This window comes from Rosa rugosa, chromosome 7 (assembly GCF_958449725.1).
Source record: "Rosa rugosa chromosome 7, drRosRugo1.1, whole genome shotgun sequence".
NCBI lineage: Eukaryota > Viridiplantae > Streptophyta > Magnoliopsida > Rosales > Rosaceae > Rosa > Rosa rugosa.
Window position 1 is genome coordinate 958,724 of NC_084826.1, and position 120,324 is coordinate 1,079,047.

The 120,324-nt window shown below is 38.9% G+C and overlaps 13 protein-coding genes, 1 non-coding gene and 2 pseudogenes across 15 annotated transcripts; 13 read left to right on the forward strand and 3 right to left on the reverse strand.

Annotated features, from left to right (window-relative positions):
- Positions 1-9,632: 9,632 nt before the first annotated feature.
- On the reverse strand, positions 9,633-17,133 carry LOC133721961 (sterol 3-beta-glucosyltransferase UGT80A2-like). Its single transcript, XM_062148739.1, has 14 exons — positions 16,889-17,133; positions 16,610-16,806; positions 16,272-16,505; positions 15,288-15,399; positions 14,233-14,403; positions 13,671-13,734; positions 13,265-13,322; positions 12,979-13,156; positions 12,092-12,222; positions 11,571-11,673; positions 11,407-11,483; positions 10,759-10,806; positions 10,521-10,670; positions 9,633-10,136 (listed from the first exon to the last, which is right to left on the reverse strand). Exons 1-14 carry the CDS (start codon positions 17,049-17,051, stop codon positions 9,963-9,965), a joined length of 1,860 nt encoding a protein of 619 aa, XP_062004723.1. The 5' UTR covers positions 17,052-17,133; the 3' UTR covers positions 9,633-9,962.
- An 11,565-nt stretch (positions 17,134-28,698) lies between these two features.
- On the forward strand, positions 28,699-32,870 carry LOC133722067 (ferrochelatase-2, chloroplastic). The gene is made up of 9 exons (XM_062148880.1): positions 28,699-29,101; positions 29,307-29,450; positions 29,543-29,644; positions 29,991-30,094; positions 30,178-30,304; positions 30,902-31,054; positions 31,649-31,749; positions 31,834-32,035; positions 32,287-32,870. Exons 1-9 carry the CDS (start codon positions 28,754-28,756, stop codon positions 32,509-32,511), a joined length of 1,506 nt encoding a protein of 501 aa, XP_062004864.1. The 5' UTR covers positions 28,699-28,753; the 3' UTR covers positions 32,512-32,870.
- A 1,052-nt stretch (positions 32,871-33,922) lies between these two features.
- Positions 33,923-38,834, forward strand: LOC133721391 (uncharacterized). The gene is made up of 8 exons (XM_062147992.1): positions 33,923-34,107; positions 34,935-35,235; positions 35,475-35,576; positions 35,727-36,137; positions 36,428-36,477; positions 36,555-36,859; positions 37,016-37,311; positions 37,397-38,834. The coding sequence occupies exons 2-8, from the start codon at positions 34,987-34,989 to the stop codon at positions 38,681-38,683; spliced, it is 2,700 nt and encodes an 899-aa protein (XP_062003976.1). The 5' UTR covers positions 33,923-34,107; positions 34,935-34,986; the 3' UTR covers positions 38,684-38,834.
- A 1,812-nt stretch (positions 38,835-40,646) lies between these two features.
- Positions 40,647-49,834, forward strand: LOC133719833 (vacuolar protein sorting-associated protein 54, chloroplastic). The gene is made up of 19 exons (XM_062146018.1): positions 40,647-41,594; positions 42,333-42,395; positions 42,513-42,592; positions 42,900-43,017; positions 43,433-43,507; positions 43,911-44,067; positions 44,293-44,381; positions 45,181-45,437; positions 45,825-45,996; positions 46,108-46,191; positions 46,282-46,703; positions 46,897-47,050; positions 47,396-47,477; positions 47,757-47,836; positions 48,296-48,457; positions 48,550-48,617; positions 48,926-49,006; positions 49,088-49,337; positions 49,524-49,834. The coding sequence occupies exons 1-18, from the start codon at positions 40,791-40,793 to the stop codon at positions 49,221-49,223; spliced, it is 3,084 nt and encodes a 1,027-aa protein (XP_062002002.1). The 5' UTR covers positions 40,647-40,790; the 3' UTR covers positions 49,224-49,337; positions 49,524-49,834.
- Positions 49,835-50,399: 565 nt separating this feature from the next.
- On the forward strand, positions 50,400-51,911 carry LOC133719834 (putative F-box protein PP2-B12). The gene is made up of 3 exons (XM_062146019.1): positions 50,400-50,847; positions 51,019-51,137; positions 51,270-51,911. The coding sequence occupies exons 1-3, from the start codon at positions 50,578-50,580 to the stop codon at positions 51,733-51,735; spliced, it is 855 nt and encodes a 284-aa protein (XP_062002003.1). The 5' UTR covers positions 50,400-50,577; the 3' UTR covers positions 51,736-51,911.
- A 1,095-nt stretch (positions 51,912-53,006) lies between these two features.
- On the forward strand, positions 53,007-54,779 carry LOC133719836 (putative F-box protein PP2-B12). Its single transcript, XM_062146020.1, has 3 exons — positions 53,007-53,359; positions 53,850-53,968; positions 54,105-54,779. The coding sequence occupies exons 1-3, from the start codon at positions 53,081-53,083 to the stop codon at positions 54,526-54,528; spliced, it is 822 nt and encodes a 273-aa protein (XP_062002004.1). The 5' UTR covers positions 53,007-53,080; the 3' UTR covers positions 54,529-54,779.
- Positions 54,780-55,713: 934 nt separating this feature from the next.
- On the forward strand, positions 55,714-57,507 carry LOC133720825 (putative F-box protein PP2-B12). The gene is made up of 5 exons (XM_062147306.1): positions 55,714-56,040; positions 56,388-56,506; positions 56,633-56,850; positions 56,909-57,186; positions 57,418-57,507. The coding sequence occupies exons 1-5, from the start codon at positions 55,762-55,764 to the stop codon at positions 57,505-57,507; spliced, it is 984 nt and encodes a 327-aa protein (XP_062003290.1). The 5' UTR covers positions 55,714-55,761.
- An 812-nt stretch (positions 57,508-58,319) lies between these two features.
- Positions 58,320-59,845, forward strand: LOC133722048 (vacuolar protein sorting-associated protein 54, chloroplastic-like). Its single transcript, XM_062148856.1, has 5 exons — positions 58,320-58,481; positions 58,574-58,641; positions 58,950-59,030; positions 59,112-59,361; positions 59,550-59,845. Exons 1-4 carry the CDS (start codon positions 58,368-58,370, stop codon positions 59,245-59,247), a joined length of 399 nt encoding a protein of 132 aa, XP_062004840.1. The 5' UTR covers positions 58,320-58,367; the 3' UTR covers positions 59,248-59,361; positions 59,550-59,845.
- Positions 59,846-60,349: 504 nt separating this feature from the next.
- Positions 60,350-61,776, forward strand: LOC133721339 (putative F-box protein PP2-B12). Its single transcript, XM_062147918.1, has 3 exons — positions 60,350-60,739; positions 60,915-61,033; positions 61,174-61,776. The coding sequence occupies exons 1-3, from the start codon at positions 60,470-60,472 to the stop codon at positions 61,637-61,639; spliced, it is 855 nt and encodes a 284-aa protein (XP_062003902.1). The 5' UTR covers positions 60,350-60,469; the 3' UTR covers positions 61,640-61,776.
- A 2,900-nt stretch (positions 61,777-64,676) lies between these two features.
- On the forward strand, positions 64,677-66,079 carry LOC133719989 (F-box protein At2g02240-like; annotated as a pseudogene).
- A 2,007-nt stretch (positions 66,080-68,086) lies between these two features.
- Positions 68,087-70,639, forward strand: LOC133723318 (putative F-box protein PP2-B12). Of its 2 annotated transcripts, XM_062150132.1 has the most exons (4): positions 68,087-68,454; positions 69,060-69,178; positions 69,273-69,768; positions 70,254-70,639. In XM_062150132.1, the coding sequence occupies exons 1-3, from the start codon at positions 68,173-68,175 to the stop codon at positions 69,730-69,732; spliced, it is 861 nt and encodes a 286-aa protein (XP_062006116.1). In that variant the 5' UTR covers positions 68,087-68,172; the 3' UTR covers positions 69,733-69,768; positions 70,254-70,639. The 2 variants fall into 2 exon arrangements, with proteins under 2 accessions (XP_062006116.1, XP_062006115.1); XM_062150131.1 differs by lacking the exon at positions 70,254-70,639 and having other exon boundaries at positions 69,273-69,841.
- On the forward strand, positions 68,093-68,195 carry LOC133724036 (U6 spliceosomal RNA). The gene has a single exon (XR_009853453.1). It is a non-coding gene; the product is annotated as a U6 spliceosomal RNA (small nuclear RNA).
- A 454-nt stretch (positions 70,640-71,093) lies between the features above and the next one.
- Positions 71,094-72,486, forward strand: LOC133719736 (F-box protein At2g02240-like). The gene is made up of 3 exons (XM_062145905.1): positions 71,094-71,416; positions 71,957-72,075; positions 72,170-72,486. The coding sequence occupies exons 1-3, from the start codon at positions 71,186-71,188 to the stop codon at positions 72,309-72,311; spliced, it is 492 nt and encodes a 163-aa protein (XP_062001889.1). The 5' UTR covers positions 71,094-71,185; the 3' UTR covers positions 72,312-72,486.
- A 16,541-nt stretch (positions 72,487-89,027) lies between these two features.
- On the forward strand, positions 89,028-91,345 carry LOC133723526 (putative F-box protein PP2-B12). Its single transcript, XM_062150375.1, has 3 exons — positions 89,028-89,400; positions 90,306-90,424; positions 90,726-91,345. The coding sequence occupies exons 1-3, from the start codon at positions 89,125-89,127 to the stop codon at positions 91,174-91,176; spliced, it is 846 nt and encodes a 281-aa protein (XP_062006359.1). The 5' UTR covers positions 89,028-89,124; the 3' UTR covers positions 91,177-91,345.
- A 22,694-nt stretch (positions 91,346-114,039) lies between these two features.
- LOC133720831 (subtilisin-like protease SBT3) lies at positions 114,040-116,154 on the reverse strand (annotated as a pseudogene).
- Positions 116,155-116,566: 412 nt separating this feature from the next.
- LOC133720832 (F-box protein At2g02240-like) lies at positions 116,567-117,032 on the reverse strand. Its single transcript, XM_062147310.1, has 2 exons — positions 116,864-117,032; positions 116,567-116,661 (listed from the first exon to the last, which is right to left on the reverse strand). Exons 1-2 carry the CDS (start codon positions 117,030-117,032, stop codon positions 116,567-116,569), a joined length of 264 nt encoding a protein of 87 aa, XP_062003294.1.
- Between the last annotated feature and the right edge of the window lie 3,292 nt (positions 117,033-120,324).

The following is a 120,324-nucleotide window of genomic DNA, read 5'->3' on the forward strand; positions in this document are numbered from 1 at the left end:
CCTAGCTAGAAATGCATTATTTTTTTTATATATTTTTTTTTCAATCTGTACCTCCCAAGTTTTTGGCCAAACTGTACGTGTATATCATTATATGTGATAACGCTAGATTAGTGCTTTCAGAGTTTCAGATGTGATAACGCTGTTTGGGTGGTCCGACTTCCGAGACGTCGATGCTGGTTTGGATGGATGGATTGCTTCACACCCTCGTTGCCCACACGTTGATGGCACGATGGATGCCGGCGTCGGTTCTCTGCGTGGGTCATCTGGTGGTACGGGGGTCAGGAGATCTCTGGTTCCGTGGTACAGGGAGACCGGAGGCGTGGTGGCAGTTTGGTGCGGCGGCGGCAAAATCACAATCAATTTGGCGTTGGCTGGAAGGGACAACCCTAATTGGGCTAGGGCTTTGGCCTATTTTTCTGACTTGGACTTGGGCCCTAATGGTTTGACTAAGGTTGCAGCTTGTGGGCTTTTTTTGTTCTGGATCCGAATTTGGGATCCTGGTGGATTTCTCATAAAAATTTGGGATCCGGGTCGATTCTCGTCTCGATGCCTAACTTTTTATTTTTATTGGGATCAATACCTGCGAGGAACTGCAGGGATTATTGGTCTGAGGTTGTCAGCGAGTCTACTGATAGATGCTATGGAAAAATTTTATTATCAGTATTTTATTAGTTTACTCCCCCCTGAGATTCACTCAATAAGTGGAGTGGTATTGCGTTTAGCGGTTTCTCTTTCTGACGACCCCACAATGGCGGGTCACTGTGTAATATTGCTTTTTCTTATTGAATAAAATGGCTGACCTCATTCTATTCAAACAAATTTTATATATCTATACTATTATTAAGAGAAGAGAGTTTGCTCTCCAAAACATATTTTTTTTACCAATTTAACCTTTTTATATTAAAAAATTATGAAATATAATTAGCCAATAGGGATAATATAGTAAATTGTAATATAAAAAACAAAATAAAAAAAATAAAAAAATAGCAGAAAATGTGGTAGTTGTACAAAAAAATTTCTCCACACACATAGTGAGTGGGCCCTACTAGTATATATATAAGTAAACCCCAAAAAACCATTATGTAACTGTATCAATAAAAGAGAATACTATTGTTTGGAGAATTTATGATGCATTATTCTTACATCTTTGGAGGTTTTTGAATTCTGGATGAGAGAACCAGAGATGGATCCGTATCACCCTCCGGTCTCTATATCTTTGTAACTTCAATCTCGGCTACACCCCCGGTCTCTCTATCGTACCTGGAATTGCTTCTTTCTTTTTTTCCAATTTCCAATCTTCATGCAATTCACAAGTATCTCTGAGTTTATGGTCGGTCGCTTTAAACATTTTATATAGTTTTTAAGTTTGTAAACATGTTCTCCAGCTTCGAATATTCCATTAGATTTGAAATGTGTCGCATGCTTTAAGAAATTAAGTTTTAGACATAGGATTGTTTTTTCTTATTCTTGACCATGACCTCAACAGTCAACACAATGTTAGTTATTTAATTTAGAACGTACACCTAACAGGCCACAATTCACAGGCAAGATTATGGTTGATATAGTAACGTACACCTAAAGTTGTAGCCGTGAGAAAGGTAATCCGGCCGCTTCCTCACAAGTCATAATAATAGAAAGAGAAAGCCGGTTCGGCAAAGCCAACCATAGAGAGATATAGAGGTTGCAGCCCTCCCTGCCATTCTTTGTCGCCATAGGCTTGAGGTGTGCATAGTTCGTTATGAATAGCAGTATACGTTTTGCAACTATAATACTAAATTCGTGCGTAGCAATTCCGTAGAAAGATGATCCAAAAGAAACGCCATTCTTTTCTCCATGAGAACCTCCTCTTACCAGAGTCCTGGAGGACTAACTTCTTAACGTCAACTGATTCGGAGACCCATCATGAACACCCTTGCAGAAAATTTGCTCTTGATGAGGTCGAAGTGCGTGGGTTAATTCTTGTATCCATTACAACTACTAATTAGTCATAATACTTGTAGAATAAGTAATCAGAATAGAAAGATTTAGTTCTAGTTCTTGTAAGAAATATTGGGACTTGTCGCCTTGTCGGTGTTAATTCTTTGGTTCAACAACTTGTCATACGTTTGTGGAATCGAGAGAGTATATGGTAAGTTCTGTTTAAATGCCTAGAACATATAGGAATCACACATGTTCACAATTGCAGGCCTATTGCATTAAGGAATGAACCTTTCCTATTGAAACATGAATCGGGAAGCTTTTGAAATTGTTGGATTAGGATTAGGATTAAGGTTAGGAATACTTTATGGGAGGTTCCTAGTTCGTACGTGTTTGTGTATATAAGGGACTTAAGCTCTCTGCTCCATCAATTACCACAAGCAAGTCAGATTCACTGTCTCATAGAGTGATTGCATCCTCTAGATTGATCAGAGAACAAGCTAGCTAAGAGTTCTAAGTTCATTGATAAATGGGTCCATCAGGCATGTGCATCTGCTGTTCGATCTTATGCTTTTTAACCATAACCGGCACCGCGCTCCTCATCGCTTTCGCTACATACTCGATTGTAAGGGGTGACCAACTCCGCACCCCACCAGGTCCCTTAAAGATACACGTAACTGATGCCTCCCTCAACTACACCACCCTTGATCTGGCCCTCAATATCACCCTTGAAAACCCCAACAAGTATTTCCACATCTATTACGACAACTCTATAGTCGTCGCTGGTTACAGCAACAAAACCTCTGCTATAGCGAGTGTCGCCGACTTTCACCAACTCGAAAATAATACGACTCTTCTGACGCCGTCGTTGAAAATGCAGCGGGGTGATAGTACTGACGATGCAGCTGGGTCGGGAAAAGGGAATTACTACGACATTGTCGTCAAGCTCTATCTTCCAAAGTGGTACAAGTCCATCTCCAAGAAGAGGGACAATTGGCAAAGCAGAATACATATGTACACATGTGAATTGAAGGTTCCTTTGAACAATGGATCAAAATCTGTTGATGCTTTCAATACTACCGAGTGCGCGCCAAGAACCGTTTATTTTGGTTTTCGCTATAGCCGGCATAAGCATATATGACCTGGTGATATAAGGGAGCATTACATTCATATTCAGGGTGGCAAGAAGTGCTCGATCCTAATTGAAGGTTTTTTTTTTTTTTTTCATCGATAGACATGGCAGATGAAGTTTATTCTCCTCTTTAGTTAATTTTGTTTGGAAGAAAGAAAAGTTCGGATTATGTATTGCAGAGCTAATAGTCATGCTGGATCTTTATATGAAGTCAGGTCAAGGGACACTCCCGACGACCGCACCCGAACGGTGCTGGCACGCCCACGCAAGAAAAGAGACTGTTGACCAGCTCAAGAAAAACTGGAGCCAAACATTTTTAAAATAAAAAAGGAAAAAACAATATATAGCTTGAGCCACTGATTTTGGCTCAATTTCTCCAAGACACGCCTTGTCAGACCAAAATGCTCATTTTGGGTCCAAACATTGCCCCCCAGACCTCGAAGTCAAATGTCTCCGTCTTGACTGAAGAGGTCTTGAATCAGCACTGCTCTTATAATGTTGTTGCTCCAAAAACCACTTTTATTGGCTTTATTGAAATTACTTGAGTAATTTCATATAGGCCTCTAAATAGGCCATAAAGCTTGAATGCCACAATCTGAATTGCCTTTGTCATGAACTGACGCTTTCTTTGCCAACTTTATTGCCCCCCATGTATCTGATGTCTGGTATCCTTTGGGCAACCTTACTGAAATGGCCAGGTGGGGGAGGGCGAACAAGAGAGACAGAATCCATTTTGGCATGAGTTACTCCCACATAGTGGTTTAGACCTATTTGCACGCACTTCTGGATTCAAGAACCTGTCATAAAGCTGTCCCCTTTCTAGACACCATTTCACATAGGCTATACTTACTAAGATGAGAAATGTCATAAGTGTGAAGACAGTTCAACAACTGTTAATAAAAGTCGCCCTTAACCTTAAGGGATCTGAACTAGGCACCAATAAGGAGTTTAGACCAATATTAACAAAAAATACTTCATCTATTCCGTTATGATTCACAACCCCTTACCAACCTCAACTTTTTTTTAATTTATTATTATTATTATTATTATTATTATTTTACTATGAAAATAAAGGTAAAAACTGAAAACTGACAGGAAATTAACAACAAAGCAAGGAGCTAGCAGCGACACGTTTGGCTAACTTCTAGAAGGTCACGGGGGTGGTCATCTATGCTTTACTCCAAGCTCCGATGTGTCAAATGTTATAGCATGAAAACCCCTCTTGTGAGAGCTTGTAGGAAAGGAACAAAGATACTTCGCATCGAAAACTTGGGAAAAATTTGGCTCATAGGAGGAGTAATCTTGCCCCCCAAGTATCTTTGTTGGTTGGCGAAGCATGATCTTCAATTGCACTTTTGGAGATGAAGATGTTCCAAGATCGGCTTTGTCGCCAACTACCATGTCATAGAACATGGTGTCTTCAGGATTAGCCACAGATTGGCCATTATAGACGACCACTTGCTGGTCTGAATTCTCCACATCAAGAGCTTCACTTGCTAGATAATTGTTGCGAATGACAACTTGGCCACATCAAGTAAACAAGAGTTAACTTGTATTGATGATACTCAAATTTACAGTTGCGAAGGACAACTTGGCCACTAGAATAATTGTTCTGGCCATTCATGCAACATGGGTTGTAGATGTGCCCTCCACATATATCAAAGCCACCGCTTGGCCTTGAAGAATATATGAAGAACTTCAAGTTGAATTGATTAATAAAGCCACAAATTGGCTTCTGTAGACCACAACTTAATTGATAATTAAGTTGGCCATGGCTTAGTTGGTTAACTCCATCATGACGTCCAGAAGCATGGCCAAGGCTAAATTGATAATTAAGTGGGCCATGTTTTGATTGGTCCTCTTCATGATCATGATGACGTCCAGCCGCAGAGTCACAATTAAATTGATCATGAACTTGCTTCTGTTGATCAAAAGGATGATCATGGGCCATATCTTGCCCCCCATGCATCTGATCAGTAGCCACGTATTTGGCTTGATCAGTGGAGAAATTAGCTATCTGTTCAGAGACAATTTCATTGTCAGAAGAACATTCTTGTGGACCGTCTTCTCCATGCACAACATCTGTGTAAGGCTGTGACTCACCAGTGAGACCCTTAGGTTGATTTCCACATATAGGCAAGTTAGTCTCGTTAACGACCTCTTCGCAAGCAGGTTCTTGACTTTCCAATTGGCCTTGTGTTTGTTGTGCCCCCAACTCGAGCTTCTTGACCGAAATCGTGAACTCATCGAGTCGTCGACGGTCCTCCGCGAGGGCTTTTCTCAGATTCTCATGGTATGCGGTAGAATTCTTTTGAAGGATATCAAGCCGCTCTTCTATGCTTGCATTCTCTGGAATGGGAATGGGCACATAGCCTTCTATCGTCACCTCGTCATCTGCAGCAGCAGCGTCACCATCAGTTTTATGCGGCCTGTAACTGGAGGCTTTGCACTTTGAGAAGTTTAGGAATTTGCACTTCTTCTTCTTAAGAAAAACAGGCATGACTTCAGGAATTTCTTTTGGTAAAGATTTTCCTCTGGCATCCCAATGATGGTGAACACAAAAAGACTCTGGTGTAGTCCCATTGGGCGTGCCAAAATGTTTGGCTCCAGTTTTTCTTGAGCTGGTCAACAGTCTCTTTTCTTGCGTGGGCGTGCCAGCACCGTTTGGGTGCGGTCGTCGGGGGTGTCCATTGACCTGACTTCTTTTGAGCGACTGTAGACGAGGAGAGCACCAACCTCGTCGTGGGGGTCTTCTTTGCCTCGTGGTGAGGACTTTATCTTGTATCACCAAGTCGATACTCAACGTTGTAGGTCGAGCAGAGCGAAATCACCGGGAAGTAGAGAGAACTTGCCAAAGCGTGACTTTAGCTTAGCTGGTTTGCGAGGGAGTTACCCTTGCTTGGCTGGTTCCGTAACCGTTGTGGTCGCGGTACTACAGTCGGCTCCTGAGGAGACTAGGACCGAAACACTTTGACAGAGGGTTTGGTGGCACTGACAGTCGGCTCTTGAGAAGACTAGGACTGGAGTGTGATCACCGGTAAGAGAAGGAGAGGAGTTGCTCTTAGAGAGGGGTTGCTCTAGAGAGGCTTGGATAATCTTAGAGATTGTTGTTGAATTGTGTTGTCTATCTTGTTACTTGTTGTAGCCTCTATATATAGGCTACCAAGCCATAGTGGTTGGCCTTAAACAAATCATAATGGGTTAGGTTTGAGAACTTAAAACACTAATGGAATGTTAGGTTTAAGCACTTAAAACACTAATGGAATGTTAGGTTTAAGCACTTAAAACACTAATGGAATGTTAGGTTTAAGCACTTAAAACACTAATGGAATGTTAGGTTTAAGCACTTAAACACTAATGGAATGTTAGGTTTAAGCACTTACTGCTCCAATTTTTCTGCAGCTATATCTCCACCAAGAACTCAAAATGGGCCTTCGACTTCTTCATATCAAATGATCCACACTGAGTGTAGATCATTGTGGCAAATTTTCAGAGCTTTCTTCCATGTGGTTGGGCCGGAAATGCTGCTGGACTCCTTACAGGTCCAGTTTTCCAGTTTTGCTTATGCAGAAAATTGGACTGATTGTTTGAAGGCTTTCCACTCATAATTAGCTCTGGAACTCTTCATAAGAAATGATTATTGGGATGTCTAGAATTAATCTGGAAAGTTTTAGCTCATTTGGATTTCATTTGGTTAGTCTGCCGCCCCTCCTTCCTTGTTTAGCTCGGTTTCTCCTAGCCGAAGTAGGAAAATGTGCTAAAGTTGACTTTTCATTTCCATGCTTCCATCATTTCCTTTTCTTGCAGCTCGCATAATCTTCCATAGTAGGCTTTATTTAGCCTCTAAATAATATATTTCGAACTTGTCGACAATATATAGCTTGAGCCACTGACTTTGGCTCAATTTCTCCAAGACACGCCTTGTCAGGCCAAAATACTCATTTTGGGTCCAAACAGGTAGATTTCGGAAGATTTTTTAATGGTTCTGGTGCCTGTTAGATAGTACCCCAGAACAACCCCATTTTATGGAACTGTATCAATAAAAAATAATATTATGATTTGGAGAATGTATGATGTTCTTGCACTTTTGGAGTTTTTTTTTTTGGTGAACAATGGGGCTCAAATTGACTTGTAATGAGTTTGCATTACTTAGATAGGAGATTGGTTGTTATCCTGCCATTTTTTATATCTTTAAGTGTATGCAGACGTACTCTAGCATTTTGGCTGGTCATCTAATGCAATGAACCTTTATTTAAAAAAATTATAAAAAGTTATAAAAAAAAAGGGCCTAAAAGGCCAACAAAAAGAGAGAGAAAACCATAACCATTAAAAAATCTTGCAAAATATACCAACAGAACTCAAATCTTCCAAGTAAGGCTGCAAAGCATGGGAATGAAGGTCAGCAAATTCAATCACTCCATAGTGTGGTTGATACTGTTTTTGGCTAAGCAGTCAACCACCATATGGCATTCTATATATATATATATATATATATATATATATATATGGGTAAAGCTATGGTATGTTAACATTTCTCATACATCAATTATTTTTACCACTTTAAGGACTCATGTTACCACTTTGAGGACTAATATTACTATTTTGAGGACTCATATGGTAAACTAATAAAATTTATCACTTTAAGGACTCATTTACCACTTTAAGGACTCATTTACCACTTTGAGAACTAATATTACTATTTTGAGGACTCATGTGGTAACTAAGAAAATTTACCACTTTGAGGACTCATGTTACCACTTTGAGGACTAATATTACTATTTTGAGGACTCATTTTACTACTTTTAAGGCAATTGTATGCATGTCATACGTTAACATACCATAGCTTTACCCATCTATCTTTTCAAATATATGTTTGACTTTTGTCTTACATGTCACATTCTTTCAGATTGTTCACGATATTCCAAAAACTTCCTAGACCCAAAGATTGATTCATTAGGGATTCATTGAAATATATACTTTTTTCATTCACGGTTCATGAAGCTTAATTACAAAAGAAGATTTCCTAATATTCTTCAACTCATCACACACTCTTTTTTCTGTCCAAAGCAGCCACCAAATTACACGTCCTTCTACGATCACAAACATCACCTTTTGCGATTAACCCACCTGCCGGTCCCTGTATCTTTGTGACTTCAATCTCGGCCACCACCGCAAAAGTGGCTGGTGTTCCGGCGTCGTTTTGGGGTTGCAGATGCACTTGGTGTCGATGCTTCAGGCGGTTTTGGAGAGTTGCCGCCGTTGGTTGTTTTGGGTTCTCGATTTTGAAGTAGGTTTTCAGAGTGACGGTCTTGGTAGACGCCATATCGATGAAATGGATTGAGGAGATTGGTGGGTTTGTATGTACTTATGATACTTCTCGATTATTCCCATCAGAGATGGGAATTAGTTGGTTTCCCGATTGAAATAGGAAAGTCTTTTCCTTTTTTCTGAAGGGAATTAAGCTCAGTGATCACCTTCTTTCCCACTGTCTCTAGGTAAGCATGCATTTATTTCTATAAAGACTACCTTTTTCATTCTATAGCTAAGCTAGGACTGTTCTTCCTGGTGTGAGTGGGTTGTTCTGTTTATATATAGCAGGCCCATGCTGTTGGGCAGCTAGTTTTGAATGATTCTTCGATTAATCACCATTTTCTCTTTTTTCAAGCATCGTCATTATCGCAGCCATGGCTCAGGACGCTGATTGTAACAATGCGAATGGCTTCCTTCATGAACTCGAGGGCATCCTCAGCCTCCTCATGCTCATCATTTTCACTGTTTTTGCTGCTCTCATGATTATCCTCTTCACACGACCCTACATTGCTAATTCTGACATTACTCATGCTTCGCTTGCCGAGTTCAACTTCAGTACCCCGACCACCACCAGCAATTTCAGTGCCACTATTCTTCACTACAAGCTTAATCTCAACATCGCAGTCGGAAACCCAAACGAAAACTACGGCATCTACCACGACAAAGTTCAAATGCTGGCTTATTATAAGAAGCAGAGGTTTGGCATGGCGAATTTGAGCTCTTTTTACCAAGGGAAGAGGAACATAACTGAAATGACACTGCCGTTGAAAGGACAACAAGTGATGATTTTTGATGGGATTGAGGATCTTTGCAAGCTTAAGCATCGCGACGATGGAGCTGATTACGATATTGTTGTTGAGCTCTATCGTCAAAACAAGTACCAAGCCACTGCGTCAGCTATGGGTAGGTTGATTCGGCCGAGTTGGGAAGATAAGTCCAAGATGACATGTTACTTGGAAGTTCCTTTGATCAGTGGTTACAAGAATAAAGGAGCTCGATCTGCCATGTGCTATGAAGATCACTTTGATGATGAGCTATACTTCCATTTTGTTTTTCTTTGTTTACTGGAGTTCCACTTGGTTATATTGGCTGTAGTGTTGGTTTTGATTCTTTTGGGGGCTTCTGCCGAGGCCGAAGAGCAGGGTACTGTAGTACAAGTTCATATTGATGACGGTTGTACACTAATTATTGAGTTGTGAATAATATTTGATTCAGAATGGGAATGTATATAAGGTTTCCTATTGTTGGGTTGGGTATAAACTAATATCGTATAGACAAGAGTTTAATTTCTAATCAGCTAATCCTTTTAAATGGTTCCTCTTCATGCCAATTTGAAGTTGGATTACATTCAACAACCAATGCTTTTCATAGATTACATATTCGAGACACGAGTACTGTGCATGGAACTCTCAATTCAGATAAGGAAACTCACAATTTGACCAAAAAAATAATAATGATTTGACTTGAGAGACTACACTTTTGTGTTGATTTTGATGATTTCACTGCATACCACGCCATGACGGGAAGAACACAATGAGGAATTTTGAGCGGCCAAGGAATCGGCGAATGGAATCAAGACCAGCCAACGTATTGATGCATAAGATCATGAATAGGAGTAGCCAAAACACCGCCTGATAGAAAAATGCCCTTTTCGAGCCGGCAATGACTCATATTGAGCTTTATTGCGAGGAAAGTGCTTATGAAAGGCCTTCACTGCTCCGGCGACCCCATCTTCATTCTCCATTGCTTTGGCAATTTCAACAGCACGCTCTTTAACCTGCATGAAATTCAAATGTATTCAGAGTCGGTGTCTATAGACAGAAAAACAAGCTAGAGTATTTAAGACTATTACTTTCTTTTGATAATTTACTAACAATAAATGATTATCTAATGTATGGGAACAGTACTTGCATTAGAAAAAGTCATTCGTGTTTGCTAGAATACCGGGCATTAAATGTTCACATTGGTCTAGTGTTTCCAAAAAATTGCAAGCTTTGAGTTTTTGCTACCACAGATGTAAGAATTTGCACGTTAAAATTATATGCAATAATGCAAATAGACATCAAATTTCAGTTTAATCAATGTGCTGCATATGTGAGAAACTCACACCCGTCAGAAATGACAAGTCTATAGGACGGATTGTAAAGAAAATGGCAAATACCTTTGGATCTAACATGAACCGTATGGCATCAACCAATTTTTCAAGTGAGAACTCATCAACTGGGATTGGTGCAGGACCTACTCCTCTGGCATGCACCCTCTCACCCCAAAATGGCTGGTCTCCAAAGAATGGCACAATTGTAGTTGGACACTAAAAGAAGACAGAAGACGACCAAAGTAAGCCGCTGAATCATTCAAAAATGTCAGATTGCAAAGAATAGCATAAGCAGTTACGTTACCGCAGCTTTCAAACCAGCAGCAGTTGTCCCAGCACCTCCATGATGTACCTGGAAAGAATTCCATATATCCAGTGAGAAACATGATATTTGCTCAAGAAATGTTGAAGCAAGAACTCGGATCCTTTTTTGACTATGGCTCTTTGGTACTCATAACAGTACCTCCAACACAAACCACTTTTTAATAGCTTCAACTACAATTTAGCATTCTTTGATTTGGTGTCTATCACAATAAGATTCCTTAAGATATTTCTTATTACAATTCCATTTATTGTTTTTCATCAGTAGCTGATATGGTTCACGTTTTTTTTATTTTTGGCACTAATATATCCAAAGCGACAAAACTTTAACACTTTAGGAACAAGTATGTTGCTATAAAACAAGTAGACTGCTATGGCCCAAATGAACTTATTATTACTACATCAATTTATCATTACAACATGCAACTGCTGCTACATGCTTCAAATGAAATGTTCAAGACTTTTTCTATTGTCAGATTTGAATTAAAGATCATGTCACTGCAACAAATATACCACGGAGCAGTCATGAATCTAGTAAGCACCAGTGCAGCAAAATCTGAACTAAACCAAAATGAACTAATAACATCAAGAATTTACCACGGCAGATAAACTAATAACATAAAGAATTTACCACGGCAGAGCATCGTAGGAAGAGCCAATCATGGGGGCAATTGTCCACTAAGTACACAGAATCATTTGGTTCTACCGCTGAGAAGATAAAAATAAATTGTTTCATGTCCAGATAAGCATGCATATACACTATGCTCAAAAGTAATCCTAAGAATCAAGACTTACAATTACCAAGGCCACCCCAGCCTTTGTTGATAATGCCTCTCTGTCCAGTAATTTCCAGAGCTTGAAGAATAATATTGGTCATCTTCTCTGGTTCTTGAAGAGGCTGATACAACGCACAATAAAAGAAAAAACATTAGCATGTAGCGAGCCAATTTACCACTCCAATGAAATGTTCAGCTTAGTAACCTTTAGTATGCAATACACAAGCATTTATCACCAGAAACACCTCACTTAAATAAAATAGATATTTGAAAATTAAAAGGAGGGTCAATTTGTCAGTTATTATGAATAGACCCCAAAACTCTGTCAGTAGTACAAACATGAAGGCAGTCACTCTTTGAAGAGGTGAGGCTTTTATGTTAATTGTTTGGTTGAGAAGGAACAAGTACTTATTTGAGGATAAGGAGGACAAAAGGGAGCCACTTGGAATATAACTGGAATTGGTGTGTGTGTGTGTGTGTGTGTGTGTGTGTGTGTTGTGTGTGTTAAACAGGAATAGGAAAAGCTGCGAGGAAACATACAAGGCTACCAAATCCAACATAGACAGGCTGTTCACCAGCTCCAAGCCACTTCACAAGTGAATCAGGAGGTTCATAATTTGAAGCAAGGTCAAGAAAACAAAACCCAACGACATCAATCTTAGGACCCCAATCTGCCAATCAAGTAAAAACTAGAAAACATTAGAAAATCATCAGCAAGAAAGATAATGCACTCTATTTAGTATTTCTTTCATAAGCAAGAAAGATAGCAACCACTCAAGATATTAGGATAGTGATAGTGTTCATTTCATCAGCAACTACAGTCGTTTTCTATCCTGTTTCTTGCATTGTATTTGTATGTTCAAGTCTAGTAATACTTCTATCCTCCCTCTAACTGAGGGTCTTCTTAGTTGGTCAAGGTGGCATATATCTACCCTAGAAAATCATGTATCTTCAGATTTAAAGTCTAACCAAGAATCTGAGCAGTGGCAGAAGACACACTATTGCACTCTTTCTCAATATGACATCAAATTATGACCCTCTTTGATATTCAATATAATGACGTTAGCTAGTATATTCAGAAGCTAGAGGAGAGACCTTGTAGACACTGATTAAGGAGTCTACTCATAATGGCCAAATTAGGTTACCAACAGGAAAACAGAACATATGAATAGTCGGGCTGATCTTTAACTCATGGAATGATGAGGAACAGAAGATTGACAACTCAATAGATATTAGCAATTGTTAGTCCCTCAGTACCTAGTGCACAATGCATTGAAGAAAACTGTGACGCTATATGAAAACAAAACCTCAAACTTAATCTCTGTATACCATTTATCAGTCAACTTATTGTACCAGTAACCCCATGACCTAATATCATGTCAATTCATATAAAGTTTTCATCTGAATGAAAGAGATTTAAATATGACCTTTAGGTTTGGGAACAAGATGAGGACTCCATATATACCCATAGGGAACGTCAGGAGGAGTACTATAGTATCCACTTAAATATGTGGTACGTCTCAGCTTCAGCATTTTCTTCCTAAAATCATTTATCATGTCTCGAATTCCTAGCCAAATTAATGCATCGACTATTTGATATGATAGCTGGAAAGAAAAGAAAAAATTGTTCAACAGCAAAATAAAGAACTGGCCAACAAAAGCACCAATGCAAATCAAAATCAGTAAGATATTTAAGTTTGATATGAGACTCACTCTATATCCAATATGTTGCTTGACACGGGATAGAGGATGAGGGAATTCACTGGTAGGCCTAAGAAAAAGTAAGCATATTATCAAGAAATATAATATACAAATCTGATATGAAGATAGGAAGCTACACACGAACATGGAGTCATGAAAGAATGAGAAAATTATCCTTTGTTAGGATGAGGCACTTATTTGAGTATTTAATCCTAAAACGTCCCCATTGAAAATGAGAAGGGATAAAGAATAAAATTAAAAAAAATTACCAAACTTTAGAAAAGCTATATATATGTGATGAACATTCCCTATACTGGTATCCATTATGTGTCTTTGAGAAACACATAGCACCAAAACAAACAATGGACACAGAAAGTCTAAAGCAATAACAAGATAATAATTAATTAGAAATACTTACGTCCATGGCATTGTGAAGAATATATGAATCGGTATTTTTAGTGCCTCAGCAACATGAGAGTGCCCTGGACCACGATTTGCAAAGATTAAGAGTCCACAAAATAATTTCAAACCACATAAAAATAAAATAAAAAGATCTTTTGGTTATTATTATTTTCCAATAGAACATAAGCATGAAGCCTTTTAAAGAAGTTCAAGACATTGAGCTAATTAGCCAAGCAAGGGAGTTTGGTTCCAAAGGAAAGGTCGTAACTTGAAGAGAAAAAAAGCACTATAATTTCTGGCAGAGTTTAGTTCATAGATATATGTACAAATTTTGATTTAAATTCCAGTTTGCTACCATTTTTTTCTCTTGATCCACTGTATATTACTCAGATCTCACACAAGAGAGTTTTAGTTCATTTCCAGGGAACCAATATGCCAAATTGACTTGCAAAATATCAATATGTGAAGAAAAGGTCAATTATTTCAGTGGTTATAGAAACCACAAATACCATTAGCTCTTAGTTTTCTTGAAAACACGAGAAGTAATTAAATAAATAAATAAGATGACAAAATCTAACCATATGCTGGTGGGTTGGCAATTATTGCATCTGCTTTAAACGGGACTTTGGAATCAGGATCAGGTTCCTTGCACGCAGGAAGTAAAGAAAATATTATTTCTTTCATTTGCTGTCGCTGAATAGATACTTCCGAAGGTCCCGATGGCAAGAAACCTTTATTCTTGACCATATCTGTAAATATATAATATAAAGCTCTTATTAAAGCTTACATTTATGGACAAACCAAAAACAAGTGTACGGAGCTGAACAAAGAACCTTTCAATATTGATACAGAAGGACAAGCATCAAGCCAATGCAATTTTTTAAGTACAAAAACTTTAAGCATCCAATAAAGAATGGCATATTCCCAAAATCCCAGTAGATTTGTAACATTGAGTTTTATTTATCAAGAATTCATATCATGTGGCTCACTGTAGAATTCAAAATCCCAGGAAAGCCATCATTGGATATTTCATTAACAGATTCATATGTGTGAAGCTTGTGATCCTCAGCAATTTCCAGAATTATGTTAGAGACTACCAAGATAGCACTTGGAATTTGGATGGTGAAGTAGATATCCATTTCAGAGGTGAGCTGTATGGAAGGTGCTTAGTAAAAAAATAACTTCAATGAGAAACTTACAGAAGGTGCAAACTGAGATTCTCCTATACATATTTGGTTCAATCTCACAACCAATTCTACCATAAACACCCCCATCGCTGACTCTATTGATTGAAACCTTTTGAGACAGTTAGGTGCACATTTGTGTGTTCTTGAAAGAACATATAGGCAAAAAAGCATGAATCTTCAATTCTAACATATCCAAGTTTATTTCCGGCACCAAAGTACATCCAGAATTACTCAATAAAGCAGAACAAGAAAGGCGAAAGTTAATACTTTATACGCTATGAATAAGTCTGATAGATCAAACGAGGTAGTTGGTAAATACCTTGTCCCTCGTTAAAAAGAAAATAAGAACCTATCAATCACCAAAATTACCAGAACAAAAAAAAAAAAAAGACTCATCATGTAAGCAGGATATCCAAAAAGAAAAAAGTTCAAAAATATTCACTTACATTCGGCAAGAACTTTCGGATCTCCACCTAAAGGAAAGAACTCCAACCCAGCAGTAAGGACAAAATCTTTGAAATTTGCATGAGTTGCTAGCCTAACCCTATGGCCATATTCCTGCAAAGTTGAGTAACATCCCATCATTTCACAGATAAGGTTCTCAGATATCACGACCAAGACAGCTCTCTTTATATATTCTCATTCCTGGCCTGTGAACTTCAATTCCATATAAATAAAATTTCTCAAGTACTCATATTTATACAGCCGACATAAAGATGAATTGAAAATAACTAATAGATCATGTAGTCAATTTCCAAACCAGCCTTTTTTAATAGTGAACACCCAAGATTAACGACTCAGGGGCGTAATAATATCGCCTAAGCAACAGCTAAGTACCAAAAACCATCAGATGGTTTAATAACTGCAATGCACAGGAAGAGAATGAACAAAGATAAGGAGATAAGGTAGAGGGAGAGAGAGAGATTTAGAGGAAATTAGAGAGATGAAAGACAGAGCACTCATGGTAATCAAGCATCAATCATTCAGAAAACAGTCATCCTCCAGAATCTTTTTGTTAGAAATCCTATACAACTTTTGTACTTAATTATCCAGTTTAATAAATTCACTTTTTTTACAAAGAGATAGAATTAAAAAAACACATGTTGCCATATCAGTTGGAGGGGAGCATTCGTTGTTCTTTAAAGAGGATCCCCCAGAATATTGAAGTTAGATTTTGATTTCAGGATATTCAATATCATGCAACCGTTTCTACAATAATGTATAGGCACAAACCTAGCAATAATTCAACAAAGCTACTGAACTTCGAAAACATAAACAGTAGCTATTTCCGATTGAACCTGCATCTCATTACTCAACCTAATCAACAGTCGCCAGCACTAGATCACCAACACATTACCATTGCAGTGAACAATTCCTAAAGAAAGTAGACACAAAATCATACAAAATTTAACTGAGAAAGCCTAAATAACCTGTAATTTCTTTCCAATAGCAACAAATGGCTGAACATCTCCTCGCGTACCAACAATCAGCATTACAATTTGCAGTGGAGGTATATCAGGCACATTTTCCGATGCACCGGAACTCTCTTCATCATAAACAACTCCGGTTCCGAAACCCAGTAAATGCGGTTTAACATCTCCCGGAACGTCGAATTGCACAGTCCCGTTATCCGTAACTGTTGCCACTCGTTTTATATGCTTAAGCTGCACAAGTTCAAGAACAAAAATCCTACAAATTTCAAGCTCCTCGACCTAAAAATGCAGAATGAAACAATAAACGAAGAAGAAGAAGAAGAAAGATTGAGTACCTTTTTTCTGAAAGGGATTTTTTCGTCGAAAAGTCTGGTTAGATATAGAGCTAATGACTGACTCTGATTCAATTTCGGGCCTGTATCAAGCTGACCGGAACTCGAACCCGATGAGGTTCCGGTATAGTTTCCGGAACCGTTTCCGGCATTCGACAATTCTCTGGAGGCTTCTACTGGCACATGCCTTTCTGTAAACCCTACGTAATCCACATTTCCTCACAGAATCAAAATACTGATTACGCTAAACATTAGAGTGAGGAATCGAAAAGGCGAGGAAACCTGAAGAGGAGCTGCTGCTGCCATTGGCGTCACTAGCGTCGAGGTTTGCGTCGTAATAGACGGAAGTGTCGGAGCTGCCGGAATCGGCACGGCGGTGGTCGGCGGGAGGCTCGGTGGCCATGGATTTGGGAGTGGGGGGGATTCCCGAGGTGAGGGATTGCATATAATGCCTGATAGGAAAGTTAGGTATCTCGATGTCCTAACTTCGTAAAAAGCGAAAAGCAGAAAAGAGAGGGAGGAGGAGGAGGGTCACGTGGAGCTTGCGATTTTGTGAGGACGCGTTTTCCCGTAGAGAGGGCGCCAAAAAAACTGTAACCGACCCACGAGGATTTGTCGGGTCCGGTTTATAACGGATGAAACCGCCCAGCATAGATTATTATGCTTTTTCGAATTTTATAGGGGTCGTTCCATTAAAGAGTTTTTGATTTAAACATTTAGGGGGGGTGTATTGTATTTGGATTTGTGCAGACTTTTTTTAAATGACAGACTCTTTGAAAAGTCCACAGACTCTTTGAAAAGTCCACAGACTCTTTAAAAAGTTGATAGACTGTTATGGATTTCTTAAAACCATTGATTTTAGCAACAGACTTTTATTGATTCATGAAAATCTATATACTTTATTATGAATGACTTCTACAGATTTCCTAGGATGTACAAAATATAAAAAAACAAATGCAGCCCAAACACAAAACAAAATAATAACTTGTTGTCTCTTCAATGCTCCAGTATCTTCTAATAGAAATTGAGAGTCAAATAAATGATTGTTAGTCTGTCTAGCGAGTTTGTTCTCATTCCTAATCTCCCAACAACATAAATATACAATATAGATCACTTGATGTTTATGGTTAATTATTTTCATCAATTTTGTTTTCGCCGATTAACATATATTGTAGCAATATTGGTCAATGTCTTGATCTATAATCAATCAATTGAAATTCAATTGTTCAACCTTTTTTTGAACCATAATATAAATTCAAATGAATGAGAATAATTAATTAATAAGATAAAATTTAGTATGGTTCAAGGTCTTAGGGTTAGACCACAATATTTGAGTTTAGGGTTTCATAAATCATTTTTAATGCTATTAGGGTTCGAAGTTTCACAATTGAAAAAAAAAAAAACAAAAATCACATTTAACAACTACAATGAACATGTTGGGTATCAAAAAAGGTTGATATCATAAAAGATTAGAGAAAAGACAAAAAATTAAGAAAGAGAGATGATGAAGGACAAACTTCTTCGTGCGTAAAGAGAAGAACTTTGATAGACCTTTTTTTTTTTTTAAGAGGAAACTTTGATAGACTTTTTGAAATCTTTGGTCTGGAGGCTAGACAATTATTGGAGTTTGGTATGTATAGTTAACACTACAAAGTCCATGATTATCCATGATTTTCTAATTCCATAAGTATGAATGATATTTTGAATACCTCTGTACTTTTATTCATTTTTAAAAGTCTTAATTGAATACCCCTAGATTTTGGTGGAATTCATGAAGTCTTTAAAAATCCTAATTGAATATCTCAAGACTTTCATGGACTGTTAAAAGTCTATATTGAATACACCCAGACTTTTAAATTCCATAGATTTCTTTAAAAGTTCCACTAATTCTATATACAATACACCCCCCTTATTATATTAATCTTTATATCAAACTAATCTACTTAATCTATCTATACTATTATTAGGAGAAGAGAGATTGCTCTCCAAAACTGAAAAATTTGACGAATATAACCTTCTAATATTAAAAAACTTTAGAAATTGAAATAACCAACAAAGACAATAATGTCAATTTAAAAAATAAAAATAAATTAAATTCTTTAAAATAAAATAAATAATAGTTATTGTTGTAGAAAACTGCTTTGATTGCCAATGAGAGTTGGTTCAGTTGGCAAGGGCGGATTTGAGGTGTAAACCCACACAAGTTCGATCCCCGCTACCAACAATCTCTTATTTGGTGGGCAATCTAGAAAATGTCCTGCAGAATTATGGAAGATTATGCGAGCTGCAAGAAAAGGAAATGATAGAAGCATGGAAATGAAAAGTCAACTTTAGCACATTTTCCTACTTCAGTTAGGAGAAACCGAGCTAAACAAGGAAGGAGGGGCGACAGACTAACCAAACGAAATCCAAATGAGCTAAAACTTTCCAGATTCATTCTAGACATCCCAATGATCATTTCTTATGAATAGTGCAAGAGCTAGTTTGGAGTGGAAAACATTCAAACAATCAGTCCAATTTTCTGAAAGACAAAAACTGGAAAACCGGACCTGTAAGGAGTCCAGTAGTGTTTCCGGCCCAACCACATGGAAGTAAGCTCTGAAATTTTACCAGAATGATCTATACTCATGGTGGATCATTTGATATGAAGAAGTCGAAGGCCCATTATGAATTCTTGGTGGAGATATAATTGAAGGAATAAAAGAGCAGAAAGTGACTCAAAACCACTCAAAAACTCATCATTTTCAATTTCATTAGTGCTTAAGTGCCTAACCCACCATAATTCCATTAAACCCACCATAATTCCATTAAACCTACCTTATTCCATTTAACCTACCTTATTCCATTAAACCTACCATAATTCCATTAGTACTCCATCATGATTTGTTTAAGGCCAACCACTATGGCTTGGTAGCCTATATATAGAGGCTACAACAAGTAACAAGACACAACACAATTCATCAACTAATCTCTACAATTATCCAAGCCTCTCTAGAGCAACCCCTCCCCTTCTCTTACCGGTGACCACACTCCAGTCCCAGAATCCTCAGGAGCCGACTGTCAGTGCCACCAAACCCTCTGTCAACGTGTTTCGGTCCTAGTCTTCTCGGGAGCTGACTGTAGTACCGCGACCACAACGGTTATGAAACCAGCCAAGCAAGGGTAACGCCCTCGCAAACCAGCCAAGCTAAAGTCACGTTTTAGCAAGTTCTCCCCACTTCCCAGTGATTTTCGCTCTGCTCGATCTACGACGTCGAGTATCAATTGTGCAATACTGAAGAAGCTAAGCAAAAGTCCTCATCACGAGGCACAAAGACCCCTGCGACAAGGTTGGTACTCACCTCGCCTACAATCACTTGAAAGAAGTCAGGTCAAAGGATATCCCCGACGACCGCACCCGACGGTGCTGGCACGCCCGCGCACAGAAAAGAGACTGTTGACCAGCTCAAGAAAAACTGGAGCCAAACACTACAATTGATAGAACTTGTTCTTTCTGTCAATTTCATGAAGAAAGCATTAATCACATGTTTCTTCATTGTTCCTGCATTAAACATGTTTGGTCTCATCTTTCTTTCCAGTTTCAACCTTTACAATGGCATTCTTCTTTTATTAGAAAGCATTGATCATGTGTTTCTTCATTGTTCCTGCACTAAACATGTTTGGTCTTATCTTTCTTTAAAGTTTCAACCTTTACAATGGCGTTCTTCTTTTATTAGAAAGCATTGATAAGATGTTTCTTCATTGTTCCTGCACCAAACTTGTTTGGTCCTTCTTTTATTAGAAAGCATTGATCAGATGTTTCTTCATTGTTCCTGCACCAAATATGTTTGGTCTTATCTTTCTTTACAGTTTCAACCTTTACAATGGCGTTCTTCTTTTATTAGAAAGCATTGATCACATGTTTCTTTATTGTTCCTGTACCAAACATGTTTGGTCTTATCTTTCTTTACAGTTTCAACCTTTACAATGGCGTTCTTCTTTTATTGAATGGATTAATTTAATTAGAACAAATTTAAAGGAGGATAATTTTAAGGGTTTGAATTCCATATTGATCATATGTTATAACATTTGGTATGCTAGAAATTCTTTTATATTTTCATAAATCAGTTATTGAGTCTCGCTCAAATCTTATATATATATATATATATATATATATATATATATATATATCAGGTTACTTTTAAAAAAAAACACGTTTTCTAGTGAGAGAAACTCTCTCTTCTCTCTAGCAAACCCAGCTTTCCAACTTTCCCCTCCTCCCCCCCTTTATTGCCAGATCTAGATCACTCCGATCTGGATCTTTGGCTTGAAAGTTGGGGGAGATAATTTCCCTCTTCGTAAGGCTTTCCCCTACTCTTCTAGTGGTAGCTCTCCCCTGCCCCGGTGGTGGCAAGTATATATGATTTCCCTTTTACCTTTGCTTTCCTTTCCTTCATAGCTCCCCTCTTCCAACCCTTCCTAATCTTTCATTTTCAGCATACCGATCCCTCTGTTCTTCTATTTTCTTCACCCTCCCTGTTTGGCTCCAATTTTGCTGCAGCTGGTCAACAGTCTCTTTTGTTGCGCGGGCGTGCCAGCACCGTTCGGGTGCGGTCGTCGGGGGTGTCCCTTGACCTGACTTCTTTTCAAGCAATTGTAGACGAGGAGAGCACCAACCTCGTCGTGGGATTCTTTGTGCCTCGTGGTGAGGACTTTGCTGAAGTTTCTTCTTGTTAACACAATCGATACTCAATGTTGGAGATCGAGTAGAGCGACATCACCGGGAAATGTTGAGATCTTGCTAAAGCGTGACTTTAGCTTGGCTGGGTTGCTAGGGCGTTACCCTTGCTTGGCTGGTTCTGTAACCGTTGTGGTCGCGGCACTACCGTCGGCTCCCGAGGAGACTAGGACCGAAGCACGTTGACAGAGGGTTTGGTGGCACTGAAAGTCGGCTTCTGAGAAGACTAGGACTAGGAGTGAGATCACCGGTAAGAGAAAGAGAAGGAGAGGGAGAGGAGTTGCTCTTAGAGAGGTTTGCTCTAGAGAGAACTTAGATCATCTTAGAGATGTTGTTGTTGTGTTGTGAATGTGTGTTTTAGAATGAGAAGAGAAAGTGTTTATATAGGGAAGAAAAAGAAGAGTGAAATGATGAGTGGAAGAAAAATAATGAAAGTGGCATATGAAAGTGATTTGTAAAATATGGAAAAGATAGAGAAATGATGAAATGAAAGCAAGGCATGAAGGTGCAACAACATGGAAGTGATGATGATCTATTAAAGAGATTGTCTTGAAAAATATATCCAAGGAAAAGAAGAAAAGCATCTAGCTTTCTTCATGTGGGTAGGAAACATGAACATGTGAATATTGAGCTGGTTTTAGGTCAGTTTCTGCCCCTTTATTCCTTCAATTATTTCTCCAATAAGACTTCAGAATGAGCTTTCGACTTCTTCATAAAAAATGTTCCACTATGAGTGTAGATCACCCTGGTAAAATTTCAGATTTTTATTCCATGTGGTTGGGCCGAAAATGCTGCTGGACCTCTTACAGGTCCAGTTTTCCAGTTTTGCTTCTGTAGAAAATTGGGCTGATTGTTTGAAGGCCTTCCACTCAAAAAAAACTCTTGCACTCTTCATAAGAAATGATCCTTGGGCTGTCTAGAATGGATCTGGAAAGTTTCAGCACATTTCGATTTCATTTGGTTAGTCTGCCACCCCTCCTTCCTTGTCTAGCTCGGTTTTTCCTAGCCGAAGTAGGAAAATATGCTAAAGTTGACTTGTCATACTTCCATAGTAGGCTTTATTTAGCCTCTAAATATATATTTCGAGCTTGTCGACAATATATAGCTTGAGCCACTGATATTGGCTCAATTTCTCCAAGACGTGCCTTGTCAGGCCAAAATGTTCATTTTGGGTCCAAACATTGCCCCCCAGACCTCGAAGTCAAAGGTCATCGTCTTGACTAAAGAGGTCTTGAATCAGCACTGCTCTTATTGGCTTGACTGAAATTACTTGAACAGTGGCCTCTCCCTCTTAATTATATATATATGAACCATGAGCATACATATATTAATCGCCAGTCTTCCTTTGCGAACCATCCTTTGCGAGGCCATGTAATTAAAACCACTTCGCTGCCAACAATTCGCAACCCAGCTTTCGCCACAATTATTGGCAAAAATATTGATTTGACCTCCTCCACTGCTAATACCATACTAGGCATATTAAATGCCTCTTGTATATGTGCCCAGACCAATACCAATGGCCTCTTAAGTATATTAGCAAGTTCCAGCCACTATTAGGCAAGAACACAATTTTTTGCATCCTCCGCGACGCACAAATTTGAAACTCTTTTTGTATTTTTGTATTTTTGTATTTTTTTTTTTTTTAATTTTAATAAGACATTGTGAATCAAGATTTAGACATGCGGCCCAAGTATAGTCGTCTAGACACAAATTTTCTTTCAAATCCTTTGGGCAACCTTACTGAAATGGCCAGGTGGGGGAGGGCGAACAAGAGAGGCAGAATCCATTTTGGCATGAGCTACTCCCACATAGTGGTTTAGGCCCATTTGCACGCACTTCTGGATTCAAGAACCTGTCATGAACGTTGTCCCCTTTCTAGACACCATTTCACATAGGCTATACTTACTAAGATGAGAAAGGTCATAAGTGTGAAGACAGTTCAACAAGTGTTAATAAAAGCCGCCCTTAACCTTAAGGGACCTGAACTAGGCACCAATAAGGAGTTTAGGCCAATATTAACAAAAGAGACTTCACCTATTCCGTTATGATTCACAAATGACGAAAATAAAAATGAAAACTGAAAATTGACAGGAAATTTAAAAACAAAGAAAGAAGTTAGCAGCACTATATTTGGCTAACCTCCAGAAGGCCACGGGGGAGGCCATCTATGCTTCATTCCAAGCTCCGATGTATCAAAATTTGTAGGGTAAAAATCCCTCCTATGAGAGCTTGTAGAAAAAGAACAAAGATACCTCTCGTTGAAGAATTTGGAGGAATTTGGCTCGTGAGAGGGGTATTCTTGCCCCCCAAGTATCTTTGTTGGCATAGAATTAGCCACAGATTGGCCATTATAGACGACCACTTGCTGGTCTGAATTCTCCATATCAAGAGCTTCACTTGCTGGATAATTGTAAACAAGAGTTAACTTGTATTGATGATACTCAAATTTACAGTTGCGAAGGACAACTTGGCCACTAGAATAATTGTTCTGGCCATTCATGCAACGTGGGTTGTAGATGTGCCCTCCACATATATCAAAGCCACCGCTTGGCCTTGAAGAATATATGAAGAACTTCAAGTTGAATTGATTAATAAAGCCACAGATTGGCTTCTGTAGGCCACAACTTAATTGATAATTAAGTTGGCCTTCTCCATGCACAGCCTCTGTGTAAGGCTGTGACTCACCAGTGAGACCCTTAGGTTGATTGCCACCTATAGGCAAGTTAGTCTCAGAAATGACCTCTTCGCGAGCAGCTTCTTGATGTTCCAATTTGTCTTGATGCGAACTGACTTGAGTAGCCAAGCTGGAACCTTCTTTGCACAAGGTCGCGAACTCCGATGAGGTCTGTTTGTGCTGGGTCGCAACGACATTCATCGACTGCTGGTGGTTTTCTTCGGCTGGTTGGGTCACGTCAGCCAGCTGCTCCCAAGTCTGCCACGGATCTTGTTGGGCTGATTGGAAAAGTTCATCCATCCTCTTCTGCTGCGCCGCCAGGACATTTTTCAAATTCGCATAATACGAAGCAGTGTTCTGTTGAAAGATAGCAAGTCGCTCCTCTATGCTCGCATTCTCCGGAATGGGAATGGGCACATAGCCTTCTATCGTCGCCATGACTTCAGGAATTTCTTTTGGTAAAGATTTTCCTCTGGCATCCCAATGATGGTGAACACAAAAAGACTCTGATATAGTCCCACCGGGTGTGCCAAAATGTTTGTTTTGAAGGCCGGTGGTTGAATGTCTTCAAGAGAAAAAAGAAATTCTAACCTTGTCCCACTGGGCGTGCCAAAATGTTTGTTTTGAAGGCCGGTGGTTGAATGTCTTCAAGAGAAAAAAAAATTCTAACCTTATCCCACCGGGCGTGCCAAAATGTTTGTTTTGAAGCCCGGTGGTTGAATGTCTTCAAAAGAAAAAAAAAAAACTTCTGACCTTGTCCCACTGGGCGTGCCAAAATGTTTGGCTCCAATTTTGCTGCAGCTGGTCAACAGTCTCTTTTGTTGCGCGGGCGTGCTAGCACCGTTCGGGTGCGGTCGTCGGGGGTGTCCCTTGACCTGACTTCTTTTCAAGCAATTGTAGACGAGGAGAGCACCAATCTCGTCGTGGGATTCTTTGTGCCTCGTGGTGAGGACTTTGCTGAAGTTTCTTCTTGTTAACACAATCGATACTCAATGTTGGAGATCGAGTAGAGCGACATCACCGGGAAATGTTGAGATCTTGCTAAAGCGTGACTTTAGCTTGGCTGGGTTGCTAGGGCGTTACCCTTGCTTGGCTGGTTCTGTAACCGTTGTGGTCGCGGCACTACCGTCGGCTCCCGAGGAGACTAGGACCGAAGCACGTTGACAGAGGGTTTGGTGGCACTGAAAGTCGGCTTCTGAGAAGACTAGGACTAGGAGTGAGATCACCGGTAAGAGAAAGAGAAGGAGAGGGAGAGGAGTTGCTCTTAGAGAGGTTTGCTCTAGAGAGAACTTAGATCATCTTAGAGATGTTGTTGTTGTGTTGTGAATGTGTGTTTTAGAATGAGAAGAGAAGGTGTTTATATAGGGAAGAAAAAGAAGAGTGAAATGATGAGTGGAAGAAAAATAATGAAAGTGGCATATGAAAGTGATTTGTAAAATATGGAAAAGATAGAGAAATGATGAAATGAAAGCAAGGCATGAAGGTGCAACAACATGGAAGTGATGATGATCTATTAAAGAGATTGTCTTGAAAAATATATCCAAGGAAAAGAAGAAAAGCATCTAGCTTTCTTCATGTGGGTAGGAAACATGAACATGTGAATATTGAGCTGGTTTTAGGTCAGTTTCTGCCCCTTTATTCCTTCAATTATTTCTCCAATAAGACTTCAGAATGAGCTTTCGACTTCTTCATAAAAAATGTTCCACTATGAGTGTAGATCACCCTGGTAAAATTTCAGATTTTTATTCCATGTGGTTGGGCCGAAAATGCTGCTGGACCTCTTACAGGTCCAGTTTTCCAGTTTTGCTTCTGTAGAAAATTGGGCTGATTGTTTGAAGGCCTTCCACTCAAAAAAAACTCTTGCACTCTTCATAAGAAATGATCCTTGGGCTGTCTAGAATGGATCTGGAAAGTTTCAGCATATTTCGATTTCATTTGGTTAGTCTGCCACCCCTCCTTCCTTGTCTAGCTCGGTTTTTCCTAGCCGAAGTAGGAAAATATGCTAAAGTTGACTTGTCATACTTCCATAGTAGGCTTTATTTAGCCTCTAAATATATATTTCGAGCTTGTCGACAATATATAGCTTGAGCCACTGATATTGGCTCAATTTCTCCAAGACGTGCCTTGTCAGGCCAAAATGTTCATTTTGGGTCCAAACACTCCCCACCATCCCTCTTCCTTCTCATGTCCTTTCCATCATCTCTATCTTTACTTCTTCTTTCCTACTCTTTGCCTCAAATCTCTGATTCTTCTTGGTTAAGATGCACATCCTCCTCACCCATCGGACTCCATTTCACTGATCGCTCCTTGGTCTATCAGAGCTCCGTCGTCGGCGTCGCTTGGATTGTCTGTTTAAACGGGGTTTTCCCGTTACCGCGCGTAAACCCGTTGAATACGGTAGTGCAACAAGGGTCTGCACGGTCTTCGGCTGTCTGTCCCTTTGATCCCTCTGCGGATCGCTCTCCTTCTCCTCTTCTCTTCTTCTTTTTTTCTTCTGTTTTGGTTTCTGTGTTTGTTTCTGAGGATGTTTTGTATGGTTCAGAGATTTGGGTTATGGAGATCTTTCGCTGGGTTCTATGCTGCTGTTCTTGCACGGGATTGTTTTGGTTGGACTCCAAGTTTTCACCGGCCGATGTGGTGACGTTTCTGTGTTACCTTTGGGGTTGGCTGGTGGCGGCGTCGTCACTACGTCATCTCTCTCCTATTGGATCTGCATTGTGGTTGAAGCTTGTGGGCTGTTTGGGTTAGTTTGTTTTTGTCTGTTGGTTTTTTCTCTTTGGGCCCTTTTTAGGTCTTTACCTTGTAATGTAGTTTTGTTTGAATAAAAATCTTTCCATCACCAAAAATCTTTTATATATCTAATACTATGATGACTAATTACTCTTCTATTATTGAACCTTCTGCTCCTAAAACAAAAAAAAAATTCAAGAATTATAGAACGGAAACCTCCTCCAAACTTTTATATTGTAATTTTGATGGTTCAATTTTACAAGATTCTGCTTCAACCTCTGTAGCCTTTGTCAGTAGAGATGCATCAGGAAGACCAATTATTGCTTCAACCAAACATATAGGGTTTGCTGATGTTTTAATTGCTGAAGCTCTGCACGCTTACAAGAAAGTACATGTGGAAGGTGATTCTAAGATCTTCATTGATACAATCAATGGAAAATCTGCTGTGCCTTGGACGATTAAAACCCTTGTGGTTGATATCAAGCATCTGGCTCAATATTTTGAAGACATTACTTTCACTCATATACGAAGGGAGACCAATTTTTTGGCAGACACTATTACTCACTTGGGACATACTATCAATACTGCAGCATGGTTTCAGAAAATACCTCATCAGGCTAAGAATGCTTACTACTTGGATATTTTTAGAGTTGGTTGTATGAGAAGGGCTTGTATATAGCCTTGTTGTTGTTGTTGTTTGTATTTTAAAAACAAAAAATGTAAAAAGCTAGATGACAGATATTTAATTATTTGTCAACTACTTTAACCTTTTTTATTTTGAGAGGATCAACTACTTGAACCTGAAAAGAGAATTGAGAGCAATCCTTGAAGAACCAGAATAGAGTATGAAATAACATTAACTAAAATAAGAAATAGGTTGCCAACAAAGGTTGGTTCAGTTGGTAAGGACGGCCTTGTGTTGGAGCCCCTATCTAAGTTCAAATCCCGCTGCCGACTATCCTTTGTTGGTGGGTAATCTAGAAAATGTCCTACATAATTCCATACCAATGGGCTGGGCTGAGACATTGATCAGTTTCGTAAGTCTTGTTGGGTCAAGGTCGTAGGTTTGCCCTGACCCTGGTAGTGTAGGGAAGTCTTCCTCTTACCTGAACTTTTTGTAACAAAAAAAGAAAAGAAATGGGTTGTCTTTGATAATTTTTTACAAATACCATTTAACGTTTTATGATATTTTATTTTCAATACACTCAATGTATCATTGTACAAAATGATGTAATTTGTTGTTAATACTTTCATCTGTGATCATGGCGGGAAAAAATTGAAGATACATTCATTTAATCTCATTAACTGAAATCAAATAAAAGATAGATAACTCTACTTGGTCAACCACATGAATATATGACACATGAATGAGATTATATTTCGTAAGCATCATTTGATTAAGTATAAATTTTTATCATAAGCAAAATTAATTTCCATTCAAATAGAAGAGTTACAATACAATATCAAAGTCATATTATACATACTTGTAACTTAAATCAGCATTCCTAACATACCTTCATAAATTTAATGGGACAAGAAAAAACATAATTTTTACCTATTTAATACGCCATCATGATACAGAAAATATAGACATCAACACTAAAAAGGACCACATAATGGTGCTAGCATACCCGTCGAGTCATAGCTCGAACTAATGAAGAAAACAGATTTACACCAATTATCTTCACCTCTCGACTCGATCAATGAATACACATTAGTTCGTTATTGCAATAATCACGTGAGAGCACAACACGCGCACAGCAGTTCAACTCTTATTCGATCATATTGTTTTACGAGTAATAACATTAACAAGAATTTCAAATTTTTACAAGATTAACCCGCTAAACCCCTTAAAAAAAAATCAATAAAACAAAGGGTAAAATTTTCAAAACCCGCAGAAGTGAGAGTGGTTTGTAACACGCCACGTGTGCTAACCGTGCACTCAACACCCATAGCCAAATACCTCATATCTTCTCCCACTCTTCTGCCTTGTTCGCCTCACAGTCAGACCTTCACTTCCGTCGCAATGGCGGCAGAATCCATAGCAATGCTACCTTACACCATCTCCTCCTCAGACCACCACCGCCTCCTGCCACGTGTCCTCTCCGTCTCCCACTCCCACTCCCACTCCTCCGCCGCTCTCTCCCGAAACTGCTTGTCGTCGTCGGCGCAATCTTCGCTGCTTTTCTCGAACCACTCGCTGCGCAAGTGCTTTCCGCCGCCGCTAAAAGCACTTGTGACCGCCGACACTCAAATCGCCAATACGACGCCGCTTGGTGTTGACGATAGGGTCGGAGTGTTGTTGCTCAACCTCGGCGGACCTGAGACTCTCGACGACGTCCAGCCTTTCTTGTTTAACCTCTTCGCAGATCCGGTAAATTCCTCCAGCTCAGTTCGTGAATTTCAATTTCGAAACTCGCTCTAGCATAGTAGAAACTAGAAAATTTACTGAATGAAACCTAAGTTTGGTTAATTACTGTGTTCTTTGAGTAAATTTCATGAAGTTAGAGACTATGAGATGTGTGTGAATTGTTGTATTGGCATTGTGATTTTGAGTGGAGGTAAAAAAATTTGGGCAGGATATCATTAGACTGCCAAGGCTGTTCCGGTTTCTTCAGAAGCCATTGGCGCAGTTTATATCTGTTCTGAGGGCACCGAAGAGCAAAGAAGGCTATGCCGCAATTGGCGGTGGCTCTCCTCTCCGAACGATAACTGATGCACAGGCATGACCTTTACTTGTCTACTCATATTGACTCAAAATGCTCTTATGATTGTGGAGTGAGTTAAGCTTATTGGAAATGTTTTGTTTGTTCAGGCGGAAGAGTTGAGGAAGTCTCTTTGGGAGAAGGATGTCCCGGCCAAAGTGTATGTTGGTATGCGTTATTGGCATCCATTTACTGAAGAAGCTATAGAACAGGTAATTTGATCAGTTCTATTTATGGATTCGTAGTATCTTATACTGTCTCTTGTTCTTAAATTTATACATGTGTTGCATTCCTTGTTCTTAGTTTGGAGCATTAGAAAAAGCAGATGTCAGTTAGCCATATACCGTAGGTATTATTTAGTCGGATCACTCCACCTGAATATAATTACTTGTAAATTGCTCTTCTTTTCTTTATGTACAATGATAGTTTTGTTCCCCAGTTAACCTGCAAAGTTGTTATAGGTGTTTTATTTCAGTTCTGCTCTGTCAATTCTTATGCTTTTTTTTTTTTGAGCAAAAGGTTATGGATTGGGCTTTTGATTCTAAAATAATTTTGTAGATAAAAAGAGATGGAATCACAAAGCTTGTTGTCCTTCCGCTTTATCCACAATTTTCAATATCGACTAGCGGTTCAAGCCTTCGGCTGTTGGAGAGTATATTCCGGTGATGCCTAAGCATATATTACCATATCATTGTGCAGAATTATAATCTGGAATCTGACCACTATTTCATTGGTAAATCATCAGGGAGGACGAGTATCTAGTCAACATGCAGCACACAGTAATACCATCCTGGTACCAGCGTGAAGGATACATAACTGCAATGGCAAATTTGATTGAAAAAGAGCTAAAACGTTTTGACTTGCCTGACAAGGTATGGTGATCATTTTTCTTTTTAGCAATGAATGTCTACAAGATGCTTTGGTGATGCCCTGATTAGCGAGATATTCCTGTCACAAGACCTATTTTGGACTTGAGTTGTAATACATGTGCACTTCTTATTCACATGAGTGATTGAAGATTGAAAGAAGACTTATACAGTTATATTACTGTATGTAAGTGAGTTGCTTATCCTGTATATTTTGAATAAAGCCTCACGAAAGCAAAATTACATCGGACCTGGTTACTTTGATCTCTACTTCAGTGAGGGATATTGGGAATTCTGTTATTATTTTGAATTTACTCCTTTTTGAAACAGACTGCCACAACATCCAAAGGAAGTTTTCCTTGACTTCTATTCTATTATGAACTCACCTTTGGACATGGTCTAGCTGTCAGGTTTTCCTGCACTAAGTCTTAGTGTTGCGAGAGTCGATGTTTTGGTTAATACACGCATGATACAATATTCAATTCTTTTCTGTTCTCCTGTAGCTTTTCTCTTACTGACACCTAAGTTTCTAAGGCTAAAATTACTTGATTGTATCCTCCTGGTGTATATGTATGCCAGCTTAATTCAGAATGTGCATTATAGGTAATGATATTCTTCAGCGCCCATGGAGTGCCACTTGCATATGTGGAAGAGGCTGGTGATCCGTACAAGGCAGAAATGGAGGAATGTATAGATTTGATTATGGAAGAATTAGAAAAGAGAAATATAACTAATGCATACACCCTTGCCTATCAGGTACGTTTGTTTTTCAGTTCAACTTCATTCTCATTTTAGTATCTTCTGATTTAAAACTATCAAGAAGTAGGGGGTACTTTACCAATGTGGATAATAGAGTACAATCATGGTTTTTAAGGCAAAACTTTAGTTCAAGCCTCTATACAGAGATCTTTTCATCTTTCTAAATCCTAAATACTTCTCTGTTCAACATATTTAAATGAAGAGACATGAGTGGTGTGGATGAAGCAATATTTAAAACCATCATTCTATAAAAGTAGGGTCAAGCTAGAACTTGCTCAATGCAGATGAAGTGACTCCGGATGGAAAATTATGGGTATAGAACCTTGTGCTTAAAGCAATGTATCACAGAGGAAATAGTTAAAAAACAGGAAAACCAAAGATTGGAAATAACATCAATAACTCCTTGGAAATATAACCACCCAAGTGGTCTGGTTTTGTCTTGTTCTGGTGAGACTCTCTAGAATAAGGATAGCTTTTTCAAAGATTATCTGCAGAAATTTGATCCGAGGTTGTGTGGGCATATTCTGTTTATTTTGTGCTTCCATGGTGAATTTTCGCAATTTGGTTGATAGTTGGTGAATGTTCTTACAGAGCAGAGTCGGACCTGTGGAATGGTTAAGACCTTATACAGATGAGACAATAATTGAGCTTGGGCAAAAGGGAGTTAAAAGGCTATTGGCAGTCCCTATAAGGTAATTGTTGTCGGCTTCTTTTTTCCCGTTATGATAGCTGTATGTTAGTTCCATCATCTTATGAATGCTCTGCTTGATCCACAGCTTTGTCAGTGAGCATATTGAAACTCTAGAAGAAATTGATGTGGAGTACAAAGAATTGGCTCTAAAATCTGGTATAGAGATTTGGGGGCGTGTTCCTGCACTTGGATGTGAGGCCACATTCATTTCAGATCTAGCAGACGCTGTGATTGAGAGCCTGCCATATGTTGGAGCTATGGCAGTCTCAAATCTTGAAGCTCGACAGGTACTTTTTTGAACTCTTACTTGAAAAGTGTGTGTGTGTCAGTGTGTGCGTTGGATATTGGTGGGATGGTAGATAACATACACACAAAAAAAAAAGAAGCTGGCTTATAACTTTTTTGTAGCAGTTTTCATATTAGTCCCCGCTGTTTTTCGTATTGTAAACTCATTTTAAATAGGCCCATAGTAGAGCTTTTTGTTCCGTTTATTAATACTGCGCTTTCCTCGGGACGGTGTTTGGGTCTTACCCTGCAGTCTTTAGTTCCACTTGGGAGTGTAGAAGAGTTGTTAGCAGCATATGATTCACAGCGGAGGGAGCTACCACCGCCTGTGACAGTTTGGGAATGGGGCTGGACCAAAAGTGCCGAGACTTGGAATGGAAGAGCAGCTATGTTGGCAGTGGTTGTTCTATTGGTCCTAGAAGTCACCACTGGGGAGGGGTTTCTGCACCAATGGGGCATATTACCCTTACATCCATGAATCCAATCTCTTTTTGAGCCTTTTTCTTCTTTTACCTTTTATTAAAAATGTATCTATTCATAATATTAAGCCCTTTTTTTAACCCCATACAATCATAGTATCATACATGTGCTGTGTTGCATACTGATGAAGCTTACACAAGACCAAATTTGGGTAGTCTAGGTGCAGCACCTTGTGGGGATGAAGTTGAAAATTTGTATGATATATAACTGGTCCTGTAATTTGTATATCTTACAACCTCACAAGATGTTGCACAGAATTTTCATGTGGTAAAGTTTTGTGCTCCAATTTGACATTGGGAATTATTGGTCTTGAAATTATATTGTCTAATAGCAAGAGAATTCAGTTTTCCACTCTTTTACCACCACATCATTTGATCTTTGTCTTTTTGCTTCAGTGAAAACCTTCATGCTTCATCCCATTCAGTTTTAGTGCATTGTATCTGTGTTTGTTTGTGCTTCTTGCTTAGTGAACCCTAAACCAGTAGGGCAATGTGAATAGAAAGAAGAAGAAACTCACAGTTATGATCCGAGAAAAAAATGCCAAAAACACTGCTATATTTACTCTCTTAGTCATGTTTACTGTTCTGTGTTGATGATAGGATAACCTGGAGATTTCTACTCAGTCCGACGGTAGAAAAAACTTGAAGAGCATTTCATGTTCCGAAGTATCATAGAATTTTGAATTTTCTAAATTTTCTGCTACATTTGTAGTCTTAGACTTGCAGATTTCTAGTATTAGTGATAACGACGGAAACTTTTCCGACAGTAGAAAATAGTCAAAATACTCATAGGTCCCTTATTCGAAAGTACTATAGAATTTTAACTTTTTTTATGGAGTCCAACAGTAGAAAAATACTGATAAGTTTTTAGAGTAATCTAAAGTACTATAGAATTTTTGAGGGATCTTTGTTTGTTAACACGAGGATTCGTGCGTCTACGGTGAAGTGATTAACAAAGCTGGATACATTGCATGGAGGTGCGTGTGTGGTTCTATTGACGTCTTCCCCCTAAAACAAAAAAAAAAGTACTATAGAATTTTTGAATTTTACGATATTTTGTTATTAGTCAAGAGAGACTAAAAAAATTTGAATTTGAGGTGACAAATGATTAGATTTCCATTACAGAAGAATCATGAGCTTAACTGAATCAGACAGTTAACCGGTGGATCATACGTGTGACCCTACACGCGTGCGCGAATAAAACAGTGACGTGGCACATTTCGAGGTGGCGTGTTCTTCGGCGCGCGCGTACAGTAGAGGTTTCAGATACCGCCCTTTCTATTCCCACTTCTCTCCTCCTGCGCGTGAGCATCACGTGGTTGGTCAACACTTGTGTGGGGGCTTCATCGGGACGCGTGGGCTTACCCACTTGTGGGAGAGAGAGTGCGGCTTTATCAGATTGTTTTGAAACAAGAAAAAAGGAAAACGCAGAGAGACAGATACGTTTCGATGAGAGTGAGTGAGTCACTCACTTGCAAAACTCAACAAGTGATATAAATGCATTCACTCCTGTCTTTCAAGTTTCAACCCAAAACAGGAAACTTAAATTATTAAGGAGGAGGGTTCTCGCCGGCCGACGACGTCGTTTAGCTCCGGTTTGATATCTTTTTCTCTCTCTTTCAAGCTTACGTCTCTTTTTTTTTTTTTTTTGAAATTTGGATACTTTTTGGTTTTGGGTGTGTGTGTGTCTTGCAACGTGAGGTTAATTGTGGGTTTTGGGTGTCATGAAAGACTGGAATTTGAACTCTGTGGAGGATTTGGGTGCTTGATTAGAAAACCCATGTAAGAAATGTGTGTAATGATTCATATTCTGTTGAGATTCTGTGTACTTGTTTAGTGAACCCATGTAAGAAATGTGTATACGAAGTTTAGGTGTGATGAGTATCGTTGTACCTGGGTAATTCTTGACATATGAGTTATCGTTTTTTGAAATACTACTGGGTAGAAATATGTTCTTATATTTCCTTTCTGTTAGATGCCCGGGGAGTATGTAATTGAATCTATCCCGTGGGGTTTTACCTAAATGTGTTGGAAATCTTCAGTACTCGCTTGAAACAATGCCTCTCCAGAAAATTCTCATTTCTCGTTTATAATGGTGTACATAATATTGTGCATTGAATGAATATCATGTACGTGAAGAACTATACATCAAGAACAGAGAGAGAGAGAAAGAGAGAGAGAGAGAGAGAGAGAGAATCAATAGAAGCAGGATTTTTAAATTTCTCGATGGAATTTTGGAACTTTGAACCTTGTTCGGTCTGTTTCGTTGAGGTAGAAAATAGTAGCGGGACTATCTCTGCTTCGTTCCTCATAATAGTGACCGCCATTTCATAGTAGGGGAATCTATTTGTTTCTTTGATTTATCACTGCATTGCTACTTGTAGCTCAATATTTATGGATGATCTTCATTATTTTTTTGCAGGGTTTACTGTCTTGAAAATGTGAGTGAACAGAGTGGAACAACTAGATGTTTAATGTGGAGAAAGTGCAGCTGTTCTAGATTTGGAATTGCAACAAGGTTTATTTTGGAAGCGAAAATGTCAGGCAGCAAAGTGCTTTTAACATACAAGCGAAAGCGGCACTCAAGAAATGATCTTCTACAGGAAGATGGGTGTCATAATTCACCTTCTGACGCTAATGAGGATACTTATTTATCTAGGCCAGACATGCAAGTGCATTTGATTGATGAGAATGCATCAGAAGAATATGAAACGAAGACTACAGTGAGATTATAAATTTTTTTGAACCTATTTAGCTTCTTCATTAGGATACATGCCGTATGTCAATCATCTTTGTCTATGCATATTACATTCTAGCTATGACAAATATGTACAGGAATGGCTAGTGGTATAAGCTTGCTGAAGCTTAGTTAAACTATTGAGATGTGGACTCACGACTAAAGCTTAGTTTATCTTCATGAACATATTTTGCTTGTTCTATCTCATTTCTCTTTTTCTTGCAGGTATGCCGTCTATGTGTTGTATGCTGTGTCGGTGGTAACCTGATGCACTGTGATAAATGTCTTCGGTCTTATCATCTTGAATGCCTAGATAAGTCCCTCAAGGTATTCTAGTATTCTACTTTATGCAACAAGGAAAACCAAATTTTATTATTATTATTATTATTTTTTGCTTTGAGTGAAGTAAAGAAATTCATTTTGTGAATGTCTAATGACATGATGTACTGTTCTCTCCCTTTCCCTATTCTCTCTTAGCATCCTGGTCATGGAACATTGCTTAGCTGTGGGTGTATTGCTGCTTCATTGGGTGATGATGGTAATGTGGGAAAGGGGGCAGTTAGCTTTGATGATAGTTCGTTAAGGTTGAATTCATCAAACTTAGAAGAGACTGATTTGTTTGCTGAAGTTAAGTTAGAGAACTCATGTGATGATCTGTCTGTACAAACCAAGTGGAAAACTCCATTACTTACTTTCCACCGGAGATATAAAAGAAAAAAAGATATGGATGGGTCTCACATACAAAGCAAATCACTGAATGTGAAAAATAACTGTTCAGTGATAACAGAATCAAAAAATTCTGCATGTGCCAAAACCACTTCGTGTGAAGCAACTTCCCTTGAAAGCTTCTCACTAGATCGTGGAGCAGATTTAAACCCCTGCAAAGAGGTAATCAATATGTAGTATATATTTTGTCAATTTGGATAATATAAAGTATGTGACCGAGGAAGTAGGAAGTATACACACACACAGCTGACATAAGAAACTGCACAGCACTTGTATGGGAAATGGTAAATAGCATTGGACACGGTAATAAAAAATTTATTTACATATACATAATTCCTAATAATAACTATGTGTATATGATTCAAATTGCCATATACACGGTAACATAGTAACCTGATGCTTTATGTCTGTCTATATATTTTCTGATCACTGGTCTCATTGCTTTGTGACAGGTTATTGATATTACATATTCTTATGCTGGACCAGCTCCTGGGTCTAAAATGTATGTCACATTAACTTTAAGAACTTAAAAATTATTGGTTTGTTATCTGTCAGTTACTTACTTTAAACTTCGGACAGTTTGATGCGTGAAGAGAAGACAATGAATGAAGCTTTACAGCAAGCAGGAAAAGTTCCTGACCAAAGTGCTCAAACTTTGATGGATGTCAAAAAAGAGTCCGTGGATCATTTAGGAACCTCATTAAGTTGTGGTATGAACGACTCCTCTTCTGAAACTGTACCGTTGTGTACGCAACCAGGAATAAATTCTCCGTTGGTAAAAGAGGAACCTCAAGTTTTGTCAAGTGATGATGATCATAAAGCAGCAGCAACCCTGCATTCGGGCAGATCCCTTCCTAATTTGAACCTGTCTGTGATCACCACTGGTAGGACTTCATTAATTTCAAGGCATTTGAGCCAGTAACTTCTTTGAGTCACTTATCATCAACTAAACAATACTTCATGAGATATCTATTTTTTTTGTTTTTGTTTTTTTTTTCTTTAGAATGACATGAGTTATCTAATTGAATTCATAATAACAGATTCAAACAGTAGTACTATGGACTTGAATGTTGACTTAAATTTGAGTTCTCAAGAGCAACCTCTTCTTGCTGCGCCAAAAGCAACTCTGGACTCCTTCGAGTCTACTAGCAGAAGTCCTGCCACTGTCTTACATGAACCACCTCCTTCAGAAATAGTGGCCATCAAAAATGAGAGGATAGAAACTCATGCTTCTCTGTTACGCAAAGATGCATTTGAGTTTTTAGAAGTTGGTGCCAGCTGCAAAGATTATGATCAAGTTACTCCAAACTTTGATTCAAAAAACAAATGTCTGCAGGTAAGTTTTTCAAGTCTTGCTGTTTGACTTTTGGGGATAAGTTGGCTGTCGATTAATTTCTTTGCACTTTTGGAATTGATTCCAGTTATTTTCAGAAGAAAAAACCAGCGACATTTCCCACCCAGTGATAATCCAGCCTGAGATGACTGCTTATATGGCCTCAGAGGAGAGAAAAATGCTCCAGTTGGGAAGCAACAATAATCAACCGAATCAAGGATCTCCACTGAATCTAGGTCTATCCTTACCAACTAAACCTTCAACTGCAGGATCTGCAACCAACACCTGTCTCAATACATTTCCTTTCTTCAACTCCTTTACTGGAACCAGAGAATTTATCCAAGATGCAGCACTCCAATCTTCGTCAAGCCATTTATCATCAGTTTTGAGATACAAGATGATGCATGATAGCATTGCAAGCCAAGCAAGAGCTTTGAATGAAATGGGCAGTTTCGATAACATATCTCAGCCATATAATACCATGTGGTCCGAAGAGGAGTTGGATTTTCTATGGATAGGTGTGAGGAGATATGGACGGGACAATTGGAATGCTATGTTAACGGATCCGAGATTGCACTTCGCATCATGGAGGGTGGCAAGGGACTTAGCTATGCGGTGGAAAGAGGAACAGTCAAAACTTTTGAGTAGCATGTTTGGTCCACAAGTCAAGTACTCAAGAGCACAAGGCAGTTCTTTCTACCACAATAACTTCTTGGGTCCACAAACAGGATTCTGGCAACAAAACCCAGCAGATGAAACCCGACTCTCCCTTCGTGTTGTAGATTCTTGTAGAGGAGGTAATGTCTCGAGGAGGCCACTATTCAGATCAACTTATGTTTGCAATGATGGCCAGGAACACCTCCACAGGCCTCTTAGTTACCCGAAGAGGGTATCTCGTCGAAGGATCAAATATGATGAGGATGAATTTCGTAGTTCAAGTAGAAGTCGGAGTATGCTAAGGAACAAGCTGTTGTCAACTGAACTTCCCTCAACTTGCAATATTGGAGTGAACGGTAATATGCCCCAGTGGCTCCAAGAATCTGCTGTTGCTTCTCCTCCAAGTCTCAGGGCATCAATTCTGCCTTCAACCGCTTCATCTTTTGCGTTTGCCCATTCTGATACATTGAATGTCACCCGCCCTGATTTCGATCCCTCCGAATCACGTTGTGCAGAAAGGAAGGACATGCAGTATACATTTGGTGGTTCAAGAGAATATGACCTACAGCCATTAGTAAGTAGTGCTCCTCATTGCAATTCAGGATTAAGACCTGAAATGGCTAAACCGAGAAGGGATTCTTCTCATGACGCTGGTAAACAAGATGATTTGATTGTTTTAGACAGTGACGCTTCTTCTGAAGGGACCATATCCGATTAATTTTGTTATTGTTCGTAGGTTGTTGTAGCTAGTCTGAAGGTGTTTTTTGTTGTAGAAATGTAGTGCGCTTGTTTAACTTGTAAGTCGAATAATTTGTAAATAATAATGCAAGGAATGTATTTGAACTTTGTATGATCTTCTTGTTGTCTGAGTCGCCTATTATGAAGAAACTCGGAAACAGACTGATGATCGACGCTACTGGTCTGGATTGTTTAGACGCTGTGACACGTTGATTTCCAACTTTAGTCCTTGTTGTAAGGCACAGCACAGCTAACTCATAACACACAAACTGACACTGCAACAAACAACCTTGCAATTTTGCATTGACTGAAAATTAAACGACGTTACATTGTAGAGAACAAGAACACATCCTTAGAATGACACAGAAGCTCCTCAGTCCTCATGAGGGTAGCTGAGGCGAGTAAAGTAATGAGCATTGACTAACCTCACCGGAGACAACCTTGAGGCACAAAAACACCGCAAATATCCGGTAGGAGTTCTAGTTCAAATTCGTCGTGGGCACCCTGATCTTGTAGGTCGAGAAAGCGCACCCAACCAGGTTCAGAACCACGAAGAAAAAAGCCATACGACGAGCCACTAGTCACTCTCATATCCACCACCAACCTTGTAACAAATGGTCGCCAGTATGAAGCAAACAAACATAGCCGCGACTTGGGTCTCTGGTGTCAGCACAGCAGGGCCGGCCCTGGGTACAGGCCCAAAAGGCCTGCTCCTATGGCCCCTGATTTCACTGGGCCCCGAAAAAAAAAGCCTCCTTTACTCCTCTTTCTCCCTCCTTCGTTCTTCTCTGCAATTTCTTCAACCAAAGTACTCATGGCCACAACCATATTTTCCCACCTCTCTATTGCTTGATTTTCACTTAGAGCCTAAAATCAAGCCCCATAGCTTACTGATGGATTCAGTTTTAATTTATAAATTTCTTTTTGACTAGAAAAGATGAACAAATGACAGAAACTCTTATGTACCTTTAGTGATGAACTGTTTGGAAGAATAAGCTTCTTCCAGTACTTCTGGTAATGTTTATTTGAATGTTATTTATTTTTCAAAAAAAAAAGTAAAGAAATACATTGTGATTGTGTGTGTTATGCTATAAGTTTGAATAAATCTCGTAAGTATATATCAAGAAATATGATATATATGCATAGAGACGTGAAACCTCTATAATTAATATTGTTTTTATTGGTATAGCGATAGCCACCTAATAACACTGTCCCTTTTTTGCTTGTTTCTTGAAGGAATTAACGAAAGCTTTTAGCAGTACTACTTAAGGGAAAGAGTAGAATTGAAACTTAAGAGACAATTAGACACTAATAAAGACCTCTCAATAAGAAAATTAAAATAGGCCAAACAACATTATGAAGAGAATCCTTGATTTCTTAGTTGCACATTGAGTCAAAGCCCTTTAACTTTCTCCGTGTTATATACATACACAATGCACTAATTAGGGAACATATGGACTTCTTTTACGTATTGTTCTAGATCACAAACATCAAATCATTGAGAAAGTTCTTCCTTTATTAGAAATCTAAGCCAAACTTCTAACTTCATCCTGCGTGGAAATTAACCTTTAAAACCAGAAGGTTTACGCTCTTCTTCGTTCGTTCATGCAGACTCTAAATATGACCTCTGTATCCCTTTCGATTTCCGTAACTCACATTCCTATCGAAATAGTTGCCTCTTTTGTAATATCTTACATATCAATGTAAAATGGTCATGATGGATCAAACTCCAAGCCTCCAAGGGTATGTGTCGAGAAGATCAAAGGAATAACAGGCAGATTCTATTCTACCGGTGGACTTGGGCCAGCTAGTAGAATTCCCAATTGGGTTTGCCACATCAAAAAAAAAGAAACTGCTTTGGGCTTCCAATTGAACCCAGGCCCTCCCTATCCGGGTCAACCCGGTTGCATTTCGGGCATCATCACTAACTCTCGACCCCCGTTCTTCTTCTCCTCCTCCTCTCTCCACAGATTTACGACCACTCCGATTCTCCCAGATCCACCTTCACATTTCCCTCTCCAGGGTTTATCCCACTCGCTCCGAGTCAACTCACCCCAACTCGCTCTCTCCCCCCCTAATACTACTACATGAGCAGCAATGGTTCTAAGAGAACGGTGACGACGACCATGGACTCCGTGAGGTCCTCCCACACCCGATCCAACTCCATATCCGACCCGAATTCCAGCACCAGCACCAGCACCAGCACCAGCCAGAGCCTCGCCTCCATCCTCAACAACCCCAATGCCTCCGACTCCTCCTCCTGGGCCGCCTGGTGGTCCTCCTCCGCCTCCGTCGCCCCGCCCGAGTTCCTCCCCCTCCTCCCCAAATCCGCATCCGACTCCCTGACCCGATCCGACTTCCTCCCCTACATCTCCTCCATCTCCGATCACTACAACCGCTTCGAGGACATCCTCAACCACGTCAAGAAGGAGAGCCTCGACTTCGACTCCATCGGCGGCCAGGGCGAAGCTCTCGTCGCTTGTCTCCGCGAAGTCCCCGCCCTCTATTTCAAAGAGGACTTCGCATTGGAAGACGGCGCCACCTTCCGCTCCGCCTGCCCCTTCTCCGGCGTCTCCGAGAACCTCGTCCTCCAGGAGAAGCTCTCGCATTACTTGGACGTGGTGGAGCTTCACCTGGTGAAGGAGATCTCGCTCCGATCAAACTCCTTCTTCGAGGCTCAGGGCCAGTTGCAGGACTTGAATGTGAAGATCGTTGAGGGATGCAATCGGATTCGGGAGCTTAAGGAGACCATTTTGCTCTTGGATGTGGATTTGGTCGACTCTGCTAGGCAGATTCAGGAGCTCAATGTTACCAGGAGTAATTTGTTGGCTCTTCAACAGAAGCTGAGGCTGATTCTCTATGTCAATCAAGCTCTTTCGGCGCTCAAACTGGTATTCCATTGCACTTTGTCTCTTCGGTTTAGTAATGCATATCGATTCTTGTATGTTGATGACAATTGTTAGCTGTGTAGTGTAGAACTTTATCTCTTCGGTTTAGTAATGCATATTGATTCTTGTATGCTTATGACAATTGTTAGCTGTGTAGTGTAGAATTCTAGCGTTGTAGTTGCTGTTTTACGAATTTAGGGCCAGAACAGGTAGAACCTGATGCTAGAGATTTCTAGATGGCAGCGGCACTATAAGATGGCAATTTGCAATTGGTAATGTTTAGGTATATAAGACTTCATGCAACCTCATAGTTCAATCTCTGTAGCTTTCGTCTTGGTCATTCACTTCATGCAAAATTAGCTCCTAGTATAAGACGTCTTGCTCGTTGGCACATACCAGTAACAGCCAATTGAAACAATGATATTTCAAATAAATCTTACCAAGACTCAATCTACGAAGTCTGTAAGGTTTATTAGTGTTATGATTATTTTTTTTCCTGACATTTCTTCTCTTCTCTTGGTGTTGTACAAGTACGTAAAGTTATATCCCATTCTCTATCTTGTGTTGTGATAATATACCCTAACCTTTTGTATTGAATTCTTGGTAGAATTAGAAAAATATGATTAAGAAATGTTTTTGATTATACCTGAAGAGCTGCATAGTAAGTTGTACAGTTATGACGTACGACTATAGGCAGCCACTTTCTTGATATAAGTTGATATACTTTTTTTTGTCATACAGCTTGTTGCCTCTGCAGATTGTGCTGGAGCTTTGGATGTCACAGATGACCTGCAGCATTTGCTGGTATTTTTTATTTACCCTTTCTTTTAGCTGCCACCACTTAACTAATGTACTTGAAATGAAACAGTCTACTGGACTACAGTTTCATGTTCCTTATTGATGTTTCTATATTTGTAATAGGACGGGGATGAACTTACTGGTCTACATTGCTTTCATCACCTCAGGGATCGTGTAGCAGCGTCAATTGAATCCATAAACAGGTACTTTCCCTTGATGGTGGCATTAGTTATGAAATGAATGAGTGAGACATTTGCATTGATTGGACAAGGGTTGGCAGTCATTAAATTCCATTCTCCTGAAAATTTAAACTCAACAAAAGATTGTCTTCTTAAGGGAAATTAATTGTGTTGTGTTGTGTTGCAATTTGACATTTGCAATAAACATGCAATGCCGATTCAGTCTGATGAAAATATTGCTTGCTTTCTACTAAATAAACATTCTGTCTTTGAGATGGAAATAAATGATATGAGACTTGTCTATAGTAACTTATTAAATTTATTCTTGTAGCATTCTTTCTGCAGAATTTATGCGTGCTTCAATACATGATGCTGGAGATACAGACACTATAATTATATCTAAAGCGAAAGCAAGGGCATCCATTCTCATGAACGGGGAAGATGGTGAAGTAAGCTCAATTACATTTGCTTATTCACTGTCTGAAAGCTGTATATTTTTGGTTTAGCATGAGAGTCAAAACTCAACTCTTTGTCTCAAAACTCAGTCTTTCTTTCCTTTATGACGAATTGAATTCTCTTCCTGGAGGGGTTGCATTGGCAAAACCATATTATCGAGTTGATTAATCTTTGCAGTTTCAGAACAATGCACTCACCAAATATTTTTCCAACCCCAATCCTCTAATCCGTGAAACAAACGAGGCCGTAGAGTGGCTTCCCAAACTTCATTGTTAAGGGTCTGCATGTGTTAGTGCGTTAGTGCTATGTGGCTGCTTCAGTTTGAAGTCGTTCTCTTTTATGCAAATTTCATTAGCCAGTGGAGGATTCTTAGAAGTGAACTGACTGCTTTTACATTGTTATTATCAGGTTAAGTTGGACGATGAAGAAACCTCCAATTATCAAGATCGTCTTCTTCCTATCATCATTGGATTGCTTAGAACAGTGAGTAATTATGGGTCGTTTAAGTATGAGTAATAATTTGCAGCTGTTGTTCATTAATATTATTCATGTTTTGGAAACCAGAGAGTTGAAGAAAGAAAAGAGAGTGAAAGAAGTTTATGTTCTGATATTGGAAAAAGGTGTTATATAGTTATTGTAATTTATATGCAGCATATAATATGGATAACTTTGTTGGGACTTGCAAGAATGTTATGATGGAATAATCTTCACCCCTATGTACGGATTCAACTCTCAGTTGGTGTTTCACATGCTTTTACAACTGTGCATGTGCATTGTGATGCTGTTGTTTTTTTATATTTTTTATTATTATTATTTTTTTAATATATATTTTTTAAATTTATTTATTATTATTATTTTTGTCTGATGGTATCCTTTTCACTTTCAGGCTAAGCTCCCTTCTGTATTGAGGCTATATCGTGACCAACTTACGGCTGATATGAAGACTGCTATTAAGAATGCAGTTGCAGAGCTGCTTCCCATTCTTGTTTCCCGACCTCTGGAATCCGATTTTACACCTGGAGAGCGAGTTGCAGATGCAGATGGTGAGAAATCTGTTATATTGTTTCTTTTCTTCTCATATGACTGAAAACTTTGCTGATACAAATTAAGTGGTTGAAGATATAATTATTAGTCATTATGTTTTCTTTGTGATAAGATTTTGTTCTTGTATGCAAAAGACTGAAAACTTGCATGATACAGGCACATTTTTTTCTTCTTTGCTTTATAATATGTACTTTTCTTTAACCTTTGAACACTTGGTGATGTAGGCATAGGTGCGTCACTTGCAAGCAAGTTAAGGAGCCTGTCATCTGAAAGCTTTGTTCAACTTTTAAGTGCTATTTTTCTGATTGTAAGGGTATGTGTACTAGACTATGCTTGCCTAACTTTTTTTATGTTTCTTTTTGGCTTGGACTGGCTGTAGTTTTTTTTGTTGAATTTCCAGTACACTTCCTGTTTATAATGAATGACAATGATTAGGGATACAAACAAGTTTTATCCTTTGTGAACAAGTTAGGCTGAGCTTGAAAATTGATTTGGCTTGGGTTCTACAAACTATTCAAAAATGCAACCCTCTTATCGAGTTCAAATTGTCAAGCGATCACTAACTTTTAATCTATTCCTACTCTTCTCAAAATTAGTTTTGTAAATGCTACTCTATAAACGAAAAACTTTTTACCATATGAATCTCTGCTATGTATACCTTAATTCATTATGTTTCTTGCACAGATGCTTTGTTTATGTACAGCACATGATACCGCCTGTTGTAATTTAAATAAAACTGACAAGTAGAAGCACTTCAAAGTTTCTTTTTATTTATATCCTGGAGCACTTGGTTCGATTTATGTGTTTAAGTCTGTCATTGTCCTATGTGTTATTATTAGGGACCTGTAGATTTTATCGTTAAATGTCTAAAGAAATGATACAGGTTTCCTTTATGTCTACATTTTAAAAACATGGACTTAGTTTAAAGTTTGAGTCAAGCAGTTAGATTCATTGGGGATTTAAGAGTCAATCTGTTGTGGTGGTTGCGATCAAATCTACAGGTTGCTCATATATAATCTCTTTTGGGTACATTTTGTGCCTACTTTTTTTTTTTTTCCAGCATGAATCGCTATTGGAGTGTGATGTCATATGATTTATTTTAGTGAATGCAGGCACATCTAGTACGGTCTGCTGAAGTGAAGAAGGCTATTGAGTGGATTATGTGCAACCTTGATGGTCACTATGCAGCTGATTCAGTAGCTGCTGCACTTGCAATTGGCGCCGAGGCTGCAGAAACAGCTCAAGAAAGTGATGGCCAAGGTGGCTTGCTCGTGTCGTATTCATCTCCTAGAGTTGGTGCAAAGGCCCTTTCATTCCAAGGAAAAGCAAATGATGCAACAAGTCCTTCTACTACCTCTAAGAACTTTAGGTGAAGTCTGGTCTCTTGATCATGTTAGTTCTTTGGCATTAGTCTTGTTTCTAACTTGGACTCCTGAAAGTTCCCATGATTAAAAACCTTGTATATATTATTTAAGAAAATCTCCTTTGTCAATCTAAAAGTAGAAAATATGATTTATGGTCTATTTAACTTATTCAAGTTTAATGATAGTGCTCACCTAAGGGATGGTGGTTTCAAGATGGGTCTAGATTTCAGAATACTATCTCTGAATTGTTTGTCCCTCAAAAGTGTTTTCCAATTCCGAATTGGCTGTTTTATTCTGTCATATGTTCCATTTGAAGGTTTGGTTTTGATAGTTCTAATTTTGAAATGTTGCCAAAGTTATACAATATTCTGAAACAATGTGATTCTAAACAGAGCTGATGTGTTACGAGAAAACACAGAAGCCGTTGTTGCAGCATGTGATGCTGCTCAGGGAAGATGGGCAAAGCTACTTGGGGTTCGTGCTCTTCTTCATCCGAAGTTGAGATTACAGGAGTTTTTGAGCATATATAATATCACACAAGAGTTTATAACTGCTACAGAGAAGGTACTACTTTTTTAATTTTATTCCTTTTTCGTTACTTTTTGTTTCCTCTTCCATATTTGTTTTTTAGCTTTATGATTAGACAGCATCTCAATTTGTGCCAACCATATTCAGGTAGGGGGAAGGCCGGGATTTAGCATCAGAGGAACACTACAATCACAGGCCAAAGCCTTCCTCGATTTTCAGCATGAATCACGAGTTAGTTCTAACTGTGCTTACTTGTATATAACATCAGTTTCACCTGGTATGGTACTTTAAGTTAACTGCTTTGCTTTTCGGTATTTGTAGATGACCAAGATTAAGGCAGTTCTAGACCAAGAAACATGGGTGGAAGTAGATGTTCCTGATGAATTTCAGGTTATTGTCAATTCATTATTTTGTTCTGAAGCATTGGTAGCCGAGAACCTGGATGCTGGCCATGGTAGTACGGAAACAAGCTACAATGAGGTGGTCAGAAGCAACAATAGTTCAGATGTGGTGGATATAGGACCATCAATTACAGAAAAGCAAATTAAGCGAACTGATTCAACTGAATTATCTACGGATATGACTGGAAACGATAAGTCTACATCTGCTGATGGAGCTGAAAAGAATAAGGCTGATGTTACAAATTCTGTGGCTCAGCACAACCACAGCAACATGAAGGAGAGGGGAAAATCAACTTCCCAAATCTTATCGTACAAAGGTGTTGGTTTTCACATGGTAAACTGGTAAGTATCCTTGTTTAACTTTGTTCGCGCTCCCTCTCCCTCTCCTTCTCTCCCCTTAAATGTGCTTATGTTATTCCCCCTGCTATATGTCTGCCGATACTATCTTTTTCGTAACACTAGTGCTGTATTTGGAGTTCTGTTCTGTTGTATAAGTTGTTAACTCCGTGTTCCTTCAATCTTTGTTTCCCTCCAGTGGCCTGATATTGATGAAGATGTTGTCAGAGTATATTGATATGAACAATTTTTTTCCAGTACTGTCCTCAGAAGTTGTTCATCGTATCGTTGAAATTTTAAAATTTTTCAATACAAGAACATGTCAGCTTGTTCTTGGTGCTGGTGCCATGCAGGTAACACTTTCCCTCAGTAATCAGTTGATATTGCGCTTACAATTTACTTTATGAAACTGCCATATAGATAATTGAATTCATTGAAGATTTCCTTAAGTATCTACTGTTCTTGTATGTACATGTATTCAAAAATTAAACTGTTTCTCTGACTTTATAAGTAATGTTTGGTCTCTAACTCAGCAATCCTTTCAACTATTAGAAAACTCTATTGATTTTGTAGGACCTTATGAGTCATCTTGATCATTTTCATTGTTCATATTTTAAAGTAGTAGAATAGTGCATACCTTTTTGATCCTTTGGTTAGTTCTGATTTGTGTACTAACCAGATCGTATGTGGTATTGCAGGTATCTGGTCTGAAGTCGATCACTTCTAAACACTTGGCCTTGGCAAGTCAAGTCATCAGTTTTACATATGCTATTATTCCTGGTAGGTGATTATAACTTACAGTTATTCCCCAAGACTTGGGTGCCTGTTCTCATATGCATGCATTCACTTTGATGTTTTTGATTTCTGTAATAAACAATCTTTGTACTCCATAGACTCCGTATCTGTTATATCTTCAATCCATATGTAATTTCTAATTAAAGACATAATATATAGTCTACTCGTCAGTAGTACTATATGTATTTATCTACATTTATTTCTGCTTTGACCATGGAGCTTTTGTTTAAATATCCTGACTTTAATTATTTTCTTTGCTTCAAGAACTCAGGCAAATTCTTTTTCTGAAAGTACCTGAGACAAGAAAGGCAATGTTGCTATCTGAAATTGATCGAGTAGCTCAGGTTTGTCCTCTTACATCGTGTAACAATGTCAACCTGGTTCCACATTGTTTATTTTTGTTTGTTATACTCATACCTGTGAAGCAAAATAGGGAACTGTTGTACCATATGAACTTTTCACATGCTTGTATTTGCTGTTCACATGTAAGAAGCAAGAATCAATTACTGTTTCTGATTGAAAAAACCACTAATTTGCTTGATGAAGTTGAAGATAATAGCTATCAGTGAAAAAAAAAAAAATTTGTACTGTTTGTACTGTCTTCTTTTTTTCTTAACTAAAATTAATCTATGTTTCTTCTAAGGGAAAGAAGACGATCAAGAGTCATAGTTATCGTTCTACCTTTTCTTTATTGTTGTGCTAGTATATCTGTTTGTAATATATCCTCTAATATCTAAAATTATTCCAGGTCTTCTTATTCAATTTCTTTTGTTCATTTATGACTTGATTTCAATTGAAAACAGGATTATAAGGTTCATAGAGATGAAATACATACAAAGCTGGTTCAGATCATGAGAGAAAGGTTATTGGTTCATCTACGTGGGTTGCCTCAAATTGTAGAGAGCTGGAATAGACCAGAAGATGCTGACCTACAGCCCAGTCAATTTGCTCGATCACTTACCAAGGTAAATGCCATGCTGACCCACCTCTAACAAGTGTTGGTTTTCGGCAATGTCTTTGTCTTACATGTTGTTATCCCTTCCCGACTCATTGCCAGGAAGTTGGATACCTGCAACGTGTTCTAACTCGAACTTTACATGAGGTCGATGTTCAAGCAATTTTCAGGTAAGTCTCATCTTTAGCATGCAATTGATTGTTGAAATTTGGGATACTTGAAGTACCTTTTCTCTTTGCCTCTGTACCCTGTAACTTGTAGTCAGAACTTACGTCCATCTCTTTGGGATCTTAATCCTAGCTAAAGTATGTGGAAATAAACTCTTGAAGAGAACACAACAAATTTGGGTGGCCCTTCCGTAGCATTTTTTGTTCCTTTTTCCTTTCCGAGCACTCATTTAGACCAAGAGTCTATTTATGTAACTGGTTGTGAAATTCAGTCCTACAAACTAATGATCAATATCGTTTCTACTTTTCAGGCAAGTGATTATAATTTTTCATTCACAAATTTCAGAAGCTTTTTCACGCTTAGAGATCAGCACACCACAAGCCAAGGACAGGTAATACCCATTCAAATTGATCCCGCTGCGTGTGTACTCACTATCCTGTTTAGTTTAACAAATCTTTTCACTGTCTACCAGGCTCTGTCGTGATGTTAAGCACATTCTTGGATGCATTCGATCTTTGCCTTCTGATAAACTGAGTGAATCTGGTACGCCAAACTGGGGTCAACTAGATGAATTCTTGGTACAGAGATTTGGGTCAGAAGCTAGTTAAGTGTTGTTGTAAAGTGTAGCAAATCAATTGCTTCTTTGGAGATGGCTAATCAAATTTTGAGGATGTCAGAAGCCAATTTCGGTCTGTGCATTTCCCTTGTACAATTTGATTGAGGTAAGGGCATATTCTCCCTCTTTCTAGTGTCATGTTCTATGTACTACTATGCATGATTAATTTCTTGTCAAACACATCCTTGAAAAAGTTGGACAATGAATAATGACAACCATTCTATTCTTTTACATTTTCCTTTGCTTACTGGATGACGTTTTTTTTTTTCTTTTTTTTCTTTGGCTTTTCCAGGTTTTGCATTTTTTCTGAGATGTATAAAGTCCTGTAAGAGATCCAAATATTTGACAAGAAGGTTCTTGAGACCAGATTTTTTTTTTGTACCAGTCACTGACACTTGAATTACAAGTTGTACTTTACTTGGCTCAGTGTTTTGTTCCCCCGATTGTAATGGGTTAAAGATGAAACCAATTGAGAGTTTTGATTCGGTGAAAGCACATTCATTCTGTATCCCGCTGTTGAGGCGCTTGAATCACATCTAATTGTACCAATACTCGAGTTAATGCATAAATGCTTTTCCTGAATAGTAGTCAGTAAGAGCTCAATATCTCCTGTACCTTGCTTTGTTATTCAACTTACTGATCCTTGAGATAACAAAACCGAATCGTCTTAAAGAACTCTCCATCAGATCCAATTGATTTTCAATGGCCAAATTGCATTGTAAGCGGACTTGAAAAAATACTTTCGATTTTTAACATGCAGAAAATCAAGCAATCCACAAGATATTAAGAAAAATGCTACAATCCAAGGAAAAGGACTCAAATTTCAGTCCGTCCCTCGTTACACTTTTAGCAGTTCATTGCATCAAACATGTGTGGCCTAGTCCCCAACACTCGTTCGATCGACGAAGCTGTTGTTTGTGGCTAAGGGGTGGAAACATTGTTACAAGACTTTCCCACTGCGTGTTAGTTTGGGATCTGCATGGAAACAGAGGTCGTAGTAAACAGGGCGCTTTGATACAAAATATAAAGGGGAACAAAACGTGTCAAAACGGGGTCCAAAAACAACCGTTGGCTATACAAAATATATAATTCCCTTGTCACATATAGTTTTTTTTTTATTTTTTTTTATTTTTTTAATGCGCAAAGACTATATATTAATTAAGGCGGAAGCCCGTTGGGCAACCACAGTTTACAGAGTCAAACAGCATAGCTCTAGAAGCCTCAGCTGGAAAACTATCCACCCAAGTAACACCGTCAAGGCACCTTGTCACATATAGTTCATTACCTACCGTTCTCAAAAACAACGAAACGCAGGGAGAACGATAGCGAAATTGACCAGAGAAACAATGGAGAACGCGGCGGTGATGATGGACTTGCCGGAAGGCTGCATAGCCAACGTGATCGGGCTGACGACTCCTCCAGACGCGTGCAGGCTGTCGTTGACTTCGACGGATTTCAAGTCGGCGGCAGACTCCGACGCCGTTTGGGACAAATTCCTTCCGCCTGATACCAATGAGATCCTATCCCGCTCCGAATCTGCAATCGACGCCAAATCCAAAAAGGAGCTTTTCCTCACTCTCTCCCACAACCCCATCCTCATCGACGATGGCAAGATGGTAAAAAATACTTACTTCTAAGTTTGGTCTTTTTGGCTTAGGATCATGAATTTTATTTTAGGCTTTAAGATCCATAATTCGGTACTAGAATGCTTGAAATATGATAGGTTAGAAATTTGAAAACGTTTCATTTGATGATCCTCATTGATTCGTATCATATAAAATATGTAGAGCTTTTCACTTGACAAATGGAGTGGGAAGAAATGCTATATGATAGCTGCAAGGGGCCTTCGGATTGCTTGGGATGATACTCCACGATATTGGAAATGGAAATCTCTGCCTGAGTCCAGGTCCGTACATTTCAGCGTCCTTACTTGTAGCTATTAATCAGGCTAGCTCAATTACTATACTTGTTAGGCAGCATATACGAATATTAACTGTTGTATACAATAATGATGTACGTTGTCGAATTCGATCAATAGGTTTAAGGAGGCGGCCAAGCTTCGTTTTGTATGCTGGCTTGAAATCCGTGGGAGAATTGAAACGCGCATGCTGTCCCCATCCACGACATATAAAGCTTATCTGGTGTACAAGTTAACTAAACGCACTTATGGACTAGACTGGCCTGCCGTGGTCACAGTTGGTGCAAGAGCTTATGGGTTTGATTATGAATGCCCTGGTTTGAAGGAAATAACTGCTGGCATTAAGCACACTGCGATTCTTGTGCCGCAAAGAAAAATAGAAGGACAGCTCGCAAGACATCATGAAATCAATGAAGTTAAATTTCCAAATGAAAGCAGAGCGGATGGGTGGCTGGAGATGGAGCTGGGTGAGTTTCACTGTCAAGGTGATGAAGACGGGGAGTTGGAAATGATTTTTTGTGAGACTAGTATGGGTAAGAGTGGTCTCCTTGTTCAAGGAATTGAGGTCAGACCCGAGAGGGAGTAGATCATGGATATAGATATAGTGATTATCATAGTTGATTTTCTAGGGCTGCCCTGTGTTACCTTCATGTTCTTGCCCTGGTGGATACATGTAATCAAATTTCATAATCTAAAAAGGAGGGTTTGATTGTTGTGAAGCTATATTTGTTTGTTAAAATAAATAAGCTAGGTTCAGACTGAGACTGTGCGAATGCTTTTACTACTATATCCGGAGCCAAAACATTTTACTTTTGAAGTTGTTGCTGGATATGCTTTTAGCATGCAGACAACGGTGTATCGGCTGGAGCCCAGCCAACTAATTAAACAAGTTCTGTATCATTTTCCTTCCAAATTTTAATGGCTTGCTTAGAATCCTCACAGTTGCTTCTCCTGATATTTCATGAAGCTTAAATCTTCAGCTGCACATTAACCTTGTTTTCTTGTTTGGCTTACCCCTTATTGCTACCTTCTATGTACTTCTCTAGATATCGTCGTCTAGCTTTGTAATTGCTTTAGGCTTCTAACAAAGCTTTTGGATTGTGTTACTAGGGTTTATGCCTGTATTTAATTTTTTTTTTTTAATATAGCATTATTCCGATAATTGAAGCACCATGCTTTGCCTTTTGAAATCACATGTCATGCTTCGTCTTTTTAGCTAGCTTGGGACATTGCATTAGTCTCTTCTCAACTTTGCTCCCTCCTCCCCCTTAAAAAAGGAAAAGAATGGCAAAGAAGATCTTCTCGGTTCACTATGTCAAAAAGGCCTTCAGACGACAGAACTGTTCTGTCGTCTGAACGAACCAAAATGTGTCGTCTAGTACGATGTCGTGTCTTGGGCGTATCGAACGACAGAAGAGTTCTGTCGTCTGAATTTTCAGACGACATAAAAAATGTGTCGTCTGATGAGTTTTGCATTTTGGGAACATTGTGATCTGTTTCTTTAAAAGCATTCAAACAACTGTTTTGTATTGTCTGATAAACAAAACAATGACAGTATTTTTTGAAATACTATTCTGTGAAGCATATTGCAAGACTTATTTGTTAGAACATGAATGTTTGTTTTTAAGAATAATGGAAACACATATATCTATTGCTTTAGGCTTTTAACAAAGCGCATTTAACCCATAATCTCTCAATCTTGAATATGTATAACAAGGGTTTCTGTCATGCCTATGTTATGGGTATCACAAGCCATAAGCCCAATTAAGACTAAAAACATGCATGCGTGGATAACTACAACCCAAACCGTCCACTATATATTAATCATTTCTCGAATTACAGTCCAGCACAGGCTGCACAGCACACAGAGAAGACAGTGAGACCCGGCGGAGAACTCAGAGGAGGAGGAGGAGGAATCACCTGCGACGGAGATGCAGAAGCCGCAGCTGGACTTACAAGCTTTGCCGGAAGGTTGCATAGCCAACGTGATCTCGTTGACCAGTCCTCCAGATGCATGCAGGGTCTCCTTGCTTTCTAAGGTTATCAGGTCGGCCGCTGAATCCGACGCCGTTTGGGACAAGTTCATTCCGCCTGAGACATACACGATCCTTTCCCAGTCCAATTCCCTCTCCTCTACCCCTCCCAAATCCAAGAAGGAGCTCTACATGGCTCTCTGCGACAACCCCGTCCTCATCGACGAGGGCAATATGGTAATTAAAAAGTTCATTCACCCACTCTTTTGACTTTAGTAATTTTGTTGAATCGAAGAATATCTTCGACCCTCTTACATTATTATTTTGGTGGTCTTGTGTTGAAATTCACAAAATGATAATAATTCGTTTTGCTATAACTCGTCGAGGTCTCATTTGAATTGTTCCTCCTTGAAATCTCATTGTTATGGATTCTAACTAATTTGAAGGATAAGCGAGTTATATATTTGCGTGTAATTGTTAGCTGATAGGGGAACCTAATTAGATTATCAGGTTCTATCTTGTACATTGCTATTTTGAGTATTGACCACGTTGTAGTGATTGCTTAGATTTGCTAGAATGCATCAAATATGATCAGTTTGGATATTCAGGATTCTGTTGTTTTAGACTGTTAGCTAGCTAGCTAGTCTTGTTATTGCAGTTGTTAAATATGCATGTATGCTTAATTACCCTGGTGACCGATTGTAATTAATTTTCATCATATATATAGAGCTTTTCACTGGACAAATGGAGTGGGAAGAAGTGCTATATGATAGCTGCAAAGCGCCTTCGGATTGCTTGGGGTGATACTCCTAATTATTGGACAGGGAAATCTCTGCTTGAGTCCAGGTCCGTACATTTTTTTCACCATCCGTACTTGTAGTTATTAATCAGGCTAGCTCAATTACTATAGTTGTTAGGCAGCATATACGAATATTAACTGTTCTATACAATAATGATGTACATCGTCGAATTCGATCAATAGGTTTAAGGAGGCGGCCAGGCTTCATTTTGTATGCTGGCTTGAAATCCGTGGGAGAATTGAAACGCACATGCTGTCCTCATCCACAACGTATAAAGCTTATCTGGTGTACAAGTTAACTAAACGCACTTATGGACTCGACTGGCCTGCCGTGGTCAAAGTTGGTGCAAGAGCTTATGGATTTGATTATGAATGCCCTGGTTTGAAGGAAATAACTACAGGCATTAAGCACACTGCGATTCTGGTGCCCCAAAGAAAAATACAAGGACATCTCGCAAGACATCATGAAATCAATGAAGTTAGATTTCCAAATGAAAGCAGGGCGGATGGGTGGCTGGAGATGGAGCTGGGTGAGTTTCACTGTCAAGGAGACGAAGTTTCACTGTCAAGGAGACGAAGACGTGGAGTTGGAAATGATTTGTTGTGAGACTAGTATGGCTAAGAGTGGTCTCCTTGTTCAAGGGATTGAGGTTAGACCAAAAAGGATCTAGCTAATATGGATATAGTTGTTGATCAGGATCATGGTGATTTGCCACCCGTAGTATAGGTGCCTTTTTTAAGTTTCAAGCAGCCACGGTTGATGGCGGTTATTAGGAAGAGTACTTCCTCTCATATGAACCACATTTTCTAGTAATCCAAGGAAATCCTATCGATTTGCTTTGTTTAATTTCTTCGCTTGATAATTTATAATCCAATTTCGCTTCTGCTACTTGCATCCTTGTCAAGCGTAATCTTCTCAAGGATAGAAGCATTATGGATGAGAAGGAGATTGATGCTCTCACCAACAATTTCGACAATAACAACATTCAATCAACAACTTTCATCACGTTTATATAAATGACATTTTAAATGTTTTGTATATGAATTAAGTTTATTTTATTCAAAGAACATATATGACCATCAAAATTTTCGTGTCGTGTGTTGATGACAAATTATTCAGAAATGGTTTAGTCTGTGGACATTTCTAAAAAACTATTATAAGTGTATAAAACAGTCATGAAGATATAAGATTGGAGCCAAATTTGAGAAAGTACTTTTGATTTTTAACGCATTGAAAATCGAGCAATCCACAAGATACTGACAAAAATACTACAATGGCACAATCCAATGAAAAGAACTCAAATTTCAGTATGTCTCTCGTTACACTTTTATCAGTTCATTGCGTCAAAAATCGAAGATTTACATATCAGAAATCGATAGTTTTCTTTTTTCCATCGATCAAATACAACAACTACAAACTAAAACCTCTTAACCACCTGGTATGGTAAGGTTGGCCAAGTGGCCTAGCGTGGAATCCCAGTGGCGTCCGGGTCCAACTACCACCAGTCTGTGGCCAGCAGGTTTGAGAGGCCTTCGGGCTCGTGCGCCTGCGGCAATGGATTAGTTTGGTTTAATTGGGATACTCTCGATGGCCTCGGCCCGGATACTGACGGGATAACCGCTAATGTGAGTATGTGACCGAAGTGACTTCCTGTCACCGCCTTGCTGGCCAACATGGGAAACAGAGGTTGTAGTAAACCCGGAGACTCAAATAACAAAACGTGGGGAGTAAGGAAAAATGGGGAGAGTCCAAAAGTTCTACGTAACAGCTATCGACTACCGTCCTCACAACCAAGGAAAGGCAGAGAAAATCAAAACGAAACTGACCAGAAAAACAAAAATGGAGAACGCGGCGGTGATGATGGACTTGCAGGCGTTGCCGGAAGGCTGCATAGCCAACGTGATCTCGCTGACGACTCCTCGAGACGCGTGCAGGCTGTCGTTGATTTCGAGGGATTTCAAGTCGGCGGCGGACTCCGACGCCGTTTGGGACAAGTTCCTTCCGCATGAGACCAATGAGATCCTATCCCACTCCGAATCTGCAATCCACGCCAAATCCAAGAAGGAGCTTTACTTCACTCTCTCTCACAACCCCATCGTCATCGACGATGGCAAGATGGTAACTTCTAAGCTTTGTCTTTTTTGGCTTAGGATCATGAATTTTATTTTAGGGCTTAAAATAAAGTGATGACATGGTTTTAAAATTTGAGGTACTAAAGTTGTTCGACATGCCTATAATTCAGATAGTGTTGTGACTTTTAAGGACTTATTTATATCGACCCTCATAAGCGTGACGGATTGCTAGAATTCAACCCTTCCTAGAATGCTTGAAATATGATAGCTAGGTTGGAAATTAGAATGCGTACGTTTTAGGGTTTTAGCTAGCGCGCCTTATTGTTCCATTTGCTAGATATGCATATATGCTTAATCTGATGATCCTCATTGACTCGCATCCTATATATGTAGAGCTTTTCACTTGACAAATGGAGTGGGAAGAAATGCTATATGATAGCTGCAAGGCGCCTTCGGATTGCTTGGGGTGATAATCCGGATATTTGGACATGGAAATCTCTGCCCGAGTCCAGGTCTGTACATTTCTTTAGTTATTGTTTCTGTAAGGCTAGCTTAATAACCATCTTAACTTGTTCAGCAGCATGCATATTATTTGTCCTATATATACAATAATCATGTTCGTGAATTTCACTATATAGGTTTAAGGAGGCGGCCGAGCTTCATAGTGTAAGTTGGTTTGAAATCCGTGGGAGGATTGAAACGCGCATGCTGTCCCCATCCACGACGTATAAAGCTTATCTGGTGTACAAGTTAACTAAACGCGGTTATGGACAACAGTGGCCTGTCGTGGTCACAGTTGGTGCGAGAGCTTATGGGTTTGATTATGAATGCCCTGGTTTGAAGGAAATAACTGCAGGCATTAAGCCCACCGCGGTTCTGGCGCCCCATAGAGAAATAGAAGGACGGCTTGCAAGAAAGAAAAAAAATCAATGAAGCTAAATTTCCAAATGAAAACAGGGTGGATGGGTGGCTGGAGATGGAGCTGGGTGAGTTTCACTGTGAAGGAGATGAAGACGAGGAGTTGGAAATGATTTGTTGCAAGATTGAGAATTATACTGGTATGGGTGGTCTCCTTGTTAAAGGGATTGAGATCAGACCCAAAAGGAACATGGATATAGTGATTGACCAGGATCATGGTGGTTTGCCAGCTATCGATCATGGTGATTTGCGAGCTATGTACCAGTACGTACATGTATTCAAAAATTAAACTGTTTCTCTGACTTTATAAGTAATGTTTGGTCTCTAACTCAGCAATCCTTTTAACTATTAGAAAACTCTATTGATTTTGTAGGACCTTATGAGTCATCTTGATCATTTTCATTGTTCATATTTTAAAGTAGTAGAATAGTACGTGCATACCTTTTTTATCCTTTGGTTAGTTTTTCTGATTTGTGTACTAACCAGATCGTATGTGGTATTGCAGGTATCTGGTCTGAAGTCGATCACTTCTAAACACTTGGCCTTGGCAAGTCAAGTCATCAGTTTTACATGTGCTATTATTCCTGGTAGGTGATTATAACTTACAGTTATTCCCTAAGACTTGGGGGCCTATATATTCTCATATGCATGCATTCACTTTGATGTTTTTGATTTCTGTAATAAACAATCTTTGTACTCCATAGACTCAGTATCTGTTATATCTTCAATCCATATGTAATTTCTAATTAGAGACATAAGACATAGTCTACTCGTCAGTAGTACTATATGTATTTTATCTACATTTATTTCTGCTTTGACCATGGAGCTTTTGTTTAAATATCCTGACTTTAATTATTATTTTCTTTGCTTCAAGAACTCAGGCAAATTCTTTTTCTGAAAGTACCTGAGACAAGAAAGGCAATGTTGCCATCTGAAATTGATTGAGTAGCTCAGGTTTGTCCTCTTACATCGTGTAACAATGTCAACCTGGTTCCACATTGTTTATTTTTGTTTGTTATACTCATACCTGTGAAGCAAGTTACAGTTGTACCATATGAACTTTTCACATGCTTGTATTTTCTGTTCACATGTAAGAAGCAAGAATCAATTACAGTTTCTGATTGTAAAAACCACTAATTTGCTTGATGAAGTTGAAGATAATAGCTATCAGTGAAAAAAAAAAATTGTACTGTTTGTACTGTCTTCTTTTTTTCTTAACTAAAATTAATCTATGTTTCTTCTAAGGGAAAGAAGACAATCAAGAGTCATAGTTATCGTTCTACCTTTTCTTTATTGTTGTGCTAGTATATCTGTTTGTAATATATCCTCTAATATCTAAAATTATTCCATGCCAGGTCTTATTCAATTTCTTTTGTTCATTTATGACTTGATTTCAATTGAAAACAGGATTATAAGGTTCATAGAGATGAAATACATACAAAGCTGGTTCAGATCATGAGAGAAAGGTTATTGGTTCATCTACGTGGGTTGCCTCAAATTGTAGAGAGCTGGAATAGACCAGAAGATGCTGACCTACAGCCCAGTCAATTTGCTCGATCACTTACCAAGGTAAATGCCATGCTGACCCACCTCTAACAAGTGTTGGTTTTCGGCAATGTCTTTGTCTTACATGTTGTTATCCCTTCCCGACTCATTGCCAGGAAGTTGGATACCTGCAACGTGTTCTAACTCGAACTTTACATGAGGTCGATGTTCAAGCAATTTTCAGGTAAGTCTCATCTTTAGCATGCAATTGATTGTTGAGATTTGGGATACTTGAAGTACCTTTTCTCTTTGCCTCTGTACCCAGTAACTTGTAGTCAGAACTTACGTCCATCTCTTTGGGATCTTAATCCTAGCTAAAGTATGTGGAAATAAACTCTTGAAGAGAACACAACAAATTTGGGTGGCCCTTCCGTAGCATTTCTTGTTCCTTTTTCCTTTCCGAGCACTCATTTAGACCAAGAGTCTATTTATGTAACTGGTTGTGAAACTCAGTCCTACAAACGAATGATCAATATCGTTTCTACTTTTCAGGCAAGTGATTATAATTTTTCATTCACAAATTTCAGAAGCATTTTCACGCTTAGAGATCAGCACACCACAAGCCAAGGACAGGTAATACCCATTCAAATTGATCCTGCTGCGTGTGTCCTCAGTATCCTGTTTAGTTTAACAAATCTTTTCACTGTCTACCAGGCTCTGTCGTGATGTTAAGCACATTCTTGGATGCATTCGATCTTTGCCTTCTGATAAACTGAGTGAATCTGGTACGCCAAACTGGGGTCAACTAGATGAATTCTTGGTACAGAGATTTGGGTCAGAAGCTAGTTAAGTGTTGTTGTAAAGTGTAGCAAATCAATTGCTTCTTTGGAGATGGCTAATCAAATTTTGAGGATGTCAGAAGCCAATTTCGGTCTGTGCATTTCCCTTGTACAATTTGATTGAGGTAAGGGCATATTCTCCCTCTTTCTAGTGTCATGTTCTATGTACTACTATGCATGATTAATTTCTTGTCAAACACATCCTTGAAAAAGTTGGACAATGAATAATCACAACCATTCTATTCTTTTACATTTTCCTTTGCTTACTGGATGACCTTTTTCTTTTTTTCTTTTTTTTCTTCGGCTTTTCCAGGTTTTGCATTTTTTCTGAGATGTATAAAGTCCTGTAAGAGATCCAAATATTTGACATGAAGGTTCTTGAGACCAGAATTTTTTTTTTGTACCAGTCACTTGAATTACAAGTTGTACTTACTAGGCTCAGTGTTTTGTTCCCCCGATTGTAATGGGTTAAAGATGAAACCAATTGAGAGTTTTGATTCGGTGAAAGCACATTCATTCTGTATCCCGCTGTTGAGGCGCTTGAATCACATCTAATTGTACCAATACTCGAATTAATGCATAAATGCTTTTCCTGAATAGTAGTCAGTAAGAGCTCAATATCTCCTGTACCTTGCTTTGTTATTCAACTTACTGATCCTTGAGATAACAAAACCGAATCGTCTTAAAGAACTCTCCATCAGATCCAATTGATTTTCAATGGCCGAATTGCATTGTAAGCGGACTCGAAAAAATACTTTCGATTTTTAACACAGAAAATCGAGCAATCTACAAGATAATTAAGAAAAATGCTACAATCCAGGAAAAAGAACTCAAATTTCAGTCCGTCCCTCGTTACACTTATAGCAGTTCATTGCATCAAACATGTGTGGCCTAGTCTAGTGGTTGAGCGTCAAGGTTTGAAACTCCCCACCACTCGTTCGATCGACGAATCTGTTGTTTGTGGCTAAGGGGAGGAAACATTGTTACAAGACTTTCCCCACTGCGTGTTAGTCCTTGGTTGAAAGTTTTGGGATCTGCATGGAAACAGAGGTCGTAGTAAACACGGACGCTCAGATACAAAATATAAAGGGGAACAAAACGTGTCAAAAAGGGGTCCAAGACTTTAACAGCTAAATAATTCCCTCGTCACATATAGACATATAGTTCATTACCTACCGTTCTCAAAAACAAAGAAGCGCTGGGAGAACGATAGCGAAATTGACCGGAGAAACAATGGAAAACGCGGCGGTGATGATGGACTTGCCGGAAGGCTGCATAGCCAACGTGATCGGGCTTACGACCCCTCCAGACGCGTGCAGGCTGTCGTTGACTTCGACGGATTTCAAGTCGGCGGCAGACTCCGACGCCGTTTGGGACAAGTTCCTTCCGCCTGATACCAATGAGATCCTATCCCGTTCCGAATCTGCAATCGACGCCAAATCCAAAAAGGAGCTTTTCCTCACTCTCTCCCACAACCCCATCCTCATCGACGATGGCAAGATGGTAAAAATTACTTACTTCTACGTTTGGTCTTTTTGGCTTAGGATCATGAAGTTTATTTTAGGCTTTAAGCTAGATCCATAATTTGGTACTAGAATGCTTGAAATATGATAGGTTAGAAATTAGAAAACGTTTCATTTGATGATCCTCATTGATTCGTATCATATAAAATATGTAGAGCTTTTCACTTGACAAATGGAGTGGGAAGAAATGCTATATGATAGCTGCAAGGGGCCTTCGGATTGCTTGGGATGATACTCCACGATATTGGAAATGGAAATCTCTGCCTGTGTCCAGGTCCGTACATTTCAGCGTCCTTACTTGTAGCTATTAATCAGGCTAGCTCAATTACTATACTTATTACTTTGTTAGGCAGCATATACGAATATTAACTGTTGTATACAATAATGATGTACGTTGTCGAATTCGATCAATAGGTTTAAGGAGGCGGCCAAGCTTCGTTTTGTATGCTGGCTTGAAATCCGTGGGAGAATTGAAACGCGCATGCTGTCCCCATCCACGACATATAAAGCTTATCTGGTGTACAAGTTAACTAAACGCACTTATGGACTAGACTGGCCTGCCGTGGTCACAGTTGGTGCAAGAGCTTATGGGTTTGATTATGAATGCCCTGGTTTGAAGGAAATAACTGCAGGCATTAAGCACACTGCGATTCTTGTGCCGCAAAGAAAAATAGAAGGACAGCTCGCAAGACATCATGAAATCAATGAAGTTAAATTTCCAAATGAAAGCAGAGCGGATGGGTGGCTGGAGATGGAGCTGGGTGAGTTTCACTGTCAAGGTGATGAAGACGGGGAGTTGGAAATGATTTTTTGTGAGACTAGTATGGGTAAGAGTGGTCTCCTTGTTCAAGGAATGGATGTCAGACCCGAGAGGGAGTAGATCATGGATATAGATATAGTGATTATCATAGTTGATTTTCTAGGGCTGCCCTGTGTTACCTTCATGTTCTTGCCCTGGTGGATACATGTAATCAAATTTCATAATCTAAAAAGGAGGGTTTGATTGTTGTGAAGCTATATTTGTTTGTTAAATAAATAAGCTAGGTTCAGACTGAGACCCTGCGAATGCTTTTACTGCTTTTACTGATTTGTTGTGAGACTAGTATGGGTAACAGTGGTCTCCTTGTTCAAGGGATTGAGGTTAGACCAAAAAGGAACTAGCTAATATGGATATAGCTGTTGATCAGGATCATGGTGGTTTGCCACCCGTAGTATTGGTGCCTTTTTTAAGTTTCAAGCAGCCACGGTTGATGGCGGTTATTAGAAAGAGACCGAAGAGTACCTCCTCTCATATGAACCACATTTTCTAGTGGCTTATAATCCAAGGAAATCCTATCGATTTTATTTGTTTAATTTCTTCGCTTGGTAATTTATAATCCAATTTCGCTTCTGCTACTTGCATCCTTGTCAAGCGTAATCTTCTCAAGGATAGAAGCATTATGGATGAGAAGGAGATTGATGCTCTCACCAACAATTTCGACAATAACAACATTCAATCAACAACTTTCATCAAGTTTATATAAATGACATTTTAGATGTTTTGTATATGAATTTAAGTTATTTTATTCAAAGAACATATATGACCATGAAAATTTTTGTGTCGTGTGTTGATGACAAATTATTCGGAAATTAATGGTTCAGTCTGTCACTACAAGAAAAATAGTCTACGACAACATCATATCTACAACATGCTATAAATGCTCGTTGTCACTTCTAATCTTCTACAACATGCGCAGAAAGAGCATTGTATTAAATTATTTACCACTACATGCGTCATTTGCATGTTGTTAATTTAGTTATCGACAACTCACTTTGTACGTTGTTGTCTGCAAGTTGTCAATTAATGTATCAACAAGCAGGAGTGCACGTTGTTAAACAGTCAAGAAGATATAAGATTGGAGCCAGATTTGAGAAAGTACTTTTGATTTTTAACACATCGAAAATCTCGAGCAATCCACAAGATGCTGACAAAAATACCACAATGGCACCACTCAAATTTTAGTACGTCTCTTGTTACAGTTTTATCAGTTCATTGTTCCAAAAATCAAAGATTTACATATATATCAGAAATCGGTAGTTTTCTTTTTTCCAACAATCAAATACAACAACTATAAACTAAAAACCTCTTAACCACCTTGTTTGGACCCAAAATAAGCATTTTGGCCTGACAAGGCGTGTCTTGGAGAAATTGAGCCAATGTCAGTGGCTCAAGCTATATATTGTCAACAAGCTCGAAATATATATTTAGATGCTAAATAAAGCCTACTATGAAAGCATGGAAGCATGGAAACATGAAAAGTCAACTTTAGCACATTTTCCTACTTCGGCTAGGAGAAACCGAGCTAAACAAGGAATGAGGGGCGGCAGACTGACCAAATGAACTTGAAATGAGCTGAAACTCTGTAGATCCATTCTAGACAGCCCAAGGATAATTTCTTATGAAGAGTGCCAGAGCTTTTTTTGAGTGGAAGGCCTTCAAACAATCAGCCCAATTTTCTACAGAAGCAAAACTGGAAAACTGGACCTGTAAGAGGTCCAGCAGAATTTTCGGCCCAACCACATGGAATAAAAATCTGAAAATTTGTCAGGATGATCTACACTCATAGTGGAACATTTCATATGAAGAAGTCGAAGGCATATAATGAAGTCTTGTTGGAGAAATAATTGAAGGAATAAAGGGGCAGAAACTGACCTAAAACCAGCTCAATATTCACATGTTCATGTTTCCTACCCACATGAAGAAAGCTAGATGCTTTTCTCTTTTTCCTTGGATATATTTTTCTTCTACAATCTCTTTAATAGATCATCACCACTTCCATGTTGCTGCACCTTCATGCTTTGATTTCATTTCATCTTTTCTCTATCTTTTCCATATTTTACAAGTGAACTTAGATCTACTTTCATTATTTTTCTTCCACTCATCATTTCACTCTTCTTTTTCTTCCCTATATAAACACCTTCTCCTCTCATTCTAACACAACACATTCACATTCAACAACAACATCTCTAAGATGATCTAAGTTCTCTCTAGAGCAAACCTCTCTAAGAGCAACTCCTCTCCTTCTCTTTCTCTTACCGGTGATCACACTCCTAGTCCTAGTCTTCTCAGAAGCCGACTTTCAGTGCCACCAAACCCTCTGTCAACGTGCTTCGGTCCTAGTCTCCTCGGGAGCCGACGGTAGTGCCGCGACCACAACGGTTACAGAACCAGCCAAGCAAGGGTAACGTCCTAGCAACCCAGCTAAGCTAAAGTCACGCTTTAGCAAGATCTCAATACTTCCCGGTGATTTCGCTCTGCTCAATCTGCAATATTGAGTATCGACTTGTGAACAAGAAGAAACTTCAGCAAAGTCCTTACCACGAGGCACAAAGAATCCCACGACGAGGTTGGTGCTCTCCTCGTCTACAATCGCTTGATAGAAATCAGGTCAAGGGACACCCCCGACGACCGCACCCGAACGGTGCTGGCACGCCCACGCAAGAAAAGAGACTGTTGACTAGCTGCAGCAAAATTGGAGCCAAACACACCTGGTATGGTAAAGTTGGTCAAGCGGCCTAGGGTGGAATTCCTATGGTGTCCGAGTCCGACTACCAGCAGTTTGTGGCCAACAGGTTTGAGAGGCCTTCGGGCTCGTGCGCCTGCGGCAATGGATTAATTTGGTTTAATTGGGATACTCTCGATGACCTCGGCCCGGATACTGACTGAATAACGGCTAATGTGACCGAAGTGACTTCCTGTCACCGCCTTGCTGGCCAGTATGGGAAACAGAGGTTGTAGTAAACCCGGAGACTCAAATAACAAAACGTGAGGAGAAACAGAGTTCATCACCTATCGACTACCGTCCTCACAAACAAAGAAAGGCAGTGAAAATCAAAACAAAACTGACCAGAAAAACAAAAATGGAGAACGCGGCGGTGATGATGGACTTGCAGGCGTTGCCGGAAGGCTGCATAGCGAACGGATCTCGTTGACGACTCCTCGAGACGCGTGCAGGCTGTCGTTGATTTCGAGGGATTTCAAGTCGGCGGCGGACTCCGACGCCGTTTGGGACAAGTTCCTTCCGCATGAGACCAATGAGATCCTATCCCACTCCGAATCTGCAATCCACGCCAAATCCAAGAAGGAGCTTTACTTCACTCTCGAGCTCTCTCACAACCCCATCCTCATCGACGATGGCAAGATGGTAACTTCAAAGCTTGGTCTTTTTTGGCTTAGGATCATGAATTTTATTTTAGAGCTTAAAATAAAGAGATAGTTTTAAAATTTGAGGTACTATAGTTGTTCGACATGCCTATAATTCAGATAGTGTTGTGACTTTTAAGGCCTTATTTTATATCGACCCTCAAAAGTTGACGGATTGCTAGAATTCAACCCTTCCTAGAATGCTTGAAATATGATAGCTAGCTAGGTTGGAAATTAGAATGCGTACGTTTTAGGCTTTTAGCTAGCGAGCCTTATTGTTCCATTTGCTAGATATGCATATATGCTTAATCTGACGATCCTCATTGATTCGCATCCTATATATGTAGAGCTTTTCACTTGACAAATGGAGTGGGAAGAAGTGCTATATGATAGCTGCAAAGCGCCTTCGGATTGCTTTTGGGGTGATACTCCTTACTATTGGAATTGGAAATCTCTGCCTGAGTGCAGGTCCGTACATTTCTTTTACCATTCTTACTTGTAGTTATTAATCAGGCTAGCTCAATCACTATGTTAACTTGTTATGCAGCATATATTTATATATATGTGAATATTAATTGTTCTATACAATAATGATGTACCTGGTCGAATTCGATCAATAGGTTTAAGGAAGCGGCCAAGCTTCGTGCTGTATGTTGGCTTGAAATCCGTGGGAGAATTGAAACATGCATGCTGTCCCCATCCACAACGTATAAAGCTTATCTGGAGTACAAGTTAACTAAACGCACTTATGGACTGCACCGGCCTTCTATGGTCACAGTTGGCGCAAGAGCTTATGGCTTCGATTATGAATGCTCTGGTTTGAAGGAAATAATTGCAGGCAGTAAGAACACTGCGTTTCTGGCGCCCCAAAGAGAAATAGAAAGTGAGCTTGCAAGATATCAAGAAATCAATGAAGCTACATTTCCAAATGAAAGCAGGGCGGATGGGTGGCTGGAGATGGAGCTGGGTGAATTTCACTGGCTGGAAATGATTTGTTGTGAGATTGAGACTGGTATGAGTAAGAGGGGTCTCCTTGTTCAAGGTATTGAGATCAGACCCGAGAGGGAGTAGATCATGGATATAGATATAGTGATTATCATGGTTGATTTGCTAGGGCTGCCCTGTGTTACCTTCATGTTCTTGTCAATAATTAAGATACAAGCTTATCTCTCATCTATTTCCTACAATACTTAACGACCTAGACACAAGGAACACATTGAAATTTTCAAAAGAATGGTGGAGTTTCATGCGTTGCAAGTCAACTGCATAATATCGATTCATCCTTAAGCCGAATTCACGTTCTTCTACTCTTGGACCAAATAACATAGACACAAGACGTGCCTAAAAATACAGTCGACTAGCTATAAATGACAATTCTTAGATTCACCCCTTGGGTGAATGAGCATATTCACCCCCATTGTCGGTTAACACATAATAACTTTATCATTTTTTAATCCAACCATTCATGTTGTATAATGTAATACAAAGATTAGCTCTTTAAAAAAATCAATCAAATTGAAGATCTTTTAGTTATTCATTTCTATGAAATACATGGACGATTCATCATAATAGTGTAGTAAGTGTTGTTTGAACCATCCATTTGTTTGATTCGATTAGATTATTAAACAAATTCCGATTCGATTGATTTTTTACAGAGATGATCTTTAAAGGCTAATTTAAAATATGGACCGTTGGATTATAAATTTAATAAGTAAAAGTATGTTAATTTAAAATATGGACCGTTGGATTATAAATTTATTAAGTAAAAGTATGTTAATCAACAATGAGGGTGAATATACTTGTTCTCCCTAAGGGTGAACCTAAAAATTATAGAGCTATAAATATCAGAAGCATGATTGATAAATAAAATATATAAAAAAGGGTCAGGATCCCGGGACACATAATTTTTACACAGTTTTTTACAGTTCTTCTAAGCCTTTAAGATTAAAAGTATTCAATGGCACATATTAAATTTATAAATGATGTCAACATACCACAAGATGACTGGACAAATGACGTGACATCAAATTAATTAAAACAAAAAGATTAGATTAAACTTTTCTTTTTATAACAAGTCATAAAATTGAAAAATAAAAAATTGCAATGAGATGAACAGAAGAACAAAATTAGAAAAAAAGTACGAGGAACAATGAAGAACCCTAGCTCTATGTTCATCGTCTTCTCCAAGGTCCAAGTATTGAACCATAGACAACTTAATTACCCAGGGAATTCTCTTGTTTATATGTTTCTTTTAGAAAAGCATCTGATCATTGGCTGCTACTGATAAACATGTTCGGCTCAATTTTACTTTGCTTGCCATCCTCGATCTTTCTTATTACAACATGTTTTATTCTTTGATGGCAAGGTGGGTTTTCAGTCTTAGAAATCTAGTTTATCTTCATCCAAAGCACTGCGAGCTCCATGGTCCTATTTCCGGGAGTCGGCACAATATCATGTCTCTTAAGGAAATTGATATCTCCATGAAATTTCTTAATCTTCCGATACTAAGTGGTTGTATAGTTTGAACCATCTTGAGTCCTTAATTCTTTCTACCAATGCCTTTCACGGTGAAATTTCATGTTCCATTGGAAACTTAACATCCATCATCAACCTGAAGTTGGGTTCAAATCTTTTGGAAGGGAAGATCCCAAACTCATTGAGAAATTAATTAACTAATGAGACTATCCAAATGCTCGATCTCCAGTTGATATATCCTCCTGCTCCATCATGATCACAATCATGAAATAAAGTGTAAAAATTCCCACCATACAGAAGACAGATCCTACAATAGAATACCGTAATATCTTGGGGAATTAAGTTGTCTTGATTTCAATACTTGGATCTTGGAGAAGACGATGAAGCTCTGCTAGGTTTGTTCATTGTTCCTTTACTTTTTTTTTCTAATCATGTTCTTTTGTTCATCTAATTGCATTTTTTTTTTTCATTTTATGGCTCCTTATAAAAAGAAAAGTTTAATCTAATTTTTTTTATTAATTTGATGCCACGACATTTGTCCAATCATCTTATGCACAAAATTAATCTGAGCCATTGAATGGTTTTAATCTTAAGGGCTTAGAAATTGTATAAAATCGTGTGTCCCAGGATCCTGACTCTATAAAAAATTAATAAATAACAGAAAAAAGAGGAAGTGTCCCTTTGAAGATATCCCATAAAATTGGAATGATAGAGAGAAGATTATCATGGCTCTTGTATAAAGATGACACGCATAAATGAGGAGGAATATGATGCAGCATCTAGACTTGCAAGCGTTGCCGGAAGGATGCATTGCCAATGTGATCTCATTGACCAGTCCTCCAGATGCGTGCAGGCTATCGGTGCTTTCTAGGGTTATCAGATTGGCAGCAGAATCCGACGCCGTTTGGGACAAGTTCCTTCCGCCTGAGACCCATGAGATCCTATCCCATTCTGCCACTGCCTCCGCTGCCAAATCCAAGAAGGAGCTCTACATGTCTCTCAGCCACAGCCCCGTCCTCATTGACGATGGCACTATGGTAATTTAACATCACTACCCTCTCCTTGCCTATCAAAATAAATTTCTTACTTTGAAGAATATTTGTTTCTGTAAGAGTTGCTTTGATTCCTCCCTGGACATTTTACACTTACTTATTTACGAATGGTTATGAATCAAAAAAGAATTCTACTATGTTGTTCAACATTAATGTTGGATGCAACGAGAATCTTAAATTAATTGGGTGTATCAATCTTTTGGTTGCTTGATATGAATGGTACTGACTTCTAAATTATCAGAAATTTGGAACATTTGGGGTTGCGGATATAATATTGCATCTATTGAGTATCACATATTCATATGATTTGCTTGTAATTGGAAGAATTTGGTAGTCTTGATCTCTTTTTATAGATTGTACATTATGGTGCATGTGCAGGTGATTGTAGGTTAGCCTAGTAGGGGAACCTAAAATTTCAGAGTTCTATCCGTGCATTAATTTCTATATATTGTGAATGCTTAGTAACATTATTTGTAACAAAAATGGTGCTAGTTAGCTTTAGGTATTGACCAAGTTCGAATGATTGTTACAATTGCACATCGTGGTGCTATCCGCTAACTGTCATTAACTAATGCACATCATGTACGTAGAGCTTTTCTCTGGAAAAATGGACTGGAAAGAAATGTTACATGATAGCTGCAAAGCGCCTTCGGATTGCTTGGGGTGATACTCCTCTCTATTGGCAATGGATTACTCTGCCTAACACCAGGTTTCTTAAATTCTTAATTTCATCCCCAAGTTTTGTCAATCGGTTTTTAATTAAAATGTGAATGTGAGTGAAGTACATAAGTGAACTTGAACAGGTTCGAGGAAGTGGCTGAGCTTCAGTGGGTTGGTTGGTTTGAAATTCGTGGGAGAATTGCTACACGTAAGCTTTCCCCATCAACTCTATATAAAGCTTATCTTGTGTACAAGTTCAATGCACACTCTTATGGATTTGATTACTCTCCTGTGGTGGTGGAGGTTTCTACAAGGGCTTATGGCTTTGATTATGAATGCCCTAGTTTGAGAGAAATTGTTGATGGAGGAGACCTTAAGCACACTGCCTTTCTGGCGCATCCTGAAAGAGAAATGGATGAAGCTGATGATCTGCTGTTTCCAAAGGAAATGGCAGATGGCTGGTTGGAGATGAAGTTGGGTGAATTTTTCTGTGAAGGAGGAAAAGATGAAGAGTTGGAGATGATTTGTTGTGAGATTGATATTAGCAGCAAGAGTGGCATCATTGTGCAAGGGATTGAGATCAGACCATGCGATAGGAACTAGAATGATCGATCTACCATCGATAAACGGTTAATTCTGGTTAGTTTGCCTTATTATATATTTCTTTGATTTTTCATCGGAATTGATTGGAGGCATGGATGATGAATCATGTCATTTTCATTGTTCTGACCGCGTTGCTTGGTTCTAAGCTACTTGTGACTTGAATTTCTCTTGTATCTAATAATAAGTTCGAAAACACATACTTACCTGTAGTGAGGGAACCTTCATAAATGTCAATCTAAAACTTTTCAAATGTGATAGAAACTTCACTTGAAGAGTGTAAAATCTAACTACCCTTATGAAGTAATTATGCCTCGTCCATGTTTATAATGAGCATTATAAATTTGTTATGTATGCCATGCTGCTAACATGCCTTACGAATTTTTTGGAGCTTGATTCTTTCATATCTATGGGTGGATACCAATCATAGTCAATAATGGTGAGTGCAAGTGCCTTTTCAGTCTTCATGTAATCGAATTTGACAATCTAAAAAAAGTTTTGGTTTTTATTTGTTTCGCTTGAAGAACACGAAGTGCCTGCACCACCCTGCACCTGCAAACTCACCCAGTATTAATAAGATCTGTACCACCACCCTGCACCTACAAACTCACCCAGATCCGACCGCCATCAATCACCACAATCCGGGACACAAACCAGATCAACCAAACGCATCCATCAGTCAAACCACAACCACTCCGATAGCCGCTGCTATTGTCCAACGACAATGTCGCAAGGACGCGCCACTAAACGAGCACAAGAAGAAGTCAAAGGAAGTCTTAGGCACATGTGGCGCATTCTAGGGTTTTTTGACTTTTTCTTTAAAGAATTTTTGTGATGCACTTCAAGGAAACTTTTTGTTAGTGGGCATTTGCTGCAATAAAATAAGGCCGGAACTCATCCTTACATTTGATATAAGTAATGAGCTATTTCATCATATTCCAGATCCAGATTTTGATGAGATTAGTAATAGATGGAATGGCCTAAACCAGTATAAACCCACATACAATGTCTCATTTGTCTCTTGTGGGATGTATATATTCTCAACAAAATTGACCATGAATTTGATATGCGGAACAGTAAGATGCAACAATGTATGTATTCTGCTTTCCCATTGTCGCATTGCGCAATACATACTAGTAGACTAGATCCCCAGAGGTCATGACACTTCACTTTCAGGCAAGGCCAAACCTAAAACTCTAAAAGCATGCATTATTAATTTATTTTTATTAAAATGGGAATGATTGATAAATATCAAAAGCAAGCATTTTCAATTTTTATAAATTTTTTAATTTAACAGAAAAAGAGAGAAACAAACATGCGTGAATACGATCCCTTTCACACACACACACACAAAAAAAAAAAAAAAGACGATCTGAAAAAAAAAAATGCATGAATAGGAGGAGGAATCAGCTGCGACTATGATGCAGCATCTAGACTTGCAAGCGTTGCCAGAAGGATGCATTGCCAATGTGATCTCATTGCCAGTCCTCCAGATGCGTGCAGGCTATCGGTGCTTTCTAGGGTTATCAGATTGGCAGCAGAATCCGACGCCGTTTGGGACAAGTTCCTGCCCCCTGAGACCCATGAGATCCTATCCCACTCTGCCACTGCCTCTGCTGCCAAATCCAAGAAAGAGCTCTACATGTCTCTCAGCCACAGCCCCGTCCTCATCGACGATGGCACTATGGTAATTTAAGCTCACTACCCTCTCCTTGCCTATCAAAATCAATTTCTTAGTTTGAAGAGTATTTGTTTCTGTATGAGAGTTTCTTTGATTCCTCCGCACATTGTACACCATGTTTAACTTGTTTACGAATGGTAATGAATGAAAAAGGAATTCTATTATGTTGTTCAACATTAATGTTGGATGCAACGAGAATCTTAAATTGAATGAGTGTATCGATCCTTTGGTTGCTTGATATGAATGACATTGACTCTTAAATTATTAGAAATTTGGAACGTTTGGGATTGCGGATATAATATTGCATTTATAGTTTCATATATGGTCTTGATCTCTTTGGTTTCATATATGGTCCTGCTAGGAGAACCAAAAATTTCAGAGTTCTATCTATTGTCATATTGTGAATGCCTAGTCACATTAATAGTAACAAAAATGGTGCTAGCTAGCTTTAGGTATTGACCAAGTTCTAATGATTGTTACAATTGCAACAATGCATATACGATGGCTCAATCCGGTGACTGTCATTAACTAATGCACATCATGTAGAGCTTTTCTTTGGAAAAATGGACTGGAAAGAAATGTTACATGATAGCTGCAAAGCGCCTTCGGATTGCTTGGGGTGATACTCCTCGATATTGGCAATGGATTACTCTGCCTAGCACCAGGTTTGTAAAATTCTTAATTTCATCCCAAAGTTTTTTCAATGGGTTTTAAATTAAAATGAGAATGTGAGTGAAGTACACAAGTCAATTTGAACAGGTTCGAGGAAGTAGCTGAGCTTCAGTGGGTTGGTTGGTTTGAAATTCGTGGGAGAATTGCTATACACATGCTTACCCCATCAACTCTATATAAAGCTTATCTTGTGTACAAGTTTACTGAAAGAGCATGGGGCCGGATTTGACAACTATCCTGTGGTGGTGGCGGTTTCTGCAAGGGATTATGGCTTTGATTATGAAAGCCCTAGTTTGAGAGAAATTGTTGATGGAGGAGACCTTAAGCACACTGCCTTTCTGGTGCATCCCGAGAGAGGAATCAGTAATGATCAGCATTTTCCAAAGGAAACAGCAGATGGCTGGTTGGAGATGAAGCTAGGTGAATTTTTCTGTGGTGGAGGAGAAGATGGAGAGTTGGAGATGATTTGTTGTGAGATTGATATTAGCAGCAAGAGTGGCATCATTGTGCAAGGGATTGAGATCAGACCGTGTGATAGGAACGTACTATAATGATCTACCATCGATAAAGGGTTTAATTCTGGTTAGTTTGCCTTAATATTTTTTTTCTTTGATTTTGCATCGGAATTAATTGGAGGCATGGATGATGCATGAATCTGCTGAGATTTAGGGATTTGCAGAAAGACTAAGAGAAATAACAGATAGAGGAAGAGAGATGAAGACAAAGATGAATCTGTATTAATTTTGCTAGAGAATGATTACACAAAGCTGATTACATGGGTTTATATAGTAAACGATTGTAACTGATTTTTTTTTATTTTTTATTCTTTTAATAAAGAGGATCAAAGGATTTCACTTCTAAACCCATGGTGACTCGAACCCATGACTTCGTCATTAGGTAGTGGGTGCTCTAACCACTGAGCTAACACCACTTCGTCGATTAACGATTGTAACTGATTTGCTTACAGACTAAGCAATGCTTAACACTTTCTGTTTTAGCGTACGTAACTAATTTCTCTAACTTCATTCTTGCTGAGTAGTCATGGTGTGACACGTGTTCGGGTGTGAAACGGATTTTGTTGACTTGACTTCTTCCTTGACTTGTTGCTTTATTTCATTCCTACAAAATCATGTCATTTGCTTCATTGTTCTGACTAGGGCTGGGCATTTAACCCGAAAACCTGAAAACTAGCCCGGAATTGGCCCGAACGGTCCGGGCTTTAAAAGATAATTTCACAGTTTTGCAAGGCCCGGCCCGAAAGTAATATAAAACTGTCCGGGCCCGGGCCTAAGAAATCAAAAAAAAAAAAAGCCGGAATGCCCGTTTTCTGACTTTCTCATAAATACTTTACCCTACTCTGTCTTCCTCTTTTCATTGCCGCACACACTCCTCCTTTTTTCTTCTCTCTTCTTCGTCTTCTTCCTTTTCTTCTTCTTCTTCTTCTCTCCTCTCCTCTCTTATTCTGTTCATACCTTCTTTTTCTTCTTGTAGCTATGATTTTTGTCACACTCTTCTCCTCTTTTCTTCACTCTTCTCCTCTTTTCTTCTCTCTTCTTCTTCTTCTTCTCCTCCTCTCATCTCCTCTCCTATTCTCTGTTCATACCTTCTTTTTCTTCTTCTAGCTATGATTTTCGTCACACTCTCTTCTCCTATTTCTATTTCCCCGTACCTCAAATTTCAGTTCATGTGTTGATGTCAACAGAGTTGTAGACTTGCAGATCGGTCAGTTTCCAGATCCAAGCCATGTTGGGGAGAAGGCCAAGAGAATTAGGGGGTGAGGGGTTAATTACTTCATGTCTTCAAGCAATTTAGGATATTTTCTCCATCTATGTAAAGAGGATTTAGTGGTTAATTAGTGGACATGGGATTTTGGTTTTTTTAGGGATTTTGGATTTTGATCAGTAGCCTTGTAGACTTGTATATTTCGATTCCGACTGCAATTTGTTCAATATCTTGTGTTAATCTTCTATTTTCTTGTCTGCATTTTGTTTAATTCGTGAGAAGTAAAACTTTAAGAGTTATACAAAATATGTTGATCTGAAAGTCTGAGAAAAACCAGAGCATAAAATATGGCATCCCCTTCTGATATTGAGGCCTGAGCATTTGTATAGATTTGGGTCCGAAAACCCGGCCCAAAAAAAACGGGCCGATCCTAACTCGGTCCCAGAACTTAAAACACACAATTTGAGCCCGGCCCGAAAAATTTCGGTTCGGGCTCAGGCCTTCTAATTTTTGTGCCGGGCCCGAGCCCAACCCTAGTTCTAATCGCGTTGTTTGGTTCTAAGCTACTTATGACTTGAATTTCTATTCGCATTCTCGTCAGTTTATAAGTTTCTTGGCTTATGTGGTGCTGAGTTGGCATGTACATAACTGACACGTCATCTAGCTAGCGGAGGATAGGCCTCACCATTTGGCCCTTCGGCCCTAAACCTACCCTAAGCCCGCCCGGCCCGTAGGGCCAAAGCCCGACCCGGCCCTTGCATTAGGGCGGGCCGGCCCAACCCGTTTTTAAATAGGGTAGGGTATGGGTTATGTAAATGAAGCCCGGCCCTACCCTACGGCCCGGCCCGATTGAGCCCGTAAGGGCCAAGCCCGGCCCGGCCCAACCCTAAAATTTATATTTTATTTATATTTATTTCTATATTACATATTTACATAGATAGGAAATAAAATCTGATATTTTAGAGAATGGGTAATATTTTGTCTTCTGTCCTAAATGGCCAAACCCAATTAATTTATGAGGCCCGTTTTGCCTAGACTGAACCCAAAGCCCAAAGTGTCGTCAACTAGGTCATTGACTAGACTACTAGAGTGACTCGACAGTCTCGACCTAAAGACCTAAAGGCTTCTGACTTCCCATTCGCATTATCGCATATCATTCTTATCCATTTGAGAGAGAGAGAGGTAGGCGGCGGTGCAGTCCGATCTGTCGCCGTCGTTCGCCGACCCCGAGACCCCGTCGCCGCCCTTCACAGATCTGGCAACACATCCTTCTTCTCCGATCCGTAAAGCCCCTCCTCCTCCGCCTGCAGTCCAATCCGTCGCAGACCCCGAGACCAATCCTCTTTCGCCGATCTCAAGACCCGTCCTCCTTCTCCGATCAGTATACCATTCCTCCTCCGCCTGCAGTCAACCCATCGCTGCAGTTCAACCCGCCTGCAGTTCACAGATCCGTCGCCACCCTCCGCAGATCCCAAGACCCAGTCGCCGCCCTTCCCCGACGCCTTTACCAATAAAGACTGAAGCTTTTGCTTCTGGGTAGCATGATGATGGATGATTACACGTATTTTTATACTTGTAATTATATCTAAAATACTAGAATTAAGCTAATCCTCAAGTCAATTATTATTTAATTAATGTATTTTTATTTATTTTGTAGAAAATAAGCGGAGTTGCAAGTACGAGACAATGCGACGTGAAAGTAAAACAGATGCGGATTTTCTACTATATGATGAGAAGGTCAACATTGAGTCAACCACAAACCTAGAGATACAGATGAGATTTGGAAAAATGAGACAAGCCTAATTAACCAATAGTTTATTTAACTATTGATTAATTAAATGCTGCACGTTGGTTTAATTGCATGAGTTTGAAATCAAATGGTTACTAATCAAGCTGCAGCATAATGGCTTCTTAATTAGACAAGGGTTGTTTAATTAAGCAAAGAAGGACCAGCAGCCCATTCTTTTGATTTCAAGTGCCCACGTGCAGCCAAAATCATTTTTTTTGTGTGTGCTTTCTCTCTCACCAATCCGTGCACTCTATAAATCCTCACCACATATATATATTGGCTGCCCTATCTCATAAAAGGGGAAGAACAACACAGACATCGACCTACAGTAGCCGCACCAAAAACAGGGCAGCCCCTTTGGGCTGCTCTCTTCTCCACCCTCCTCTTCTATTTTCCATATTTTCTTTAGCTTTATTTTAGGAATTTGAAGGATTACTCACCCAAAAACTTCAAGGATTCATCAAAGGCATCTCCTCTACAAGATTCAAGACTTGGGTAATTGTAGGAGTTGTAATTCAAGACTAGTCATGCTAGCTTTTTAGCTAGTTGTGATTATTCTTGTTTTCCCCTACACTTCTCTTCTCTTTTCTCTTTGAATTTTGTATTTTTGATGTTCATAATTATGGGTTGTGAGTAATTTTCTTGTTGGGGGTTAGGGTTGTGTCCCTAACCCAAATTTTGTGTAAAAGATGTTTAATTTAATGTAATGATGCAATTTTCATATGATGGATGCTTATATCTATTTTTGTTGGGTTAAAATGCATGTCTAGGAGCTTAGTCAACTCTAGGGTGTGTATTTTGAGCATGTCTAGGATGGAGTTAGGGGCTTGACTTCCTCTAATTCCTAAGCTAGAAACCTTCAATTTCGTATTCGAGGGGTTATAAGCATGGTGATTTACACCCGTTGCGTGATTGCGCGGGCGGGTCGCTTAGTAGTCTAATTCCTCGATCTCTACGCCTCTTGATGTGAATTAGTGACCATTGAACCGGCTCTAATTCATGCCAAGTGAGTCCCTACGGCCCTTGAACCGGAGTAGGAATACCATGAAAGGGAATTTCGGTCCTTGAGCCTTGAACCGCCTTGGATACGACTACCGCCAAAATAGGAAATATGCATCTATATTAGATTAGCTTCCAACACATGAGATTTGGGTGAAGGAACCTCCCTAACACCCGACATTCCCATTTATTTGGTTACACTTTTATTAATTTATTTTCATTTTTATTAATTTCTTTACATTTCATTATATTTTTGTTAATCTAAAATCATCTCTTAAAATATTGAATTGCGACTCATTGTAAATATTCATCACTAGGCTCTTAGTCTTGATTAGGCTTTGGTGAAAATCAAAGCCGAGCATTGCTAAGGCTTGGTGCCTTAGATTAGCCTTTTTATTTATTTTCTTTTGGTTCTTTCTTTGTTTGCTAAGTGTCTTTATTTCCGATTACCCAAGGATTGTGGGTTAGCCACTAATCCCCGTGGTACGATAAACTTTGGGCATAATATTTCCCTATCTTGACAATGATACGTACGCTTGCGTAAGAGTAAGGTCATCAAGTCAATGGCGCCATTGCCGGGGATTAGGGTTTAATAGCCTTAATCCCTTGGTAAATCGGTTCTAGGTCACTTTGGCATATTTTTGTTTATTTCTTATTAAAAAAAAAAAAAAAAAAATTGTTGTTATTTTAATTTAGTTATTTATGTTTTGTGTGCTCATTTTTCTTTTTTCTTTTTAAATTTTGGTTACTAATTTATTTTTGGGAACTCATAGGTGCTTATTTTCTTATCATATTGAGCTATGGATCGAAGGAGCTATGGATGGGAAGATCCGAGGGGATATGAGCAAGAAAGTTTCTATGGTGGAGGTCATCAAGAGTGGAATTCTCATGCGGTGGGTTCTATGTCCTCTTGCAATGAAACTTGTGCTTTGTGTAATTCTCCGTGGCATTCACGTTTTGAGTGCTCTATGATATTTGAATGCCCAAATTTTATGCAAGAGCGTGAGTACATGTATCAAGAGACATTTGTACCCGACACATATCCACAAGATGAAGCTTATGAGCCTAGGAAGGAATTCGTTGAAGGACTACTAGCTCAATTGCAAGCCTCCCAAGCTCTATTACAAGCCTCTCAAGCTAGAATTTCACAAGAGACCATGGTTCCCGAAGCATATCCTCATGAGCAAGCATATGAGTCTAGGAAGCTTTCTCTTGAAGAATTGCTAGCTCAATTGCAAGCTTCCCAAGCCCAATTGCAAGCCTCACAAGCTCAATTGCAAGCTTCTCAAGAGATGCTTATACATTCCAATGAGCAACTTGAGGCTAGACTTGCACAAGAGCCACCCTTCACAATTTTTCATGAGCATGAATCTTTCTTTGACCAAATGGAGCCTAATTCAAGAGAAGAAGTATATTATGAGCATCATGAGCAAGAGTTGCCTATTCAAGATCGAGATGGTGATGTTCATGAACAAGAAAGTGAGCTTGGTTATGAAAGTTTCAATGCAAGTGAGGTGAGAGACTACACTTCGGAGGAATGGGTGCAATATTGGAAATCTAAGCTTCCTAATGGAGGGGAGATACTTGAAGATGATTCCGAAGAAGATGAGGACTTATTTAGTGAGGAGGATGTGGAGTTTAAAGTCATACACCATAATCCTTTGTTCATTGAGGAGGATGTGGAGCTTGAAGTCATACACCAAAATCCCTTATTTATTGAGGCCGATATTCCCATCGAGGAAGAGAGTCTTTCACTACCTTGTAATGAAGAAGTTGAACAGCCAAGGACTTTCTCTCTTCCTACATCCAAGGAGATCCATCATGAGCTTCCCAAGGTGGATTGTAGAATATTGAGCACTTATGTTATTAATGAGAGGATTGGGATCAAGATAAATTTACCTCTCAATCCACCATTAAGTGGTCAATGTTTCTACAATGAGGTGATGGATTGGAAAGGAAATGGAGCACTTGCACTCACAATTTCCCATCACTCTCAAGAGCTTCTACCACCTATTGTTCCTATTTGCATCATTTCTACACCACTTGAGAAGGAGAAGGCAAGGATAGCTCCTAGAAGAAAAATTGAGAAGAAGAGGAAGATTAAGAAGCTATACTTTTGGCCACCAAATGGAGTATTCTTATGTAGCTTTTGGTCTTGTCTCTATGACACATCGAGGAGTCCCTTAGCCCCAAACAATAGGGTGGTCGTACTTGAGAAGTATCCACCTTGACAAAGATCATGTTCTATAGACCGGCTTGGGGTCTTTAAAAACAAACGCTTCTAGGGAGGCAACCCTAGGTGTTTTTGAAATTTCCTAGTTTATTTTGCATCAATAAGGCTATTGAGCCATCTTTTTGGGAGGAAGGGAGGTGACCGGAGTTGGAAATGTGAAGGAGAATTAATTTGGTAGTGAGCAGTTTCTGTCCCGAATATTCGGTTGATTTTGGGTGACTATAGCCTCCATTATACATGCTATTTTGAGCTTAAATTCTCTGGAGATATTCCTCTAAATGTCTACTCTCTAGTGCCAAAATTTCAGCCTTGTTGAGTCACTGGAACTCAAGCTGCTTAATGGTCAATGCAAAGAGGTCAGAACAGAGACAGCTACTGTAGAGTGACTTTGGGAAGCTACACCTTCTATATCCCAAGCAATTTGGAGCTAAAATTTTTCAGAGATGTGTCTTCATATGTCCTCTATATACAGGAGAAACAGTTTTTGATTTGAACCTTCCTAGCTTCAGATATAGTGTTCCAAGTGACAGGGGCCAGAAACAGGGCACAGCAGAAACTGCAGAACAGATTAGTGAGTTTGGAGGCCAACGATTTTTGACTCAGAATTTATATTTTAGTGAAATTTTACCATCAGGTAGCCTTATGAGTCTAGTTTCATATTCCGTTGGTCTCACTCTCTTTGCACCTCTGGAGCCCGATTTATTGCAGTTTTGGTGACTGAGGGTCAGCAGAAGTCTTCATGACAGGCTGGCAACTTTGACTAGCTATAGTTTTCATCTCAATTGGAGATAGGTGGCTTCCTTTATATATGGATAGAAAGCTCTCTGAGTCTACTTTCTATTCCATGTGGTCTCATTTATTTATCTATTTCTGAGTTTGAGATATGGGCATTTGAAGACAGAAAGGTCATTGCTGGAAGTCTTCTGCACTCACTAGTTTTGTTCACTCGGGTTGGTTGGACTTCTTGCACTTCAATTCTTCAATGGAGGTTAATGTATGGGCAGTCGTGAGGTTGTTGGATGTGGTCAAGGCAATGATATTAATGGAGGACCTTGTCCTTATTCTTTGGTGGCCTATTTGTGACGCATTGCTCTTTGGACACTATATATTTCTCAATGGAGTCGATCTTTCTTAAGCACCTTGAGCTATTATGGAGCATACGTTAAGGAAGTCAAGGCCTTGTGCCTTGAGGTTGGTGTCTCTTATTGGTCTTCTCCGACAGTCGTGAGCAATGGAGGTCAACAAAGGGGGTTTTCCGTAACTTTACTCCGCATTTAGATTTTTATTTTCGTAGTTAATTTTTGTGCTTTCGCCCGGACTTCACTCTCATGCCTAACTCCGACACGGATTTAGCTTTCGAGCTCACTTTACAACATTGAGGACAATGTTGGTTTTAAGTGTGGGGGTGAGGGCTCGGGCGACTAAAAAAAAAAAAAAAGATTAGCTTTTTGTAATTAGAATTTAGTGGTTAATGCCTTTTCCAACCCCAATGACGAGACATGGACTTAACTTGTTATGATTGTGGATAGATTAAGCATGATCTAGGATTTTGAATTTGTTTTGTGATTAAGTGTATATGTGATCTATGCTTGACTATATGTGTGCACATAGCCTATGGTTAGGTTGGTTCATCATAATTAGAGAAGCATATAGATGATTTGATTGACTTGCATGCCCCTATTTGTGAGCTTTTGTGCCTATATATATAGTGTATGCATCGTTCATTCACTTATTCTTTCATGTGTGTACAATTTCATGACATTGCGTATCTAGAACTTGCTTGAGACCTCTCGAGGCTACTTTTAGCTTGCGATGGGATAGAAAGGATTGAGGCATTTTAGGTTAATACCACCATGGCCAAAGAAGCATGTGTCCAAAGATATTTACCACTAGATTGCCACTTTGAGCCTATTTATATATTTAGCCTTTTTGTTCATTACCACCACAAATCCGTACCTAGCCTATACACTTTTATCCTACCCTTCCATGGTAGTTGGTGAAGTGATTCGAGAGAATGACTTTATATTTGATGCTTCAAAAGAAAGAGAAAAGTCAAAAGTGTGAGGTTACAAAAGAATAAGTGTGGGGGTGAGCGATTTTGTTTAGAACGGAAAGTTTCAAAAAAAAAAAAAAAAAAAAAAAAGAAGAAGAAGAAGAAGAAGTAGTTGTGAAAAAAAAAAAAAAGAAAAAAAAAAAAAAAGAGAAAAATAGAAAAAGAAAAAGGTGAACGAAAAAAAAAGTGTTGAAAAAAGAAAAAAAAAACTAGTATTAGTTTTGTTTATAGTATAGTGTAGTGTGGGTTGTACATTGGGTTTAGAGTAAGTGAGTTTGCATTCGAAAACAAAAGTCATATATCTCTACAAGAGAGAGTTGCTTCATCGATTTCTATGGACTTTGTATTTCCTTATCCTTCATTTCTATTAGCCACTTGCCCTTAACCCCATTACAACCAAATAAAAGACCTCTTGATCTTGAATGTTGTGGGCTACCCAGCGGAGATGAGATCGAAGAGCAAGCATATGGCGGCGCATGTTGTGAAATTGCTTTTGAGTGAAACACATATAGCCCCTAAACACTTGAGCGGTAATATGTAGTGAACCTATGTGAGTTTAGTGGGTTATGTTGGGTCTTCTATGTGTAATAACCCGAAAATTAGTGTCAACTATAGAACACTATATTATTAGTTATATTCGAAAAGTCTTACTTTGTTTTGAGTATTTTCTTTTTAGAAATCAATATCATCACATACCGCACTGAGAAGATATGTAATTTTTTTTAATACTAGACTTCTAGTAAACTTATCAAAATACCTTAGTTCGTATTTCTTGTGTACACTCGATATTTATCATTGAGCTCAATACTATTATCTATATTATTTTTGTGATGCATGTCATTTTAGTACTAATTATTGCTATTTTTACCTTAAGAAAGCACTAAAGTTCTTTACTTATTAATTGGGTAAATGTGCATATGGATGTGTGTGTACATACATACATACATACATATATATATATATATATATATATATAGATATATATATATATATATATATATATCTATATATATATCTATATATATATATATAATTAGCAAGTTGATTTATGCTTTCTTTCTTTTATTATTTTTTTTTATTTTATCTTTTCCTTTAATCATTTAACCTAAATAGTGATTAATCACTCACCTTACAATTTCCTTTAATCATTTAACCTAAATAGTGATTAATCACTCACCTTACAATATTAAGTCACTTACTTATTTTATGCTTATTTCTAGCCTATATAAACACATGATCTCTATCATATTTTCCTACAAGCTTAACAATCAAGTGCAAAACTGATTTGAAGCCTCCTTAGTTGAAGAGAAAACTCAAGATTCTCACACAAATCCTTCACTCTTTTTCTCTTAAGAAATTCCCTTTTTGTCAAAGAAGTCCAAGCTTGATTTCAAGACCAAAATCTTCACCTCACCTTCTGAGTTTCTTAAGTAAGTACATGATTACATTTCTATATTCTTTTGTCTTTAAGATTTATCAAATTGCATAATCAATGATAAAATGGAAAAGGATCTGCTTTGCTGCAAACCCGTATTTTCGTATATAAAAAATTCTGTTTTGTCAAAACTAATTACAGTATTAAATTCCTCATCAAAAGTTCTTCAATTTAGGCTTTTGAATCACTCAAAAAGGTTAAGAAATGAAGAAGTTATGGCTAATCAAAGTTTTCAACTTTTAAACTCGCTGGAAATCTCATACAGCCATCACAACTTCAAAAATTCATATCTCTCTCATTTCTTATCCGATTTCTACAAACTTTATATCAATTTGAAGCTTAGGACCTCTAGTTGTGATCTGGAGAGTTTGAGAATTAATGGTAAAATACACCGTACGTAAAGACTTAAACATCAAAGGGCAGTATCAAAAATATTGGTTTCTGCACTGTTATGGTTCTTCACCATTTCTGGACTATGTGACTTCGAACTGGATTACATGACTTATACCATTGCATTCCTTGTGAAAAATCCTTAGAAATGGTGTACTCATTTGACTAATTCGGACTTGTGTTGGACAATATAACATATTTTGAAGTTTGATGACTCTAATCGGAGAAACATGAACACGGATGATGAACTTCAATGGATTTGGACATAAGAACTGAAATACTAACTATAATATAATTTTGTTAAATTCTGTATATTTACTTATTTAATGCTTGTACTTTATTATTTTACTTTATTTCAGTTATTTACAAGCTTATTAATTGTGTATAGTTACTCATTTAATGCTTGTGCTTTATTATTTTACTTGATTTCAATTATGTATAAGCTTATTTATTTTATTATGTTGTTTTCTAGTGAATTTACTTATTTGTGTTTACAATTATGTTACATATGTTTTCATATGAAATTATTCCTAAGTATATGTCTCTATATGTGTGTGTACATATGCATATATATTATGATCTATAATTCATAAAGATTGTATTTTGTGGATTTGATTATGTTTGAGAAGTACAATTGTGAAGCCGGGTGATTAGTATTACCCCGTGCTTAAGTGAATTACTGGTAAATGTGTTTTGGTGTTATGAGAAGTTAGCCTGGGCCCTAGTCCCTATAGATAGTGCACTATTATACTCATAGGAAGGAAGTAGCCGACCTTGGGTATACATACTTTGGTAGTGTCCTCAGTATGCTACGGCTTACCCGTGCTTTGGGTATAGTAGACATACCCTAGTACGTGGATTTATGATTTGTTACCAGTTAATCCGAAAATTCACTATGAAGAGAAGTGTACTTATATTATTTTGATCAAATATCTATTTGCGATATATTATCAATATGTTATGGTGCTAAGTGAAAAGAGAATCGAGCATGCATTGCTTTGAGGTTATTTCATATTAATGCTGCAATAATTGTTGGTTCAATAAGGAGATGTGATTATGTGATTTATTACCAGTCTCATAAACCATTCACACGGATGAATATATTTGTATATATGTGTGTGTGTGTATTGTGTGTATACATATACATATTTAAGAATTCGTATGAACATATAAATGGTTCTTGGTACATTTTGAATTGGTTGTCCATATTTGATTTCTTATTAGACACATTAATATAAGAATGTAAGTTGTGTACTTACTGGGCTTGTGTTACTCATGATGCTACACCTTCTTGTTTTCAGGTATTGAGTAGATGCTTGGGGAAACGGGATGAACCTACTAGATAAAAGAATGTTTTTCTATTACTATCTCAAGAGAAATATTTTGTTCAACTTCAGTATTGTAAAAATAATAATTTCAATTCCTAATAAAAGTACTATTCAGACATGTATATAATTTCTTTTACTTTCTATTGACTTATTCAAGAAGAAAATTTTATTCGTTTTGACTCACGTCACAAATTCACGAGCCATATTTCAGTACAATATTGGCCTTGGATTTGGGGGCGTGACACTATGTGCCTATTTGATTATGGTGGATTGATTTGACACGTGGTCAACACATGCATATACTTGAGCATCTATTACATGTGCATCTTAATTGCCTCACAAATTCATAAATCCTATGTTGTGCTTACATCTACTTCATGGTCATGTACATAATTAGTTCTCTGAGGGTTATGGTTGGAAAGGCTAATTCTCCACTATCTTTATGTTTGTGAGTTAGTAGATTTTCGGATTTTGTTTCATTTAGTTTGCTTGGGGACAAGCAAAGTTCAAGTGTGGGGGTGTGATTACACGTATTTTTATACTTGTAATTATATCTAAAATACTAGAATTAAGTTAATCCTCAAGTCAATTATTATTTAATTAATGTATTTTTATTTATTTTGTAGAAAATAAGCAGAGTTGCAAGTACGAGACAATGCGACGTGAAAGTAAAACAGATGCGGATTTTCTACTATATGATGAGAAGGTCAACATTGAGTCAACCACAAACCTAGAGATACAGATGAGATTTGGAAAAATGAGACAAGCCTAATTAACCAATAGTTTATTTAACTATTGATTAATTAAATGCTGCACGTTGGTTTAATTGCATGAGTTTGAAATCAAATGGTTACTAATCAAGCTGCAGCATAATGGCTTCTTAATTAGACAAGGGTTGTTTAATTAAGCAAAGAAGGACCAGCAGCCCATTCTTTTGATTTCAAGTGCCCACGTGCAGCCAAAATCATTTTTTTTGTGTGTGCTTTCTCTCTCACCAATCCGTGCACTCTATAAATCCTCACCACATATATATATTGGCTGCCCTATCTCATAAAAGGGGAAGAACAACACAGACATCGACCTACAGTAGCCGCACCAAAAACAGGGCAGCCCCTTTGGGCTGCTCTCTTCTCCACCCTCCTCTTCTATTTTCCATATTTTCTTTAGCTTTATTTTAGGAATTTGAAGGATTACTCACCCAAAAACTTCAAGGATTCATCAAAGGCATCTCCTCTACAAGATTCAAGACTTGGGTAATTGTAGGAGTTGTAATTCAAGACTAGTCATGCTAGCTTTTTAGCTAGTTGTGATTATTCTTGTTTTCCCCTACACTTCTCTTCTCTTTTCTCTTTGAATTTTGTATTTTTGATGTTCATAATTATGGGTTGTGAGTAATTTTCTTGTTGGGGGTTAGGGTTGTGTCCCTAACCCAAATTTTGTGTAAAAGATGTTTAATTTAATGTAATGATGCAATTTTCATATGATGGATGCTTATATCTATTTTTGTTGGGTTAAAATGCATGTCTAGGAGCTTAGTCAACTCTAGGGTGTGTATTTTGAGCATGTCTAGGATGGAGTTAGGGGCTTGACTTCCTCTAATTCCTAAGCTAGAAACCTTCAATTTCGTATTCGAGGGGTTATAAGCATGGTGATTTACACCCGTTGCGTGATTGCGCGGGCGGGTCGCTTAGTAGTCTAATTCCTCGATCTCTACGCCTCTTGATGTGAATTAGTGACCATTGAACCGGCTCTAATTCATGCCAAGTGAGTCCCTACGGCCCTTGAACCGGAGTAGGAATACCATGAAAGGGAATTTCGGTCCTTGAGCCTTGAACCGCCTTGGATACGACTACCGCCAAAATAGGAAATATGCATCTATATTAGATTAGCTTCCAACACATGAGATTTGGGTGAAGGAACCTCCCTAACACCCGACATTCCCATTTATTTGGTTACACTTTTATTAATTTATTTTCATTTTTATTAATTTCTTTACATTTCATTATATTTTTGTTAATCTAAAATCATCTCTTAAAATATTGAATTGCGACTCATTGTAAATATTCATCACTAGGCTCTTAGTCTTGATTAGGCTTTGGTGAAAATCAAAGCCGAGCATTGCTAAGGCTTGGTGCCTTAGATTAGCCTTTTTATTTATTTTCTTTTGGTTCTTTCTTTGTTTGCTAAGTGTCTTTATTTCCGATTACCCAAGGATTGTGGGTTAGCCACTAATCCCCGTGGTACGATAAACTTTGGGCATAATATTTCCCTATCTTGACAATGATACGTACGCTTGCGTAAGAGTAAGGTCATCAAGTCAATGGAGATTGGAGAATTGCTTCTGGGTAGCATGATGATACGAAATGCACAGTTAGCAAGACCGGAATGGATGCTTGCCCTTGAACGTGCTCAATCAAACTCAGCTGCGAACGAGTTAATCACAAATATTGAGTAAAGGTTGGTGTATTGTTTTGAACTGCACATTACGGTTCTTATAACTATGCCTTTTTGTTCTTGCATGCAACTGAAATTTCTTGCTGCATTGTGTGGTTGTTTGCTGCATTGTATGGTTGTGGACTTGTGGTGTTCATTTGCTGTCAGAAACTCAGAATAATGTGCTATCATGAACTGAAATATTGTGGGAATAAGTAATGATGGTCTGCTGTAGATGGTTTATAGATGGTTTAATGTATTGTTTTTAACATTTTTTTGTGTTGTGTTTTAACAGACTCATGGGAAGAGAGGATTTTTGGATCTTGACTACGGAAGTCTTCAAGAATGACACACCTTTCCTACTATTTTTTTTCTTGGACTGATCAGTAGGCTGTTCATTTAGTAACTTTAGTTTATGTAATATTGTAATCATCATATGGAGATTTTGTCTTCAGTCATATTGTAATTGATGATTTCAGACTACAATATTGAAGACATTCAGTGATTTCAGTTATTCAAATTTGATGTTATTTCTTGTTTAGATTTCATTTTGAGAGTTTGAGTTAAAAAGTGTTAAAACAGAGAAAGGCCCGGCCCGACCCTATTTGGAAGGGCCGGCCCGGCCCGACCCTATTTGGAAGGGCCGGCCCGGCCCGGCCCTTTCGACCCTTGCAAAATGGGCCTTAAGGGCGGGTAAGGGTTTACATATTGAAGCCCTGGCCCGGCCCTAAGTTTTGTTGACTTGGTCAAAGCCCGGCCCGGCCCGACCCTAAGCCCTAAAATTTAGGGTAGGGCTGGCCCTAGCCCGGCCCATGATGACCCCTAGCGGAGGAAATGGACAGAATGAACTTATTGAACTGAAATTGTGAGTTCGGGAAGATTTGTGATCAAATTAGAAAGTCAGGGACTGAAACGATGACGAAGACATACTACAAGGGCTAAACATAAATTAGCCCATCTTAGTTTAATAAGTTAACTATCTGTACTCGATTACAACTTTACCCTCGATCAAGCACTGGAACTCTTGTAATTGTTTTTCTTAATAATATTGTGTTTCCGCTATGTAATACAAAGTACAGGAAAACATGCACCTCCTAGTACTTAATTCTGGTTTCGATCGCCTGATTGTGCTTGTTGTCGAAGCCACAAGGCATTGCATTAATAAGCCACTAAGGAAAAGTCTAATTGAAGCAAGAACGGTAGACCTTATCCATACTGAATCGGAAGGTTGCATCAATGGCCTTTATGGCATTCCTTAGAGGCTCAAAGCTATTGTCTATTGTACGTTAAAGATATTTTTAGGATCCAAAAAGCTTTCACGTCAGTTATCCTTCAAACACATATTCCATCAAGTCAATTTTATACAAGGTTCATGTTTGGCACACGGTGGTGATGGTGTCGAAGTGGGATTGTATTTAGCTTCTTCCTTTGTAGTCTTTAGAATATTGTTAGACTATGCGTATATAAAAAGGGAGCTTCTATTCATACCACCGAAATTGTTATTTAGACCTCCGTTGGAATATTTTCTCAAAATTTTCCAATTTTGCCCACCCTACCTTTTTTATCTACACCTTTTTTTCAACTTGCACCAACCCTTTCCAAATCCAGCAAAGAGTTCAAATTAATGCCATCAAGAACAGATGGCGCTGCTCTTATCACTTTCTCATAGCCACCTAGATATAATTTCTCCTTCATTGAAGGAACAAAGTCTGGTCCCCTTTCTTTCCATTGAAAATATATATATATATATATATATCTTTCTCATTTTGTACTGTGTTATATCATCATGTTTGGCTGAAACTTGAGGGGACTGACTGAAAATTTAACAAGAGATGATTCATGGTTGTAAGTCAATTAGTCATCTACAAGTGATTGGTCTTTTGGTCTATTTAATTGGTTAATTCAAACAAAGATGAAATTAAATAGTTAGTGTGTGAAATGAAGATGCATGTTATTGTTATTAGTGTTGTTGGTGTATGTAGAAGCGCTAGCTCAAGTGTAGAAAAATGATGTGAACCAACAAGCAACTTGACTGCAACAATAATTACAACTGAACAAATGACTACGTCTGGATCGACATTCCTTACCTCCTCAACTCATTGCTCACCCTTATCGCCATAGCTTACATCTCTCTCGTCGACCACCGTTCTTTGTCAACACCTCAATCTCAATAAAAACTTTCTACCATTTCATCTATGTCCACTGCTTCATCTTCATTCTCATCAGTTAGTTACATTGGATTTTTTTTTTTTTTTTTTCACAAGGGCAAAAGGATTTTAAAAAGTATCAAAAAATAGGGAGCTCAATATATCAATTTAGGAGGTATGAATAGAAGCTCCCATATATAATTTTGTTTTTTGAAAAAAAAAAAAAAATTGCATTGCCCAGCAGGCTCTTCGATCCCCTGCCTATCCCCTAGATTATGGGCTTATTACAAGCCCAATTAAGCCTAGAAGCATGCATGAATTACTAAACCAAATCATGGTCCAATACTTATACCGCTAGATTCTATCCTCTTACTTTAAGCAACGTTACGTTACATTACAATCCAGCACAGCAGATAACCAGATGCAGAAAAAGAGTGAAACTCTTGAGTGTCCAAATTACATAAGGCAGAGAATTAGGCGGAGGAGGAGGAGGAGGAATCGCCTGCAACGGAGATGCAGCAGAGGCAGCTGGACTTGCAAGCTTTGCCGGAAGGATGCATAGCCAACGTGATCTGGTTGACCAGTCCTCCAGATGCATGCAGGCTCTCTTTGCTTTCTAAGATTATCAGATCGGCGGCAGAATCAGACGCCGTTTGGGATAAATTCATTCCGCCCGAGACACAAACGATCCTATCCCAGCCAAATTCCCTCTCTTTCCCTTCCAAATCCAAGAAGGACCTCTACATGTCTCTCTGCGACAATCCCGTCCTGATCAACGAGGGCAATATGGTAATTGAAAATTTTATTTTCTTCTCTTTTAATTCATTTTCTTACTTCTTATGAACATGAATTCAATTTTTTGAAGAATATTTAATCATTGATTTATTTATTCACATCTATATTTGAACTTCACTTTCATGCTCCAGAGGAGAGTATGTAATGTTTCAGATTTTTTTTTTCCGCTAGATATAATTCAGAGCATCACACATTCGTTGTAGAATTTTGACATTTAATTGAGTTCGATGACGTTAGACAATAGAGTTGAGACTATACATTGATATTGATTGTACGGACCATTAAATTCCGAGGACATATATTGGTTTTGGAACATTACATTGAGCATCAAGCTCTTCCTAGATATGGTTTGTCTGTGATTGGATGAATTTGGCCAAGGCCGCTGGACCTGAGTGGACATGAGACGATGGCTAAGTTTTTGCTGGGTTCCAAACCCCTTTCAAAAAAAAAAAAAAAGAGTCTAAAGTCTGCAAATTTAATTGAATTCAGGCATATAAGATAATATTAAATGACATAAATATAATAAAGGAACAATGGTTTATAAATCATGGTTATCATGCCCTTGTATTACCTTCATTCATCCCCTGCAGCAATTTGTTATTTTTTTCATAATTTTTTCTAGTATATACCTTTATGGTGGTGTGCAGGTAGCCCTATATGTGATGTGATGTAATAAAAAAACGTTACTAGCTTTAGATATTGACTAAGTTGCATGTAATCGCTGCTATAATTGCAAGTGCACGAAAAATACTGATCATTAATTAGAAGTTCTTAGAAATTAGACTCCGGCTTGTTGGTTTAGGCTTTCAGCCTTTATTATTCTCATAGGCCAGCTAGATATACACTTATAAAATGCTAGCTTGCTCTGATGGTTAATTATCATTAATTTGCATCTGTAGAGCTTTTCATTGGACAAATGGAGTGGTAAGAAATGTTATATGATAGCTTCAAAGGGACTTCGGATTGCTTGGGGTGATACTCCTCGATATTGGGAATGGATTTCTCTGCCCGAGTCCAGGTCTGTAAAACTCTTTCGTCCTAAACATGGTTAAATTGGTTTAAGACTTTAAGGCTAACTGTTCTATTGAAAAGTTGCATATTGTAGTATTATGTATCTAAATCTCAATCTCAATCTCTCTCTCTCTCTCTCTCTCTCTCTCTCTCTCTCTCTCTCTCTCTCTCTCTCTCTCTATATATATATATATATATATATATATATATATATATATATATATATATATATATATATATTCTTGTTACTTGCTTTGATTATAGATTAGAATTTGAACGTGTCTGACGTGTGGAAATAGCTTGAACAGGTTTGAGGAGGTTGCTAAGCTTCGGATGGTTGGTTGGTTTGAAATTCGTGGGAGAATTGCTACTCGCATGCTTTCTCCATCCACTCTATATAAAGCTTATCTTGTGTACAAGTTTAATGAACGCCCATGGACATTTGACAACCATCCCACGGCGGTGGCCGTTTCTGCAAGGTCTTATGGCTTTGATTACGAATGCCCGAGTTTGAGTGAAATGGTTGAAGGAGGAGAGCTTAAGTACACTGCCTTTCTAGCGCAGCCGGAAAGAGAAATTAGTGAAGAGACTCGACTTCCAGACAAAAGGGCGGATGGCTGGTTGGAGATGGAGCTAGGTGAGTATTTCTGTGAAGGTGAGGAAGATGTGGAGTTGGAGATGATTTGTTGTGAGATTAATAGTAGCGGCAAGAGTGGCATCATTGTGCAAGGGATTGAGGTCAGACCCAAAAGCAACTAGATCAATGTACTATCACTAAATATGTTTATTTTTGCTAAACTTTCTTTTTACTTTTCTGTTCAGTGTTTGCATTTTACATTGGAATTTCTTCAGTTGACATTATTAGTTAATGAATCATGTCCTTTGCTTTAATCTTCTGATCATGAAGCCAAGCAAACGGACTTACATGTATCCATAATGCTTTGCAATTTTTAATCCCAGTTATTGCTTTCATGTTTTCGATTTCTAAGTCAAATCGCCAAACAGTGATTGAGTGGAAATTTTGGTGGTAATTGCAGCCATTAGAGTTTCTTGAGTTTGTAACTAGAGCATCATTTGTCTTCGATTACTGCCATATATGGATTAAACCCGTAAGGCATAAGAAAATTAATGTGAAGCATCCCTTGGCAGACTCTTCAGAAGTAATTATATATTACTTCTGAAGAGTCTGTCAAGGGATGCTTCACATTAATTTTCTTATGCCTTACGGGTTTAATCCACGGTTGACTATATGTTAAACATCTATTATCCTAAAAACACCAACTTCAATTTTCACACTATAACCAAAATATTCTCTTTAAAATGCCAAGATGCCACTGCACAAGTGCACATATGTGAATTACACATGTCTTGTTGAAGGTTGAAAACTTAAAAGTGATATTTTTCTTATCATCTCAAAATAGATATTAAGACCTCAGGTTTCAAAATTTAAAAGTTTTACTCAATTTAAAAATTGTGTTTACTCTCAACTCTTGTAGAAGTATAAGGATCCTTAAACTCCATATGCAAACTTTTCTTTTTGAACAACTACCTACGTCCTACCTCGGCAAAATCACCGGTAGAAAACTTAAATGGTTCATCTGCTTCACATTTTCAATCAGAAAAAAAAAAAAATCAAATATCTTAACTATTTACACTTCTCTACGTACTTGAATTGCACCAAGAAATGGAAACTTACTGTAGACGAATTTATTACATTTGGTAGTAGTAACCGGCAAGACATTAAGAGTGAGCTAGTTAGGTAGCCTATGTTGGAATCTGCCTAAATTGAAAAGGCAAGCAACACGTTTCTACTTCTCATTGGTGCACATTTTCCTCCCATTTTGCCCTAATTTCCCTTTATATAAATCCACACACATCGGAATCATCCTACACCACCCAAAAACCCTCACCACCAAGACTTCAACTCTCTCCGGCCTCCTACACACACACACACGCACACAGATATAGATATATAATATCTTTATATCTCCCGCCATGTCCAAACCTCGCTCCAAGAAGCCCAAGGCTCGCGCGGTACTCATCGTCATCTGCTCCATGGTCTTCATCTAAGGCCCTCAGCCACAGTTACTTTTGGCGGGCGAACGACAAAGAAGCCGGCGGCCTGATGATCATGCTGCCGATCGATCTCCCGATCTCCTCCGGTTACGTGGTGCTCGGAACCGTAACCTCCGATCTCTCTCCCCTGTGGTTGATCAACTCCGCGATCCTCTACTTTTACGTCATCTTCTTCTTCTTGGCCTCCGCCGTGCCGATTCTCCACCTCGACGTGCGTATGGCCTGCGCTGAAGCCACCAGTCTGGTGTTATCTTATGGGAACGGGTTCGGCAAACTTCCACAGGCTTAGGGTTTGTGGAATTTGGCTGGTAATGCTGCTCAAGTGCTCGCTCTCAGATTCTGTCATTAATTAAGGTTTAGTTTTTATTCTTTGATTCAGCTTAAATTAGTTCTCAGACTTTAACTTGTTGTTGAGTTCATTACCTGATCTAGCTATCTCGGAACTTGCTTAATTAGTAGTAATTGTTGTAATGTAATACCCGAAAAATTCAAATTAATGTCCGATGACATTTTGGAAATGATTTCGTAGGCGTGGGCACGAATACGAAGCTTGAAGGAGTTGTGGAATTAGTTCGAACGATTTTATTTCGAAAACGAACGTTATTTAGGGGGTCTTGAAAAGTGACTTCTTATACGTACAGAATTTGGGAAAACTTTCTTCATGAAAGTTGTAGAGCTCGTCGATACGATCTCGTGCATATGTGGAACGCAATATTCGGAGTTCGTATGAATAAGTTATGAATATTTGAAAATTGGGAATTTTCTATAAATATCAACAAAATGTTGACTTTTTTCATTAAGGACGAAACTTTTCTGTTTTTGCGGAATAGTCCCCCGGATTCTCTCTCTCTCTCGATCGAAACCCTCAGACCCGGCGGGTCGTGTTCGACCCGACCCGGCTGGTTCTCTCCCCTCCGGCCTCCTCCAGCCCCGGACCCGGACTCCTCCGTGATCGCCGCTCCACGCCCAGCCGTCCCCTCCCATCGCTTCGCCCAGACGCTGCTCCAAAAGCTGGATCGAAGCCACCCAGACTCTTGATTCGGACCCGGCCGGAAAACCACTTTTCCGGCGTTGCATGGGCCGATCGTTCCCATTTTTGTGATCTCCTCCTCATGCTGATCATCCCCATGTAAGCCTTTCATCACGATTTTGTGTATAGAACGCTAGATCATGGTTTGACTTTTTCGACGTCCCTGATTTAATCTGAAATCTGATCGGACGCACAGGATTAATCCGACTTCCAAGCTTGATCTAGGACGATCTAGGCCAAACCAGACTTAGCTCCAGGTATGGAAGTCGACCACCCTTTCATTTTGAACCAGTTTGTAGTTGGTCACTTTGCCATCTGAGGTGGTTGACCGGCGTTGACCGCCGCGTTGACCGCCCACTGACCACCGCTTGTGGCGGCGCATCAGACCATATTTCGAGTTTTCATTATCTGGGCGATGATCTATGCATCCATACGAGCGTTTTGATATATTACAAGGTTATGTTAGAAAAAGTTGGTAAATAGTGGATTTACGTTTTTACGTTACTATTTACGGTTTTTACGTTTTATCTTCGGTTTACGATCTACGAAGATCAGACCATCGGTTTTACTTCAAATTTTAATATGTTGATCGTATGACTGTCCCGGTGACTTTGTGAGGTCACGGGCGAAGATCCGACCGTTGGATCTTCGTATATTTGAGAAATAGTGATTCGGAAGGCGATTCGTGAGAATCCGACCGTCGGATTTTCATATAATTTTGTGGAGATGTTAGTAAGGGCGATTCAGGAAGATCTGACCGTTGGATCTTCGTGATAATTTTGGAGGATGATCCTAAGGGCGATCCGTGAGGATCCGACCGTTGGATCATCATATAAATTTGATCTGACCGTTGGATCATCATTAAATTAGAATCCGACCGTTGGATTTCTGTATATGTGTGGTCTATGAATGATTTCTAAGTTAAGATCGTGTTTGACTAGGTGGTTGATGGATTGATTGGTGAACGATTTCGGATCGTTGTTTTTGAGCTGTTAAGAAGACGCAGCGGGAATTTAGAGGTGAGTAAACCTCACGTGGTTCATATTACGAACCGAATAAATTTAATTACCTTATTTTGTCGTAATTGCGTGAAAATATTTATGAAATAAATATTTGTTTTAAAATCATACGGACTTGATCAACCACGGTCCATGGGGATGTAAAATGATTTTTATTATACAAAATGAATTTCACGATTTTCTTGTGTGAACTATAGTTGGTATTAGTGGTCATTCCTGAGTGGGTGATTACGTATATATATATTTACGTGATTATATGTGGAATGGTGTGACATTGAAGAGTGTGGAAATTGGGATGATTAAAATACTATGAATTGAAATTTGACTTATCATATTTATATGTGATGATCATGATTGATGAGTTCTTGTTAATATTCATGATTTACATTGGAGTATGTATAGAGTTGGAGAATGTAGGATTCTGAGGACGAGGTGTCCGAAGTTTGACGGTTATGGATAACCGGAGTGTTTGTGTACTGAGGACGGGGATGTCCAAAGTGCGACGGTTTATTATTAACCGAAGTTGTGTACTGAGGACGGGGATGTCCAAAGTGCGACGGTTTATTATTAACCGAAGTATATGGTGCTGAGGACGGGGATGTCCAAAGCGCGACGGTTATAGTGTTAACCGAAGTATTTTGCCGTTGCTTGACCCTAGGCCAAGGTGTCAGAGGTAACGAGGCAGTTAGAGCTCTAACGTGTTATTGGGATGGACCAGAGTGGTGTTATGTGGGTTGGGTGTTTACAGGACCAGTGTGGTGTATTGTGATTTGAGGATTGTGAAAATGTATTCCTTGTGGTTTCCATGAGTGGGTTGATGTCTCTTTGCAGACGTAATACTGTTGAATTTTACTTGAATTGTAATTTAATAAATCAACAGTTCTTTCTTGTTTACTCATACTGGCTGTAAAAAGCTTACCGGGTTTTGTGTTGTTGCAACTCCCGGTACACTATTCAAATTGTGTAGCGGGTAATCCTACAGGACAGGAGAACCAGGACGGTGATCGTGCGGTTAGAGCAATGGTTATAGTTTTACAGCAATTGTAATAGTGAGGCGAGTTAAGCTCATTTGAGCCTTACAATTTGATTTGGTGGGAGTGTGCTGTAATAAATAACTTGAGGATTTGGGTTATTGTAAATTTGAGAGTTGTGAAGTGTGGTTGTTTGTGAGAAAAAAATTCAGGATGTTAGTTGTAATTTGTTATTATTCATGTTTCGGATTTGAATTGATTATTCAAAATTCGGGGCGTGACAGTTTGGTATCAGAGCGTAAGGTACATATTTGGTGATAATCAGTACCTCCCGAGTGATGGCCCGTCTGCAGCGGATCCCCATCATATACTCTTCGGTACTGGTAAAATCATTGGGTATGTCTTAGTATGGGGTCTAGACAACGTGCAAGTCCGTAGGACGGTAGAGTTGTCTACTAAGTTCGTATTAGAATAAGTTTAGTTTCCGCGAGTTGTGATCTTCGAGGAATAGGAACCTCTGGATTTAACTCTGATGAGTCGGTGAGGTAGAGGTCGAGTCTGATGTAGGGACAGGATCTTTCTATGGAGACAGTTGAGGATGAGGTGGAGGCATTAGAGGTTGAGTTGCCTAGTCTACCTGTAGTTGATGTGATGGATGTTATTCTTGGGTTGAAATGGTGAAAGAGATTGAGACCCTAGGAATAGTTGAAAAGAGAATTGATCTCACCAACTCAAGATGATAGGAGTGTGAGAGATTATGAGACAGAATTCTCAAGACTATATTGGTGTACGAGTGTAGTGATGTAATTTGGGAGATACTTATGTTACCTTTAATAAGGGTAGTATGTTAAGTGATCATGGCATAGGTTGACTTTGTAAGTGAAGTGGTGGAGTTTGTGTAGCTTCTTTGAGTTATAACCTTTGAGGAATGGGAACCTTTGGATTAAACTCTGGTGGAGTTATTGAGGATGGTTTCCACGAAAAACAGTATCCTTATGTGCATTGTAGTCGTTGGTTGTTGGGGTCATGGTGTTTGACCAATGCTTGTATCTAAAGTCGTTACGAGTATTTGACTAGTAGTTGTGATACTTTCCATTAGTTGGATATGCAGATGTTTTGAGTTGAAGAATACTTAGCAGTTATTGGTTGCTTAGTGATGGAATTGTGTTATAATGGAGCATTCATTCATGCACAGTTGTTTGGTGTTTAGGATAGCTACTATATATTAGCTAAATGTCGGGGTGTGGTTTGAGGTCTGCGGAGGGTATTGGAAATTATTGTGGAGTGCTGCTTCACTGACTATTGTTGAGTAGTAATGCATAATTCGTTGTTACTATGATGGATTTTGTGTATGGTTGACTTATGGAAAGATTGATATGACCTCGTGATAGGATTGACTGTGAAGAGACATTGTGTTGATGTATGAGCTTAGGTAATAACGTTGTTTTCAACTCTAGGAGTGCTAGGGTTGTATAACTAATTTATGAGGCCAGATACTGTTGTGAGGACAGATTATGGATTATGACGTGGTTAGTGTGAAGTGCTATAATCACAGAATTTTGACCACTAGATGTTGACTTACCACCAAATGAGCAGTGAGGTGATTCGTGGGTGAGATACTGAGTGTTGTACCAGTATCGATTAGTGGATGCTAAGATGGTACATATTGCTTGTTGAAGCAATTGATAGATGGAATGATCGAGATTTTTTTTAGAGTTGTAAGTGTAACTCTAAAGATGTGGGTTTTTCCTAGCTAACTCAGGAAGTGTTTAGCTTTATTAATCCCTAATTCTAGCGACGAAATTATTGTGTTTGGTTTGACTCAGAGGATACTAGCTTGACCTCTGTGTGACTTAATTGATTGCTAGGTTTTGAATGATTGTTTGTGATAAATCATTTTAAAATATGTGTGCAGCAGAGTTCTCGATGGTTTTGAAAAGAGTATTGGGTGACCAAGGTTCGATCCTTGGTGTTGTTGTTGGTTAAACAAAAAGAAAAGAAAACATGCACACCATCTTATTGATTTTACATTACAAAAAAAAAAAAAAAAAGAGGAAAACGAGGACTATGCTATACTAAGCCTAGTCAGCAGCTCCGGATGGATTGAGGCTGAGCTCAAGAGAAACGTTTGAGCCACTGTGGTAACCGCCTGAGCCACCAGAATAGTAACCAAAAGCGCTACCTTCCTCGGAAGTAGCCTTCAGGTTACCAAAGACGTCATCGCCGTGCACGGGGAACAGAGGAAGAGTTTGAACCTCCTGGTGATCTCCTCCTCGTTGTTGCAGGGATGTTTGTCCTCCTGTTGTGCCAAAAGAGTTGTACTAGTATTAGTGTTGAAGTGTGAGGAAGAATATGAAACAGAATTTAAATCAAGAAATCCTTCATTACCAGTAGAATAGGTGGAACCAAAGTTGAGATCAATGGATCTACCATCATCAGTAGAACTAGTGGACCCAAAATTGATGTCAATGGATCCACCAGCTGGCCCAAAATTGATGTCGATGGATCCACCAGCACCAGTAGAACCAGTGGACCCAAAATTGAGATCAATGGATCTACCAGTACCAAGAGAACTAGTTCTCATGGGCACTGGAGCAGCCTGATTACACCTATTCATCTGCTTCTCTCGAGCCCTGACGTTCTGGAACCAAAAGTAAATGTTCTTACCCTCAACATACCCATACTGGTTCAGCTGGAGACAGATCTCGTGAATCTGCTCTGTAGTTGGGCACTTAAATCCCTTGACGTAGTAAAGATCCTTGAGGATTCTTATTTGTTCTGGAGTAGGAATCCACCTGGTACGGCTTCGCCAGAAATCCATGTTGGCACTACTTCCAGCTGCTTGGGTGTTTCCTCCCTCCTCTGTTGGTTGCTGTTGTTGTGGTTCCATTTGTTGCGGGGTTTGGAGCTCCATTAGTTGCAGAGTTCGTGGCTCTTGGGTCATGGGGTGAGAGGATGTGGAAATCGAGGAATACATGGTTTAGTGTTTGAGGGAGATTTTGTTAGAAGGATTGGAGTTGTTGAACTGGTGATTGGAGATCTGAGATTCTCAGAGGAAAGATGAGATCGAATCTTCAAATGGAAGAAAAGATCTGAGAAAGAAGGATTGAAGATTTGGAGGAAAAGATTGAAGATCTGAGAGTAAAAAAAAAAAAAAAACTGGGGATTTGAGAAGAGAAAGGCTGAAGAGTTGAGAGAGAAAGACTTGAGCCCGGAAGAAAATTTCTTTTCTTTTGGAGTGAACAGTTTTTCTCCAGAATGCACCTATTTATAGAACAAGGTGAGCAGATCTCCACCGTTGGATGAACGATCTCAGAATTTGAATCCACGCGTTGGATTAAAGTCGCCCCGAAACCCGGAAAAGCTGTTGGCGCGTGTTGAGCGTGTAAGGGGACAGGCCGAACCTCGAGACGCTGTGGCAGACAGCTTTAGCCGAAAGTGATTTGCTTTCCGTAAATCACGGAAGAGACGTGTCGTGGCACGTGGAGTGTACCGACAGTTTGTTGTTATTCTATCGCTTATGATAGAATAAATAAAAGAAGTTGCATGGATAGTAACGAGAGCAGCTGGTGCTCTAGTGGTTGAAGAGCAAGGCTCTTGTACAAGAGGTCAGAGGTTCGAACCTTGCCTCTCGTTTATTTTTATTATGTTCGCTTATGACATAATAAATATAACACGTGAGCATATATTAATGAAGGCAGCTCTTGCTTCAGTGGTTGGGAGCAAAACCTTCGTGTTCGAGGTCGGGAGTTCGAACCTTACCTCTTACAAATATTTTTGGATCTCGTATATACTTGTTATACGGACGTATATACGGTATGTACGGTATACATACGTATATACGGCCTGTACGGTATGCATACGTATATACAGTTGTACAGTATGCATACGTATATACGGTCTGTACGGTATACATACGTATATACGGTATGTACAATTTCATACCGTAGCCGAGCTGGAAATAGTAAGCCCAATTGTTCGGCCCGATTTGTAGGCCAAAATAGTAAGCCCAATTGTTCGGCCGATTGGTAGGCCCAAATAGTAAGCCCAATTGTTCGGCCCGAATGGTAGGCCCAAATGTTAAACCCAAATTGGTTCGGGCCGGTTTAAATGTGGATGGTTCGATTTCTTCGGCCCAATTGGTCAGCCTTAATGCTTAGCCCAAGGATTGAGCAAGCCCAAGTCATCATCACTAGGTGACATGTTTTATTGGCGTGCTTTTGAGAATGATTTGTTTTGAGTGATGCTAATTGAGTAGCGAAACGCTTTGTGGGAGTGTTTATTGTGGTTGTATGCCAGTACAGGATGACGATCAGTGTGAAAACAACAATATGTGCAATGCCACGTGGTGATTTGAGTGTGGGTTGCTTGAAGCAATTGTTGTGTTGTAATTTTGAGAAATGATGCGGTGAAGGAATGTCATGTTGATGACTTAAGTGGGAATGAGGATTTCATTTGTGAATTCTGGTTTTGTGAATTTACATCGTGATGAAAGGATTTAGTGGCCATAGGAATGTATTTTTATACGAAGGGCTGTGGCTTTGTGGATTACTACAGTTTTGGGAAGGATGGAGATTCGATGGTTAGGTCAACCTTAATCAAGAGGAATTGACTTACGCTTAAATTTCGGGACGAAATTTCTTTAAGGAGGGTAGATTGTAATACCCGAAAAATTCAAATTAATGTCCGATGACATTTTGGAAATGATTTCGTAGGCGTGGGCACGAATACGAAGCTTGAAGGAGTTGTGGAATTAGTTCGAACGATTTTATTTCGAAAACGAACGTTATTTAGGGGGTCTTGAAAAGTGACTTCTTATACGTACAGAATTTGGGAAAACTTTCTTCATGAAAGTTGTAGAGCTCGTCGATACGATCTCGTGCATATGTGGAACGCAATATTCGGAGTTCGTATGAATAAGTTATGAATATTTGAAAATTGGGAATTTTCTATAAATATCAACAAAATGTTGACTTTTTTCATTAAGGACGAAACTTTTCTGTTTTTGCGGAATAGTCCCCCGGATTCTCTCTCTCTCTCGATCGAAACCCTCAGACCCGGCGGGTCGTGTTCGACCCGACCCGGCTGGTTCTCTCCCCTCCGGCCTCCTCCAGCCCCGGACCCGGACTCCTCCGTGATCGCCGCTCCACGCCCAGCCGTCCCCTCCCATCGCTTCGCCCAGACGCTGCTCCAAAAGCTGGATCGAAGCCACCCAGACTCTTGATTCGGACCCGGCCGGAAAACCACTTTTCCGGCGTTGCATGGGCCGATCGTTCCCATTTTTGTGATCTCCTCCTCATGCTGATCATCCCCATGTAAGCCTTTCATCACGATTTTGTGTATAGAACGCTAGATCATGGTTTGACTTTTTCGACGTCCCTGATTTAATCTGAAATCTGATCGGACGCACAGGATTAATCCGACTTCCAAGCTTGATCTAGGACGATCTAGGCCAAACCAGACTTAGCTCCAGGTATGGAAGTCGACCACCCTTTCATTTTGAACCAGTTTGTAGTTGGTCACTTTGCCATCTGAGGTGGTTGACCGGCGTTGACCGCCGCGTTGACCGCCCACTGACCACCGCTTGTGGCGGCGCATCAGACCATATTTCGAGTTTTCATTATCTGGGCGATGATCTATGCATCCATACGAGCGTTTTGATATATTACAAGGTTATGTTAGAAAAAGTTGGTAAATAGTGGATTTACGTTTTTACGTTACTATTTACGGTTTTTACGTTTTATCTTCGGTTTACGATCTACGAAGATCAGACCATCGGTTTTACTTCAAATTTTAATATGTTGATCGTATGACTGTCCCGGTGACTTTGTGAGGTCACGGGCGAAGATCCGACCGTTGGATCTTCGTATATTTGAGAAATAGTGATTCGGAAGGCGATTCGTGAGAATCCGACCGTCGGATTTTCATATAATTTTGTGGAGATGTTAGTAAGGGCGATTCAGGAAGATCTGACCGTTGGATCTTCGTGATAATTTTGGAGGATGATCCTAAGGGCGATCCGTGAGGATCCGACCGTTGGATCATCATATAAATTTGATCTGACCGTTGGATCATCATTAAATTAGAATCCGACCGTTGGATTTCTGTATATGTGTGGTCTATGAATGATTTCTAAGTTAAGATCGTGTTTGACTAGGTGGTTGATGGATTGATTGGTGAACGATTTCGGATCGTTGTTTTTGAGCTGTTAAGAAGACGCAGCGGGAATTTAGAGGTGAGTAAACCTCACGTGGTTCATATTACGAACCGAATAAATTTAATTACCTTATTTTGTCGTAATTGCGTGAAAATATTTATGAAATAAATATTTGTTTTAAAATCATACGGACTTGATCAACCACGGTCCATGGGGATGTAAAATGATTTTTATTATACAAAATGAATTTCACGATTTTCTTGTGTGAACTATAGTTGGTATTAGTGGTCATTCCTGAGTGGGTGATTACGTATATATATATTTACGTGATTATATGTGGAATGGTGTGACATTGAAGAGTGTGGAAATTGGGATGATTAAAATACTATGAATTGAAATTTGACTTATCATATTTATATGTGATGATCATGATTGATGAGTTCTTGTTAATATTCATGATTTACATTGGAGTATGTATAGAGTTGGAGAATGTAGGATTCTGAGGACGAGGTGTCCGAAGTTTGACGGTTATGGATAACCGGAGTGTTTGTGTACTGAGGACGGGGATGTCCAAAGTGCGACGGTTTATTATTAACCGAAGTTGTGTACTGAGGACGGGGATGTCCAAAGTGCGACGGTTTATTATTAACCGAAGTATATGGTGCTGAGGACGGGGATGTCCAAAGCGCGACGGTTATAGTGTTAACCGAAGTATTTTGCCGTTGCTTGACCCTAGGCCAAGGTGTCAGAGGTAACGAGGCAGTTAGAGCTCTAACGTGTTATTGGGATGGACCAGAGTGGTGTTATGTGGGTTGGGTGTTTACAGGACCAGTGTGGTGTATTGTGATTTGAGGATTGTGAAAATGTATTCCTTGTGGTTTCCATGAGTGGGTTGATGTCTCTTTGCAGACGTAATACTGTTGAATTTTACTTGAATTGTAATTTAATAAATCAACAGTTCTTTCTTGTTTACTCATACTGGCTGTAAAAAGCTTACCGGGTTTTGTGTTGTTGCAACTCCCGGTACACTATTCAAATTGTGTAGCGGGTAATCCTACAGGACAGGAGAACCAGGACGGTGATCGTGCGGTTAGAGCAATGGTTATAGTTTTACAGCAATTGTAATAGTGAGGCGAGTTAAGCTCATTTGAGCCTTACAATTTGATTTGGTGGGAGTGTGCTGTAATAAATAACTTGAGGATTTGGGTTATTGTAAATTTGAGAGTTGTGAAGTGTGGTTGTTTGTGAGAAAAAAATTCAGGATGTTAGTTGTAATTTGTTATTATTCATGTTTCGGATTTGAATTGATTATTCAAAATTCGGGGCGTGACATGTAATGTGGGGGTAATTGATCAATATGTATGTTCTAGTAGTCGTGTTTAGTATCCCATTAAAGCTTCCTAAAGCCTGTGAAATCTTGATTGGACATGAGTACATATATTTTGGGATCTGGTCCTTTTAACTATCTTATTAATTAACAAGATAATTATAACTATCTTATTAATTAATCGATGACCCGGCTAAAGATGAGTTAATTAATTGATCAAACATATCCTTTTGGACCCTTTAGTCAATGACCCTTAACTTTTGGGTCACTTGTTGAGTGGGTCTCAAACTCTGAAAAGCTTATTTGAACGTACACATTGAAAACATGCTCTCCTACTCTCTTAATGAAGCGGTGACTATCTTGCTCTATCTATAAGCTGTCACTACTATAATTAGGGTACAATTATGGGTAAAAGCCACACACAACATGTGTGACAAAATGACCTCAAAGGATACACGTGTGTGTCTAGCAGTCATAGTCACACTGCAGCCACTTTTAACAGGGTCAGTGTCCCCTTAATAGTCTCGATTAATTTTGTGTGTGGCTTCTTTGAAGCTCTAACATAGTGGGACCAGTAATGACAATGGTGGGTAGGAACATTATTATACTTGCTTCTTCTTTTTTTTAAATAAAAATTGCTTCTGGTCCAATATCGAGTCTTTCTAGGGATAGATGGCTGATATCCTGATCTTATTCATTTGATTTCATCTTTCCGGAGATGGATGGGTTCAGTGATGATTGGTGTCAACGATGATCTTCTTGGGTTTAGTCACTGTCATGGTTTCAGCCTCCTACTCAGTGATGAAATTTGAGATATTCGAATATTAGACATGATATGCATAGACCCCATACTTGATTGAAACACTGAAACCAGAATCTGAATCTCTGATGAGGTCGATTTGGTTGAGGTTCTTCTTGTTTAACTTGGTGTGCATCATGACGGCCATCCTTGCATACATAAAAACACAGAGCGAGTTAACTCGGAGCAAAGCACTGGAGAACAAGTTTAGACACATCTTTCAAAATCAAAGAGGTTATATTAACATCGAAGCAAACTGAATACATATAGCTAGCAAAGAACAAGATCTGTATAAGACATCCCAAATATGATATCATACAGCTAAGAACAATAGTTTTACTGCTGAGTTGTCCCAGATCTAGGAGAATAACTTGATATCTTCACGTTGAATCCACCCACTTCATCACTAACAACCAAAACAAGGTAATTAAAAAGCAAGGGAAAAGATGAAACCCATTTAATTTCCAGCATTTAAATCTGTGACTGAAAAATCAGATATCCATGTACATATATTCAGTCAACAATGTAAAAACGACTTGTAGCACCTTCTTCCTCAGATCTGACTTTCCCTTCTTCACGGTGGCCATCACCATGTTGCTGACGCAAGCCGGAGGCAGACGGTTGAGACTCCCCTTGATCCCTTTGATCTTCTTCCAAATTTCCCCTTCCCCTTCTTCATGGTGCTGAGGCTTAACTGGTTGAAGGAATGATCATTAGATGATGGATTGGTGGTTTCGATGAGTTCAAGGAGAAGGGAAGAAGATGCAAGTGTGGGAGGTTGGGAGAGGACTGAAGAGAGAGAAGAGCGTGGAGAGGCTTTGTTTCCCATTTATTTTAAGAATAATTCTTAGGTTCACCCCTTGGGTGAATGAGCATATTCACCATCTCTTGCGCTTAAGGCATAATAACTTTATAATTTTCTAATCTGACCATTCATGTTATATAACATAATACAAAGATTAGCTCTGTTAAAAAACAATCAAATTGAAGACCTTTTAGTCATTCATTTCTATGAAATACATGGACGGTTCATCATAATAGTAGTTAGTGTTGTTAGAACCATCCATTTATTTGATTCAATTAGATAATTAAACGATTTTTGATTCGATTGATTTTTTACAGAGATGATCTTTAAAGGCTTATTTAAGATATGTACAGTTGGATTATAAATTTATTAAGTGAAAGTATGTTAATCAACAATGGGGGTGAATATGCTCGTTCACCCTAGGGGTGAATCTAAGAATTGTTCTTATTTTAATGTAAAATAAACAAAAATAACATCCACTCATGAAGAAAATATAAAATAAAATAAAAATTGAAAAAAAGAAAATAAAATATAAACCTTCATTAAAAATTCAGCCATGTTGTACTTGTTTTTAGGAAGAAGATCTTAACAAGTTTAAAATAATACCTACCCACACTTTGTGCTTGTCCGTGGGAGATATGGACACCAACATGTTTCAGAACAGTAGGTATGACCCCAATCTCCACAGTTTCTTAAGTTCGTGGCAATACATGTGTGGCTGTTGCCCACAATTGTAGTAGTGTGTTGAGAATGTGAAAAATATAACTCACACATTAGAAAAATATAACATTTTTTATGGGCTTATGAGGGTTTGGGTCACTCCATCCATTGTCAATTGGTTTTTAGATTTGAACCCTAGCTAGATTATTTTATCATGGTATCAGAGCGGGTTACCTATGTGCTTGGTTTCAGCGATGGCCACACGTGCTCACCGTCACCCAATATAACTTGTCCACGTATATGGCTTGAGAAATCGCCACATGTGCGGGGGCATGTTGAGAATGTGAAAAATATAACTCCCACATTGGAAAAATATAAGGGCTAAATACTAGTTAGTACCCTGTGGTTTAGGTCCAAAATCAATTCAGTCTCTGGACTTCTAATTTCATCAAAAACACCCCTGCACTTTCAATTTTGATCTAATAGGTCCAATTCATTAATATTCTATTATGGGTTCAAGTTATAGTTGGATTATTTGTTGAAAAATTATTTATTTTTAATAGTAGGACTCACTCCTAAATTGACTATGCATACCACCTTGACACCGGTCATCATAAAACATAAGCCATATATGAGCCACATTAACAAGTTAAATAACTCAATTGTCGGAAAACTAACAAATTGGATCTATTAGATCAAAATTGAATGTGCAAGGGTGTTTTTGATGAAATTAGAAGTTCAGGGACTGAATTGATTTTGGACCTAAACCACATGGTAGTAATTTGTATTTAGCCCAAAATATAACATTCCTTATGGCTTTGAATATGAACCCCAGATTACTTTATCATAAGCATCATTTGCCAACTGCTGAGTAATTTTAGGGTTATTGTAAGCATTACATGATATGGTGAGAAAGCTACAAAAACCCATCATCAAATGACACTGATAATAGCTGATGATCTAAACTATATGCATGAAAAAGCTAATTTCAACTAAATTAGCTAATTAAGTGAAATTATGTGTAAAATCATATCACAGAGGACGTTACGACGGCCTCATAATATTAATTTGCAACCACGATACAGCTTCTAGTGGTCTAACAACAACCATCAAGAATTTCCCCTATATTTTTTAACCCCAACTAATTACTTGAGTAACCATTTTCTCATTCACCTATGTACCTATAGTAGCTCGAGAAGGGATTCAAACAACTAATTACCAGTAATCACACCAATTGTTATTATTTGAAATTATTTCCCTTTTGTTACAAGTTTTAAGGGCATAATGAAGGACTGATGATCTTGGAATCAATGCAACTATAAATGGGAAAATTCTTCTATACACTGGCTGTGTAAGTGAACCAGCAGATCCAATAGATCTCAACTGTTGATATTTATAGACAATTTCTTTTTTAATAATAAAAAATGTACTTAATGTTAGCCAACCGTCTATTCTTATTAGTGCAAGTGCATGGTGGTGCACTAAATACTGTTTCCTGTAAATGATCCATCATTCTCAGCTGGGCTCAACCCTCTTCGGGTGGTCGCTTGGCTGTCAGACTGCAAGTTCCCCAGGTCTTAAACCAAAGAAAAGGAAAAAAAAAAAAAAAAAAGGTGAGAAGCTTGTCTAAGATCTTGAGTTCTTGACGCGTTTGTGTTGAAATGAATTACTTGTCCGTATACAAGGGCACTTTGCCAGTTGTTACTGTTCCCGCTTCCTCTCAATTTACTTAGCTTTTTTAGTAGACCCAGAGTCACATAAACCCTAAAGCTGCCTCCTCCCTGCTTAAACCCATTTTCTCTCTTCTCTTCCGCCCGCTCTGTAACAATTAGCTAGCTATGGTTTCACTTTCGTTCCTGGGCTCACTCCTCTTGCATGTTCTGTTACACATTCTACAATATGACTCATCCCGGGGAGTTTTAGCTCTCCATGACCAACAGCCTCTCTTTCTGGTTAAGTCTTGTGTTCCTCCCCATCGAGATTTCCTACAACAACTGTGCCGTGCAAGCGATTTGTCATCTGCGATACCACATCTATTGCAATGCTGATTTTGTGAACCAGGGCCTCATCACCTTCCTCTTCATTGTGATTGGTCTCAAATACCTGCTTGTCGCCTACACATCTCTGCTCGCCCTCTACTTCTGCAGTTGGTTGGTTTCGCTCCTGGTGGCTTCGATTAATTTAGTAGTGGTTACTCTGACATCAGAGCAAGTGGTTCATCACAGTGCTAAGATAGATTTTGTGAAATATGTGTTTTAGCTAGGTTAATTTTCGGTGTTGCAGTTGTACGTGTTCATTGCGCTCTGTCGTCAATGGAAATGTTAGATAAAAAAAAAAAAATGCTAAAAGAACTATGAAAATCATTAGCGTTGTACGTATATTTTCAATCAAGCACAGAATGTTGGTTATTTCTTTAGTTTTTACAGGCTTCTTGTAACTTTTGTTTATAAGCAAGCTCTTGCTCACCAGAATGTCGATGAGTTACAAGTTATTGCATCAATTTGCCATGAAATCTGTGATCTTTAACAATAAAAATCTACAACATTTGCAATTGGGAACTTCAATTTGGAATCGGAGATAATAATATGTTGTATTAATTGCATTCCATGAAGTAGTTTAATGTGCATTTAAACTTGAGAAGTTGTGCTTTGAATTAGTATTACAAACTCCCAAGCTTTGAATGAGCTTTTTTTTTTTTTTTTTTTTTTTTTTTTTTTTTTTTAAACTCCTTAACCCACCCCACCTCTACATATGTCAATGAGAATCGAGCTCATGACGTTTACAATGTTGGAATTATAACTTACTAACAAGTCACAGCTCGCCGACACTTTGAATGAGTTGTATCAAATCTGGCTTGAATTGGACAGTGTGAATGTGTGATACATATTTGAATTTGACTAGCTACGTTGCACATTTAGGCTTGCTCAATGCTTACCGCTTATTGAAATTAAGAGAAAGACAATAATACAGTTTCTTTTGGTGTGCAAATACTAAATGTTATACTTGTACCCTATATAATACAAGACAGCCTCGTTCAAATTTTGCTTTATCCAGGCCGTTTCAATGTTTTCTTATCCCTTGTTTACTTTTTTGGTCCTATTTTGGGCTACTGTAGTATCTTTTATTTTGGGCTACAAGCTAGTAAACTCACTCATGGGTATTGGGTCACATTCAATTTGAATTTTTGAAGATTGAAGAGCTTTTCCAATTTCCAGTGCACTTTGATTTTCTGTAAAATTAAAAGAAAATCAATTTTAGTTTTATTAGTCTTGCCAGGATATAAACCTGTTGAACAATTATTGGATCCAGATTCCAGATAAAGAAAAAAAAAAAAAAAACTATTGTTGATTTATTGGACGATAATGTTTTAGTCTGTCAAATAGAGATTAAAATACATAGCATTCAAATGGACAGTTCAGATGTGATGCTTTGCCAAAAAAGACAAAAAAAGAAGTAGGATGTGATGAGAAACGAGAAAGCAACAAATCTGGAGGTAAAGCAGTAATTAAGGGACTACACAAATAAAAGGTCTGCGTAAATGAGCTAGGGTGCGAACTCCAAAACGCCAAAATCTGCTCTGGGAAAAAGCAGACGACACGTTTCGACTTATACGTGGTCCACGTACACCCTGCGCCCATTCGTGCCCTAGTTTCCGGTCTTTAAATACCCCCACAGATCGGAAAAGTTAAAGCACAGCAACGAAAACCACCTCACTGACTTCATCTCTCTCTCTCTCTCTCTCCGGCCGCCTCGATCTCTCCCTCTCTCTCAGCCATGGCCAAACCTCAGTCGCAGAAGAAGCCTCTGTCCAGAGAGCAACGTACAGAGCATCTCTTCCGTCTGGTCCCTTATGTGGTTTTCCTCGCCAGCAGTTATGTTCTCTACCCTCCGGAATGGTGTTTGGAGGCGGCGAACGACAATAAGCACGTAACCCTGATCCTGGTGTTGGATTGCATGGTCTCTGCCGGACTGGCCTACTCCCTCTTCAAGCTCAAAACCTTAATAACCTCAGATCTCCTTTGCCACCAGCTGATGATCCACCTCGGGTTCATCTCCACCTACGTCGCCGCCTTGTTCTTCCTCTCCTTCACTAGCGTTCCGAAGCTCCACCACAGCGTGCGTGTGGCAGTAGCTGTTGCCACCAGTTTGGTGCTTTGGAGGCGTAAATTTGTCGAAGAAAATGACAAATCATTAGAGGATAGTGGGTGGATCTGTGAAGTAATTTAGGGCCTGTTTGTGATACAATTCTCAGATCTCTCCACTCTGAGCTATGTAATGGAGGTGTTCGCTCTCACGATTCTGTCAAATGTTAATTCAGGCTAATTTAGCTGTCTGGCTTAGCTTAATTAGCTCAATTTTCAGTTTAAGTATGACTACTGTTGTAGTTAATGGTGTTAATTAGCTCTTCTATCTCTAGCTAGCTCTCTATCCGAGCTTTTTTTAGCTAGTTAATATGGAAGTAGAATAATGTAATGTGGCTGAAGACTAACTTCAAGTCCAGATTAATTGTTATCTATCCTATTACTTGTTAACGCGCTTGTTCGTTTTATTAATTTGCTGTGAATTAATCTTAATTTGATGATTAGGAAAGAAACTCATCTTCAGCTCAAATCGATCAGGGTTATCATAATGGAAATGCAGTTTTTGCAGAGGCCCTAGCCTCCTCAATTTCTAATAAAAGACTAATGATAGGTTCATTCATTTGTTAAGACGAAATTGGTAAAATTTTGAGAAGTTTTGACCATTAATTCTAAAGTCAAATTGGTAAAATTAGTAAGTTGTGAAGCTACATGATGCGGTGAAAAAAAAAAAAAAAACTTAGATACGATGACTAGACGTATCCAATTGCGATAAGATATTGGAGCGAAGATTGAAAAAGTTTGTTTTGGAGGTACTTCATACGTTAATTCTTAAAGAACAATTCTTAGATTCACCCCTAGGGTGAATGAACATATTCACCCCCGTTGTCGATTAACATATTTTTACTTAATAAATTTATAATCCAACGGTCTATATCTTAAATTATCCTTTAAAGATCATTTCTGTAAAAAATCAATCGAATCGGAAATCATTTATTTATCTAATTGAATCAAACAAATGGATGGTTCTAACAACACTTACTACTACTATGATGAACCGTCCATGTATTTCATAGAAATGAATAACTAAAAGGTCTTCAATTTGATTGATTTTTTTACAGAGCTAATCTTTATATTACGTTATACAACATGAATGGTTCGATTAGAAAATTATAAAATTATTATGCGTTAATCGCAAGAGAGGGTGAATGAGCTCATTCACCCTAGGGGTGAACCTAAGAATTGTTCTTCTTAAATTGATTCGTGAGAATCTTTCTTTACAAAGCTTTTGGCGCCCATCATCACAATGTCCACTTCTTAAAGTTTTGTAACCCGAAAGAATAGGCAAGTGTTATGGTTAGAGATGGATCTCCTTAGCTCATGTCTATTATCTCTAGCAATATGCCTAGCTTTGACCTATTTCCATATTAGGGACACGAGTACCTCACACCCTTTTTGCCTAAAGAGGATGCTGGAATTACCAATCAGTCCCATACTTGTATTGATTTCATCTAAGGAATAAAAGTCTATCTTCTTATAAAAAATAAAAATAAATAAAAAGTCCGATTCGATGTACAAGTAATGTTTTATACTATTTACATGAATTATCTTATCTTTACGTGGTAGTAATTAGGCAAGATTAGTACCTAGTAAAGGACTCAAGGTTATCCAAACAACCTACTAAAACCACGTAATTTTTCCCCTATTTGTTACAATAAATCAGACAATTTTGGAAATGAATTAGGTGTTGGTAAACAGGGACACGTTTCAATTTCTTGGTGGACCGTCTCGTTTCTATTTACCCTAGCTAGTTTCTCCAGTATAAGTAGGACACCCATATCACATTATTGACATGAAACCCTAAAGCTGCCACCTTTGGATCAAAATTGCTTGTTAACATCTCTCTCACTCTGTTATCATGAGCCGGTTCTTAGCGAGCTTCCTGAGAAGTCCACTGTGTCCAATCGTTATGTTCGGCCTCTCATTTTGGAGTATGACACATCCTGGTCAGGGTTATCTCTCTTTGGTTAACAGCCCATCACTCTTGGACAGTCTGATGATGCTCCCCCTTGAGATCAGCTACTCCGGCCTCGCAGCTGTCGAAATTTGTTACCTGAGAGCTCACTTCTCCGATGCTTCTGACTTCGTTGAAGGCCGCTTGTTCACTGCTCTCTTCTCCGTCTGTTACGCCGTCTACTTGCTCGTGGCTTGTGTCTCTATGCCGCCCCTTTTCGTCTGCGTTCGCTTGGTTTCGCTTGCGGCTGCGACGGATCTGGCGTCTGTTGTTTACATCGGGCGGTGAGATTTAGGTGTTCGATGAAATGAGCCGACTCTTGTTGGTTCGGAGCTTAAGCTTTAGGGGTTTTGATAGATTGTGTCACGTGTTTAAGCTAGGTTGGTTTTTAAGAGTTTGATGTTGTGTTGATGATGGGTGTTGGTTGAAATGGAATCTATTATGGAACAATATGGAAGCTAATGGATTAAGTTAGAGTGCTAAAGAGCTATGAAAATCTTCCAACTTTTAATATTTTCAGTGTACATTGAATTGTGTTCTTACCCTAACAGTCTAACACAAAGAAATGGAATGGTTTCTACTATTGTTTATAATCAAGTTCTTGCTTCCCAGAATATCACAGTTAACTTAATTGCACCAGTTTACCATGAAATCTCCAATCTATAACACTATAATCCAGATGTATTGTATTGCATTCCAGTAATCTTTTATGTGCATGTTAAGTTAACTTGAGAATTTTCTTTGAATAAGATGAGCATTACTAACTCTAAACTGAAATACATATTTAGACACATGTTATTGACTAGGTCTCGATCACATTTGAGCTTGCTCAATGTTTATTGCAAATTCAAAATCCGAGAAAAGGCAGGGACTAAGAAGCAATATTACAGTTCGTTCGGCTTGTGGATGATAGGGTTACAGTTGTTTTCATTACTAGCTCTGCAAGTACATGACAATACAGGAAGAGAGCATCCAAAGTCAGATGCATTCAAATTTTGCTTTTGCCATTTCAATGTTAACCTGTTTTAGCTTTGGCTTTCAAAAGCTACTGTCTTCCCATTTTGGGTAAATTTTGGGTACAATAAACTCAGTCACGGACTCACGGGTCACATCCAATTTCAAGATGAGGAGCTTTTGCCTTTGAAGTAGAGTAACAAAAAAAGGATAAACTTGTAATATAAATTATCAGCCAGTTGAATTTATAATATTTTAGCCGGTAATATACTTATGGTTTAATTAACCGCGATAAATAAGAAGTTATTATGTAAGGAAAATCACAAAAACTGGCATGCAAAATATAGTAGAACTCCATCGGCTTTCAAAAGAAATAGAAATTTATCTATACCGCCTTCTCGTGTGCCATTGTAGATGACTAGTCTAACACAGAGTATGTGAGACATAGGGTATTCATTTTAGCATAGCCAAAATAAAATGTGTCAGGTACAGTATAATATGTATGTGTTTTGTGCACATAATTCTGGGCAATTATATGTTTGCAAGTGAGAAAGCAACAAAAACTAACCAATCATAAAGTTAGTGAAATCATACACTCATTAGTCATTACCGCTAATGGTCTAAACTATTTGCATAAAATAGCTAATGACGGTGATCGAGATTAGTAGCTAGCTAGTGAAGGTGATTTACAGACAACTAATAATTACAGAACTTAATATAATCAAATCGTTACGAGTCGAAATGAATAATTTGTCCGTTACGAGGACACGTTTCGAATTGTTATTGGTCCAACACCACTGAGGTTTACCCCAATATTTCCACTATAAATACCAATACCACCCACAGCACATAAACCCTAGCTAGCTCGCTGCCTCCTCAGATATCTCACTCTATCTTCTCTAGCTAGTCATGGATTCATCCTTAAGGAGAAGGGTCTTGTTCGTCATTTCACTCGTTGGGCTCGGCGTCACACTCTGGCTCATCACTCACCCATCGCCGGCGTATCTGGCCTATGCCAACAGCAATTTGGGCCATTATGTGGTCCTTCCAGTGGAGCTTGTCCTCTCTGCGGCTTTGGCACTCTCGCTTTGTCACCTGAAGTCCCATATCTCTGATCAGAGAGACGATGAGCTCGTCACGCACAGCCTGCGCCGCTTCTCCGTCGTCTTCGCCATGTGCTATGCCGTCTACTTGTTGGTGAGCTTTGTTTTCTGGTGGTCTTTGGGGGACCAAGGGCTCTTCAAACCCTTGAAGTCTTTCGTGCCGGAGTAGTTGCCGGGAGGGGAGGTCCACGTAACGTGTTCTATGAAATGCCCAAGAGAAGAAAAAGGTTTTGCAGACCCAAATCTTGTTTTGCTTGTTGGGTAAACTTGAATGTGGTTTTGTGTGGTAAATAGGTAATGGTTACTCAGATTCTGTCAAATATGTGTTCGTTGGTAGCTTAGGTTTCACTTTTGATGGTTGTTGTTAATGGACATGTGGATGTGTTAGTGTGAATGTCAGTCAGTTTAATTGCAGTTATTATGTTTTTACTTTAACAAATGAAATGGCTTCTAGTTTCTTCAAATTGACATAAAGGTAACAAATTGGCATCAAAAATATAGAATCGGATTTCCGTTCGAAATTATAGATGACGTTTATTTCTATTAGTTTTGCTGAGATAAAGTACAGAAGCTAAAAGCATGATGAAGAGTTGAGTATGCAAAATTGATAGAGCTAGGGATTAACAACTCAAGCAAGAGTGATACCAATAGGGCTCCTCACAGCGTATTTTCCATTGTCTTCGACCCTAGCAAGTGCACCAAATCGGTCACTATGGTTCTTGTTGCTCTTATACTTGATTGTGATAGTGTAGTTTTGCTTCTCATACTTCTTATTGAACACCAATCTCTCTGGCGACACCGTAACAACAGAACCCTTTGGTGCCATAACTGTGACATCGTAATTCGCCGAGCCATCACCTACGTTGGTTACAAATCTCTCAAACTTTTGGTTAACGAATGTCTTAGGGGTGATGTAGAATGCTGTAAATGATGGATAGTTAAGATCCGAAGATTCCTCAGAACATGTATAGTTTTTCGATATTGTAATGGCTAGAACCTGCTTCGTACGTGCTATATTTCATGGAGCACAAAAGATTAAATGATGTAGCCTTGTGGCGTTGCATCGTAAATTAAACCCGGGTGGAGTGTCCTATTTGGATCAATTTGACCAGCTCCCATAGCTAGCGGAGAAGCAGGTTGCATATGGTAACTGTGATCTCGAATTGGATGGTTGGAGTTACCAAATGGATTATCCTTGGTAATCAGCGCAGAACCTAGTAGCGGCGGGACTCCATTCCGGGTGTGCACTTTAATAAAAGGGAAAATACTCCGGAAACGTGAGGGGTAGCCATTGATGTTTCAGAAACCATATTATAGTAATTAGATAAGTAAACATTAAATTTGTCCAAATCTGTCCAACTATTTCATTTGGAATCCAAGCAGCTAGTATGAGAGAACCCGGTGCTCTTATATATCTGGCTTCAAGATACCTGGATAATTTGGTGAAGGGCCTTGAGCTATGAAAAGGCTGCAGCCTGCAGCTGGAGCAGGCTTTGTTCCAAGAACGGTTTCTCGAAACTTCATTCTTACAAAAGGTTATGGATTAGTGTCCACATATTTGATCACAGCTGGTGCATCTTTTGGGCTAATCACAACGCAAGCACAAGGAATACCTCCCAGTTCAAACAATTCAGTGTCGTTGGATAATAGTATACCCTGCAATGGCACTTGCCAGAAACAAGGTTCACCCTTTTACGGTGGTTGAACCCAAGGGTTACTGTTCCCGAAAACGAACGGTCTATGGTACGTGCCTGCTGCAGCACTCAAGACCCATAAGGGCTTCCATTGGGGAAGCTCCAAAGGTGCGAGGCCTAAGGCCTTCTTTACCCGCCGAACTAGAAACCACTACTCCCTTTTCCATAGAGGCAAATGAAGCTATTGCTACTGGTTCTTCGTTGAGTGGTGCGCCATTGAAGCCGAGAGAGATGGTAATTACATCCACATCATATCGTCTTCAATTGCTTCGTCCATCCAGGCAAGAACATAGGACACGTAATGCCCCTCTTCGCATGTGACTTTGTAGACGGCTTACGGCTAGTCTAGCACGAAGTGCAACACCTCTGGCTATTCCTTTAGCATAACCAAACAAAGATGCACCGGGTACATAGTTCCTGGCAGCCGTGTGTGTCCCGTGCTCCAATGTGTCCCTAGCAGAATTCATCTTAACAGAAATTTCAGGATGTGCAATATGAGACCCTTGTTGTACGTAATATCTAGCCCCAATGAGTTTATAGTTACAAGTTACAACTTACACATAACACATGGAAGTGTTGGAATCATGTCCAACCTCGCATGTAGCCTTCCACCTAAGTGGAAATTTGGCTGGCATCCCATCGTCTTTGAAGCTTAATTTCGCTCTCTGGCCAAATCCCGCTATCAATATATAAAACAGATGGTCATGTCGTCACTGAAATTCGAACTAGGCCATAGACCATTCGAAAGGCTTAGGGAGAGGAAATCTGTGGTGTGGGTGGTACTGTCTAGTGGGCAATTGCTATCCCTATAAGCGAGAGGAACTACGGGGGTATTGCCCCATATTCATCTACGGATAAAGACGAACTAAAACCATGAAGAGCATTAATTGTCGTAAACATGGACAAGTGAGGGTATGCAATGATGCTCATCAACATCATCATCATCTGAATAGTCAGGATTATCAGGCTTCAAGGACTCAATAATGGATGAGTACCAGTGGTGAATGGTGATGGCTATCAAAAATATTGGGCATATGGGTTTTGTACATTTATTAACTAAATGCTAATAATTGTTGGGTATTATTAGGATTTTGCTGGTCTAGTATCATTTAGTCTAGTGACATAAATCTCATCTTTATAAGTGGAAGGTCGTAAGTTCAACTAACAATAGACTACTTATTGTATATTTGTATATGAGTTGTTGATTTGATAAAAAAAAAAAAAAAAAAAAAACACCCTTAATAAAATAGGAAACGTACGACAAAAGTATAGTATACCATTTTATTAAATAATGAGTAGTCAATACTTTTAATACGGAATAAAGCATTTCTCATAATCCATTAAGGTCAACTGCAGCAAATCGCAATGTAAATGGGTGTTTATATACTTAATTAGAATATCTCTAAATCAAACCCTTTTCATAGACGAGATGCATTATAGCTATACTAGTACTTGTTTTCTCTAGGGCCTGACCTCAATGCCTTGAACAATAAGACCACGCTTCCAATTGCCACGAATAGTCTCCAAAAGAGTCATTTCCAACTGCTCCTCTTCTCCTACAGATTAACTCACCCAGCTCAACCTCCCACCACCCGTCAGATCTCACCTCCGGGTACTGATCGTGGTCCATCACTCCTCGGCTGTGAAGAAACACAGTCTGCTTTGTAGCTTCTTCTCCGACCAGACCTACAGTACTGACCTGCGCAGGTGTTCAAATCCATAGGCCTCTGTAGTAAATTAATTTTGAACACAAGGTACGAGTCGATGGAGACAGCAAGCGCGTGTCGATTTGGCCACGGACTTCAAGCCAACAAACATCAAGAAGCTTGGCCACCTCCTCAAACCTGTTCGCGTAGGTAATTACACACGCATTTAACCCATAACTATAACCAACAACCAGCCATATATATACATCAGACACACACATATATCATAATATGTAACAAACAATCAAACGAAATGGGCAATCTCTAAGAGTGTTTGGGTAAGTGTGCAATTTTTATCCTAAATTTGTGTAAATGGTCATTATCTCAAAAATGTAATGCTATTTATCAGAACTTAATGAAAACGTAAATACTTTCTTCTTTAAGAAAATTGGCACGTACCTTTGATTTGTCTGTAAAGCCTCCACCCTAGCTTTGAACTTTGCATGTTCTAGAGTTCAGTGTCCCTATACAAAAACAAACTAATCAGAGTTACCAGAAATAACACCAAAAGCAAATCAACAATAACTCGTGCAGAGTGCTCAGCCACCTATCTAAATTTTAGTATGATATAATATATTAGAAACACCTCAAGAAGTAACTCACTGCCTAGCCTAGTATGTAGATGTTGCAGTCATAACCCAACCACCATCAGTGAAAGATAAAACATGAAACGTAACCATATGATTCGTAGAGACGATTATAAAAATTTTTGGAAACCAAGAAAACAATGTCAAACAATTGGTCGAATAGCATATGTACATCCAGCAAAAGGTGAATTATATTTTATGAGAATGTTATTAAATATTCAAAAAGGTTGTCACAATTATGATTCAATAAAAACAATAAATGGTATCACATATAGTGCTCATATTAACGTTGAATTATGTTCTCAATCTATGTTAATTAAATATCTATTTAAATACATAAATAAAGATCCGGATAGAGCCCGAGTTTTATTTTATGAAAATCTAAATGATGAAATTACAACTTATCTTAATTGTCGTCATAGCCAATCACTATGACGTGCAATTGGTTTCCGTACTGGTGGTATAGTAAGATATCCGACTTTAGGATATGGCAGAGGAAGTTGTAGAAAAGGTAATAACAAAAAAATAGTTGAGAAATAAATTATACATATAACAAAAAATATCGAAATCAGCTAACAAAAAATCAAAATTCGAAAGGAATTAGGGACAAAAAAAAGGAAAAAGGATGAAAATAGAGAAATTAGTATGTCTTTACCTTAGTAGCATCTTCACTAAAAATCAGAACTTAAAACCTGTGCCAAATCTAGCGACTTTAGATTGCACAAGTTTTTGAATTCCTCAAGTACACGCTCTATGAGAGATCCACATGTCCATAGCTCCCCAGTCATTGACATTGTTTCTAATCCGAGTTCTAAACCTCCTAGACACAGTGTTTGAATGTTTCTCATAAGTAGCGGAAGTGTCCCAAGTATGTTTTACACCAAGTATAATAAAGAACTGAGATGTCTAAGACCTTAAGATCTTCCACTCCATTCAATGTGCCTAGCGTGTCCACATCAGAGGGTGTGGCTGGAGGCTGCCGTGAAATGGAGAGTTTCGGGTTGGGCAACGGAAAGGCCGAACTTGGTGACGATGGCGGGGTTGAGGAAATTCATGGTGGCCCCGCAGTTGATGAAGATGTCAATTAGCAGTTCTCCATATTTTGCCTTTCAGTCGCATCATTTCGCTAAGCTTGGTGTGGGTGATCTTGTGAAGAGGGTAAGTGGGGGGTTTTTCTGGTGATGTATGTTCAGGTCAAATGAGATTAGAATTTAGGCCTGGGCACGGGTCGAGCCCGGTATGGATTTTACAGGGCCCGGGACCAAGCCCGAATATCTCGGGCCGGGCTCAAATGTGGTTTTTCGTTTTCAGGGACCGCTACGACCCGGACCGTTCTTAAACGGGCCGGTCCTATGGGTTTTTCGGGCCCAACAACATAAATGAAAATTTTCCAAATCTTTGCATTTCAAGAACATAAAAGCTAATTCAGTGGTTACAAAAATGGTCGAAGAGAGTGGAAACCGGAAATCATTGTTGGGTTTATAATTGGGGTTTCAAAATGGTCAAAGAGAGAGGAAAACTGGAAATCGTTGTTGGGTTTCGAGTTAGTGAAGAAGGGGATTGCTGCTGGGTTTTGAAATCTGGATCTGGAAATTAGGGGATTAAGGGCTTGTTCGAAATCTGGGTTTATTTCTACTTGTTTGAAATCTAGAAATAGCCATTCGTGAAGGGAATAGATGGCTTCGAAGGGAATCTGGGTTCCTCCCAATCGCTTCTAGAGTTCGAGCTTTGGGAAATTTAGAATCTGGAATCGGGTGTGCTTTGGAAGGGAAAAACTAGAAAAAGGAGAAAGTAGTGAGAAAGGGTCGAGCACTTGGGTCTGATTCTTGGTGAATGTTGACTAATGACTACTAATCTGAAACCCCACTCTTTCTTCTAATCAATCCCCATCAACCCAGAAACAAAAGTAGAAAATGGAAATCATAATTCATGATTGGTTGTTGTTACCAGTACTCCAGTAGTATTATTAAAAGCTAGATTCAGAGTCTTTGCATCAAACAAAGAGAATCTCCAACCATTTCACCAAAAGAAACAAAGGGATACCCATATGAATTAAGGTTTAGCACAGAGCTTCTAATAAACTAAAATGGCCTAATGACTAATGACTACTAATCTGAGATTTATTGAAAGGGATAATATGGAATCGGGCCTTTCGGGCTTTTGGGCTTATGGATATCAGGGCCCGGGACCGGCCCATTAAAATTCAAACGGTCTGGGCCTTATTTTTTTAAGTTTTTTTTTTCTCAAAGCCCGGCCCGGACCTGACTGTCCGGATCGGTCCAATCCGGGTTTTCGGGCTAAAATGCCCAGGCCTATTAGAATTTAAGATTTGTACGTCCACTCAAAACCAGGCTTTACTAGTCATGTCAAGGAGTCAAGGCCATGAGCAGTGCTCTTCGTTTTTTTTTTTTTTTTTTCTTTTTTTTTTCACTTTGTAATACAGCTGCAATTTGATAGTTTTTTTCAATACAATTTTTCAGTTTTCAATCTTTATCAAAGAGATTCTATGCAAACATGGATTTTCCGTATATATAGGTTTTTTAATGTTGCTATTTATTTCTGTTGTTGTTTGTGTTGATGTTTCTCAAAAGTAACAATAATTTCTACTATTAGTGGAATGATATATTTATTTTTAATTTCTTGTTTCACACTGTTTTGTGACTACTTAAAACCATAAAATACTAAGAAGCCTATAGTGACCATATTTTCTCAACTATATCATGTGATGATAAGATATTTATCTTAAGACTCGAAATGCAAATAAACGTTGTTGATGCCTAAAAATCCACCTATCAGGCCCAATTCTTTTCTCGAGCCCAATAAGCAAATTATACCGACAATCATAATGCCACGCATGCGGACCCCAGCCACATTCACGCATTTGGGGCTTGCAAGAACGGGTGTGGTGTGGAAGGTAACGGAAATG

Excerpts from the sequence above, each read along its gene's own strand:
- LOC133720832 (XM_062147310.1), bottom strand. The coding sequence starts at position 117,032 with ATGTGTGTGTCTGATGTATATATATGGCTGGTTGTTGGTTATAGTTAT. Across the intron at positions 116,662-116,863 it reads CTTGCTGTCTCCATCGACTC|GAGAAGAGGAGCAGTTGGAA; the intron begins GTACCTTGTGTT and ends GTTAATCTGTAG.
- LOC133723318 (XM_062150132.1), top strand. The coding sequence starts at position 68,173 with ATGAGGAGGAATATGATGCAGCATCTAGACTTGCAAGCGTTGCCGGAA. Across the intron at positions 68,455-69,059 it reads TCATTGACGATGGCACTATG|AGCTTTTCTCTGGAAAAATG; the intron begins GTAATTTAACAT and ends TCATGTACGTAG. Across the intron at positions 69,179-69,272 it reads ATTACTCTGCCTAACACCAG|GTTCGAGGAAGTGGCTGAGC; the intron begins GTTTCTTAAATT and ends GAACTTGAACAG.
- LOC133721339 (XM_062147918.1), top strand. The coding sequence starts at position 60,470 with ATGGAAAACGCGGCGGTGATGATGGACTTGCCGGAAGGCTGCATAGCC. Across the intron at positions 60,740-60,914 it reads TCATCGACGATGGCAAGATG|AGCTTTTCACTTGACAAATG; the intron begins GTAAAAATTACT and ends TAAAATATGTAG. Across the intron at positions 61,034-61,173 it reads AAATCTCTGCCTGTGTCCAG|GTTTAAGGAGGCGGCCAAGC; the intron begins GTCCGTACATTT and ends TTCGATCAATAG.
- LOC133719834 (XM_062146019.1), top strand. The coding sequence starts at position 50,578 with ATGGAGAACGCGGCGGTGATGATGGACTTGCCGGAAGGCTGCATAGCC. Across the intron at positions 50,848-51,018 it reads TCATCGACGATGGCAAGATG|AGCTTTTCACTTGACAAATG; the intron begins GTAAAAAATACT and ends TAAAATATGTAG. Across the intron at positions 51,138-51,269 it reads AAATCTCTGCCTGAGTCCAG|GTTTAAGGAGGCGGCCAAGC; the intron begins GTCCGTACATTT and ends TTCGATCAATAG.
- LOC133719836 (XM_062146020.1), top strand. The coding sequence starts at position 53,081 with ATGCAGAAGCCGCAGCTGGACTTACAAGCTTTGCCGGAAGGTTGCATA. Across the intron at positions 53,360-53,849 it reads TCATCGACGAGGGCAATATG|AGCTTTTCACTGGACAAATG; the intron begins GTAATTAAAAAG and ends TCATATATATAG. Across the intron at positions 53,969-54,104 it reads AAATCTCTGCTTGAGTCCAG|GTTTAAGGAGGCGGCCAGGC; the intron begins GTCCGTACATTT and ends TTCGATCAATAG.
- LOC133719833 (XM_062146018.1), top strand. The coding sequence starts at position 40,791 with ATGAGCAGCAATGGTTCTAAGAGAACGGTGACGACGACCATGGACTCC. Across the intron at positions 42,593-42,899 it reads TCAATTGAATCCATAAACAG|CATTCTTTCTGCAGAATTTA; the intron begins GTACTTTCCCTT and ends TTATTCTTGTAG. Across the intron at positions 43,508-43,910 it reads TCATTGGATTGCTTAGAACA|GCTAAGCTCCCTTCTGTATT; the intron begins GTGAGTAATTAT and ends TTTCACTTTCAG.
- LOC133719736 (XM_062145905.1), top strand. The coding sequence starts at position 71,186 with ATGCATTGCCAATGTGATCTCATTGCCAGTCCTCCAGATGCGTGCAGG. Across the intron at positions 71,417-71,956 it reads TCATCGACGATGGCACTATG|AGCTTTTCTTTGGAAAAATG; the intron begins GTAATTTAAGCT and ends CACATCATGTAG. Across the intron at positions 72,076-72,169 it reads ATTACTCTGCCTAGCACCAG|GTTCGAGGAAGTAGCTGAGC; the intron begins GTTTGTAAAATT and ends CAATTTGAACAG.
- LOC133720825 (XM_062147306.1), top strand. The coding sequence starts at position 55,762 with ATGGAGAACGCGGCGGTGATGATGGACTTGCAGGCGTTGCCGGAAGGC. Across the intron at positions 56,507-56,632 it reads AAATCTCTGCCCGAGTCCAG|GTTTAAGGAGGCGGCCGAGC; the intron begins GTCTGTACATTT and ends TTCACTATATAG. Across the intron at positions 56,851-56,908 it reads TTTGAAGGAAATAACTGCAG|AAAGAAAAAAAATCAATGAA; the intron begins GCATTAAGCCCA and ends ACGGCTTGCAAG.
- LOC133723526 (XM_062150375.1), top strand. The coding sequence starts at position 89,125 with ATGCAGCAGAGGCAGCTGGACTTGCAAGCTTTGCCGGAAGGATGCATA. Across the intron at positions 89,401-90,305 it reads TGATCAACGAGGGCAATATG|AGCTTTTCATTGGACAAATG; the intron begins GTAATTGAAAAT and ends TTGCATCTGTAG. Across the intron at positions 90,425-90,725 it reads ATTTCTCTGCCCGAGTCCAG|GTTTGAGGAGGTTGCTAAGC; the intron begins GTCTGTAAAACT and ends TAGCTTGAACAG.
- LOC133722067 (XM_062148880.1), top strand. The coding sequence starts at position 28,754 with ATGGCGGCAGAATCCATAGCAATGCTACCTTACACCATCTCCTCCTCA. Across the intron at positions 29,102-29,306 it reads TTAACCTCTTCGCAGATCCG|GATATCATTAGACTGCCAAG; the intron begins GTAAATTCCTCC and ends AAATTTGGGCAG. Across the intron at positions 30,305-30,901 it reads GTTTTGACTTGCCTGACAAG|GTAATGATATTCTTCAGCGC; the intron begins GTATGGTGATCA and ends TGTGCATTATAG.
- LOC133721391 (XM_062147992.1), top strand. The coding sequence starts at position 34,987 with ATGTGGAGAAAGTGCAGCTGTTCTAGATTTGGAATTGCAACAAGGTTT. Across the intron at positions 36,138-36,427 it reads ATTTAAACCCCTGCAAAGAG|GTTATTGATATTACATATTC; the intron begins GTAATCAATATG and ends GCTTTGTGACAG. Across the intron at positions 37,312-37,396 it reads CAAAAAACAAATGTCTGCAG|TTATTTTCAGAAGAAAAAAC; the intron begins GTAAGTTTTTCA and ends AATTGATTCCAG.
- LOC133721961 (XM_062148739.1), bottom strand. The coding sequence starts at position 17,051 with ATGCAATCCCTCACCTCGGGAATCCCCCCCACTCCCAAATCCATGGCC. Across the intron at positions 14,404-15,287 it reads TCCGAAAGTTCTTGCCGAAT|ATATGGTCAAGAATAAAGGT; the intron begins GTAAGTGAATAT and ends ATATATTTACAG. Across the intron at positions 13,323-13,670 it reads TTCTTCACAATGCCATGGAC|GCCTACCAGTGAATTCCCTC; the intron begins GTAAGTATTTCT and ends ACTTTTTCTTAG.
- LOC133722048 (XM_062148856.1), top strand. The coding sequence starts at position 58,368 with ATGAGAGAAAGGTTATTGGTTCATCTACGTGGGTTGCCTCAAATTGTA. Across the intron at positions 58,482-58,573 it reads TTGCTCGATCACTTACCAAG|GAAGTTGGATACCTGCAACG; the intron begins GTAAATGCCATG and ends ACTCATTGCCAG. Across the intron at positions 58,642-58,949 it reads GATGTTCAAGCAATTTTCAG|GCAAGTGATTATAATTTTTC; the intron begins GTAAGTCTCATC and ends TCTACTTTTCAG.